At 47.7% G+C, this 109925-nt stretch overlaps 1 protein-coding gene and 2 pseudogenes across 1 annotated transcript; all 3 read right to left on the bottom strand.

Annotated features, from left to right (window-relative positions):
* Nucleotides 1-28543: 28543 nt before the first annotated feature.
* On the bottom strand, nt 28544-54998 carry LOC149356353 (uncharacterized). Its single transcript, XM_089576323.1, has 6 exons — nt 54827-54998; nt 53707-53948; nt 50815-50974; nt 49894-50019; nt 36361-36464; nt 28544-28624 (listed from the first exon to the last, which is right to left on the bottom strand). Exons 1-6 carry the CDS (start codon nt 54996-54998, stop codon nt 28544-28546), a joined length of 885 nt encoding a protein of 294 aa, XP_089432449.1.
* A 5508-nt stretch (nt 54999-60506) lies between these two features.
* Nucleotides 60507-61014, bottom strand: LOC149356352 (uncharacterized; annotated as a pseudogene).
* A 9-nt stretch (nt 61015-61023) lies between these two features.
* LOC149356351 (uncharacterized) lies at nt 61024-65265 on the bottom strand (annotated as a pseudogene).
* Between the last annotated feature and the right edge of the window lie 44660 nt (nt 65266-109925).

Here is a 109925-nt window from a genome sequence, read left to right as displayed (position 1 = left end):
TTCATGACGTGCTTCTGACTCGGTTTACATGCTACCTACTGTCATGTTTTGTTTTTCTTAGCACTGCATCTTCCGTTGCGTGTGTTTCCTGAACCTCTCTTCAAAAAGCAACCTTTGGCTCGTAGCCCACTTTTGCGCAATTCTTGCGTCGGTGCTTATGCTGGTGCTTTGGGCATGCTGCCGAAAACTGCCCGCGTGAAGAGCAATTAAAAAAAAAACAATTAAGTAGGCTCGCCTCTCACCTTGTACCTTTCTCCTTGGTACCCTCGTCGATTCGTCGTCTCTGGTGAGGCGCACATGGTGAGTAACCGGTGGCTGATGGTCGTCGTGATAGGGTATCTTGGCTTCCGTTTTGTTTAAGGCATCCATTCGTTCATGGAGTTGCTTCATGCATCGAAGCAGCTCGTCTGGGCTACCACAGTTTTACTCTCAGGGGCCGCACCGGATCTGAGAGTCCAGTGGTCAGGTATTGGATGCATGCCTTGTCGCCGATGTTGCAGCTTCTTGCTTTGGTGAGTTTGTCGTAAAAGTACGCATCTATACTTTCGTGGCGCCCCTAGCGTGGTTCTGTGCCCCGGAAGATGTGCTGCAAGCTTGGTGCTGACGGAAACGCCTTTGCGTTCAGGTTTCCACTCGGCCGTATTCTCTGGGCATTTGTGAGAACGTCGTACCACGTCTTCGCGACGCTGTGGAGTTTCTTGAGGCCGCAGAAGATCGTCTCCTGGTCGCTGCACCCGTTGTCTGCAGCCAAGTTGTCTACTTTTAATGTGCTGCTAGCCCTCGATGTCCCTCTACGAGAAATCCTATTGTTCTCGGCGTCGTACAAAGAAATGGGACAAGCGTGGAGCTATGGCGAGAAGTGGACAAGGAAGCTACCGCAGCAGCTTCAGAGAGAGGAAACAGCCGGAGAAGGCGACGTAGTAGAGAGGGCGCGAGACCAGTAGGGAGAAATAGGAGAGCTGATGGCGCCGGAAGAGAAAGACAGCGGACAGCGTACGCCTAGTGGAAAGAAAAATGTAGTGTTTTAACGTAGTATCACCGAGGAGGCTTGCGAAAGTATATGTTTAGCATATTTTGTTTATAGTTTTTCTTAGATGGGACGTCGGTACGTCTGGCGAGATATTACTCAGGTTAAGCTGTTTGATCTCTTCGCGTCGCAGATGAGTGCACAGCGCGAGAGTGTGTTGCGGTTTAACATGAGGCAGCAACCTTTGCCTCTGGATTCTTTGGCCGATCCCCCAGTGTGGGTATGTGCCCTCTTTTCAAAGGCTAATAATAATAACATGAGGCGTTCTCGGCTGCGGAGATATCCTACTAACCTCATCAATCCTAGTAGGCTACTTGTTTAACAGAAGACTTCTGTTCAGTGTCAGGTCGTTCCAAGAGCTGCGGTCTCTGGTTTGTTATGTGTGGAGCGACGCCTTGTGCTTGTATACAATGAGCACGTACGCCACCAAAGTACCTAGGCGTTCCTATGAGTGCCTATAAGCACACTGCAAATAACTTCAAGACCGCAAGCCAACTCTTGCGCTATGCTAATACTTTTGTGCCCCGTGGTCTCCCGATTTTTGCCAAGGCGACGGCATGCAATCTGCTTTTCGCCGCTAAAATTTATTATGTACTGAAAATTATTCTTTGCGCAAGACTTTTATATCCTGTTGTACCCGGAGAGCGATCTCAACTTTACTTATGGCCCTAAGTGCTTCGTCCAAGGCGGCAATAAACAGCTCTCGCGCAGCGGATCCCCTCCAGCCTGCGTTTCGTGGCTTAACGGCTTCTGCGCGATCCCGACCGTGACGAGAGACTGAGCAGTGAGCGACGGCCGCACAAGAACTTTGTTTACAACGTGCATTCCGGCTGCTCTGCTCCATTTTGTTCGCGCCACGACCGAGGATTGACTCCGGGGCCATCTTCCCAGCGGCGGAAAGAACGCGACCGACTCCGCGGTCTGTTCCCAGAAGCTCGGATTCAACCTCCGAGGAGCCGCGCCGCTTGCGCGGCTCATAAACAAACCCGCGTCAAGCTGCCCTTCGACCCCATGGGCGGTCCTCTGATCCCTCACCCACGACTACGTAACGTGACGGGAAAACATAGGGACAATGTGTGGGGACCTGGGCAACTGTTTACTCTACTTATAGAGAGCACCACCATGTATAAGCTCTCTTGTCGACAACCCGCAATATGTAACCTTTTGTATAAAGCTCTTCGTCTTCCCGCATCTTCGCATCTCTATTGACTCGGGCTCGACACCACGCCGGAAGCGTCGATGTCGCTGACCAAGTCCCAACAATCCAGAGTTGTCCACAGAATTTTCGGAATTTCTGTGCGGGATTCGTCTTTTGCATCAATGAGGCTTGATAACCTTTTCCGGCCTGTAAACGCTGGCGGCCTCAGTTTAGTCCACCTGTATGTCAGAGTGCTGGTTGCACTTTTCATGTTTTTCCGGGACACTGCACAGCCGTTAGTGCGTGCATTCCTGCAAGTAAATCTAGTTCATGTTTTATCTAGCATTATTGTCTTTTCTAATGTTTCTGATCGTCCATGTTTTTGGGGATTCATGCATGGGGTGTATTTGTTTGTTTCCTATTTGTTCTTGTTCCCCCCGAGTTGCTTTTTCCGGTGTCGAGGAAACGTTTGTACAAGGACTTCATCTGAATGCTACGCTCTATCCTCCGCCACTGTTATCGCACCGTGTATTTTTGGTTTACCGGGACATGACGGACTCAGGAGAGATGTAAAATACCCCTCTCGCCATGTACAAAAGCATTTTTATTTAAGTTGCACTCTGTGACAATACCAGTTAAAACATTGCTGGGGAAAACGGGTATATTCGTGTTTGCGGTGAACTGCCGCCTTTGTGATGCTCCTGAAACGATTGAGCATTGTTTCATTAATTGTGAGGCTGGAATGTTCTTCTGGAACATTATGCAATGCACATTGTAAAAAAGACATTTTCACGCCGCAGTCAGTGCGATTTCTCACTGCACTATCATTTGTTGATGAACCTTTAGATATGTTGTCTCTAACTGGATTACGCAAGCAGTGGAAACATGCATGAAGGACTGACAGTGCGAATCTGTTGTTTCGGATAAAGACCATTTCTGTGGAATGTTTGGTTTGGTTTGGTTTTGTGGGGTTTAACGTCCCAAAGCGACTAAGGCTATGAGAGACGCCGTAGTGAAGGGCTCCGGAAATTTCGACCGCCTGGGGTTCTTTAACGTGCACTGACATCGCACAGCACACGGGCCTCTAGAATTTCTCCTCCAAAGAAATTCTAGCCGCCGCGGCCGGGATCGAACCCGCGTCTTTCGGGCCAGCAGCCGAGCACCATAGCCACTGAGCCACCGCGGCGGCTGTGGAATGTTTGTGCGCCTCAAAAAATTATGCCCAGAACGGGTTTGAACAGGCATAGCACTCAATGTTAGTGCTTTGTTGTTTATTGCCTTTTTTCTAGTTCTATGTTGCTTAGATGTGTCGTGTTGGATGTATTAGCTATGCGCTCCGAATATACTCTTTTCTCGTGCTTCTTTAATTATGCGTGTTGATATGCCACTGTTTGCTAATGTTTCTCGATAACTCATATACATAAAAAATCGCGTCATTGTAATAGATACCATGGAGAAAAACAAATCTCTCGCGCAGCGGCCTGCGGAGCTGATCTGTTCGCGCCACCGCGGGTTCGACTCCCACTCGTGGGTATTTATTTGATTTCCTTTTTAACTTGGCATCGCCATTACTTTTCAAAGGCACGAGAAAGATAGTGCAAGGTTCATGATCGGCGTTGGTGAGCGTTAGTGCTTTCGCTCAAAAAGCGCCGGAAGGGGGCACAGCGTCGCAGGGAGCCGGCACGGGCATCTGACAAACTGCCTGATGACTCAGTCGCGCCAGCGCTCACGCGATAGCTGTGCGAAGTACTGCGAATGGTTGCGCGGCCGAGCGCGTGTCATTCTCTCGTTAGACTTCCTTGTTGACGGTGTGTGTGTGACATGGAGAGTGAATCAACGGCGTCGACATCAACGTCCGAGGCCTGCGAGGCGACCGCGTCTGCGTCAACAGGAAGAGGAGGGCGGCCAGAAAAGTACTCTACCCCCGACTAGGCAAGGAAAAAGCATTGCCGACGATTACGTTAATTCCTAATGCAAAATTTGAGCGCAGCTCATCAGCTGTTTCAGCTTTTCGATAGATTGAGGCAAAGAATTCGAGCAAGACGTGCATGTTCGATTACAGACAACTTGCTATTTTTCACACATATTCCTTCTTCAAGAAACACTCCACTAACAGTTCTTGACTGTCATGAAGGAAGCGTTGTGGACGGAGGAATAGATATGTGTTCCACTTGCTGTTCTAATGCCTGGTTCTCAAAGACGAGGTCTGCGCAAGTATTTCGCGAAGTTTTCACAGCTGTGGAAGCCGCTACGAGCGAGAGGAACGGGATGTTCACCCACATAAGTGGCAAAAAATTGCCACCTGTCTTTGTACCTACATTGAAGTCCCCACCCACCGTGGCAGGTGGCAGCGTTTCTGGCACAACGATGTCAATACCAAAGCATGCAGCGCACATCTGTCACTACCGCCACGTAGCTTAAAGCACGATTGAGGTGTTCACTTTTCCAAGAGGGCAGTTATGCGCCTTTCCTCTGGTTCAGGTGTCCACCTAGATGTGTGAGACAGACACTGCGCATTTCCTTTCTGTCAAGTTCGTGGACCTTTGCGACGCAAGGCCGCTCCAGCAGCCCTTGCCTCCTCCGCGCATACTCGCCGGCCGCTTCCAAGAAACAAGCGCGGGCCGGCCGCTCCCACAAAAGCTAGCAGGCGTCTCCCCCGACGAAATCTGATCCTATACAGCCCCGTCGACTGTCGCATTCCCCATTCCCTTCCCACAGCAAAGGAAGTGCTTTCTTTAACACTCTCCCCTCCCTCCCCCTCACTGAAATAAACCTCCAGTCTCCACCCAGCAAATGTGTTGAGAGGTTCCTCGCGTGCGGGGCTCCCAGGCCCCGAACTAGCGCAACCATTAACACTGGCGACGAGAAGTAGGATTTAGAACGTACGCAGTTCGAATTGTCGCCGAATGGCTACTGGAGGACTACACGGTGGCATCGAAAGTTTTAACGGCAAGAATTGGTCATCGTGGATTCAGCGCCTCACCTTCTACTTCGTGGCAAATGATGTCTCCGACGAACCAAAGAAGCGCGCGCTCCTCCTGACGCTATGCGGAGCCGACACCTTCGAGACTGCCTGCGCGCTGGTCGCACCGAAGACTCCTGGAGAAGTCAGCTATGAAGATCTGGTCACACTTCTCCAGAAGCACTTCGATCCTAGGCCATGCGAGCTGTACAGCCGGTACGTTTTCCAGCGACGTGACCAACTGCCGGAGGAATCGATCAGCAGCTACGTCGCAGCCCTGAGAGGTTTGACAGCCGATTGCAACTTTGGGGTGCTAACGACGTCTGCAACGTCGACGCCTCCGACAAAGCCATACAGCGTTCGTAACGAACCCCACCATGCTGCCCCAGGACGTCATGCTTCGCGACAGGTTCGTGTGCGGGATCCGCGACGAACACCTCCAGCAGAGACTGGTCGCGGCGAAAGACTTGACGTTTCAACGCGCTTTGGACCTCGCACTGTCATCAGAAAGTGCGTGAAGGCAGCAGCGAGGACTCAAGGGAGCGACGAGCTCTGCGGAAGTGCACAAGACTTCTAAACCCACAAGGGAATGCAAAAACTCACCGCAGCAACGGCGTTGCTATCGATGTGACGGCTGGCACGGGGCTGCTACGTGCAAGTTCAGGACGGCAAAATGCCGCTTTTGTTCCAAGAAGGGTCACATCGTTAAAGCTTGCATCACCCGGAAGAAGAAAAGCAAGGGAGACAAGTCCAACACCAGGCAAGGAACTCACAGTGTGAACGCTCAGTCCACGAGCAACGACACTACGCACAGCGATCCATGCTACGAGCTTCACGTGGTAAGTAGGCGATAACCCTGCCCCAAATACCTTGTTAACGTTGAAGTCGAGGGAAGGCACCTAACGTTGGAAGTCGACACGGGTGCATCATGTTCTCTGATCAGCGAGGCTGTTTACCACCAAACATAGCCAACGAACACCCCGAAGCTTTCGAGAGAACCCGTTGACTTACGCACTTGGTCGGGAGAAGAACTTCGCACCCTCGGATCGGCACAAGTTCGTGTGCGATTTCAATCAAAGAAATGTGTGCTACCACTGCTGGTGATGAAAGGAACTGGCTGCAGCTTGCTAAGACGTGACTGGTTTTCGGCGCTGCACATCTGCGTGCAGGGAATTAACCAGGCAGCTTAGCCAAGTCTAAAGCTCCGGGAGGTTCTCGCACGGCATCCTGATGTGTTCAAGCAAGACATCGACGGCTACGTGGGACCATTGGTTCATTTGGAGTTGGAAGAAGGCGCAAGGCCAAAGTTCTGTAAGGCACGTCCAGTACCTCTAGCCTACCAAGAGCCAATGGAGGAAGAGCTCGTCCGTCTGCAAAAGCAAGGCATCCTGGAGCTGACGCAACATGCCGTGACGGCCACACCTTTAGTATGGGTGCGCAAAAGGGACGGGACATTTCGCGTTTGCGGCGACTACAGGAGCACTGTTAACGCAGTGGTCAAGACGACGGCGCACCCGCTACCGACAACCGCGGAGGTATTCGCAGAGGTATCCGTATTAACGGATCACCAACCACTCCTGGGCATCATGGGAGAAAAGAAACAGGTATCTCAGGTGCTCTCACCTAGGATGACCCGATGGTGTTTACAGCTAGCCACGTACGACTACGATTTGGTGCACAGGCCTGGACGCCTGCACCAAGATGCTGACGCACTCAGCAGGCTGCCACTGCCCCCAGGTAGATGAACCATGCCCACCTTGAGATGTGCTCATGCTGGCTTCCACGCCAAGCTTCGGATTGTCCCCACGTCAACTCGCGGAAATGACCCAGGAAGACGCGTTACTATCCCGCGTAATCAGAGCTGTGGCTGTTGGAGAGCTGCACAAGTTGCCAAAACAGGAATTTTCGGCGTTCACTAAGCTTGGACCTGAGCTTTTGCTACAAGAAGGTTGCCTTCTTAGAGGTATCAGACCGGTCGTTCCGGCGAAAGGGAGGAAAGACGTGCTCGACACGGGACACTCTGGTCACAGGGGCATAGTTGCTATGAAGGCATGCGCTCGAAGCTATTTCTGGTGGCCCGGTGTCGACAATGACATCAAGAACCTGGTCAAAAGGTGTGCGGCTTGCTGCCAGCATCAAAGAGCGCCACCCAAGGCACCACCTCCCGATTGGAAGCGCGCGACAGCACCAAGGCACACAATCCACGCCGACTTCGCGGGCCCCGTGGAGGGAAGGATGCTACTAATTGTTGTCGACGCGTACAGCAAGTGGCTCGAAGTGCGCTGCATGCGAAACATACAGTCACCGACCTTGATCGAGGAACTGCGAAACCTGTTCGCGACTTTCGGCATTCCCGAATGGCTGGTAACACAACTGCCCGTCCTTTGTTTCCACGGAAATGCAAAATTTCCTAAAGAAGAACAGGGTAAGGCACATTCCAAGTGCGCCCTATCATCCAGCCACTAATGGGCAAGCCGAAAGAATGGTTTTTGAGACGAAGCAGGCTTTGGCCAAAGACCAGTTTGGAACATTGGCGTGCAGACTGGCTCGATTTCAGCTCAAGCAGCACACAACGATTTCAGCGACGACGGGCAGAACGCCAGCCGCACTCATGTTCGGTCGGGAGCTCACAACGGCACTCACACGCATTCAGCCACGACCTGCTGAAAAAGCCACCTCTGACCACAGCGTGACTAATTCGCCGAGAGGAGTGCACGTAGGACAACCGATCTTTATCCGAAACTTCACAGGAAGCCCTCCTTGGATTGAAGGAACCGTATTGAAGAGGCTCGGACATCCATCTTGGCTAATGAAGTCTAAATACGGAACGGTTCGTAGGCACCTTAATCACATTAAGCCAGGTGCAGCAGCCTACCCGACGGATGATCCGCTGCAAGACCATCGGACGAACGGACCAGCTGCAAGTGAGCAATAATACACTGTGGCTAGTTGGTGTTGATACATAATACAAAATTCTGTGGCAGCGCGAACGAAACGGGGACAAGAGAGAACACACACGACAGGACGAGCGCTGCACTTCCAACTGATAGTTTATTGAAAAACTGAACCTTATGCACAGTCCTACTGACCATCTTGTGGAAATCAATCAGTTTACCAAAAATGCTATTTCATTATCATGCAAAATTAAAAATGGTGCGCTGAGACATTGACTGCCTGCTAATCTAATATGGTACGCCCCCACAACCTCTTTCGACTTGGTCTTTCCCGCGCCCAAGAAATTTGGTTTTCCGAAATATGGGTTTGCATTTGCAGTCCGGACAATGTATGGCAAGATGCCCACTCTTCCCTTCCTTGACCAAATTGTAGTGCTCCCCAGCTATTTCATTAAAACAACGTCCTATTTGCCCGATGTATACTCTATTACAGGTAAGGGGAATGCTATAGACTACGTTAGTTTGTGCACTGCGTGAAACAGCTGATGCGTGAAACTAAGTTGATGCTTGTTGCGCATACCTGCTTTTTCTTTTTTACCATCATTGGACATATTTTTGAAAGCTTGCTGGAAGCTGTGAAAAGCACATCTACATTGTATCTTCTTGCTATCTTCTTTAAGTTGTGGGATACCTTATGAACGTAGGGTATCACTTGAGTGGGCTTCGTGTGATCTTTATCGACCTGTTTTTTGCTACTCTTCTTCTTTTGCAGCAAGTTTTCCGCAACTGATGTTATAGTATCTGCCGGGAACCCTGACATGCGCAGTCGCTCTATTTACAGATTAAGGCTGTCTAGCATTTGATGCGCACATGATTTTTCCAAAGCTGCGTTACGGCAATTCATTGCGATACCTCTCTTGATTAACTTCGAGTGAGCACTGCTATACGGGAGAAGTGCTTTCTTCGATCTGGGGTTGAACATCCAGCAGATATGGTCTTCCAAAAAGGAATGTCTTAGATGGAGAAACTGTATGCTGTTATTCCACGGGAGTTCGAAAGTAAAATTCAGGCCTTTTGAAGTCTCTTTGAAAGATGCAAGAATATTAGCGACTGCTTCGTCAATGGTTGAATCTTTCGGCTTCTCCATTATCACAAAAAGTCATCTACATATCTAAAAATGCGCAGGTGAGGAAGTGAGTTTCGCAACCCTTTGTCAACGGCGGAAAGAAAAATGTCAGTAAGAACAGGCGCAACACAGCCGATGCAAAATCCAGCCTTTTGTGAGTAGAAATGGTCGTTAAAATTGATGGCGGTTGACTGAAGGTGAAATTCTTAAAGGGCTAAAGAACTGTTGCTGCTGACACGCGACCTATTTTGAAAGAGCACTTCTCCCGTCTCTTCAATTACACTTTTAACAGCTCTAAACAATTCATTGCGCGGAATAGAGTAATAAAGGTCCTCGGTGTCAATCGAGAAACCAAAGGATGTTGTAGTGGTCACCACGAGACCTTTCTTGAGTTCGTCAACAACCTGGAGAGAGCTTCGTATTAGGAAAGGGTCATGGGTCTTCAGGGTCTTCAGTTTCCTTTAGAGGTAATCTGCTATTCAAACTGCCAGCTACCCTTTTCGGAGACTATGACTCTGAATGGATAACTCGGCTTGTGCGTCTTGCACGAGAAGAATGCTTCAAGGGTGCAATTCTCAGACTTCTTTACTTTGCTTGCGACTGAATCCAGGTTTAGGTTCTGTAGCTGCCTAATAGCTGTGCTCTTCTGTGATCGCTTCTTCAACTTAGTCTTCTTGAAGTTCTTCTCAATGGACTGAATGGCCTTCTCTTCATATTCCGCTTTTGGTAGCACTGCAAAACCTCCTTCCTTGTCGGATTGTATAACCATGAGGCCATGCTGCTTAAGATAGCTAACAACCTTTTTGTCCTGAGGAACGTGCTTTGAAAAGTGACTCACGTTCCTTGCCACGCATTTAGATCCGTCCCCGCTGGCTCTGTCTTTGTCTCGCTCCTTGGCTCTTCCTGCGATGCGGCGCACCATGGCCAGTAGTTCCGGCTTCCCAGGAGCAGGCTCAAATCAGAATTTGGGCCCCTTTTCGAGGACGCAACGGCGTTCGTCCGACAACGTAATGTCGCCCAAAACGTCGACCTTGCTTGGTGGTGTCTGGGTTCTTGTCTTCGGCGGAAGGGACAGACGGGCTCTATGCCATAAGAATTCCGCGCTTTGTACAGCCGATCATCCTGTACTCCTCGAAGTTTCTAGCCGCACCACGCTGGTCTTCTCTTTCATGGCCGAGTACACGAAGCCAGTCTTCATACATTCGGACTTGGCGCCATCTTTCGGACTTGAGAATCCTGGACAAACGCCTGGCGTGGCCCAGGGATGGCGGCACAACTTCGAGCAAAGCTTGAACTTCGAGGGGCACCACACCTTGCTTGATGCAGAACGAAAGTGTTCGAAACTGGCACGTGGTAACTGCGATTAAGTTCACAGTAATGATGATAGGACTCTGCCGAGCTTTGACAGAAAGAAAAGCGCCCAGTGTAGGAGAAATGCTGTGAAGTACTGAAGTTTGGGCTAGTTGGTGTTGATATATAATACAGAATTCCGTCGTAGCGCGAACGAAACGGGGACAAGAGAGAACGCACACGACAGGACGAGCGCTGCACTTCCAACTGATAGTTTATTGAAAAACTGAAGCTTATGTACACTCCTACTGATCATCTTGTGGAAAACAATCAGTTTTCCAAAAATGCTATTTCATTATCATGCAAAACTAAAGATGGTGCGCTGATACATTGTCGGCCTGGTAATATAATATGGTACGCCTCCACAATCTCTCTTTCGACTTGGTCTTTCCCGCGCCCAAGAAATTTGGTTTTCCGAAATATGGGTTTGCATTTGCAGTCACGACAATGTATGGCAAGATGCCCACTCTTCCCTTCCTTGACGAAATTGTAGTGCTACCTAGCTCTCATTAAAACAACGTCCTGTTTTCCCGATGTATACTCTATTACAGGTAAGGGGAATGCTATAAACTGCGTTAGTTGTGCACTGCGTGAAACTAAGTTGATGCTTGATTGCGCATACCTGCTTTTTCTTTTTTAAAATCATTGGACATATTTTTGAAAGCTTGCTGGAAGCTGTGAAAAGCACATCTACATTGTATCTTCTTGCTATCTTTTTTAAGTTGTGGGATACCTTATGAACGTACGGTATCACTTGAGTGGGCTTCGTGTGATCTTTATCGACCTGTTTTTTGCTGCTCATCTTCTTTTGCAGCAAGGCTTCCGCAACTGATGTTATTGTATCTGCCGGGAACCCTGACATGCGCACTCGCTCTATTTACAGATTAAAGCTGTCTAGCATTTGATGCGGACATGATTTTTCCAAAGCTGCGTTGAGGCAATTCATTGCGATACCTCTCTTGATTAACTTCGAGTGAGCACTGCTATACGGGAGAAGTGCTTTCTTCGATCTGGGGTTGAACATCCAGGAGATATGGTCTTCCAAAAAGGAATGTCTTAGATGGAGAAACTGTATGCTGTTATTCCACGGGAGTTCGAAAGTAAAATTCAGGCCTTTTAAAGTCTCTTTGAAAGATGCAAGAATATTAGCGACTGCTTCGTCAATACTTGAATCTTTCGGCTTGTCCATTATCATCAAAAGTCATCTACATATCTAAAAATGCGCAGGTGAGGAAGTGAGTTTCGCAAACCTTTGTCAACGGCGGAAAGAAAAATGTCAGTAAGAACAGGCGCAACACAGCCGATGCAAATTCCAGCCTTTTGTGAGTAGAAATGGTCGTTAAAATTGATGGCGGTTGACTGAAGGTGAAATTCTTAAAGGGCTAAAAAACTTGCTGCTGACACGCGACCTATTTTGAAAGAGCACTTCTCCCGTCTCTTCAATTACACTTTTAACAGCTCTAAACAATTCATTGCGCGGAATAGAGTAATAAAGGTCCTCGGTGTCAATCGGGAAACCAAAGGATGTTGTAGTGGTCACCACGAGACCTTTCTTGAGTTCGTCAACAACCTGGAGAGAGCTTCGTATTAGGAAAGGGTCTTGGGTCTTCAGGGTCTTCAGTTTCATTTAGAGGTAATCTGCTATTTCAAACTGCCAGCTACCCTTTTCGGAGACTATGACTCTGAATGGATAACTCGGCTTGTGCGTCTTGCACGAGAAGAATGCTTCAAGGGTGCAATTCTCAGACTTCTTTACTTTGCTTGCGACTGAATCCAGGTGTAGGTTCTGTAGCTGCCTAATAGCTGTGCTCTTCTGTGATCGCTTCTTCAACTTAGTCTTCTTGAAGTTCTTCTCAATGGACTGAATGGCCTTCTCTTCATATTCCGCTTTTGGTAGCACTGCAAAACCTCCTTCCTTGTCGGATTGTATAACCATGAGGCCATGCTGCTTAAGATAGCTAACAACCTTTTTGTCCTGAGGAACGTGCTTTGAAAAGTGACTCACGTTCCTTGCCACGCATTTAGATCCGTCCCCGCTGGCTCTGTCTTTGTCTCGCTCCTTGGCTCTTCCTGCGATGCGGCGCACCATGGCCAGTAGTTCCGGCTTGCCAGGAGCAGGCTCAAATCAGAATTTGGGCCCCTTTTCGAGGACGCAACGGCGTTCGTCCGACAACGTAATGTCGCCCAAAACGTCGACCTTGCTTGGTGGTGTCTGGGTTCTTCTCTTTGGCGGAAGGGACAGACGGTCTCTATGCCATAAGAATTCCGCGCTTTGTACAGCCGATCATCCTGTACTCCTCGAAGTTTCTAGCCGCACCACGCTGTTCTTCTCTTTCATGGCCGAGTACACGAAGCCAGTCTTCATACATTCGGACTTGGCGCCATCTTTCGGACTTGAGAATCCTGGACAACCGCCTGGCGTGGCCTAGGGATGGCGGCACAACTTCGAGCAAAGCTTGAACTTCGAGGGGCACCACACCTTGCTTGATGCAGAACGAAAGTGTTCGAAACTGGCACGTGGTAACTGCGATTAAGTTCACAGTAATGATGATAGGACTCTGCCTAGCTTTGACAGAAAGAAAAGCGCCCAGTGTAGGAGAAATGCTGTGAAGTACTGAAGTTTGGGCTAGTTGGTGTTGATACATAATACAGAATTCCGTCGTAGCGCGAACGAAACGGGGACAAGAGAGAACGCACACGACAGGACGAGCGCTGCACTTCCAACTGATAGTTTATTGAAAAACTGAAGCTTATGTACACTCCTACTGATCATCTTGTGGAAAACAATCAGTTTTCCAAAAATGCTATTTCATTATCATGCAAAACTAAAGATGGTGCGCTGATACATTGTCGGCCTGGTAATATAATATGGTACGCCTCCACAATCTCTCTTTCGACTTGGTCTTTCCCGCGCCCAAGAAATTTGGTTTTCCGAAATATGGGTTTGCATTTGCAGTCACGACAATGTATGGCAAGATGCCCACTCTTCCCTTCCTTGACGAAATTGTAGTGCTACCTAGCTCTCATTAAAACAACGTCCTGTTTTCCCGATGTATACTCTATTACAGGTAAGGGGAATGCTATAAACTGCGTTAGTTGTGCACTGCGTGAAACTAAGTTGATGCTTGATTGCGCATACCTGCTTTTTCTTTTTTACCATCATTGGACATATTTTTGAAAGCTTGCTGGAAGCTGTGAAAAGCACATCTACATTGTATCTTTTTGCTATCTTCTTTAAGTTGTGGGATACCTTATGAACGTACGGTATCACTTGAGTGGGCTTCGTGTGATCTTTATCGACCTGTTTTTTGCTACTCTTCTTCTTTTGCAGCAAGTTTTCCGCAACTGATGTTATAGTATCTGCCGGGAACCCTGACATGCGCACTCGCTCTATTTACAGATTAAGGCTGTCTAGCATTTGATGCGGACATGATTTTTCCAAAGCTGCGTTGAGGCAATTCATTGCGATACCTCTCTTAACTTCGAGTGAGCACTGCTATACGGGAGAAGTGCTTTCTTCGATCTGGGGTTGAACATCCAGCAGATATGGTCTTCCAAAAAGGAATGTCTTAGATGGAGAAACTGTATGCTGTTATTCCACGGGAGTTCGAAAGTAAAATTCAGGCCTTTTGAAGTCTCTTTGAAAGATGCAAGAATATCAGCGACTGCTTCGTCAATAGTTAAATCTTTCGGCTTGTCCATTATCATTAAAAAGTTATAGTTTTTTCTCTAATATCACATCATCTAAAGGGCACCCTGTCACAGACAAGGAGGCGCCGTGGCCATGAACGGTGGGAGGCAACTCCTCGCCCTCTTGCTCTTGGCAAAGCCCTGCATTGAGCCTCCATTTCAATGTGTTTACCGCCATCTTTGCACCACATTTTAAGTATTAATATTTAGATCTCGTGATTTTGTTCCTGCATTTTACACTGGATATTTTTTCTTACTTCCTTATTGAGAGTACCGTTTGATAATTACATCATTTTCACATAAACTAGATTTAGATAAACATTGCTTTGGCGCTTTTTGGCCTTGTCACCGTTGCGCCAATAAAGTCCGAACGAACTAAGTTACCACATGAAACCAAACCGATAAATGTAGCCCTTCAAGTCCTTCATATGGAGGTAGACATGGAGCGCGCGTGGTCGTCGATCAAAAGGTTATTCATTCGCTGCCTGCCCACTATCAGGTTCTAAAGTTTGCTGGAATCCTTCGTCGGCACGTGTTCACGAACGAAGAGCTCCGGGGCAAGCCAGGAAAAGGGGCTAAGGCCCATTAAAAAAGTTACATTCAAGAATGGAGTGGATCCGGTGCGGCTCAAGGCTATTGGTGCGCTCTCTGTGACTTGCTGCGTGGCACCGGGCGGCCTCAGCGCTTTGTGAAGGTACAGGGGCGCCGATATAAAGCGTGCCTGATATGTAAAGTATTCGTAAAGTATTCTACCATTCCAAGCATCCGTAGGCTGCCCGAGTCGTTTGCCATCACAATCTGAAGGCGCCGTTCCTGCCGCGCACCGGTGCGTTCAGTTGTTTGCAGGACCTGTACGCTGACGCGGAAGACTCAACTACAAACTTCTAGCCAGCGTGCTAGAAACGCCTAGTTCACGATAGATACAATTTTTTTTTCAATGGCAGCGCATGCTACTGAGCCAAGCATTTTTCATTGACCCTAAGGCAACTAAACACAAAACCAGACGGAACTATGCATTGTGTTTAGAAACAAAAAGAACATGAAACTGGAGTCGGTCAAGAGCGTCCATTCCTCCATGGACGTGGATAGCCGAATGTATTTTCGGGACGGGCAAAGAGTTTCAACACGGCTCGTGTCACCCCGAATATCGTAATGTGCTTCTTCAGCTGCGTTCCGTCTTTGCAGGACGCAGTGTCCAAGGCTTCGCTCGCCCTACGTCACTGAAGCCGTTACACACTAATATCCTCCACCCAACTGATCACGCGTCTTGCATGGTGGACTGGGCAGAGGTGTTTTTTCAAGTTTTCGTCAAGGAACCGACCATTCTAGAGGTACGGTATCGGTATATAATCGAGGATTTCGCAGTATATGTCAGACGTGAGGCTACGTTCAGTTCAGTGGAGTAGACTCTGAACTTTTCGGGACATGGCTACCCATGCATTCACCGTAATTTTTCCACTTGCAGCCGCACCCTGAATATCTTCTTGTTCGTGAGACCCGAGCGGATGTCTTAACGGATGCCTTTTAGATTGATAATGGTGAATCATGCCAATTCCTTGATTGATTTTTTTTGGTATTGTCCAGGGAATGAAACAGGGAGTAATGGGTAATCTACAACTTGAGTTAACACAGCATAGACGTGGGCTATCGGTAACTTGGGTTCACACAGCAGACAACAGACGTGCACTGTATTGCAACAACTTATAGCAAGAAAGGTTAAGAAGCAGCAAGGACGAGCAAGACTGTTGGTCCTATTTGTCTTTCTCGTCGTTGTTCGTTGCTAACTTGCGCGCCTACGTGCGATGAAGAGACGACGTATGGTCATACAACTTTATTTTGCCCCGCATTTCACTCTTCACAGTCGTCTTCTATTTCCAAAGGAAAAAACAGAACCACACATCACACACGTCACCCCAAGAGCATCTTAGGGTCATTTTGTCAGCGATAGTATGCACCGATAAAAAAACACACCACCATAGGTTGTCTTCACCGATTTTCGAGCCCAGCGCTCCTTGTTCATCTCTGCGTACTCATAACATTCACTGCCTTGATCAGATTTTCTGATTTCTCTAAAGACATCCACAAAGTACTTTGATTTTACACGACACGCAACAAAAAGCAGGAACTACCCGTGGAATCCGCTGTTTTCTAGCAGGCCGCCATGTTCACACTTTTCCGTCGTCAGCATACCCTCACGTCAACGACAGTGAGTGAAGAGCAAGAGGACGCTTCTTAATTTGCTTAGAATTGTTGAGTTTCAAGCATGGTTTGTTACCGAAATAAAACATTGTGCATTTTATTTATGGCCTGTTTACATCAAAACATTAGCCTACGGTCCCTTATCGTGCAAATAAATGCTTCCGAGGCGAAGTCCTGTTACTAGCCACCGCAACCTTGCTGCTAATTGGTTGATTCCGTGGTCAGCGTCTCGCGGAGTCATTTTGTTGTCATGCTATGGGTATTGAGAGCGACTCGTAATTCGGCCCCAGAAGTAAATGTGCTTGCCTATCGGCGCTGCCATGCCCGGCCTGCACCGCAGCTCTCCTGCGCTGGCAAACACGAGAGCGTAGGAAGCATGCTCTTGAACACGGAGGGGTCCTGGAGATGACTGACTCGTTCAGCCCCGCAGGTCCCGGCTCCGAAGGACTGTGTCGAACTCCGATATGGAGGAAACTGTACAGAAGGTATATTTTACATACTTACAGTCGAGATGGGAGTTCTCCGTTCACAAAACAACATCCCGTTAAATAGGGTTCAGATTTCCCAGAACCCTGACTGCGGAATAAAGTTAGGAGAACGATGACCAATCAGGTGGGCAGATGTAGACACTGGTAGTACCACCCACATCAGGGGGCGGTGCTGGGCTCTCGCAGCTAGGTTGATGGGAAGGGGAAGACAGTCATCAAACACTGATGCGTCACCTTGACCACTGCCGCAAGTGTTCTGTGCGATGCCTCTGCGGGAGAGGAGTCTCCTGCTTTCTCCCTGCTGGTGAATGAACGTCCTCAAACTCCCTCTAGTAGGAACTAAGTGTCATGCTCCAAGTTGATTGCTACATCAGTCCTGTAGCACCTTTCAGTGTTTTTGTTGACCCATGATACAGCAGTGTTTCAACCGTTACATGTGGTGCTTTAATAGCTGCGAGACCAAAGCTCACGAACTTCATTTATTGGAAGGCATGACCTTCAGAACAATTGAAAGCAGAAAAATACCTTGCTATTATCTAGTTTTTATTGTCTCTAATCAAGTGGGGATGTTATTGAGTATTCATTTTACACAGGAGATAATTTACCAATCTAGATGACAGCATGCCGCCAGTGAGAGCCAAACCCATGGCTTATATGTTAACTGTACCCATTTCAGTCAGAGGCTCAGCTCTTATGCTTCATTAAATCTTCTCCTGTCTGAAATGATCACCTAACTATTCCCCACTCCTCCAGCGAAAATAAAGCAATAAAGGAGCCTTAGCTGATAATTCCCGTTTTACCCCCGCCCCTGAAATATAGCTCCAGGTCTTGTCCGAAGTTGCTATCGTGCTAACGACGTACAAATGCAAACGCACCTTGGTCTCTTCCAGCCTCCGAGGCTGCCTGGAGCCAGACCTGCACACATGTAAACACACTGAAGCAGTTCTCCTCTCATGCAGAAACCACACGAGGAACACATTCAATACTTAAGGGGGGAAGAGCGTGTTAGAAAAAAAATTATTATTCATCTGATGCAAACGAAAACTTCAGGGCTGATGCATTTTAAGGTTCTGATTTCAAATATATTCTCTGTGTTTGCGTAAATACTGACATTTTTTGTTTATTATATATAAGTTCAGGTGTACTGACCTACTTTTAAAAACATTGGCTGCACCCCATCTTAATAAGCTTTATTCCAGTAGATTCTACTGTCATCAAGGTGTGCAATTAGTGTAGCTTTATCGTTTTATCTCTCCCAGAACCGAATTTACAGCTCTTTGAAGTTTACATATAGAAAGCAAGGAAAACAACGCTAAATCGAAATTGTTTTGCAAAACTTGACAGCTAACTAAGGTTATGTTTGATGGATTTACTGCAAGCAGCACACATTCAGCTTCCAAGCGAAGCAAACATGGTCAAAATCGGTTGAATGAAAGTCGAGAAAACCTTATCAGAAGTTGGTATGGTGACTAAATAAATAAAACTGAGAAAAACAAAAAAAAAACTAAATTCAGCACATTGAAACATAGTAAACACATCAACATGCTTTATTGGAAGCAAATAGCCTAAAAGGCACCTGGAGAGTAGTCTGCATCGCCTTGTTGACGTTGTCAGGGAGATTGTAAGGGTGGCTCGGTGGTGTGTCTGCTCTGGCAGCAGCAGCATTGTGCTTACACCATCTGTCGGGGCCACTTGGACACAGACTGTGATTGGAAAGCATGTCCGTTGAAGTCACATGGTAATAGGGAGCCATTACCGCCTGCTGCATGCTGTCCACATCGCCTACATTGGACTTTAGGGCCCAGCTATAATACCTGGAAAGCTTTTCAATGAGGTCGCCTGTCAAGCGGCCTCTTCCACCCAGAGATTCACCAGTGCCTTTGTGCTTGTTCACAATTTTGCGCAGTGCAGTGCCCATGCGCTTTTTGTCATGGTTAACACAGTCTTCTTTTTTGACTGGTATGTATCCATAAACATTAGCTTCTTGAACTGCGTTGAATGACTGGGTTTCACCGTCACAAAGCATGACAGTGTAGCGCAGGCCGTGACGCAAATGAGAACGTTCAAAAAGTGATGGCAGCTTCGACTTCCATGTGCCCCAATTTACAGTCAGTGTTTTTCTGGCAGTCATGTTTAGACAGCCAGATTGGATAGTCTGGGTCTTCCTTTGGCGGTGCACGTGTACAGCCTGCACAAAAGCAAAAGTTAGACAGGACCACATAATCTAAAACATAGCCAGAAGAGTTCTATCACAGTGCCCACACCTATATGGGATGTGTGACCGCTGGTCAGCCACGTGCCATCAAAACAAACGGCCACACTTCCAGGGATGTCGAACAGCAGCGCCTGGTACAAACCCTTAACTGAGAAGACACAGCTTGCAAGCATCGTTTCTGCACCACTTGTTGCTGCTTGCTCAATTTCGTTTTCAAATAGCCCTGATAAATCTTGTGGTGTAGACGCTATGGGACACACCAATTGCAGAAAAAATGTCGTTGAGGGCAGTTTGGTCGTTACCAGTGCTCTGCATAGCACGAGCTGCGCGAATGTTCACATCAAACGGCCGGCACTTCGCGCTGCCAACAGCCCGCCGAGAGCTGCATTCGCTGGCGATTCTTCCACAATTGTGGCAATCCATGCACAATTTCACAACGATCCCATATTCCGCGCTGTTTTTCGTGATGGCAACGTCTCCACCGCAAGTCCGGCACACACTATCTTGAAGCAGTTTGTTTATCGCCCTAAATCGACGATAGCGTAGGTAGCTGCAGACGCTGGCGGGTCGTCAGCTGTGCGTTCTGTCGCAAGCGCCCGCATCTTCCTCTGGCTTGCCAAAATCACTGTTAGGCTCACGATTTTGTCGTCGGAATTCTGCAACTGATCGTGATCAGCGCGGGTCAAAAATGTAGTGTCGGCTCTAACCCGCTGCCGCCGATTGCCGATCTCATTCGAGTCCGTGGGTTGTTCCGTGTCGAAGGCACGCGCCGCACTCGGCGTGAAAGCATCCGTCACAACCGGTGATTCGCGGTGAAGCACCTCACTATCATTTCTTGAAATCGCTGCTTCTGCTATGATACCATCAGCCAGCTCTTCGCCGCTTTCCGTTGTCGCTACGACGTCCGCCGCGCCGGAGGCGAACGCCGGAAAAGTTGCAAACGTCGCTTCCTCCACCGGTTGATGTTCTGGCACACCGCTGCAGCCGGTCGGCATCGCTGGCGACGAACTCGCATCTTCGGCATTCTTTCTACCACATTTGTTTCGTTTTTTGTCAAATTTGTGAACGCTGTGGAACTTTCGGTACGGCTTCTCCATGATGTTGATGGTATTTTCAAAATGGCGTCGCCGATGCAAGCAGCGAGCGTCCAGAAAAAACGGAGCCGGCCGATAGGAGACGTAAATTTTTCCACGTGATCGCCTATAGCCAATAGCATGGGCGCATTCTTTTGTTTGTTTTATGTCTTTTTCTCGCCTGCGAATCGTGGTCGGCCTTTCGTTTGGCGGGAAGCGAAAGCTCAGGCACCGCTCTTTCAAACGAGACCACGCTCGCAGCGCTGCGAAGGGTACTTTTGATGCGACAGACGCCGTAAAGTAGGCATTTTTCGATTTTTTTTGCGTGAGCAGTTCCGTCGCGATTGCATCTTTACGCAATGATTTTCCAAAAAATATGCGGTTTTGGGCCACCAAACTTGACAGTAAGATGAAAAATGATGCGATGCATCCAACTGTGACAAACTTGAAAAATCGATTTTTTCATCATTTTTCGATGCCAAAGACCTGCGTCGCCCCTTAAGCAGAAGCGAAAACTGGGCGAGTTGGTGAACGTTCCACATTATGTACAGCGCGAAAAACGAAGACAGGGGAAGAAACACGCAAACAAACAAGCTCTTGTTTGTTGGCGTGTTTCTTCCCCTGTCTTCGTTTTTCGTGCTGTACATAATGTTGAACTTTCAATACATTGAAGAAGCGTAGCTTGTTGGGCCAGTTGGTGCATGGTAAGTGGAAAACCAGCGCAAATGACGTGTTCACAAGGTGGCCTTCCAGAACAGCTCGGGCCTGTCGGTGAATTCCTTTTTAGAACTTTTAACTTGCTACCTATCTCCCACTGGGGTAGAACATGAAAACAGCAGGTACATACAGAAGCAGGGCGTTCCAATAGGCTCGTGTCTGGCTGCTATTTTGTGGCACATATTTTTGTCCCATTTTGACAATGTGTTGCATGACAAGCTTACTGGCGATTGAGTAGTGAAAGTATTATTCAGGTATGTAGACGATTTCTTAATTTTCTTGAAACTAACTTCCCGTGACAATGTCGAAGCGGCCGCAAATTACATCTTGACCTTTACCGATGCCTGTCCTGACTTGAGTTTAACTCACGAGGTGCCCCTTGATGACTCAATTAGGTTTTTAGATCTGACTGTCACCTTCTCTGAAGAGAGCCACGGTTGCTGGAGCTACTCTCCACAGACTAAAAAAAGCCTGCTGCCGTTTTCGTCTTCACATTCTAAACTTGTGATGAGAGGCATTGCCAACCTTTGCCTCAGTAATGCTCTGCGCAGGTCTTGTTCACACAATATGCAGAAGAAATTATTAGGGCAGCTTGGCCGCTTGAGGTCAGCGGGCTACCCTGATGACGTCCTCGTTTCTATTGCTGAGACCTTGACTAGTAAGTTTAAGTCACAGTACAAAAAACGATGAAATGGCTTGTGTAGAATCCAGATCTGTAATGCCGTACCTCCATAAAGTCTCACATAACGTTAAAAAGGTAGCCATGAAGTAAGAATTTAAGGTTGTCTTTTCAGCGCCCACCAAACCGTCGTAAAATTTGTTCCCATATCTCTAAAATTAGCACAAAAAAGAAATGCAATGTCATGCACCAGAGCATGTTCTAAAGTATATTTCTAAAGCACCAGAGTATGTTCGCCAAATGCACAACAGATGTTGTTTACTCGCTTCCACTGTCCTGTGGCAAGGCCTATATAGGTCAAGCAGGTCAATGCGTCAATGAGCGTATAAGGCAGCACCGCACTTCGCTGCAGCCAAGCAACACAGCAAACCTACCAAGACATTGCAACCACTGCAAAGACTGCATCCCTCTATTCCATAATGTCAGAATCATCGGCCGTGGTAAAACACAGATAGAACAAGAAATCTTAGAAGCCTTCAAAATCAAGCAGTTAGGCCCTGAATGTGTCAGCGACAGCTCTGTTAGGTGCAGGGCAAAAGAGTATAGTTTCATGAATGGGACATAGGTTGCCACATGCAGTCTTCCGTTGCTTAATCAATTTTGTTCTTGCTTTGATAGCGTCTGTGGTTGCTATGGCGCATGTGCGCCCTGTTCTGTTGTTGGCGATTCTGTTGTTGGGTGTCGTCACAGTGGAGCACTGTAGAACAGACTGGGGAAGACAACGATGTGGCGGGGAGGGGGTCTGGGAGCAAGAAGTGGATGTGCATCGTGTTTGGTGTGAGTAGGGAGGACTGTCGTGCTGGAGATATATGAGTGTGGTATGTCTGCGATCTGCGCTTGAACTGGGGCATGCGAAGGACACCGACGTGGGGAAGTGTGCGACGGTATGACCTCGGTCTAGTAAATAAAACTCTAGGCCTAATGATGTCAATAAATGATTGAGCAGCAGACCTTGCATCCCCCATCCGGCCATATACTGATGAGAATGTGGTGTAAACTGTGCGATCAAATTTCTCGACGATGGTAATACAGTCTAACCTCCAGAAAGCCCCTCTCTGCTGCAATCTATGGCAGATGACTTTCAGCACTGAAAAATATTATGATGCGCAGATTACAAAAAGAAAGTTGAAAAATCCGGCCCCTCCGCAGCTCATGTAAAATAAATAATGCAGTTTGAACTGAGAACCTCTTAAATATACTGAGGTTACGTTTACTGAAATACTTCACTGGCTTAATCATATTGACTTAATTACAGCTAAAGGTTTATTCTCTCCTCCACTTTTACCGAATGGATTTTTAAGTGCATTCAGCCATCTCTGAAAGTAAACATACCTGCTAGCATTGCGTCTATTTTAGAAAATGCGTGGACTCACACAAAAGAAACCTCACAAATAAACTGCTGGAACTACTACAAGAAAGAACGGTAAGCTTTGTAATAGGAAGTTGTAATTTTGCCGGCAGAATCTATGAAATAAAATTTAAGCGCACTTGAAAAGTGTAGACTTGTCACCCTGATATGCCACTTTCACAGGCTTTATCACAGTCCTTCGCCCTTCACAGAATCTCATATCAAACCAGCACATCGCATTTTCCCCTGATTAGACCACTGCTTTAAAGTGCAACCCAAGATCGCTCGCACCAAACTTATGTGCAATTCGCCATTGTTCCTTGCCATTTACCATTGGAATAAACTGCCTGCAGAAATCGTTTCCGTAAAAAATTACGACGCATTTGTTCCTAACTGAAGTGCTTACTCCATGCTTAGTTATTCTTAATACACTGTCGCTAGAATTGAATTTTGTCTCCTGCGTTGTGCTCTATGTGTGTTTGTGTTCTCAAGCCTTTCTTTTACCCAGTTATGTTCACTCTTTATTGGCGTGTGCCGTACCGCAGCTTTGGAATATATTCATCCTCGAAAGAAAATAGTTCGACAAAGTGCAGCGCACCCTTTTACATTTTATACAGATATGTGTCATGCTTGTGATATATTGAAATTGTTTTGTCATAGGGTGCTGGCGATCAGTGCGGAGATTTTTTTATTTATTTCTTTCTACAGAAAGAGGCCGCCGAGAGAAAAGGCTGAAAAACCTGACGAGGCCTCGGTACCCTAAAAGTTTCACTCTGAGATTCTAAAGCTGAATAATTTATTCCCGCGTTTCAACCGCATTGTAGCAGTTGCTATTTCGTAAAGATAACTACCACTGCGATGATGCAAACGGCATGCTCGGTTCAGATTATCCTGTAAATGTACGAAATTTTCTAAGAGAAACTCAGTACATGTTGAAAACGAGAAGACACCTGAACAAACTTGTCATTTTTCGGGTGTTCGCACTGGCCACATACGAAGAAATGGCCATAAGGAATGAGACGACTAAAGCAGACGTCTTCTCGGGAACAGCGCACCAACCCACTGACGGCAAGTCTGATGTGCGCTTCCACCTTCATGCCACCTACAGGCCGCAGCATCCGCTGTTTCTATTTCTTGTACATTGCAATTATCACAAATAGTGAACAGCAAAACGCTGAGCCCAATCTGTTCTCGTGTTGAGAATTTCTTCCGCGCACAGCTGCTGAGTGGAATCACCTTCCTGCATCTACCGCTACCATTACTGACAACCAACGCTTCAAAACAGCATTAGAAAACTTTGTATAAGTAGGAGCATCATCTTTTTTTTTAATTCTATATTCTTGTTGTTTTTTGTAAGAGCCTTTTGTTTGTTTGTTTTTCACTGTATTGCTGCGCTGTATTTTGTGTATTATATACTATTAACCAGCACACCAAGAACCCAACAGCTAATAATGTATAACTAGGAGGAATCATTTTTGTATTACTAATTAGTTTGCTGCACTGTACATTTTTTTTCCTAAATTTTTGTAACCACTCCCCTCTATAATGCCTCTGGCCCTGAGGGTACACGAAATAAAAAAATAAATAAAGCCATGCCGCGCCCAGTTTAATTCCTTGTAGACTCTTGATGGCCGGCTCTTTCTACATGGCCAGTTAAAAATGTTTAGTAAGGTTGGTTCAAAGGGTTCAAAATGTATGCCTGCCCGAAAGAGTTAAAGCGGATCCGCCCCGCCGTCGGTAGCCTGTGAGCACCGGTATGGGTGATAAGTGTCACGATCGTCAGGACAATTGGGTACGTCTGGCAACGGACACTGGAGGCCTCTTCTAACATCATCGCCCCGAGGCATGAGCCATATCTCACGGGGAGCAACAGGCTGGAGTTCTGGCACCGCTAAACGGCTCACTACAGTCGTCAGATGAAAAGGAAGACGAAAGCGGGAACGTGTTTTGGGGCCACGACGAGATATGATCATCATCAACATCATCTCCAGCCCTTCAATATTCGAAACTCACCACACACCGTCCACTGCAGTACGCCAGCGAGACCGAATTGGCCACGTTGAAAAAGATCCCGCTCATCGTGTCCTTCGGTGAAGTACATCAAGCCGATTTCCTACCGATGGCTGCAGCTGAGAATAGGCAAGATGCGAGCCCTGCGGAAGACACAGAGCCCGATGAGGTGGTCGGGGACGTGCAGATCGAAGACGCCGAGATCGTCATTGTGAGCGAGGGCATCCGTGAGTGCGTCGTGCTTGAAGACGACGACGGTGGCGCGGCCAGCTGTGTGCGGCCGGCGTCGGCCGACGGGGACTACAGGGAGCGCCCGTCTGCCACGACATTGGTGTGCCTCGACAATGGCCTCCACAGGGACACTGGCGGCAGCGCCAAGAGCATTCCGTGGCCCATGAAAAACAGTGGACGATGCAGTGCTGGTGAGGAGAAATTCCAGTGCTTTCTAGCTAGCTCGGATATGTCGTACCTGGACGATGGACAGCAGCGTGACACCGAGACCGGCAGTTCAGAGGCTGCTGAAGATGCCCGTTCACAGATCGGCCGAGCTGACAAAGCTGTGCAATGCGACATGTTTTCAAGTGACTGGGCCGAGCAGATATACAGAGAGGCTATGCAACGTATTGAGTCACTGAAACGACAGATCAGGTTCTACGATGAGCTCAATCGCAATGAGTCGCAACGAAGTGACTGTCGTGTGTACTCATGCGCACAGGGACAGCGAACGGAAGTTATGCGAAATGATTGTGCATAAAATAAAATGCTTGTCCTCCCTGTCAGAAATCTTGCTAATGGTGGTTGTGGTGTTAACAACTATCCATGTGGATTACTCTAGTGGTCAGATGGTGGCAGGCCGATGGTAGAAAACCAACAGTGGCAGATTGTGACATGAGGCATGTAGTAGATGGTGTTGTACACACTCGATGGGCCAGTGATTATTAAATGGGGAATGATCATTGCGATCGATTAATGATAGACCCAGACTGGTAGTAAGTGTGCCAATCTATCTTAAAGCAGGTTGTGGCTTCTCTCTACAGTGTGTATGCGTAACACGGTGAACATTCTACCTCATAGCTTTGATGCACTAAAAAAGCTTCGCAAATGGCTCAACTAGACAGAACGGCACCCAAACTGACAAACATTGACAAGAGAGCATTAGGTGGCCAGTGCTAAGCCAAAGCTTTATTGACATCAATTGAGAAGCCTAGTGCGGGTGATGAGAAGCTGCTGCAATCCTCATATCTGGATACCTGCTGGCATCTCCACTGCGGGGTGAGTCTGCTGATCATAACCGGTAAATAACGTGAAATAAGAACACAGATAACGTATATATCTGCTCTGCCTTGTGATTATGCAAAGAGTTTCTCTAAATTCACACACTAAAAATCACAATAGAAATGTGCCACTGTGTAAAGAAGTGCTCTATATTAGTGCATGTGTGCCAATACGGGGTCTGTTAGAAAAGTATCCGACCTGTGGCTGAAGAAGAAAAACTGGCATAACTGGAGCATTTTAAACCTAATCACCTCCGAAGTAGTCTCCTTGGGACTGCGGATAGTTCTCCCAGCGGTGCTGCCATTGTTGGAAGTATTCCGAAAAGGCCCTTTTCGAAATGGAGTTTAGCTCAACTGTCGTTGCAGCCATAATGTCCTCTCTTCTCTGAAATCGCGCTCTTTTGAATGGCCTCTTGATTTCGGGAAACAGCCAGAAGTCGTAGGGTGCCATATCAAGAGAGTAAGGAGTCTGTTGAACTACAGAAGTCTAGTTTTTCGAGAAAAAAGTCTGAATCAAGTGCGAGGAATGTGCAGGAGCATTGTCGTGAAGGATGCGCCAATTTCCTGTTGACCTCCACGCTGGTCTCTTGCGCCGCTCAGCACCACGTAGGCGACGGGGGACATCCCTGTAGTACTCTTTGGTCATTGTTTGACCCTGTGGGGTGCGTACTCGTGGTGTGCCACACAAAGGGAGTCAAAGAAAGCAGTCAGCACCACTTTGACATTGCTGCGCACTTGGCGGGCCTTCTTTGGTCTTGGTGACATGGAATGCTCCGCTGTGACGACTGGGATTTGGTTTCCGGGTCGTACCCGTACACCCAAGACCCTTCACTAGTGATTATGGTGTTGAGGAAGTCGGGGTCACTGTTTGTGGAATCCAGCATGTCCTGTGAGACTTCAATATGAAGCTGCTTTTGCTCCACCATGAGCAGCTCCGGCTCGAATTCCGCCGCAACTCTCTCCATGGCCAAATCTTCACTGATAATGGAATGTGCAGAAAAATTGCTGATTTCCACCGCTTTCGCAATTTCTCGGGTAGTCACACGAGGATCCCGCATCATCATAGCATTCATTTCGGCAATAACCTGGTCATTTCGGCATGTTGATGGCCGACCGGAGCGTGGCTCTCTCTCCACCGATGTACGACCGTCTTTAAACGAATTGTACCGCTCTTTAATCTATGTGCTGCTCATAGCACCGTCACCCAAAGCCGTCTGAATATTCCGAATGGTTTCCACTTGGCTGTCACTAGTTTGTGGCACAATTTGATGCAGTAGCGCTGCTCCTATCGCTCCACCATTTTCCTTGCAATAAGAAACTGATGAGAGCTCTGCGCACTGCCTCACTCAAACGCTCCGTCCCAACGACTGACGCGATCGCCAGACGGGAAAAAATTCGTGCATGCGCATGAAGGTTCCAAGTCGGTTGATGCAAGCGCGCTTGTTCCATAACCATCAGGTGTTCGCAAAAAAAAAACATAAAGTCGGATACTTTTCTAAAGACCTCGTATTTGGATCACTGGGGCTTAGGAGTGTGTTTGCTCAAATAATGTTCGGTATGCATGTAGGGAAATCGATTGAATTTAGAAAAGGCAGAGAGCTTCAGCATGGTTCGAGTCCAGAAGAAGACATAGGAAGGACGGCACAGGCACTATTACTGACAACTGAAAGCTTTATTGCCGGAGTTTATAAAGAAAAAAGATGAAAGCTCTCACTCCGATTCCCTAAGCAATAGAAGGCAACAACTGTCAAGAACGGCCGATATGCATCTAGAAAAGCCGTTTCACTCGCTTGCGGTGAAAAGAAAAGCTTTGCTATAGATGTTCTACCGGTTTTGCAGATCAGGAATGTTTCAAGTAATTCACAGTAAACCCAACTGACACCCCTAAATATGACGTTTGATCAATCAATGGAGAACAATTTTTGCAATCGCTGCAATGCAATGAGAGACTGCATGATGGCGTTTTCATTAGTGATCTGCAGTGCTGTCTAGGCGCACACTGAGGCATCTTTCAGTCTGTATGAAGTAGTGTATGCCACAAGAAAGTTCTATATTGTAGACTGCTACCATTTTGCAATCGGTGCACTTTACCTGACGCGATTTGAGCACACCCTTTCGTTATGGTTACTTTGCTTCTCCACTTCGTTGCATATTGCTGCATACACCCTGCTAATATTTCCGTCGGTCGTGAACACTGCCTGAACATCAAATATAGATATGCATTTTTTCAACCAGTGATCCAGCATGGAGGTGAAAAATAACGGGCACTTTTTGCGCAATTGGTTCTCATTTTCCTGAGCAACTATGGTCATTACCCATTTCGTTTTGGTAGAAAGCCATTCTGAAAGCCAGGCTACTGTTGTTCCTGGAAGCCCACACTGCATATGTCAGAAACCTGCTCAAGCAAGGCAGCTTGGATGTGGTGGATGCATGTCTGCTCAAGTGACATCGATCCCACACAGCTCCAGGTCCCCCGCCTCATTCACCGCGATTTATTTATTAAACCTCTCCCCAAAAACATGCATCCCACCTACCACGAACCCCACCGCAGAGCTCGCGCACGGGCACTCCACAAATACTATGGCACGGAACCGTATGCCGTTTGGGTGGATGCCGCATGCACGGGCGAGGACGCGGTTGTCGCCATCACGAACCCCTCCCTCCAACCCATTGCCACCCTTCACATAACCCCTACTGCCACTTCGGAGGAGGCCGAAGAGGCCGCCATTGCCCTGGCCATCACCCGCACGGAGGCCCGATATATACTGTCAGATTCCATAACTGCCATACTAAATTTTGCTCGCGGGAGAGTTCACGTCCCTGCATTTCGTATACTGGACTCCCTCGCCGCGCACCCGCCCCGCCATGTGGAGCTGATATGGGTGCCTGCCCACTCCGGGAATCCCGGAAACGAGGCCGCCAACGCTTTAGCCCGAGCTTCTCTCAACCGGGCACCGGCGGCCTCCGACCTGGGGTTCTCGCGGGAGCGCATGCACTCATTCAGTGAAATGACGCAGGCCTACAAAGCCGAGCGTCGGCTCTACCCCCCACCTCATCCTTCCCTCGACAATTACCATCAGACACTTTGGAGGCGGCTCCAAACACGCACTTTGCCCTCCCCTTATATACGCTCGCGATATCACCCAGTCCACACGAACCCTTCCTGTACCCTCTGCCACCACCCCAAAGCCACTCTCGACCATATTCTTTTCCTCTGCTCGGCGGATCCTCCCCCGCGGGGCCTGGAGCACCTTACCACTTGGGAGGCTTGGGAGACCCTACTGCGCTCCGAGGACCCGGCCAAGCAAGCCATCGCCACCGGCCGGGCTGCCAGCGTCATGAGCCTCCGGGACATGAACGTTTGAGTGCAGTGGGGCCGTGCGGGGGCCCAAGGACCGACGTGTCCAAACCTCCCTTGTTACAAATAAAGTTTTCATCATCATCATCATCCTCAAGAAGGATACTGCGATGCCGTACTTTCAATAAGAGCTTTCCGCTATTTTGATGACTTCCTAGCGTTGCGTGAGAGTCGGGCAATACATGATCAGTAGCTGACATTTCGAAATTTCAAGGAAGAGAGAAGGCCTATCTTTCGCAACTCAACTGCCAAAAGGCGGCTGTTCATAAATTGTAGACCTTGCGCTCCAGCAGAGATCGTGCGTTGACAAGATGCCCCAAGGGTAGCAGAGCAGCTTTTGAGTTTCATATCAGGCTACTCCAAAATGGTAAAGAATGGCATGGCAATATGCTAATTGTGGGCCTCAATTCAGAAGACGTGCATCCACTACATCCAAACAGCCACCCTGAGGCAGCTTTCTTGTTTATGCAGTACGGGCATCCCCAAAGCCACAGTATCCTGGGTTTTGGAAAGGCTGTTCGCCACAGAGGAAGCCGCTAATGACCGGAGTTGGCCACGAAAATGTGAATCAACCGGGCAAAAAAGTGGCAGTGATTCCTTATCTGCGTACTGTATCATACCGGTTGAAACAAATTTCACTTAAATTTATGTCCAGGCAGTATTGACGGTCAACAACAAGGCTGCAAGGTACGTCAGCCGTACGAAACAAGCTGCAGAATCAAAGTCACAATAAATGAAATAGTGTGCTCAGTGCCACATGAGGTAAAGTACACCGACTTAAAAAAATGGTGGTCTACAATGGTACAACTTCCATGTGGCAAACACCACTTTGAAAAGAGCAAGAGATGCCTCAATATATGTATAATAGAGCACTTCATATCACTGAACAAAAAGTCGGCACCGAATTTCTCATTGCACTGCTGGGATTGCAAAGGTTGCTCTCCACTCCTTGATCAGGCATCTTCAGGCATAGCAATCAGGTTAGCTATGCATTGGTCGAAGCATTTTTGATCGGCTAAAACGAAGGAGCATGTGTGGCAACGTCATCCTTGGCACTGCAAGCGAGTGAAAAGGCCTTCATAGATGGATATACTTCGTTCTCGCTCTTCGTCTGCTCACTCAAACCTTGAAGAATAGCTCAACTTTCCGTTTTACTGGATGAGAGCTGCACGGCTTTAGAGGAGTGAGTGCAGTGGGGGTGGATCAGCTAATCCTTATTTTTGAGAGGTGTATTCATTGACAATGTGCTTTTAATGCCCTGACCACGCCTACCATAGGAGGGCAGGTCGACTATTTAACTAGCTTATTGTCAAGAAAGCCCTTCTGACTAGTGATCTAGCGAAGGGTTACTGGTCATAGGGTCAAGGCTGAGCGAGGCACCTAAGTTCGTCGGAGTAGGGGAAGGCTCTGTTATAAAATACACGGACAGCTTTGCCTTCGATTCTGTGTGTGGAGTATGAATGCAGGGGCTGGGAGCATGGTGGTGCCGCATTTCATGACCTCAGTCACTCTGTGGAATGCTAGGACAATAGTGATGGGTAGGGATGCATATGGACCAACTCTTCAAGTGCTGGCCATAGCGTGGGAAAAGTGAAGGGCAATGGCTCCTCTGGTGCCAGCAGTCTGTGTGGCATGCATCTGTGCAGGCCGTCGCTGCAGTGTTCCAGGGTGGTTTGTTGTTGTATGCATACGTCTGCTAGTATTGTGCGTGTGTGTGGACATGTTGCATTGCATAGGCGCGAGGTGGCGGTCGGCTGCTGGAAAGTTCAATGCTGAGAACTCTGAAGCTCAGCTCTTGCAGTACGGTACGTAATATACGAAAAATGCCCTAAATTATCTTTTTTGCCCAACTTGATATTCCATGCCATTTGTAGCAGGGTATATACAGATGCCTTCCGGAGGAGATTTAGTTACAATGACTTTTGCAAACTGCGGCTACAAATGTTTACTCCACAACTAGAAATAACAAAGCCATAGCTTGGATTCGCGCAGAGAACTGACATAACGAAAGCATGACCATGCATAATGGCAATAAAGACTATGCGATGCATGCGATATTCAACATTTCAAATCACACACACTTCATCTCAGTCAAAATTTTTTGTGGAGCTGGGGAGCCCATTTATAATTACGGTGACGCTTTGCTAGACAGCTACAGAGGGCATCCTTCAGGCATCTTTGTGCTCTTGGAGCTTGTCAGCCAAACATCTGGCAACCATGGCAAAGTAATGAGGCCGCATGCGACAGGTCTTTCATTTTTTCGGCTATACACACGGTAGCACTTGGCTGGACTCCTACAGAGGACACCCTTCAGGCATCTTTCGTGCTCTTGGAGCTGGTCAGTCGAACATGTGGCAATCTTGGAAACGTAATGAGGACGCCAGCGATAAGTCATTCATTTTTTGACGCATTTCACAGTTTTTTTGCACTCTTAATTTCTTGTACGACTATTCCTGTTGCTCACTGTTCACTGGGTAATAATATTTTTATTTCTTTTTATTCTGCCCACACTACTTTACGTTCACCTTTGCAAATATCTCCCTCAACTTGTTCATGCTGACAAGAGCCCTTTCACGTCAGCTCTCGCCACATTCTTAATGCTGTGTAAAACTCAACGAATGTATGGAACGACTGCGTAGCTTATGTTTTGCCAATTTATTCTGATATGGCGGTATTTCGATTATAGTCCCGTTCTTGCAGTAGCCCCTCTACGAGAATAGGTATGAGCCGCTTTGGAAAGCTTGCTGCTTTATCCTCACAACTGAGGGCATCGAAACTGCCTTGAACTTTCTGCTGTCATATTTGTCATGTATTTAAAGAACTAGAAGGATTGTAAATAATGAGTGAACCCCTGCAAAAAATTTGTCTGTGAATTCTAGGCTTGAAGCTAACATTCTCATTCATGTATGCTGATTATATAGACTGCAAAGCAAGAAGAGATTGCTCGCATACACCTCCGGTCATTCCGATTATCAAGCAAGGAATAGTGGACGGAAGCATGAAGCAGACAACCAGTGTCACGGAGGGGCTACACCAAGAATTTTGGGGCAGAAAAGAAAAACTGCCAAAGTGAGCACAAACAGCTGGCCAAAATTATGCTACAGAGGCATACCATACGTTCACAGCATGCCAGACAGTACTAAGAAGATTATGGCAAAAGCTCGCATAAACTGCACGTGTCCGCACGAAACAAGTTGAGTGCCATCTGTGCCAAGGTGACTACTGAGCAATAAAAAGACTCATGTGAAAACAAACATAAAAAATAGTATGTGATATGCAAGATAAGGTTTATGAAATGCAATAGCGAAGCCATAGATGCACTGGCCAAACTGGCTGACGTATGAACAACTGCTTCCAGGAGCGGAAAAGATACCAGAAGGGCGCCATCAGTGGCCGTCTAGACAACCGCTGCCATGAGGATACATCAGCTCCCCAGCTCTACAATAGCGCTGTGATTTCTTCATACACGTTGAATGCACAAGTGAAATCAGCTGAAGTCCTCATCATTAAACACAGGAGAGACGCATACCTGCGTGCCCCATCCATCGCGCCTATTGACAATGGAATTGAATATTTTATGCGCCCAAGTTTTGTTACTAACATTTCATTTCATTCATGTGTTTTGGTGCATCTTGCATCTCTTGCGTGGCTGGTATCCATTTTCTAGTCACGACAGTACAATACAATGTGCTTGTTAGCATCAAGCTGTCTGTCTACCTCGGTTTTGTCCAGTGTGAGTGATGTTTTGAACAAAAACATCACACACGTGCTCGTGGTTCAAAAGATATGACTGAAGGATGACATAGTGCAATACTCCCGCGTGAAGCAGAACTTTCAAAAATACCTGGGTAGAAGAAATTAACAAAGAACCTGAGATATGTTCAACACTCATCTAATGAAAACAAAACAGGAAAGACCAATGGTTCATGCCCACTGAAGAGCAAAATGTGAGAAATGATGAATAGCGCGAATGAACACTTCTACACACATATCCTGAAAGGCTCCCTTGTCTCGAACACAGAATACATCGTCTTACAACAAAACATCGGACTCAATGGCTAGCCATAATAAGAAAAAAACCATAGGACAGAAATAGAGAAGACGCACACTAACTAATATTTCAACATATACACCTGCACTCCTGAATAATCCTTCTTTGGAGTAGTCTCTTTTAGTCTTCTGTTTGCATATCATGTTTGAGGGAAGAACGTTTTTATCGCTCATATACATTTAAAATATATCGTGGAAAGCTTACACATCTCAAAGCTGCTCTTATGTGAGGCCTGAACATATCAGGTTTTGGCAGTATCGCTGACGGCCAACAATTGAACCATTGTGCTGCCCCTGCAAGAACATGGATTATGCTCTTCCACTGAGGTTTAACAAAAAAAAGTCTCATTAATGTGTTGCTTTGACCCAAAGAAAATTGAATAATATAAGCGGGATTTTTTTTTGCTACACCTTGCAAAACAGGCTCATGCGAGGGCCTTGCAAACACAATACAATGAATAAAAAAAGGGCTAGCCATAATCTCGCCTTACAAAAGTAGGCAACATAGGAAGTGTTGGCAGCTTATATGTAGTTTACAAGATCATGACTTGCCTGTGTCCGGTATGCTGCAAGCGAAAAAAGTAATGAAGCGCAGTTCCTGTGTTCGTCAATTTTCTCTCCGCTTACTAGAGCAGGCATTGACGATTTCGATTTAGGTTTATATGCAAAACCATTAACTTGCTTGGTCGTGCAAGGTTGCATTTTATAGCAATATGCAGGCAACAACGCCAGACTCAAGCTGGCTATCAATATCTCGTGGCATAAACTGTGCTAGACACAGCATGGAAGTCGGATTGGCCCCAATGTCTCCTCCAAGAATGTTGTGTCATGTGCACAGTATGCTACATACTTAGAGGGAACACGGGAGCGCGTGGCGCTGCCGCCGATGGCCAGCACGAGTCGGAGGTAAAGGCGGATGCCCAGTAAGCACAACTGGCTGCTCTTTCCGCGGATGTGCCTGGAGCCGTCCCTTCTCGCCTGCTGTCAGTGGCAGCTGCGACGCACTCCCATCTTACCCCTAAGTACGATGCACATTGTAGATGCCAATAAGATTTTATCCACAGCAATGCAGTAAAACCAAATGCACTATATGGCAGCCACTGTTGCGATGACCACACTGGGTATTACAGCAACCAACCTGTATGAACAGCAAAGATCTGTCCGTACAGCAGTGTCAGGGCAGCTGGCCCAGTACCAAGCTGCACGATAAAGAGTACCGATGCACGCGCTAATGGCGGGGTACAATCCCCACAGTGCGTAGCGAAGCTACAGATCCTCGATGATGAGCAAGTGGAGCCACCTGAATCAACCGAGTCTGATGTGTCTTTTTAGACAAGGAGCCGACCAGAGGCTCGGGCAGCAGATCCTGTCAGATACCACAGATTATGACCTGCATATAAAAGAACTGTGAAATCGGTGCACTTTAGTGGTGTCATGTCGACTGTAATAGAGTCGAACATACTTATTCCAACGCGCTAGCGGATTTTCCTTGTGCCCCATGTATGCGTACTCCGGTGTGGAGCTGGGCATTCATTGCGGCATTGTGTTTGCAAACAAAGAAATAAATAATGCAGCAGTAAGTCGTTATCATTCACCAAATGCACCCATTAGATTATAGTTTAAAGCTGTTTAGCAAAGCTCAGCTAGTTGCTGATAAGATATTACTCCCGTAATTAACATTACTATCAACAAAAGAAACAAATTCTGCAATATCTCACAAATAAATAAAATACGAAGCTCCCTTCACAGTAGTTACCACATGCCAGCTGCAGCAGTATTGAAAGCATCTTTTACTAATAAACGTTGCAGGCGTACCTGGTTCGCAATTTGTTTTTTCAAAGCAAAGATATTCGATGCACGTCTTGTCATGTTTTTTTTGCCCTTGTTTATCACACAAGCGAATTTTATTGGTTTGAAGCAAATATGCTGCTTTTGAATGAGGTCAGTTATATATGCCCACGAGGCGACTCGACCACACGACTTTGAATAACACTGCACTGGTCAATTGCGCGCTCCTACTAATGGTAGAATGGATTTATAGGCTACATATTCGCCGTTCTGTACGCAAGTTCTGACGCGCAATTTTCGAAAATCTTATCTAGAAGGTCGACACTTTACCATACGCCTCAGTGGTGAGGCCGTCGGATCCTTTGTGCCTCTTCTCGGCGTACCCCAGAGATCGGTATTATTGCCCACATTATTTAAAATTACTTTTATCCCCCTTGCTTGGCGCTTACATGATGTGGCTGATAATAAGTTTTAGTGTACGCTGATGACATCATCGTGTGGAACACCCACCACGACCTGTTGACTCAAGCCTCCGCCCTACAATCATCCCTAGATATTACGCTAACTTATGCCTCTTCAATTGGTCTTCAGATTTCAGTGACCAAAATACGTATGTGTCAGTTGCCAACAGCTGGGGATGCCGTAAACTCGCTGCGACACCAATTCGTCTCCATCTGTCCAGAACTCCTCTTCAAGAAAGTGCGACCGTCAAAATATTGGGCTTGACAATACACGAGTCAGGAACAGTGACTGCTTGGCTTTCTCGAGCTGAAAAGCAAGCGATTCAGGCGTTAGGTCTGATTAGACGCATTGCTCCTAAAACAGGCGGCGCCCGCTCTCATGTTTAAAGGCAGTTGGTGTGGGCGGTTGTGCAACCGCGCTTCGTGTACCAAGCGCAATTCTGTCATTTGACGAGGGCTCAGTGGGATCGCCTTGAAGCCGTCTATCGAGAGGCAGTGAGGCTCATCACTTGCCTTCCCCGCATCACCCCGATCATGGCGCTCGAAGAACATGCGCAGCTGAATACTCTGGATGAGCTGGTCCAGCAAAGACATGATGCTCGCCGGCTTAAGTCTAACTTTACACACGCAACGTGTGCACTCAGGGCGTATGCTTCCTCGCACTCCATTGTATAGCCACCTCCGCCAGTTCTCTCTCCCTGGTATTTTGTGCAGCTAAGCGATAACAAACCAACTGATCTACGTCGGCCATCATCTACCCTCGCGGCGGCGTCGCTTCGTGAACGAACCACACAGGAAGACGCCCATCTGCCGCATGGCTCCATCGTTTTATACGTTGAAACAGGCACCCAGGCTTGCGAAACCACTACTGCAATTTACTGCCCTTGCAAGCCTGCCCTGAACAAAACGTCCAGGTTTCGCTTCCCAGAACCTCCTTCCTCCTTCTGTGAGGAGATGCTTGCCGTTCAAGAGGCACTTTGCTCAGTGGCCGCCGTTCCCCTACTACCTACGGCTCGCATTGTCTGTCATCCGTACCGACGCCGTTCACGTCATACGCCTACGACGACGCGTCAGTTGCACCTCAGGCATTTTCCAAGACATCCATCGTCTCGCGGTACGCATCCCGCAACCAATACGAATTTAGTGGGTCCCATGAGACCTCCTGAGTTCGCAAAGCCGTGCACACTCTGCGACCCACCTTGTGACCCCAACTTCGTCTTCGCCTCGAGTCCTAACACTGGATGACACCACCCTCCTTTTAACAAAAAAGGAACACCTCCGGCGCCGCACACGTGCTCTAATCCCTCCGTGTGCGGTAACCCTCCCCCGTGGTCTTACCCGGACAGAAGAGGTTGCGCTTCACGTGCACTTCATTTCACTGAGCGATTAAAGTCGGCCATCAGTTCATGCGTTAGTGTATTCCGCTCCGAGTGTGAAATTCAGTTCTTTTCTCTTTCGCGTGCCAGTCACATGGAGCGCAGCAACAACGGAACACGAGCGCGATACTTAACCAACACTGCACATAAAACTCACCGCCATTGAGGCTGACGGCAGCACTGCAATCCTGAAATAGCACTGTGAGGTGTGCTTGCAACCTGAAGTAAAAGTATTTCACGAACTGAGGCACTCACTGTATTATAAATTATCACCCTACGCAGACAGACTTGGAGAGGCACCACGACCTCTGTCAGAATTCTGTGTAATAATGCAGACATGCCTAACACACAGTCTCTCCTGCGTAAACCCTCCCATCTAGTGCACCACTCTGAACTGCTGATACATGATGCATTTTATTTATCATGAACCTGATTCTTTTTATGCTGCATTCCTGCCTTTACTTTCGTACTGACATACCAGTTAGTAAATTTTTAATATTAACTTAAATATTTAGTGTTTTGTTGAAAAGTTAAGTTTACCTCTTTTTACTTACGATTTGGCTGTAAAGCTAGGTTCAGCATAATTTTCAAAACTCACTTGTAACAAGCATTAAAATTTCACACTTAATGCAGCTTCTACTAGACAAAAAGAGAGAGCAGCCACAATTTGCACCTACCTGCTCACTATGTACCCTTTGGAATATCGTTGGCACTGCATCTGGTTTCAAAAAGTGCCTGGTGTGGCTGCTGTAAAAGCATGACAGCTCAAAATGTCTTGATCAGATCCTCTGCCCTATATGTAACCAGGCAGTGGTGTCGTAATAGTGCTTAGCCACTTTGCAGAAAGTTTTTATTGTTCTCAGGAATTGATATACTGTTTCACTGCCAGGCCTGTAATATATACCACTAAACGTAAGGCTCCACGAATTAATGCTTGTCAAGCGTGCTGCATGTGTACAAGAAATCTTAACGAAAAAAACGCGCGACAGTGCCGTTATGAATTTTCCAGAGAAGAACATTGCTCACACATGAAGCGAAATGCCCGATCGCTTTTGACACCTTGTTTTGCATATGATGCATGGTGGCGGCATTCTTCTGAAACACTGTGCAAGAGCGAGGCAAAGCGGTAGATAGCGTCGCGCGGAGTCACAGCGTGGTGCGTGCCTACGGGAATTCGCCGGCAAGCGCCGGCAATTCGCCGCGAACGCTGCCGACGCGTCTAGCGTCCAGTTCTTGTTCGCGATCGACCGACGTGCGCACGAGAACTGCGTTCGACCGATGTGCGCACCGGAGACGACTGGCGTCTGCAGTGCTTTCCCGGCACCGAATCAGACATCGAAAAACAAAACCAGCAGAGAAGCCAGCGCTCGTGCGAAAGACCGCGGACCTAGCGGGGGAGTGAGTGATTCCGAAGTAGACATGGCGCGGAGAGGTGTGTAATGCAGTGCGTATTGGGCGTATTAAACTGCCGTATCTTAATTCTGTCCTGCAGTCTACGCTGTAAGTAGCAATGAACTAGCATCCCTCGGTAACCTACAACTGCTACAGCACACGAAACGAAAACGAAACTTTCGTAAGTTCTCTGGCACACGTCTGCATACTTCAATGTTTAGAACGATAAAAGAATTAAGTGTAACGCTTAAGCACCTTCTTTGACGTTTAGAGTTCTAGAGGTTTATTTTTATTGCGTTCTGTGTCGATACATTTAAAATGATCGCTTAATTTTCAGTACCACGAAGTACAGGCAACTATGGGAGTAACAAGATGGCGCTGCTCAAGTGTATCACAACCTCCTCGCCGCGCTTTACCCCCCTGTGTTTAACAATGCACTTCAACTTCTTCGTCACTTCAGGAACGAGTCAGAAAAAACTGCCTGCATATTTGAAGTCATTCAGCGTCGAAGCCCGCCAACAATGCTGGTGCAGCGGCTGAAAGTGCAGGCAGTGCCGGCCGGGCGAGCGCCGCACGATGCTTTAAAGTCCCTCAATAATTTTAAAGTAAGGAAACGCTTTTATCCAGCAGCCGACGCCAGCGATTGGACGATCGACGACACGTGACCTTGCTCCGCCCCTCGGCGCCATGAAAGCTCCTGCGCGCGAGTGCGTCAGGCCAGCGCTGGCCAGGCGAAGAGCGCGCGTTCGCCTGCTCTGATGTGCACGTTGCTGCGGTAGTTTTGTTCCGCAGGGGCCGAAATGCCTTGTTGTCGGAAGATGGCAAGAAGTTATTCTGCATTCCGCGTGGCAAAGAGAACCTAGCCAGAAGAAAAGCGTGGCTGCACAGAACTGGACGGAAAGACTTTGAACCGTCAGTATAAACAGCATATACATATATACAGCAAAGCATATACAGCAAACCGCGCGACGATTCAAGGCTACGTGGGCACATTAAACGTTTCACGAGAACAGTCAACCGCGTTAACACACGCGCTGACAAAAGGCCACAACAAAGATATCTACAACGCACAATGTTGGTGTGCCGCGAGATCAGATCCCTCTTGAAGCACGAATATGATCGAGGAGCTTCGATGACGCGATCCATACCACCGCTTTAGAATGTCAAGACAGTTGCACTGCCTCGCAGCACTGATCCACAAACACACGACACTCGTCGAGTAATCGTTACGCGACAGACATACAGCGGCAAGAAGACGGCGCACACGTTTCCGCACACAGGACGATTACTTTCCGTAAGGGTCGCAGGTTTCAGCGGCGTTATGTCGTAGCTTTTCGATCCGAGGGACCGTCAGGCTTTTTTTTTTACTCGCATTCTTGCAACAAGGTAACCGGTATATGTATACCGAACACTTACAAGTAAAAGAAACCACAGGGCAAACAGAACTGTGAACACGCGATCACCAAAGCTTGCGCGGATAGACACGAAACGCGTCGCGCGTTGTCTTTGGCTCTGACTTCGTGTTGTCTATCGTCGAATGCATCGACTACTTTAGAAAACACTGCCAGGTCAACACCTGACCTTTATTTTTGATTATATACTGCTAATTTAAGTTCAAAAACTAATTTAACACGAGAACAAATCAACGAGATGCAAACATGCGGAATCGAGGAGATCAAGCACTAATTGTGCTCTCTTGAGTGATTTTTTTTCAGCACTCATTTAAAAGAAGAGGACTGGTTTTCGCAGTTCGGGCTCTTCTTTCGTTTTGTACCACAGTCAGGCAGCGGTAGTTTTATTTCCTCGCATGTGCAGATATGTTTTCACCTCATGAATGCCGCGGTAGCCGCAGTAGAAACATGGGCGTCGTCTGCTACACAGGATCCTTCTAGGTGGCGCGCGCGTCAGATGTCCCTACCTTAAAAATTATAGAGGGACCTAACGATGGATGGATGGATGGATTGATAGGAGCGCCACCTTTGAAACGGGGTGGTGGCAATTGCCTCCATGCTCAGCTTTTCTTTCTTTATTATCTTTTTAACTGTGTTGTCAATTATCATTAAGAATCGCCATCATCTTTACCTACAATTTCCTACAATTCTAACCTTATGCCACATCTCTGCTTTTCAGCCACCAATCCTCCAATCGCTTTTTGCTAACTTCCACTGCAGATGTATTTACATGACCATTGTTATCTTTAAACCCTAGGGCCTCAGGAAGAGTGACTGTGCCTGCATCGACATCCGGATGGATACCATCACATTTGATTATGAGGTGTTCAATTGTTTCCACAGATCTACCACACACTGCACATGTGTCATCTTCTTCGTTGAATTTCATTTTGTAGCTGCGCGTTCTAAGACACCCTGACCTAGCTTCAAAAAGTAGGGCACTGCCGCTTGAGTTATCATAGAAAAATTCTTTCCTGATCTGCCTTTTCCAGTATCGATATAGTTCTACACTATGTTTCTTTTCCATTGAATTCATCCAATTCTTAACTTCCGCGTTTCTTTCTCTTTCTGCTCTTTCTTTCTCCGTCCTCATGACCGGCATACTTACTGGTTAGTTTTGTAGTTCTTTTTGGCCACTGTGAGTCAACGCTCTTTCTGTATAAATATTTAAATACCTTAGCTGCCCACATGTTATCGTCCAATTTCCTCAGGCGTTCTTCATATAGTATTTTACTCTTAGCTTCCCGTGTTTCGAACGATGCCCGGCCCATGTCCCCTTGTGCTGCCTCGTTTGTGGTTTTGCCGTGGGCACCTAGTGCTAATCTTCCAAGAGCTCTCTGATTTACGTCTAATCTCGACTGAACTTCTGCCCTTAAGCGCAGAACCGCATTGCCGAAAGTAAGTCCTGGCCCATTATTCCTTTCAAAATACCTCTTAGTATTTCATATTTGTTGTACCCCCATAATACCCTATGTTTCATTATATCGGCGTCTCTTCGTCCTCTTGCCCTAAAAGCCTGTTCGTGCTTTTCCGTGCATATCTGCCCTTCGTTTAGCCATATCCCGAGGTATTTGTATTCGGCCACTTTGGGTATTTCGTGGCCTTGTATTGTAAGCACCTGGTCAGTTGTATCGTTAAAAATCATCAGACCTCATTTAGTTGCGCTAAAACTGAATCCTAGAGCGTCTCCTTCGTCTCCACAGCAATTAACCAAAGTTTGTAAATTTTCCTGGCTATCTGCTAACAGTACAATATCGTCCACATACATTAAACCCGGGAGTCGCTGCTCAACTACATTTCCGCCTAATCTGTACGACAGATTATAACCTAGATTACTTTCTTCTAGCCTTCTTTCCATATTTATCACGTAAAGCATGAACAGCAGCGGTGATATAGGACAACCTTGCCTTAATCCTTTGTGCACCGCCACAGTTGTGGTACTTTTTTTCCCTTCCCATGTCATTTCAACTTCATTATCTTGGTAGATTTCTTGTAGAAAATCAATTACCTCATGACCGATACCTAAATCTTTCAATATGCTCCACAGGAGTTCCCTGTTCACGTTATCGTATGCACCGCTTATGTCCAGAAAGGCTAAAAACAGAGGTCTGTTTTCCGCCTTATCTATTTCTATGCATTGGGTAAGCACGAACAGGCTATCATCTAAGCGCCTACCCCTTCTGAACCCGTTCTGGAGTTCTCCGAGTATCCGATTACCTTCTACCCATGCCTGCATTTTTAATTTCACCGCCTGCATTGCCAGCCTGTACATAACAGACGTTATCGTAATCGGACGGTAGGATTTGATGTTCATCTTATCTCCTAAATCAAATTCATTTTACTCTGTCTCCACCTGTGCGGAATTTGCTGATTTATTATGGCTGTCTCCATTGCTTTTATCAGCGCTTCCTTGCTTCTTGGGCCAAGTTCATTAATCAGCTTAATTGGAATTTCATCTATCCCTGCGGATGTGGTTTTAGGAATATTCGCTTCCGCCTTTTCCCCAGTTAAGACTAGTCAGTTCTAAGCTGTTGTCTATTGTGCTGTCCTGTGTTGCCGCCTCACTTTGTGAGATTACCCCATTGTCGTTGCTAAAAGACGCAGCTATAAATGATGTAATGTAATTCACAGATCGTCTCCCTCTAAACATTTTCCCTCAGCATCTATAATCTGTTCCTGCGTTCTTTTATTTGTTTTTCCCAACCAGCTTATATGGTTCCAGAATTTTCTTGGCCCCCCTTTATTTGCCTCGCGAACTTCAGCCAGCCATTTATCAGAGGACTGCTTCATTTTAGCCTGGACCAGGACCAGAACTTGCTGTTTCTTTTGTCGATAAGATTCCCATTTTTCGCCTATTTCCTCTTCAGATAACTGCGCCCTCTTTGCTTCTCTGTGTTCCGTTTAAGCCGCCCGTCGTTGTTCGATGGCCTCCTTAATTTCCATATTCCACCAGCTTCGTGGCTTCCTCTTTTATCTCCAGCTGTTTACTCCTTTCACTTGTTTCATTTTTGTCGCGATGAGCAGTTCTGATTATAATCCCACTTTTCCATGGGGCGTTTCTCGATTACTTCTTCTATTTCGGCTGATATTAGCGCTATTTGTTCATCGTTTAATTTTGCGTTGTCTTTTTGACTTCGTTGCATTTCTCTTTTGACTAGGGCTCCCCACTGTAGACTAATACTTTTATGATCACTTCCTAGGCTGTACTTCCCCTCTTCGTCTATTTGCATTATTGCGAGCTTGCTATAGATACCCTGCTACATTAGACAGTAGACAATGGTTGTTTGCCTGTTACTGGATTCCCATGTGATCTGTCCCTCACATTTAGTTTCTCTGTTGACTATAACTAGGTTGTGCCGCTCACACAAGTCTAGCATTAACTTCCCGTTACAATCTGTGTATCCATCCAGATCCTCGATTTAGCCGTTCATGTCTCTAAGCAAAATAATATCGACACCATCTCCAATCTGCTTTATATCGTCATTAAGGCACTCAACTAGATCCTTGTTTTCTTGCCTGCATTGGACCCGGGTCCCTAAATAAACTACCCCTAGCCATGTCCTTTTGCCAGCAATTGTACCTGATACCCTGACATGTTCTTTGCAAGTTGATTTTATTCTTTGCCAATTTGTTCCTTGATGTATCAGCATACCTACTCCTCCTCCCTTCTTCTCCGTTGTTGTTCTGTTGCACCCTTCCCAGATATAGCCATCGATTAAAGGTGGACCTTCTAGATCCCTCAGATGTGTCTCGCATAGAGCGCACTCACCTACTGCTTCGTCCTTTAACTGCTGTTCTATTTCTAGCCATTACGCCAAGGTCTATTGAAATAGGTCGCGAAGCCGGAGCCCGAATGCGGTCCAGAACCAAGTGCTAGCGACATCAAATTATGGGTGGAACTAAAGCGCCAAAATGAAATGAGTGGACAAACAACTAGAAGAGGAAAATAATTAGGAGATATTTTGTGTTTCAAAAGCATTCAAAAACAATTTCAGTGATTCCTTTTTAAAATATTTTAGTTGTGTGCATTTTGTTAGAAAGTATAGCGCTTGCTTAGTAAAAATTTATGACAGCGTTCGCTCAGAGTAGCGTCAATGGCAGCGGGACGATGCCAAGGTTGACGGTGCTCTGATGTAATACCCTGGTCATTTCTTTTGACCATTCTGCTTGCTTTTGTTTGAAACTCGATTCTGCTAGCCCTACTTTTTCCTCGTTGCTTGTTGCTCGAGTTCTTGGTGTGCATCGTTCGTGTACAGTTTCCGCTTTTGCCTTTTGCCAGCGCTTCTGTTTAGTTTCGTTCCGTTGGGTGCGGTTCCCTCGCTTTTGCCCCCAAAGGGCATCGTCTGTGGCCATGGCGCCCCCGTACGCAAAAAAGAGGTGTGCGGTTGCACGATGTGCGAGCGATAACCTGTCTGGCGGCGTCACATTTCATCGCTTCAGCGCGACACCTGCGACATTCAGTGCGACACCTGAGGTGAGGACGAAGGAAAAAGGCACAACGAGAACTGACTACCTAAAAATAGCGTTGGTGGTCGGCACTCGTGTCTTCTTTCTTCGTTCTCGTGTCGGGTGTCGCGCTGAAGCGTCGCGGCGTTCAGCAGTTTATTTTTCCCGCCAAGCAGCACCTGACGCTGACGTCACATATATGACGTCACTAAAACACGTGACTTCGACGTCGCGTTTTTGTTTTAATTATGACGTCAGTTTTTAGTTGTCCACGCATTTCGAAGACGGCGCTGGCTGCGCACCACAAGCCGCCATGTTTTGAACGTATGGGCTTCTATGGAGCCTACGCTACCATAGTACATCTACCTTGATTACGCTCTCTTTCTACCCCCTTGCATTGTTTATGTAACTGATCCTGGCGTTAAATTTCTTTTTCGTAGTTTTCTTTCTTGGCCTCCTAGTGGCCATTTTGTTGGGCTCAGCCGCCATTGTTACATTTACTACATCGCTTCTACCGACCCCTACGCCCTGAGCCACCGTGGACCCCCTAAAGAAACTACCGCTCGGCCTCCCAGGCGCCAGCCTATCTCTTCTCCTACCCTTCCACTGAAATGGATGCCATCTCGTCCAAAGTCTCTGCCCGAACCTGCTCTGTGCACTTGCTTGTTTATGTCTACCACCTCAAAGCCTTTCTCGAGGCCTAACTGCCTTATCTCTCGATTAAGATTCACAACGTCTTTAGCAACCTCTACATTCCTTCCTTGTACCTCCGGCACTGTACACACCACGATCTGCGCTTGCTGTGCTATCGCCCTTATACCGTCAACTCCCTCAGCTAATCTTTTCCCTACTTGTGCGGCGTTACCATTCAGGACATCATTTAGCCCCGCCGCTACCACTACCAAGTTACGCCTTGCAGCCTTCTCGGAAAGTTCACTTTTAGTCGGTCTCAGAACATCGTCCATTGTCTTTCCTGGAAACACCCCGACTGCTACCCGCCTATCACTCTTCTCCCGGTCCAGAATATCTCTTTTGCTGCGCACCATGTTTGAGTCACCAGCGATAAGCACTAGGGTACTCTGCCCCTCCCTCCTAACTTCCGGATCTAGCTGCCTCTTATCAGCGACTGCGACCTCATTTCCTGGAATTAGCTCGTTCCCCTTCTCAGCATCGCCTCTCGACTTCCCAGCTGCCACCTGTGCGTAGCTGTTCCTGCCTGAACATGTCTGACCTACTGGCTTCTCGCTGTCCATGCCAGTGCAAGCCCCATCCACGTGGCTGGCGCTGGAATGCCCGCCATTCTGGCTTCCAATGGCGGTGTCAGCCGTTTTTGACTCCAACTGACAAAGCTGTTCTTGAAGCTTGCGCTTCTCTGCCCTCTCTATCTGTAACTCTGGTTCTAGAGCATCCATCCTTAGCACTTGTTCGCTGTTCGCCTGTTCCGCCCGGTGCAGGCGTGCACCTAATACGCAGAATTTGCACATCAAATCTGCGCCTTCGGCCTCCTCCACCGAATCGAACCGCGTTTCTTTTAAATTCACCGACGCCTCACACTCCGTACAACTAATCTTCAGTAGGTTAACCATCTTAATAACATTCGATTATTGCTTCCACCAAATGCTAAGGTAACTACAGGCTCAAGACAAACACACTTGAAAACACGTGCACAAGTAAATTAAAATTCTGCCTACCGCAAATGCCGATCGATCACTTAGAAAAGATAGGTATCTCTCTAAAGGATAACGCACAAAAAAACACTGAAAAAAACCTGCCGGCCGAATAGTCCCGGCCGAATATAGGTCACTGACCTAAATTCTATTCCTTAATCTGCAGTTCCCCTAATAGCCTAAAGAAAACTAAACACACTTTTAAAACTATTAAAGGAAAGTACTCATCTCTTTTACGCAGTCGCTCTCGCAGTCGGTCCGGTCCCGGTCTCCACGCGTGATCCGAAGAGCACCTAAACTTACGTCCGCACAGCACGGCTGTCAACGATGCTTTAAAGCCCCTCAATGAAACAAAAGTAGCGAAAAGCTTTGAACTTTCCGACACTCCTCCTTTCCTGGCGCGCCGCCGGAGAATCGAGCCTCCCATTGGCCGAGGCGCCGTAGTCACGTGTTAGCGCGCGCTTTTTGGCTCCGCAGCAGACGCCGGCGCCATTGCCGGGGCTGGGAGTCGCGCTTCATTTCCTTTCTGAGCAACAGTTTTGGCGGGAAGCGTTTTTTTTCCATCTTTGACGGCGTGTACGTGTTGCGGCGATGCCGAGCTTCTGTTGCGCGTATGGATGCAACAACCGAGGTGGCAGTGGCAAAAGATTTTTTGTAATTCCTTCCAGGAAAAGCAACGCGGCTCGTCGAAAGGTTTTGCGGCACAGGATCGGCCGGGCAAACTTCGATAATGTTGTGGATCCGCGTCTTTGTGAGATAAGTGGTCGTTTTTCAGTTGTAAGTCGTGTTTATTCGGATGATGTGGTGTGAAGCGCCAGCGGCTGCAGTCTTTCTTCGCAATAAATGCCGTTTGGCATGATTTTAAATAGACTCGTTCGCTAGCGGGTACGAAAGCCGTGCTGAAGTGCAGGTTTAATGTTGCTCGCATTGCGAGGCGCGTCGGCTTGGTTTCAGTCGGGCTCGTTCGCATGTTTGAGCCCCGCCGTTTACGTTGCTCGCTATGCAGATCTAGGCTTGATGTTGCGCGCAATGCTTGCCGTATTTGTGTTGCTGCAGCTGGACTCCTGGGCTCACGAACTCGATACTAAAAGGGCGGTACTCGCTGTTTCAGCCTCCGCTGCTCATGCTGCTCGCGGTGCAGGTCTAGCTTTCATGTTGAACGCATCGCTAGACGTTTTTGTTTTGTTACAGTTGCACTCCTTCGCTCACGAACGCCACACCAAAGGTGTGGTACTTGCTGTTGAAGCTCCTTCTGTTCAGGCTGCTTGCGATTAAGGTCTAGCTTTCATGTTGCGCGCATTGCTGAACGTATTTTTCAAGCAGGGTTCTAAACCGAAATCGGGCGTTACTGTGCCTAGGCACATTAACGCACTTGTCGCTTGAATACTCGATATCTCTATGGATAATACTTGAGAATGCAAGTAAGGACCTCTGTAAAACATTGTTTCAGACATTTTGGGTTGAGGCCGTCGTCGCTGCCGCGAATTCCTGCGAAAATCACGCTGCCTGGAGCTATGTAACGTGGATAGGTGGTGTCAAATGAATCACTAACGCAGGGGCGCGCGCAATGATCCAGACAATTTCTAAAGTTCGACATTGGAAAAGCTCCTCATTGCTTTTAATGCGGAGTGGTGACGTGTTAACACTTCTGTATTCTTTTTTCAGTTATGAAAGGTCACGCTCTATATTTTTGTTTCGTTCCTTGTATCTCCCACGCTACAATATCAATGCGGCCGAATCGGAGGCAGAAAATGCAACAAAAATCATGCGGGCGCGCTTTCCGCTGCGCGCCAAAGCGCGAGCGACGAAAAAGCCACTCGTCGAGCGATGGTAGTCACCCTAGTGCTGCGAACTCGCTCGCGCGCGCCACTTCCAGCGTGTGCTCCGCAGTCCTAGCGAGCGAAGAACAAGAAGCTTCTATAAAGCAATCCAACGTTGGTCTGGGCACTTATTACAGTAACTGATTTTTCAATCTCTCATTTCATGATGTCATTTTGACCGAAGCCAAGTCACAAAACGCAACACAAAGTTCATTTGGGCGCGCGGTCTGCCGGGCGCCAAAAGGCGACGGTTGGGAGCGTCTGCTAGCTGCTCCCGGCCTAGGTGCCGCCACCGTCGGCGCCCGGGAGAAGCCCAGAGAAGGAGCGCCGGCATAGGAGGAGGATGGAGGAGATGTCGCTACTTTTAGTATATTTAGGGGCTTTACGATGCTTAGGCTAAGACCGCCACCTCGCGGTGTTTTAGGGAATTAGCAACATTACTCTTCTGCCGGGCTAGGCGCCGAATGGGACGGCCGGAGCAACGGCGCGCTGCCGGAGCAGATCGCGGTGGCCACGCCAATGCATGCGCAAATCTCCTTGACATCGCCAGATGGCGCTACGTACCCTGTAGCTACGCGCATTCCTGCAGCATGGGGACCAATCACCGCCTGCTCACCGGTGGTAGGCGGGCTCCCGTACTCCGCTAACGGTAACAAGGTAAAAGGTATGCTAAAGGTGTCTATTTGCGAGAACTTCGTTGACGACTTCGAGACCGGGATCGATCGTAACGCTGGCATAACGCCGGTGCAAACGTAAATGAAGCGACGGTAGCGACGGCCGCAATAGCCGATAGATGCCTTCAACGTGCGGCCAGCGGTAGCTTTCATTTCGGCTGCTGCTAGGCCGCACCGCTAGCGCCCAGAATTCACGGAGTCTGCGTTACGTCATGTGCGTGTCATGTTTCACGTCATTTTTTACCTCACTTAGTCCTGTGTCGTCATAAGAGAGTCCCAAGTTGAAACCAGCGGCGGGAAAAACTTTTTGAACTTCGAATCCAAATTTCTTAGATTTAAATGCATCTTTCGTTGCCGGCCGAGTGGCAACAACCATAGCAGCACACCAACAATGAACCGACGCTGGCATGGTGCTGGTCAAAACGGGCTAGAAAGTCGTACCGACGTCGGCATTGCGTCAAAAAGTTACTTTTTCCAACCTTGGCCTGATGTTCGGGAGAAGACTGTACCTATCTAACTACCAACACTGAACCGACATTCATGCCACTATCAGACCACTGTTCAGCCGCTCTACCAACACTGAACCGACATTCATGCCGCTATTGTACCCACTTTCAGCCACTCTACCAACACTGAACCGACATTCATGCCGCTATTGTACCCACTTTCAGCCGCTCTACCAACACTGAACCGACATTCATGCCACTATCAGACCACTGTTCAGCCGCTCTACCAGCACTGAACCGACATTCATGCTGCTATTGTACCCACTTTAAGCCGCTCTACCAACACCGGCCTGACATAACACAATTAGGCCACTGTTCAGCCTTTCTGCTAACGCTTGCCCGAAGTTTATGCCACTGCATTTCCAGTTCAGCGAATATTCACATTCCAGTTAATGTTCGCATTGGGAAAGCCATGGGTTTTGGCATTGCAAAGCTGCAATCATCTCTTCTATACACATGCACAACAAAATGAGGCAACGAAAGAATCCAACTGAGCAACAATTTATTAAATATTAGGCACCGTGGCTGGGGACGCGCGGTTGCACGAGTCCTGCGAGGCAGCGAGGGCCGCGTAGGAGGCGGGACCTTGGGAGGGAGCAAGGGCCGCGCGGGAGGAGGAATTCTGGGAGGTAGGGGCCGCTTGAGGAAGGGAAGGCACTGTGCTGGGGGTTGAAGCACAGGGGCTCGCAGTGGTTGCCAGGCCGGCAGCGGTACCTGGCAGAAACGCTTCGGCAAAACGCCTTTTGCGTCCGCCGCCATGGTCCACCGAACCTGACAACCACTTCCTAATAAACCCCTGTGCTTCCACCGCATCCACCCCCGTCTTCTCACAGATGGCATCTGCATAAGATAAGCGTTCATTTTAGGCCAGCAGAAAAAGTTTGCTCGTTCACAGAAATCAAGATTATTTCAGCAACAGAGAAAACAGAAAAGGCCACAAGTACAGTGGTGAGCAGCCTTGTCTAGAGCGCTTGAGCAGTGCGCACTTGGTAACAAAAACCGAAATTAGAGAGCAGCCCCTCATTACAGGGCAAAGTTTTTGTGCCTGCTTTGTTTACGAGGCTATCTGGCGCTACTTCCGTGCAAGCGTTGCAGCTGGACTCTAGAGGCTGCCACAAAATCTGGATTTGTTTGCAAGGAAGTGCACCGCCCGAGCGCTCTAGACAAGGCTGCTCACCACTGTACATGTTATTACTCAAAGTGCGTGCCAAAATGAAAGGACTACAGTATCCAAATACAACTTGAGGAGAAAATCCACCTGAAAGCTATTCTAACCAACTGTATAAAGCTGCTCTGACGTCACGGTCGACCACTTTGCACTACTAACATATGGGAGCACAAATGACTGGCAGATACAAGGCACGACTACGATCCATGACAAGAGATGGATGTGACTGGTGGGAGGGCTTTCATTGAAAGGCATCTGCCGACTCATATATCTTCAGATGCACATGGATGAAAACTGCAGATGACTACCCCCATCAAAACAGTAACAAAATATTCGCCTGTAATGAAAAAGAAAACTGGTGAAGTATCAAATGAAAAGAAGAAAAGAAAACAAAGTGCAGCAGAACCTGGTACATGTTCTTCCACTCATCTTTTAAAATTCAATTAAAAGCTACTGCAACAATATACCTGTTGCCACCTTGCATAGCTTCAAGGCAATAAATGATCGCTTCCCCTTGCGGCCATGGAGGCTGTACACCCTCTGTACAGCCACCCCCATGATAGCGGTCATTATGTTCGATCCCACCTCCCTCAGGCCCTTGCCCCCCAGGCGGACAAGCTGCTTTCGCTGAAAAGAAACACCACAGGTGCTCAAGCTATTAGGCACAAACGTCAATGATAATTTCATTTAGTTTTGCAGAATCGAATAGCTAAGACAATTGTGTGACTACCTGTCAACAGCCCATGCGAGTACTTACAATCATAATGCATAATTTCTGTATTATACAATAGCTTGGCTAGTTGCAACAAGCAGAAAGCACCACCACCAATGTGGACATCTTTTTTCCCAGTTTACTAAGAGCAGAGAAACTTTAGCGATTAAGCAAAGGTTGCCAACTCCTACCCATTATTCTTTGCATCTTGGAAATTATTATATTATAACTATAATGCTTTTTGCAGATATATGTGCTGGATGTGTTTTCTCTGCACAGCCGTTACGCTAAAATTTATTTGGTTTGTAGAACTTAAAGTTCCAAAGCGACTCAGGCTATGATGAGTGACACCATAGTGGAGGGCTCCGGAAGTTTCGACCACGTGGGGTCTTTAACATGCGCCACTGACATCACACTGGACACGGGCGCCTTGATTTTCGTCTCCATGGAAAACTGGCCATCACAGCTGGGTTTGACCTGTCTTTGGGTTCAGCAGTCGAGTGCCCTAACCACTGAGCCACCATGGCGGGGCTCACTACCCTGAAATTGAGCAGTCTAATTAATGCTATACAAAGGACGCTTATTTAAATCCCCAAGCACCTGAGTAAAGCTGCGTGCTTAGCAACCACATTTAATTAAACGATGTTGCTTGTTTTTGGCAGCAGATTCAGTAATGAAATGTGCATAATGTGAGAAAAAGACAGGGAAGAGGTGGGTTAAAGCTGTCCCATTATTTGGGAAACCTAGCACAAATTAAAGACGCGCTGAGAGAGGACCAACTTCCAGCTGTGTTCACAGCAGTTCATGCAACAGTATATTAACCGAAAGCTCAGCTTCCTGTAAAACAGACCTTACAACATCCTTAATGTTAGCTACAAAGTCCACTGCTTAACTAAATTAAAACAGCACAACAATAAATAAATGACAAATTTAAGGAAAATGAGGGGCTCGTTATGAGACACATTCGAAGATAGGCAGCCACTGGAAACAAAAGCATAGGGGATTTTTTTTGCTGTTGATCGATGTAAAACAATAATGTAATCACAAATATTTGACTGAGAAAAAAAAGTTGTTGGGACCAAGTCTGTTATGCAACGACCGGCCACAGGCAGAGCTCTGGAAAACTGCGTCGAATGACATCGAGTGACACCATCTGAGAGCAACTGCCCCAAAAAGCCTGTGACTGCACCGCCAAATACCAAGCTACTACAAGATGTGACAGGATCAGTAGCTCGGTTTGATGTTTAGCGCTCCTTATCGCCTAAATGCTCTGATGCGACAGCAGTCTCGCAGGTGGCATGTTCTTTGCACTGCGTGGCTGAAACATGACGTGAAAACTGGCACTTGCTGTAAGCAATATTGGGAGCGCCAGATGTTCAGCACTGCTATTGAGCACAACAAATTGATAGGAGCCAAAGAGCAGATAACGAGAGTCCCCCAACAGCTGTCTCGACACGTGATGCAGTTTTTGCAAGCTCTGCTACCGGCTGGGCATTGTGTACCACTTTTGCGTCCAACAGTACATCTCAGCACACAAGGAATAGACAGGGCGTTCCAGTGAACACTCAAATATTCCTAAAGAAGTGGAAGTTCGATATGGGAAACCTTTTTTTTGGAGGAACGATGTCTCAGCAGTGGTGGACATAATTTACTGCATCCTAAATTATACAGGTAACTAAAAACTCCCTTATTAACTTTTTATTAACACAGTTTAATGGTTACTGCCAAAGGGGAGTTCGAAGTGACATACAAGGCAATGGAATGTCAGCCTTTGAAACAAAAAAAACTGATTTCCATAAGCCCTGCAACCTGAGAAATTCGTTTTTTCAAGCAAAATTGAAATTGAGCGCAGATGACGTGCTGCAGTGGCTACGCTGCCCAGTTCGAACTGCAAGCGGTACTGTGCCATCTCATATACATGGTTTCACACCACATCTTGGTGTAAAGAAAAGGACAGTTATTGCCAAGTGCAGGGTTATTTTTTAGAGCAATGGAGCGAAATAAGGTGCACAACACACCAAAGTAGAGCACACAGTTAAAGTTTGGTACCGTAGGCCCTGCAACACGTCATCAGCAGACGTCGCCATCTTCACTGAACTTCATGTGCGCCTCTTGCGCTAATTTTCGGTTTCGTGTGGAAAAAATGTCTCAATTCCTGAATTTCTACAAAAAATGCTTTTCTTTATTTTAAAAAAGATATGGCTATGTTCATGGCTTCGTACTCCCTACTGGCACTAACCACTTAACTGCATCAATTAAAAAGTTAATAAGTGGGTTTCAGCTAATTGTATAATTAGAAAAAGTTTGCATTACAGTGTCTGCTATAACTGTGCGTGTGTACCTGTAAATATTTCTTCTATTTTGAGCTCCCTATTCTTAGGAATTCCTGAAAATGTTCACTGAAACGGCCAGTGTGTATATCAGCAAGCAACTTTCATGAACAAGACATTTACATTAACAAAACACTCTGTGACAGCACAACAGTAGGTATTATATCTATGAAGAGCATGTTATTCACAGAGCACGGCACGCAAATACTCTTGGAGCTCAAGATTTCTTCACAAACCTCGGAATTACATTATGCATGCAAATTGGTTAGTAGGCATTCATTTTTTCCAGACACGAATTATCAGAAACATAAAATCACCAGTCCAGCAGCCACCCTGTCGTCCTGGACGGCAGCTTCCGCAGTGTCCAATTCCTCGGGTGAGAATGCGGGCAGCGCAAGGGTGGGAGGCGGTGGCGAGGGGGACACAGGCCGAGTCCTCTGCTCTAGCTGCCGGTCCGACCGCAATAGCACGTGCTCCTCCAGCCTTTGTAACCGCTGCATCAAGTCGCGCTGCTGCTGTTGGACCTCCAGCCTCAGGCGCATTATTCTCAGAAAGGTAGCTGAAACTGAAGAAATCAACAATTTCAGTGAGAGCAGGGTTAACCTGGGCGCAATAATATGATTTGCGCACTGAGGTACAATAAAGAACAATATGAGCCTAGCAGTAGACAGCGACACACTCTGTACTATGCTCCTAAACTTCCACCAATTTTTAACCTCCCAGGCACTTCTAAATCATGTTCTGTTCCTTGCTAGCCTAATTTAAATGCCATAAATGTCACCATACACTGGCAAACACCTAGGTGAAATGGAGCTGCTCTATGTGTGATAGCTAGCACAGAACCTGCTGCCTTGTTGTGTAAAGGACTTCTCAGTCTATGAGCTTCGACAATTTTTACATTGCTTCATAGGCATTTCCACTGCTATTGCACCATGTCAGAGATGGCAGCAGTTAGTCGCAAATGGATTCTTCCAGTGCCATGAGAAGCATGTGCTAATAGAAGCGAGAAAGCAGAGCAGGCCTGTGCCCTTAATATAGCATTGCACCATTTGGAAAGTATTGCTTACGGCTGTAAAGTAGTAGCGTGCGGCAGCCGAGCGGCCGCAGCAGAGAACCAGCGAAGACCGGTGCAGAACAAGGAATCCGCGTTTATTTGTCTGACGCTTCTTTTATACGCAGCGGTTGCTTATCCGCTGCTGCTATCAGTGCGCGTAAGACAAAGTGACGCGTCATGCACTTGACGCTATCACATTCCTTCCCTCCAAGATCTTCGCCTCCACTCATTAGCTGCAGTGACGGAAATCGTGGGAGGTATATCGGTCTGGTGGTTTCCGGGCGCGCTGGCTTCTGCGCAGTGTTGTTGGTGGAGAGTCGGAAGGCGCTTCAGCTTGCGCCTCAGGATGTGCGTTGTGAGCAGCTGGCAGCTGCAATTCTTGCCTGTCTTGTGGTGGCGGGGTCGGGGTTTGTGCATCATCGCGAAGAGGGGGTACTGCCGCGTCCGCGTTATGCTGCTCCTCTTGTGGTGGGGAGGGGAGCGTCTCCTGATGACGCTCAAAGTCGTCGGTGTCGGGTCGTCTCGGGGAGTCCGCCCCGGTGTCCAGTCCTGCATACTGGAAAAAGCTGCGCGATCGCAAATGATCAACATGAACGTGCCGAACTGTGTTCTGAGTCTCTACGAGATAGGTCACAGGGCTGACTAGCCGCACTATACGCCCTTCCATCCATGACACCTTCTCTTGCCGGAGAGTCTTCACGTACACCCAGTCTCCTTCCTTAAATGAACGGAAAGTTGATTTCCGTTGGTCATGCTGCTGTTTTAACCCTTCTTGCCTGCTCTGCTTGTCGTCCCGAAATGATGGCCTTAGTAATGACAGTTTAGTGCGTGGAGTTCGTTTCAGAAACAGTTCAGCCGGACACTTCCTGTTGCCGTGTTAGGGGTTGTCCTATACGCCAGCACGAAGTCGTCCAGTCTCTCCCGCATCGATCTGTTGTTACCTCCCTTGTTGTCTTGCAGAAGCTGCTTGCGAAGACTCCTTTTTACAGTTTGCACCGACTTTTCGGCAGCCCCGTTGAACTGCGGATGGTATGGCAGGCTGTACGTGCGTCGGATGCTTCACTTCACTTCACTTTCACTTCACTTTATTACCTTAAAGGCCCCCAGGATTGGGGGTATTACATAAGGGGTGGGTTACATTGAAAAATCAGATTAAATAAACAAAGAAAAAACGTAAGATACAAATATTATTCGCTGTTAAAGGTAGCAGTTAAACAGTTCGCAAATGTTGATGGGCAGGTGATTGCGGCGATGTCGTGTGGAAGGCCGTTCCAGTCCTTGGCTGAGCGTGGAAAGAATGACGATGCAAATGTAGTTGTACGCGTACATGGCCGGGCTACTTGAAGGGGATGACCAATGCGGAGGGAAATGCGTGCCGGCGGATTGATGTAGGGAGGACGACGAAGTGAGCTGAAATAAAATTTGTGAAACAAGCACATACTAGTAATACGACGCCTACAAGCCAGGGATGTTAATCCTGCCTCTGCTTTTAGTGCTGATATGCTGACATTATATGAATAGCACGAATGTATGAATCTTGTGGCTCGATTTTGTACTGATTCTAGGGAATTTATTAGATAATTTTGGTTAGGGCTCCAAATAGCAGAGGCGTATTCTAATTTAGAACGGACAAGTGATTTGTAGGCAAGCAATTTTAGGTTTTGTGGCGCATGACGTAGATGTCGTTTTAAGAATCCAAGGCTTCTGTTAGCGGATGATATGATTTTAGTGACATGCGCGTTCCAGGTTAGATCATTGGACAATGTTACTCCGAGGTATTTGTAAGTCTGAGCTAATTCTTCCGTGTCATGCGAGATTTTATAGGAGAAGAGGACAGGATTACGTTTTCGGTGAAATGACACGACTTTACATTTATTGGGGTTTAGTTCCATGAGCCAGTTGTTACACCAGTCCTGTATGCTGATTAAGTCATTCTGGAGGGCGAACTGATCAGAGGCGTTGTTGATAGTGCGATAGATGACACAGTCATCGGCAAAAATACGGACGTTACAAGAGACAAGAGACATGCCACAGGCATCGAGGAAGTCCTGGAAATCCTGCGCTGAAAACGGGGGGCCGTTATCAGAAACCAGTTGTTCAGGGTATCTGTGAGCAGCAAACAGACTCCGCAAGCGCTCGATAGTCTTCGCGGCTGTAGTAGAGCGCATAGGAAACACTTCGATCTACTTTGAAAACGAGTCCACGCACAAAAGCAATGTCGTTTTTTAAAAGTCAAAAAGTCCACATGCGCTCGCTGCCACCAGCGGGCGGGAAACGGCCATGGCTCGAGTGGAGAACGGGGACCGCTATTTTGCATTTGTTGGCAAATGCTACACGTTTTTACCGTGCTTTCGATGTCTGCGTCTAGCCCTGGCCACCAGAGCAGGCTACGTGCGAGCATCTTCATGCGTGAACCACCGGGGTGTTCCGTGTGCAACAGACTCAACACTGCATTTCTCATCTTTGTTGGCACAATAACACGACTGCCCCATGTGACGCATCCCGCTTCCAGCGACAGCTCCGCACGTCTGTTATAGTACGGTACAAGTTGAGCATCTTTGATTTGTGCTGGTCATCCTTCAAGCGTATATCTGTAGACTTTGCTGAGAATGCCGTCATACTTGCTAGCTTTGGCAACGTCTTTAGCCGTCAGTGGCGTAGTTTCAAAAACAGCGAGCGTATGTGTCTCATCAACGCTGTTTCCGGTTGCAACAGGCCGTCTGTACAGCGCGTCCGCCACTTCCATTTGAGATCCTTTCCGATATCTCAAGTCGTAGCAATAAGAAGCCAGGATTAACGCCCACCGTTGCATTCGAGCAGCCCCCAAAGATGGGACCTGCTTCCGTGGCCCTAAGATGCCTAGTAATGGTTCATGATCCGTGAACAACGTGAATGCCCTTCCATATAGGTAACGATGAAACTTCTTGAGAGCAAAGATTATTTCCAGCGCTTCTCGCTCGATCTGGGCATAGCCACGCTCAGCTTGCGATAACGTCCTGGAAGCAAAAGCGACAGGCTTTTCTTGCCCACTGGGAAGTATGTGAAAAAGAACCGCGCCGAGCCCATACTGCGACGCATCACAGCTTAGAGCCAAGGGTTGCTTCGGATTGTAGTAAGCAGGTACCGGACTGGTCGTGAGCAAGTTCTTTGTTTTTCGAAACGCGCGAGAACACTCTCTTGTCCATTTCCAACGCGTGCCCTTCTTCAGAAGCTCGTAGAGCGGCGCAGCTACAGTCGCCAAGATCGATAGGAACTTGGAGTGGAATGTTACCATTCCCAGGAAAGACTTCAGTTCGGTACCATTTTTAGGCACCGGTGCACCCTCTATTGCCCTTGTTTTCGGTCCCAGTGGCTTTATTCCATCCGCTGAAATTATGTGGCCCAGATAGCGCACTTCACTGCAAAAGAGCTTGCATTTTTCCATGCGCAGCGTCCCATTGTGCTCCTGCAATCGTGTCAAAACTTCTTCCAGTCTTTGCCAACATTCATTCGCACTTGAACCTCCAATGATGAAATCATCAATATAACACCCTACTTTTGGGATACCCTTGGGAAGCCCGTCCATGAGCGACTGGAATATGGCAGGAGCACTGGCAATGCCGTAAGGGAGCCGCTAGTACTGGTAAAGGCCTTGGTGGGTGTTTATAGTTAAAATCGCCTTTGCATCTTCGGCAAGTTCTACTTGCTGGTAAGCGGCAGCAAGGTCTAGGACGCAGAATACTTTTGAGCCTGCCAATGTTGTGAACAAATCTTCTGGCAAGGGAAGAGGGTAGTGCTCAGTCAGCAGCACAGGGTTCACCGTGACCTTGTAGTCACCGCACAACCGCACTTTTGCTCCTCAGTCTTTGGGTACCACTACCAACGGAGTCGCCCAATCGCTTCTGGTGACCCTTTTCAGTACCCCCGCCCGTTCCAAGGCGTCTAGCTCTTCGGACACAGCTTGCTTCAGTGCAAAAGGCACGGGACGGGCCTTGCAAAATACTGGCTTGCTGCCTGGCTTCAAGAGGACCTGTGCTTTGTAGCCCGTTATCAGCCCCATATGTGGTGAAAACATCCGTTGAAAACATCTGCTGCATCCGTTGAAACGAATACCATCTAACGGCTGAGAAGAACGCTGAATAATAGTTTCCTGCATATTCGCATCTTGCAAATTTTTCAGCGCGACTCTACAAGGGATTCTGGATAATTCTACATTCCCGTAAATTTTTACTTTGACCGATACCTAGAGGATCTAGAATAATTTCATACATATACATTTCCTCGACATCAACCAAAAACACTGCCGCTGGAGTCATCGCTAGGGCAGTTCGGCATGCACATGCTGTGTAAAGGGACACTGAGCAGAAATTGAAGTTGGCTTGTATCGATAAATTACCGCCTCCTGAGGAGAAAAACGCCACTCATGCTGACAACAAAGCTCTTGTAACGTAGAAAAGAGCAAGAACCAAAATACAGGTATCTCCGCCAGAGGCCAAACTCGCAAGTACAAGCGTGATGACGTCATAGGACAAGACAGTGTTGCTAGAATCATTGGTTCTAGCAACGCTGGGACACGAGGAACCACGAATCACTGAGGCTGACAAAGGTTGCGAATTGATTACTGAAGTAAGTTTTGTTTTGAAACCAGTAGTGCGCTTTTATCACACAAAGAAGACCGACAAAAGACAACCTGAATGTTGTAAGCAAAGAAAATCAATACTTAGTGGCGCCACAGATGGCCAGAGGAGTTTCGGTATATCATGGCGCTTCGCGTCTATGCGCTCTGCATGTCCGCGTGGTTTCGTTTTTTACGAGCCGCGATTTACAAGAGCGGAACAGCAGAGGAATTCCAAGTGCCGCTCCGAATGCTAGTTAACTTTTGAAGGAGCCTGTTAAGGTTGGTCAGATGATCGCCACGGTCGATGAAAAACTATGATGGCACGATTTTCGGTGATCGTACAAGGCAGTTTGCAGTGTAAAGAGCACCTTGAGTCTTCGTACGCTCGCCCGGCGAAACGTTCCCGGTTGTGCCAATCAACATCCAACTACTTGACGCTCTGTGGGGCTGAGGTCGCTGAAGTACCGGCCGAAGTTATTAGACACTTTTAGCACGCCGTGTACCGTGGCCTCCGCGATCGAAGCGCGCTTTTGCTCCGGCCATCCCATTGTTTCATTGAGGGGCTTTAATGCTCGCTTTCCCTGAGGCGGTCGTGCGTAGACCACGAAAACGCAGTTGTCGCAGGCCTGCGTGCGATGCGCGCTAGAAAGTTACCGCACAGCAGCGCCGGCAAAGGACAAGGTAGCTTGCTGGTATATCTTCCTAAATTCGGAAGCAGACTTAGGACCGAGGTGAAGCAGATCGTCAAAAGAACGTTTTTTGTTTGTGCAGTTATATATGCCACCAAACATGAATTACTTTACGTTTGAGCACAGCGGTCAATTTTAATTTTGCTACCCCAGTAAAAGTTAGTTTAGAGCCTTTAATTATATATAGAGACTAGAGTTCTGTCGATTTTCCTGTGTAGCAATGGTATTTGATTTGAACATTAATGTATCCAATAAAGGTTTGCTTTCGACGCTTGTAGATATTATTAAATTCCTTTTTCCCTATCTAATGTTGGGCAGGGCTGTGCACAACAGCCTGCAATGCATAAGGTTTTTCGGCGCATATAGCCTGAACCGAGGAGCACTTACTTTTTTTCTCGCGCGCTGCAAGCAAAAAGGAGGAGAAATAAAATTATTTGGAGATACATAGGATACGCAATACTTTATTTACGCAGATTAAACCGGATCTGGTTTGGTTTATTGGGGTTTAACGTCCCAAAGCAACTCAGACTATGAGAGACGCCGTAGTGAAGGGCTCCGCAAATTTCGACCACCTGGGGATCTTTAACGTGCATTGACATCGCACAGCACACGCGCCTCTATAACTTCGCCTTCATCGAAATTCAGCCGCCGCGGCCGGGATCGCACCCGCGTCTTTCGGGTCAGCAGCCGAGCGCCGTAACCACTGAGCCACCGCGGCGGGGATTAAATCAGATCTATAATGTTTCTCACATAGTGTTCATTCTAAACACTGAGCACTTACCTGTGGAGCGGCTTGCTGGCGAGCTTTTTTTTTGCGGTATATGCTGCCCTGTCTGTGACAGTAGCTCCTACGTTATACGAGAGTGGCCTCACGAAATTATCGAACACCACAGATACTGTGCTTGCAGCGTGGTCCTCCCTTGCTTTGCAAACAAAAAGGGAGCATTGCTGGATCCTCAAAAGTAATAGCTGCAGCCAGCTGCTGCCGCACGTTGCTCATTTCTATATGCGGCAGGACAATATCAACAGCCTTCTTAGTGGCCACCAGAACACTGACGAACTCTGAATTTGGGTGTGTTAATCCCACCCTTGACTGTAGGCTAATGAGCCCCATCAGCAACAGACTAGACCCATCCGACTGGCGGAGGGCAGGCCAGGAGCTGCACCTTCTACGTTCAAGAGCTCTCGCCACGAACCCTGCTATGTAAGCAATGCTGGCCTTTGTGATGCTTGATGGCAGCCGCTGCAGTGAAATAGAAAATGCCCATATAAGTATCACGACCATGATCCCGACCTAGACATACTGCAATGTATTGCAGAATTTTCAAATCATGGGCATTGTTGCCACTCAGTTATTATAGCTTTAACTTAAAGCAAAGTGGTCGCTTTTTGGTTGCGCTTCACGGGTGGAGTAGGCGAACGAGTGGGCACTCACGAGGCATCCCTTTCAAGGATGTGAAGAAAAAACTCAGCGCAATGGCATGCAATTTAGACGACATTTCGCAAGGTGAAAGCATGTGTTGCCCCCATCAACTCTTAAATTAACACATTACCCGCCGCGGTGGCTCAGTGGTTACGGCGCTCGGCTGCTGACCCGAAAGACGCGGGTTCGATCCCGGCCATGGCAGTCGAATTTCAATGGAGGTGAAATTCATGAGGCCCGTGTACTGTGCGATGTCAGAGCACGTTAAAGAACCCCAGGTGGTCGAAATTTCCTGACCCCTCACTACGGCGTCCCTCATAGCCTGAGTTGCTTTGGGACGTTAAACCCCAATAAACCAAACCAACCAAACAAAAGCTGCATGCAGAAGCAATTCGCAACTGTTTAACCATAGAGCTAATATACCGACTCTAGAGAGAAAGCGGCGGCAGCACTCCCATGTAAACCCTCTCTCTTTTTTCTTCTAACCGTGGATGGCAGCCATCTTGTTACTTCGCTCAGGGTTCCCTGCATAATACAGACGACCTAGACCAAGTTTGACGGTTTAACGTCAATTCCAGCGTACTAACCTGGCAACTTCGCCCAGCATGGCCGCGCGCGTCGTAGTGCGCGCTAAAGAGCTGTGCGAGGAACGGTGCTGAGGCTTGCTTACGTACTGTGTTGATTTCTTTTTAGTTCACGTGCGAAATGTTCGCGACTGTGAGCGTACAAAGACAGTTACAGGCGGTGGTGAATCCTGTGCCGCTCATTATGTGTGGTTTGTGTTTGTGTGAGCCGAGATCAGCGAGGATTGGGGGTGAGGTTCAGCAAGGTTTGTTTTGATGTACCGGGCGTTATAAAACATGCATGCGCCATGCGTTTGGTAAAGTGTGAATATCCCTTTGGTAAAGTGTGAAGCATCGTCACCTCCTGTCTTCTCCCGCGGTCAGACTTCGTTGGTGTTCCATAATGGATGCGAGGCAGAAGGGATAGGACACACGCGTATAGTGCAGCGCCTGCCTTCTGTACTGTTTTCATTTTCTACCACTGCCTGTCAAGATTCGAATTCTGTTTGAATACAACGCGAAATCTGTAACGGAATCCGCTATGAATGGTTTCATCTGTGTGCACCGAAGCACCAGCGAAGCGTACATACAAGAAAGAACTTTATGCAAGAGACGTGTGGGATAAGTGGCATTCAGAGAGCACCAGCAGAGCATTGTGCACGGTAAATAGAAATGTTGGAATACACTTTTCACGCGTACAGCTTTCGAAATATTAAAAATTCATGCCACGTTCCGTATAAAAAAATTGACAACCAGTGTATCTTTACAATTACAAGCATGTGAGTACTTGCTATACAACTTGCACTGCAAAGTTACAGCTGGCTTCATAGTTGACACTTATTTAATTTGAGCAGTTATGTTTGTGAATGCGTTTTTTTATTTTTTCTATAAATTCACTGATATTACTGTTGTACACATGAGACAAATAAATATAGCATGTAAATGATGCCTCAGTCATGCACAATGTAGCGTTCAATACCTTGCACATCTGTTCACATGGTCGAAGAATGCACATGAAAAAAAATACAAAGAGTGCCAAGACCTGTGCTCTTAACTAATCAACACCTAATAGGGCTCCCTTGATGCGATATTGTTGGTGCTTAAAAACAAAGCGTCTTCAACTTAGTATTTTAATACAATGATTTCGCATTAACAATGTTGGAATAAATTTTCCATGTCACTCTTCATCATGCCTGTTATTGATAGCACAACTGTGCATCTTGTGCAGATCCCTTCAGAAATAGTGTCCCTCGTAGCCTGTGCCACTCTTGGATGTTAAACCCCACAAAACCAAAAAATCAGACCTTCAGAATGTACATGAGTGCCTGTGTAAAAGCTTAAATGTGCGACTGCTTTGTATTTAGATTGTTTCAACACTAATAAATGAGTGAGTACTTGCTGAGCACTTCAGTGATCTTTGCAGTGTTTTTGCATCACAAGTATAAGGTGTGTTTTAGAAACTGCAACAAAGAATCTTATTTCCTCTACTACAGTCAAGAGACATATTTACCTTGCGTTTGGCGTATCATTGCCATTTATCTGACATAAGACACAACACGAGATATTTTCAATCTAAAGGAATGCAGGCCTGAATTTGACACTGGGATTCTACTTCATAAACAAGCACATTGGCCAGGTTCATTCCTTCAATCCACTGTTAAAGCTGCCCCACTACTGTTACTGTATCAACAGTTATTGAATGCCAAGTTTTGATTGTGCGATGGAGGAGCATTTAAGAGAATATACAGTACGGCTAGCTGGAACAGCTGGTACTCTGTATTTTGTAATAAATTTGTTGCATGTGCAATAACCCCAGGGATTGAAATTAATCAAAAATCCTCTTCTGCAACGTGTTTCATATCCCAAGTGCAAATTTGGCTTGTCAGAGGAGAAAGTGCATCTTCTACCTTTTTATGTTACCTGCAAGCACTTGCGTGGAGATTTCCCTGATGATGCTGCTATTGAGCTGGGGGTTTGTGGTGTAGACTTGTCCTGAAGCAAAATCAGTTTTGACCTGAGGTTCTAGCTATTTATCTGAAGCATCTCGCCTACTTTCGCTTTCCTGGGGACTTTGTTGTGGGCGTGTGGAAGAGCATGCAGGGGGATTTGCATATACGTGAAAGACATGAGAGTGCAAAACGGCAACACGGACGAGTAAGGGAACAGGACGAGCGCTGCACTTTCAACAGGATTTATTCAAAGAAGAACGTTTATATAGCATTTGCCCTTATCCATGCTCTTGATCGCATGGATTGGTTTTGCGCTCTCATGTCTTTCACGAATATGCACCAACAAGCCCAGCTTCAAGTACTTCTTAGCCAGATTAGCATATAGGTGAGGTGACCGGTTGGCTTAGATACTTTGTCACACTAATGGCCTGAAGGAAAAACATTTACATTACCGGAGGTACCAGCATTCGGATTCATTGTGTTTTACCTGCAAGCGTGGGAACTTCCTCAAGAGTGACTGAGCTCGTGAGGGGGTCGAGGACATTGTCTGTGAACTGTCTGCTTCTGAGCTTGCGTGCTCCTACATAGATATACCCTGAGATAAAAATTTTGTTGCCTGAAGCATTGACCTCTCTGCTCACCTAACCTTACCTGCTTGCGCTTTTGCTGTGACATAAGTGGCGAACACTGCAATCCTGAAATAGCACTGTGAGGTGTGCTTGCAACCTGAAGTAAAAGTATTTCACGAACTGAGGCACTCACTGTATTATAACTTATCACCCTACGCAGACAGACTTGGAGAGACACCACGACCTCTGTCAGAATTCTGTGTAATAATGCAGACATGCCTAACACACAGTCTCTCCTGCGTAAACCCTCCCATCTAGTGCACCACTCTGAACTGCTGATACATGATGCATTTTATTTATCATGAACCTGATTCTTTTTATGCTGCATTCCTGCCTTTACTTTCGTACTGACATACCAGTTAGTAAATTTTTAATATTAACTTAAATATTTAGTGTTTTGTTGAAAAGTTAAGTTTACCTCTTTTTACTTACGATTTGGCTGTAAAGCTAGGTTCAGCATAATTTTCAAAACTCACTTGTAGCAAGCATTAAAATTTCACACTTAATGCAGCTTCTACTCGACATAAAGAGAGAGCAGCCACAATTTGCACCTACCTGCTCACTATGTACCCTTTGGAATATCGTTGGCACTGCATCTGGTTTCAAAAAGTGCCTGGTGTGGCTGCTGTAAAAACATGACAGCTCAAAATGTCTTGATCAGATCCTCTGCCCTATATGTAACCAGGCAGTGGTGTCGTAATAGTGCTTAGCCACGTTTGCAGAAAGTTTTTATTGTTCTCAGGAATTGATATACTGTTTCACTGCCAGGCCTGTAATATATACCACTAAACGTAAGGCTCCACGAATTAATGCTTGTCAAGCGTGCTGCATGTGTACAAGAAATCTTAACGAAAAAAAAACGCGCGAGAGTGCCGTTATGAATTTTCCAGAGAAGAACATTGCTCACACATGAAGCGAAATGCCCGATCGCTTTTGACACCTTGTTTTGCATATGATGCACGGTGGCGGCATTCTTCTGAAACACTGTGCAAGAGCGAGACAAAGCGGTAGATAGCGTCGCGCGGAGTCACAGCGTGGTGCGTGCCTACGGGAATTCGCCGGCAAGCGCCGGCAATTCGCCGTGAACGCTGCCGACGGGTCTAGCGTCGAGTTCTTGTTCGCGATCGACCGACGTGCGCACGAGAAATGCGTTCGACCGATGTGCGCACCGGAGACGACGGGCGTCTGCAGTGCTTTCCCGGCACCGAATCAGACATCGAAAAACAAAACCAGCAGAGAAGCCAGCGCTCGTGCGAAAGACCGCGGACCTAGCGGGGGAGTGAGTGATTCCGAAGTAGACATGGCGCGGAGAGGTGTGTAATGCAGTGCGTGTTGGGCGTATTAAACTGCCGTATCTTAATTCTGTCCTGCAGTCTACGCTGTAAGTAGCAATGAACTAGCATCCCTCGGTAACCTACAACTGCTACAGCACACGAAACGAAAACGAAACTTTCGTAAGTTCTCTGGCACACGTCTGCATACTTCAATGTTTAGAACGATAAAAGAATTAAGTGTAACGCTTAAGCACCTTCTTTGACGTTTAGAGTTCTAGAGGTTTATTTTTAATGCGTTCTGTGTCGCTTAAATGATCATTTAAAATGATCGCTTAATTTTCAGTACCACGAACCACAAATAAGTAAATGGGAGTAACAAGATGGCGCTGCTCAAGTGTATCACAACCTCCTCGCCGCGCTTTACCCCGTGTGTTTAACAATGCACTTCAACTTCTTCGTCACTTCAGGAAAGAGTCAGAAAAAACTGCCTGCATATTTGAAGTCATTCAGCGTCGAAGCGCGCCAACAATGCTGGTGCAGCGGCTGAAAGTGCAGGCAGTGCCGGCCGGGCGAGCGCCGCACGATGCTTTAGTCCCTCAATAATTTTAAAGTAAGGAAACGCTTTTATCCAGCAGCCGACGCCAGCGATTGGACGATCGACGACACGTGACCTTGCTCCGCCCCTCGGCGCCATGAAAGCTCCTGCGCGCGAGTGCGCCAGGCCAGCGCTGGCCAGGCGAAGAGCGCGCGTTCGCCTGCTCTGCTGTGCACGCCAGCGATTGGACGATCGACGACACGTGACCTTGCTCCGCCCCTCGGCGCCATGAAAGCTCCTGCGCGCGAGTGCGCCAGGCCAGCGCTGGCCAGGCGAACAGCGCGCGTTCGCCTGCTCTGCTGTGCACGTTGCTGCGGTAGTTTTGTTCCGCAGGGGCCGAAATGCCTTGTTGTCGGAAGATGGCAAGAAGTTATTCTCCATTCCGCGTGGCAAAGAGAACCTAGCCAGAAGAAAAGCGTGGCTGCACAGAATTGGACGGAAAGACTTTGAACCGTCAGCATAAACAGCATATACATATATACAGCAAAGCATATACAGCAAACCGCGCGACGATTCAAGGCTACGTGGGCACATTAAACGTTTCACGAGAACAGTCAACCGCGTTAACACACCCGCTGACAAAAGGCCACAACAAAGATATCTACAACGCACAATGTTGGTGTGCCGCGAGATCAGATCCCTCTTGAAGCACGAACATGATCGAGGAGCTTCGATGACGCGATCCATACCACCGCTTTAGAATGTCAAGACAGTTTCACTGTCTCGCAGCACTGAACCACAAACACACGACACTCGTCGAGTAATCGTTACACGACAGACATACAGCGGCAAGAAGACGGCGCACACGTTTCCGCACACAGGACGATTACTTTCCGTAAGGGTCGCAGGTTTCAGCGGCGTTATGTCGTAGCTTTTCGATCCGAGCGACCGTCAGGCTTTTTTTTTTACTCGCATTCTTGCAACAAGGTAACCGGTATATGTATACCGAACACTTACAAGTAAAAGAAACCACAGGGCAAACAGAACTGTGAACACGCGATCACCAAGGCTTGCGCGGATAGACACGAAACGCGTCGCGCGTTGTCTTTGGCTCCGACTTCGTGTTGTCTATCGTCGAATGCATCGACTACTTTAGAAAACACTGCCAGGTCAACACCTGACCTTTATTTTTGATTATATACTGCTAATTTAAGTTCAAAAACTAATTTAACACGAGAACAAATCAACGAGATGCAAACATGCGGAATCGAGGAGATCAAGCACTAATTGTGCTCTCTTGAGTGATTTTTTTTTCAGCACTCATTTAAAAGAAGAGGACTGGTTTTCGCAGTTCGGGCTCTTCTTTCGTTTTGTACCACAGTCAGGCAGCGGTAGTTTTATTTCCTCGCATGTGCAGATATGTTTTCACCTCATGAATGCCGCGGTAGCCGCAGTAGAAACATGGGCGTCGTCTGCTACACAGGATCCTTCTAGGTGGCGCGCGCGTCAGATGTCCCTACCTTAAAAATTATAGAGGGACCTAACGATTGATGGATGGATGGATGGATGGATAGGAGCGCCACCTTTGAAACGGGGTGGTGGCAATTGCCACCATGCTCAGCTTTTCTTTCTTTATTATCTTTTTAACTGTGTTGTCAATTCTCATTAAGAATCGCCATCATCTTTACCTACAATTTCCTACAATTCTAACCTTATGCCACATCTCAGCTTTTCAGCCACCAATCCTCCAATCGCTTTTTGCTAACTTCCACTGCAGATGTATTTACATGACCATTGTTATCTTTAAACCCTAGGGCCTCAGGAAGAGTGACTTTGCCTGCATCGACATCCGGATGGATACCATCACATTTGATTATGAGGTGTTCAATTGTTTCCACAGATCTACCACACACTGCACATGTGTCATCTTCTTCGTTAAATTTCTTTTTGTAGCTGCGCGTTCTAAGACACCCTGACCTAGCTTCAAAAAGTAGGGCTCTGCCGCTTGAGTTATCATAGAAAAATTCTTTCCTGATCTGCCTTTTCCAGTATCGATATAGTTCTGCACTATGTTTCTTTTCCATTGAATTCATCCAATTTTTAACTTCCGCGTTTCTTTCTCTTTCTTTCTGCTCTTTCTTTCTCCGTCCTCATGACCGCCATACTTACTGGTTAGTTTTGTAGTTCTTTTTCGCCACTGTGAGTGAACGCTCTTTCTGTATAAATATTTAAATACCTTAGCTGCCCACCTGTTATCGTCCAATTTCCTCAGGCGTTCTTCATATAGTATTTTACTCTTAGCTTCCCGTGCTTCGAACGATGCCCGGCCCATGTCCCCTTGTACTGCCTCGTTTGTGGTTTTGCCGTGGGCACCTAGTGCTAATCTTCCAAGAGCTCTCTGATTTACGTCTAATCTCGACTGAACTTCTGCCCTTAAGCGCAGAACCGCATTGCCGAAAGTAAGTCCTGGCCCATTATTCCTTTCAAAATACCTCTTAGTACTTCATATTTGTTGTACCCCCATAATGCCCTATGTTTCATTATCCCGGCGTTTCTTCGTCCTCTTGCCCTAAAAGCCTGTTCGTGCTTTTCCGTGCATATCTGCCCTTCGTTTAGCCATATACCGAGGTATTTGTATTCGGCCACTTTGGGTATTTTGTGGCCTTGTATTGTAAGCACCTGGTCAGTTGTATCGTTAAAAATCATCAGACCTCATTTAGTTGCGCTAAAACTGAATCCTAGAGCGTCTCCTTCGTCTCCACAGCAATTAACCAAAGTTTGTAAATTTTCCTGGCTATCTGCTAACAGTACAATATCGTCCGCATACATTAAACCCGGGAGTCGCTGCTCAACTACATTTCGGCCTAATCTGTACGACAGATTATAACCTAGATTACTTTCTTCTAGCCTTCTTTCCATATTTATCACGTAAAGCATGAACAGCAGCGGTGATATAGGACAACCTTGCCTTAATCCTTTGTGCACCCCCACAGTTGTGGTACTTTTTTTCCCTTCCCATGTCATTTCAACTTCATTATCTTGGTAGATTTCTTGTAGAAAATCAATTACCTCATGACCGATACCTACATCTTTCAATATGCTCCACAGGAGTTCCCTGTTCACGTTATCGTATGCACCGCTTATGTCCAGAAAGGCTAAAAACAGAGGTCTGTTTTCCGCCTTATCTATTTCTATGCATTGGGTAAGCACGAACAGGCTATCATCTAAGCGCCTACCCCTTCTGAACCCGTTGTGGAGTTCTCCGAGTATTCGATTACCTTCTACCCATGCCTGAATTTTTAATTTCACCGCCTGCATTGCCAGCCTGTACATAACAGACGTTATCGTAACCGGACGGTAGGATTTGATGTTCATCTTATCTCCTAAATCAAATTCATTTTACTCTGTCTCCACCTGTGCGGAATTTGCTGATTTATTATGGCTGTCTCCATTGCTTTTATCAGCGCTTCCTTGCTTCTTGGGCCAAGTTCATTAATCAGCTTAATTGGAATTTCGTCTATCCCTGCGGATGTGGTTTTAGGAATATTCGCTGCCGCCTTTTCCGCAGTTAAGACTAGTCAGTTCTAAGCGGTTGTCTATTGTGCTGTCCTGTGTTGCCGCCTCACTTTGGGAGATTACCCCATTGTCGTTGCTAAAAGACGCAGCTATAAATGATGTAATGTAATTCACAGATCGTCTCCCTCTAAACATTTTCCCTCAGCTTCTATAATCTGTTCCTGCGTTCTTTTATTTGTTTTTCCCAACCAGCTTATATGGTTCCCGAATTTTCTTGGCCCCCCTTTATTTGCCTCGCGAACTTCAGCCAGACATTTATCAGAGGACTGCTTCATTTTAGCCTGGACCAGGACTAGAACTTGCTGTTTCTTTTGTCGATAAGATTCTCATTTTTCGCCTATTTCCTCTTCAGATAACTGCGCCCTCTTTGCTTCTCTGTGTTGTTGTGCCATAGAGGTGGTCCCGTTGCGCTCGCCACCCGTTTCGTGACTGAGCGTTGCCAGCTCTCTTAGCGGTAGCGAAGACTCCGAGTCAGGCGTCGGTGAGACTAAGAAAACGCTTTATACACTAGGTAGAGGACATAATATAGTTCAACATCGGCACGGGGGCCGAGAGCTATACAACGCGACTGTTCTCGCACAGCGACGATCAGCGAGACACCAGCACGTCACACCATCCGACTCCACTCGTGAGCAGCACTCGACTCAGGGTGGGTCGGTCACTCGGTCACTCCGTCACACACTTCCAAGCTGCAGCGTTGGGGCTTATATAGCCTGAGGAACGGTGGCCCCTCAGAACTGGCCAATCCAAAGGCAGCACTCGACGGCAGTCCGGAAGGACCAATCAGCGATCGCGCAGGCCAACCGCTTCAAATTTTGCCGCGCGCGGTGGCGTCCGGGAGAGAAGGAATCTGGCGCCTCGCTGTCTGGCCTCTTGCGACAGGTCCAGGCGTGTTGCTTGCAGATGCTTCTCCTAGGACTCCGCTGCCGTACTGCGCAGCATCGTGGCTTGTCAGGGAGCGTTAGGGCGCGTGCCTTGCGGCGCAGCACCAGGGCTTGTCAAAAGGGCGGCCGGTAGAATTGGAATCCGGGCGGGTTTCCCGGCATGACAGTGTTCCGTTTAAGCCGCCCGTCGTTGTTCGATGGCCTCCTTAATTTCCATATTCCACCAGCTTCGTGGCTTCCTCTTTTATCTCCAGCGGTTTACTCCTTTCACTTGTTTCATTTTTGTAGCGATGAGCAGTTCTGATTATAATCCCACTTTTCCATGGGGCGTTTCTCGATTACTTCTTCTATTTCGGCTGATATTAGCGCTATTTGTTCATCGTTTAATTTTGCGTTGTCTTTTTGACTTCGTTGCATTTCTCTTTTGACTAGGGCTCCCAACTGTACACTAATACTTTTATGATCACTTCCTAGGCTGTACTTCCCCTCTTCGTCTATTTGCATTATTGCGAGCTTGCTATAGATACCCTGCGACATTATTAGACAGTAGGCAATGGTTGTTTGCCTGTTACTGGATTCCTATGTGATCTGTCCCTCACATTTAGTTTCTCTGTTGACTATAACTAGGTTGTGCCGCTCACACAAGTCTAGCATTAACTTCCCATTACAATCTGTGTATCCATCCAGATCCTCGATTTGGCCGTTCATGTCTCTAAGCAAAATAATATCGACACCATCTCCAATCTGCTTTATATCGTCATTGAGGCACTCAACTAGATCTTTGTTTTCTTGCCTGCATTGGACTCGGGTCCCTAAATAAACTACCCCTAGCCATGTCCTTTTGCCAGCAGTTGTGCCTGATACCCTGACATGTTCTTTGCAAGTTGAGTTTATTCTTTGCCAATTTGTTCCTTGATGTATCAGCATGCCTACTCCTCCTCCCTTCTTCTCCGTTGTTGTTCTGTTGCACCCTTCCCAGATATAGCCATCGATTAAAGGTGGACCTTCCAGATCCCTCAGATGTGTCTCGCATAGAGCGCACTCACCTACTGCTTCGTCCTTTAACTGCTGTTCTATTTCTAGCCATTTCGCTCTCTTTCTACCCCCTTGCATTGTTTATGTAACTGATCCTGGCGTTAAATTTCTTTTTCGTAGTTTTCTTTCTGGGCCTCCTAGTGGCCATTTTGTTGGGCTCAGCCGCCATTGTTACATTTACTACATCGCTTCTACCGACCCCTACGCCCTCAGCCACCGTGGACCCCCTAAAGAAACTACCGCTCGGCCTCCCAGGCGCCAGCCTATCTCTTCTCCTACCCTTCCACTGAAATGGATGCCATCTCGTCCAAAGTCTCTGCCCGAACCTGCTCTGTGCACTTCCTTGTTTATGTCTACCACCTCAAAGCCTTTCTCGAGGCCTAACTGCCTTATCTCTCGATTAAGATTCACAACGTCTTTAGCAACCTCTACATTCCTTCCTTGTACCTCCGGCACTGTACACACCACGATCTGCGCTTGCTGTGCTATCGCCCTTATACCGTCAACTCCCTCAGCTAATCTTTTACCTATTTGTGCGGCGTTACCATTCAGGACATCATTTAGCCCCGCCGCTACCACTACCAAGTTACGCCTTGCAGCCTTCTCGGAAAGTTCACTTTTAGTCGGTCTCAGAACATCGTCCATTGTCTTTCCTGGAAACACCCCGACTGCTACCCGCCTATCACTCTTCTCCCGGTCCAGAATATCTCTTTTGCTGCGCACCATGTTTGAGTCACCAGCGATAAGCACTAGGGTACTCTGCCCCTCCCTCCTAACTTCCGGATCTAGCTGCCTCTTATCAGCGACTGCGACCTCATTTCCTGGAATTAGCTCGTTCCCCTTCTCAGCATCGCCTCTCGACTTCCCAGCTGCCACCTGTGCGTAGCTGTTCCTGCCTGAACATGTCTGACCTACTGGCTTCTCGCTGTCCATGCCAGTGCAAGCCCCATCCACGTGGCTGGCGCTGGAATGCCCGCCATTCTGGCTTCCAATGGCGGTGTCAGCCGTTTTTGACTCCAACTGACAAAGCTGTTCTTGAAGCTTGCGCTTCTCTGCCCTCTCTATCTGTAACTCTGGTTCTAGAGCATCCATCCTTAGCACTTGTTCGCTGTTCGCCTGTTCCGCCCGGTGCAGGCGTGCACCTAATACGCAGAATTTGCACATCAAATCTGCGCCTTCGGCCTCCTCCACCGAATCGAACCGCGTTTCTTTTAAATTCACCGACGCCTCACACTCCGTACAACTAATCTTCAGTAGGTTAACCATCTTAATAACATTCGATTATTGCTTCCACCAAATGCTAAGGTAACTACAGGCTCAAGACAAACACACTTGAAAACACGTGCACAAGTAAATTAAAATTCTGCCTACCGCAAATGCCGATCGATCACTTAGAAAAGATAGGTATCTCTCTAAAGGATAACGCACAAAAAAACACTGAAAAAAACCTGCCGGCCGAATAGTCCCGGCCGAATATAGGTCACTGACCTAAATTCTATTCCTTAATCTGCAGTTCCCCTAATAGCCTAAAGAAAACTAAACACACTTTTAAAACTATTAAAGGAAAGTACTCATCTCTTTTACGCAGTCGCTCTCGCAGTCGGTCCGGTCCCGGTCTCCACGCGTGATCCGAAGAGCACCTAAACTTACGTCCGCACAGCACGGCTGTCAACGATGCTTTAAAGCCCCTCAATGAAACAAAAGTAGCGAAAAGCTTTGAACTTTCCGACACTCCTCCTTTCCTGGCGCGCCGCCGGAGAATCGAGCCTCCCATTGGCCGAGGCGCCGTAGTCACGTGTTAGCGCGCGCTTTTTGGCTCCGCAGCAGACGCCGGCGCCATTGCCGGGGCTGGGAGTCGCGCTTTATTTCCTTTCTGAGCAACAGTTTTGGCGGGAAGCGTTTTTTTTTTCATCTTTGACGGCGTGTACGTGTTGCGGCGATGCCGAGCTTCTGTTGCGCGTATGGACGCAACAACCGAGTTGGCAGTGGCAAAAGATTTTTTGTAATTCCTTCCAGGAAAAGCAACGCGGCTCGTCGAAAGGTTTTGCGGCACAGGATCGGCCGGGCAAACTTCGATAATGTTGTGGATCCGCGTCTTTGTGAGATAAGTGGTCGTTTTTCAGTTGTCAGTCGTGTTTATTCGGATGATGTGGTGTGAAGCGCCAGCGGCTGCAGTCTTTCTTCGCAATAAATGCCGTTTGGCATGATTTTAAATAGACTCGTTCGCTAGCGGGTACGAAAGCCGTGCTGAAGTGCAGGTTTAACGTTGCTCGCATTGCGAGGCGTGTCGGCTTGGTTTCAGTCGGGCTCGTTCGCATGTTGTTTGAGCCCCGCCGTTTACGTTGCTCGCTATGCAGATCTAGGCTTGATGTTGCGCGCAATGCTTGCCGTATTTGTGTTGCTGCAGCTGACTCCTGGGCTCACGAACTCGATACTAAAGGGGCGGTACTCGCTGTTTGAGCCTCCGCTGCTCATGCTGCTCGCGGTGCAGGTCTAGCTTTCATATTGAACGCATCGCTAGACGTTTTGTTTTGTTACAGTTGCACTCCTTCGCTCACGAACTCGACACCAAAGGTGTGGTACTTGCTGTTGAAGCTCCTACTGCTCATGCTTTTTGCGATTAAGGTCTAGCTTTCATGTTGCGCGCATTGCTGAACGTATTTTTCAAGCAGGGTTCTAAACCGAAATCGGGCGTTACTGTGCCTAGGCACATTAACGCACTTGTCGCTTGAATACTCGATATCTCTATGGATAATGCTTGAAAATGCAAGTAAGGACCTCTGTAAAACATAGTTTCAGACATTTTGGGTTGAGGCCGTCGTCGCTGCCGCGAATTCCTGCGAAAATCACGCTGCGTGGAGCTATGTAACGTGGATAGGTGGTGTCAAATGAATCACTAACGCAGGGGCGCGCGCAATGATCCAGACAATTTCTAAAGTTCGACATTGGAAAAGCTCCTAATTGCTTTTAATGCGGAGTGGTGACGTGTTAACACTTCTGTATTCTTTTTTCAGTTATGAAAGGTCACGCGCTATATTTTTGTTTCGTGCCTTGTGTCTCCCACGCTACAATATCAATGCGGCCGAATCGGAGGCAGAAAATGCAACAAAAATCATGCGGGCGCGCGGTCCGCTGCGCGCCACAGCGCGAGCGACGAAAAAGCCACTTGTCGAGCGATGGTAGTCACTCTAGTGCCGCGAACTCGCTCGCGCGCGCCACTTCCAACGTGTGTTCCGCAGTCCTAGCGAGCGAAGAACAAGAAACTTCTATAAAGCAATCCAACGTTGGTCTGGGCACTTATTACAGTAACTGATTTTTCAATCTCTCATTTCATGATGTCATTTTGACCGAAGCCAAGTCACAAAACGCAACACAAAGTTCATTTGGGCGCGCGGTCTGCCGGGCGCCAAAAGGCGACGGTTGGGAGCGTCTGCTAGCTGCTCCCGGCCTAGGTGCCGCCACCGTCGGCACCCGGGAGAAGCCCAGAGAAGGAGCGCCGGCAGAGGAGGAGGAGGGAGGAGATGTCGCTACTTTTAGTATATTTAGGGGCTTTACGATGCTTAGGCTAAGACCGCCACCTCGCGGTGTTTTAGGGAATTAGCAACATTACTCTTCTGCCGGGCTAGGCGCCGAATGGGACGGCCGGAGGAACGGCGCGCTGCCGGAGCAGATCGCGGTGGCCACGCCAATGCATGCGCAAATCTCCTTGACATCGCCAGATGGCGCTACGCACCCTGTAGCTACGCGCATTCCTGCAGCATGGGGACCAATCACCGCCTGCTCACCGGTGGTAGGCGGGCTCCCGTACTCCGCTAACGGTAACAAGGTAAAAGGTATGCTAAAGGTGTCTATTTGCGGGAACTTCGTTGACGACTTCGAGACCGGGATCGATCGTAACGCTGGCATAACGCCGGTGCAAACGTAAATGAAGCGACGGTAGCGACGGCCGCAATAGCCGATAGATGCCTTCAACGTGCGGCCAGCGGTAGCTTTCATTTCGGCTGCTGCTAGGCCGCACCGCTAGCGGCCAGAATTCACGGAGTCTGCGTTACGTCATGTGCGTGTCATGTTTCACGTCATTTTTTACCTCACTTAGTCCTGTGTCGTCATAAGAGAGTCCCAAGTTGAAACCAGCGGCGGGAAAAACTTTTTGAATTTCGAATCCAAATTTCTTAGATTTAAATGCATCTTTCGCTGCCGCCCGAGTGGCAACAACCCAAGCAGCACACCAACAATGAATCGACGCTGGCATGGTGCTGGTCAAAACCGGCTAGAAGGTCGTACCGACGTCGGCATTGAGGCAAAAAGTTACTTTTTCCAACCATGGCCTGATGTTCGAGGCAAGACTGTACCTATCTAACTACCAACACTGAACCGACATTCATGCCACTATCAGACCACTGTTCAGCCGCTCTACCAACACTGAACCGACATTGATGCCACTATCAGACCACTGTTCAGCCGCTCTACCAACACTGAACCGACATTCATGCCGCTATTGTACCCACTTTCAGCCGCTCTACCAACACTGAACCGACATTCATGCCACTATCAGACCACTGTTCAGCCGCTCTACCAACACTGAACCGACATTCATGCTGCTATTGTACCCACTTTAAGCCGCTCTACCAACACCGGCCTGACATAACACAATTAGGCCACTGTTCAGCCTTTCTGCTAACGCTTGCCCGAAGTTTATGCCACTGCATTTCCAGTTGAGCGAATATTCACATTCCAGTTAATGTTCGCATTGGGAAAGCCATGGGTTTTGGCATTGCAAAGCTGCAATCATCTCTTCTATACACATCCACAACAAAATGAGGCAACGAAAGAATCCAACTGAGCAACAATTTATTAAATATTAGGCACCGTGGCTGGGGACGCGCGGTTGCACGAGTCCTGCGAGGCAGCGAGGGCCGCGCAGGAGGCGGGACCTTGGGAGGGAGCAAGGGCCGCGCGGGAGGAGGAATTCTGGGAGGTAGGGGCCGCTTGAGGAAGGGAAGGCACTGTGCTGGGGGTTGAAGCACAGGGGCTCGCAGTGGTTGCCAGGCCGGCAGCGGTACCTGGCAGAAACGCTTCGGCAAAACGCCTTTTGCGTCCGCCGCCATGGTCCACCGAACCTGACAACCACTTCCTAATAAACCCCTGTGCTTCCACCGCATCCACCCCCGTCTTCTCACAGATGGCATCTGCATAAGATAAGCGTTCATTTTAGGCCAACAGAAAAAGTTTGCTCGTTCACAGAAATCAAGATTATTTCAGCAACAGAGAAAACAGAAAAGGCCACAAGTACAGTGGTGAGCAGCCTTGTCTAGAGCGCTTGAGCAGTGCGCACTTGGTAACAAAAACCGAAATTAGAGAGGAGCCCCTCATTACAGGGCAAAGTTTTTGTGCCTGCTTTGTTTACGAGGCTATCTGGCGCTACTTCCGTGCAAGCGTTGCAGCTGGACCCTAGAGGCTGCCACAAAATCTGGATTTGTTTGCAAGGAAGTGCACCGCCCGAGCGCTCTAGACAAGGCTGCTCACCACTGTACATGTTATTACTCAAAGTGCGTGCCAAAATGAAAGGACTACAGTATCCAAATACAACTTGAGGAGAAAATCCACCTGAAAGCTATTCTAACCAACTGTATAAAGCTGCTCTGACATCACGGTCGACCACTTTGCACTAGTAACATATGGGAGCACAAATGGCTGGCAGATACAAGGCACGACTACGATCCATGACAAGAGATGGATGTGACTGGTGGGAGGGCTTTCTTTGAAAGGCATCTGCCGACTCATATATCTTCAGATGCACATGGATGAAAACTGCAGATGACTACCCCCATAAAAACAGTAACAAAATATTCGCCTGTAATGAAAAAGAAAACTGGTGAAGTATCAAATGAAAAGAAGAAAAGAAAACAAAGTGCAGCAGAACCTGGTACATGTTCTTCCACTCATCTTTTAAAATTCAATTAAAAGCTACTGCAACAATATACCTGTTGCCACCTTGCATAGCTTCAAGGCAATAAATGATCGCTTCCCCTTGGGGCCATGGAGACTGTACACCCTCTGTACAGCCACCCCCATGATGGTGGCCATTATGTTCGATCCCACCTCCCTCAGGCCCTTGCCCCCCAAGCGGACAAGCTGCTTTCGCTGAAAAGAAACACCACAGGTGCTCAAGCTATTAGGCACAAACGTCAATGATAATTTCATTTAGTTTTGCAGAATCGAATAGCTAAGACAATTGTGTGACTACCTGTCAACAGCCCATGCGAGTACTTACAATCATAATGCATAATTTCTGTATTATACAATAGCTTGGCTAGTTGCAACAAGCAGAATGCACCACCACCAATATGGACATCTTTTTTCCCAGTTTACTAAGAGCAGAGAAACTTTAGCGATTAAGCAAAGGTTGCCAACTCCTACCCATTATGCTTTACATCTTGGAAATTATTATATTATAACTATAACGCTTTTTTCAGATATATGTGCTGGATGTGTTTTCTCTGCACAGCCGTTACGCTAAAATTTATTTGGTTTGTAGAACTTGAAGTTCCAAAGTGACTCAGGCTATGATGAGGGACACCATAGTGGAGGGCTCCGGAAGTTTCGACCACGTGGGGTCTTTAACATGCGCCACTGACATCACACTGCACACGGGCGCCTTGATTTTCGCCTCCATGGAAAACTGGCCATCACAGCTGGGTTTGAACCTGTGTCTTTGGGTTCAGCAGTCGAGTGCCCTAACCACTGAGCCACCATGGCGGGGCTCACTACCCTGAAATTGAGCAGTCTAATTAATGCTATACAAAGGACGCTTATTTAAATCCCCAAGCACCTGAGTAAAGCTGCGTGCTTAGCAACCACATTTAATTAAACGATGTTGCTTGTTTTTTGCAGCAGATTCAGTAATGAAATGTGCATAATGTGAGAAAAAGACAGGAAAGAGGTGGGTTAAAGCTGCCCCATTATTTGGGAAACCTAGCACAAATTAAAGACGCGCTGAGAGAGGACCAACTTCCAGCTGTGTTCACAGCAGTTAAAGCAACAGTATATTAACCGAAAGCTCAGCTTCCTGTAAAACAGATCTTACAACATCCTTAATGTTAGCTACAAAGTCCACTGCTTAACTAAATTAAAACAGCACAACAATAAATATATGACAAATGTAAGGAAAATGAGGGGCTCGTTATGAGACACATACGAAGATAGGCAGCCACTGGAAACAAAAGCACAGGGGATTTTTTTTTGCTGTTGATCGATGTAAAACAATAATGTAATCACAAATATTTGACTGAGAAAAAAAAAGTTGTTGGGAGCAAGTCTGTTATGCAACGACCGGCCACCGGCAGAGCTCTGGAAAACTGCGTCGAATGACATCGAGTGACACCATCTGAGAGCAACTGCCCCAAAAAGCCGGTGACTGCACCGCCAAATACCAAGCTACTAGAAGATGTGACAGGTGCAATGCTTCGCACAGAACCAGCATCAGTAGCTCGGTTTGATGTTTAGCGCTCCTTCTCGCCTAAACGCTCTGATGCGACAGCAGTCTCGCAGGTGGCAAGTTCTTTGCACTGCGTGGCTGAAACATGCCGTGAAAACTGGCACTTGCTGTAAGCAATATTGGGAGCGCCAGATGTTCAGCACTGCTATTGAGCACAACAAATTGATAGGAGCCAAAGAGCAGATAAAGAGAGTCCCCCAACAGCTGTCTCGACAGGTGATGCAGTTTTTGCAAGCTCTGCTACCGGCTGGGCATTGTGTACCACTTTTGCGTCCAACAGTACATCTCACCACACAAGGAATAGACAGGGCGTTCCAGTGAACACTCAAAAATTCCTAAAGAAGTGGAAGTTCGATATGGGAAACCTTTTTTTTTTTGGAGGAACGATCTCTCAGCAGTGGTGGACATAATTTACTGCATCCTAATTATACAGGTAACTAAAAACTCCCTTATTAACTTTTTATAAACACAGTTTAATGGTTACTGCCAAAGGGGAGTTCGAAGTGACATACAAGGCAATGGAATGTCAGCCTTTGAAACAAAAAACTGATTTCCATAAGCGCTGCAACCTGAGAAATTCGTTTTTTCAAGCAAAATTGAAATTGAGCGCAGATGACGTGCTGCAGTGGCTACGCTGCCCAGTTCGAACTGCAAGCGGTACTGTGCCATCTCATATACATGGTTTCACACCACATCTTGGTGTAAAGAAAAGGACAGTTATTGTCAAGTGCACGGTTATTTTTTAGAGCAATGGAGCGAAATAAGGTGCACAACACACCAAAGTAGAGCACACAGTTAAAGTTTGGTACCGTAGGCCCTGCAACACGTCATCAGCAGACGTCGCCATCTTCACTGAACTTCATGTGCGCCTCTTGCGCTAATTTTCGGTTTCGTGTGGAAAAAATGTCTCAATTCCTGAATTGCTACAAAAAATGCTTTTCTTTATTTTAAAAAGATATGGCTATGTTCATGGCTTCGTACTCCCTACTGGCACTAACCACTGAACTGCATCAATTAAAAAGTTAATAAGTGGGTTTCAGCTAATTGTATAATTAGAAAAAGTTTGCATTACAGTGTCTGCTATAACTGTGCGTGTGTACCTGCAAATATTTCTTCTATTTTGACCTCCCTATTAGGAATTCCTGAAAATGTTCACTGAAACGGCCAGTGTGTATATCAGCAAGCAACTTTCATGAACAAGACATTTACATTAACAAAACACTCTGTGACAGCACACTCCAGCACAACAGTAGGAATTATATCTATGAAGAGCATGTTATTCACAGAGCACGGCACGCAAATACTCTTGGAGCTCAAGATTTCTTCACAAACCTCGGAATTACATTATGCATGCAAATTGGTTAGTAGGCATTCATTTTTTCCAGACACGAATTATCAGAAACATAAAATCACCAGTCCAGCAGCCACGCTGTCGTCCTGGACGGCAGCTTCCGCAGTGTCCAATTCCTCGGGTGAGAATGCGGAGAGCGCAAGGGTGGGAGGCGGTGGCGAGGGGGACACAGGCCGAGTCCTCTGCTCTAGCTGCCGGTCCGACCGCAGCAGCACGTGCTCCTCCAGCCTTTGTAACCGCTGCATCAAGTCGCGCTGCTGCTGTTGGACCTCCAGCACCAGGCGCATTATTCTCAGAAAGGTAGCTGAAACTGAAGAAATCAACAATTTCAGTGAGAGCAGGGTTAACCTGGGCTCAATAATATTATTTTCGCACTGAGGTACAATAAAGAACAATATGAGCCTAGCAGTAGACAGCGACACACTCTGTACTATGCTCCTAAACTTCCACCAATTTTTAACCTCCCAGGCACTTCTAACTCATGTTCTATTCCTTGCTAGCCTAATTTAAATGCCATAAATGTCACCATACACTGGCAAACACCTATGTGAAATGGAGCTGCTCTATGTGTGATAGCTAGCACAGAACCTGCTGCATTGTTGTGTAAAGGACTTCTCAGTCTATGAGATTCGCCAATTTTTACATTGCTTCATAGGCATTTCCACTGCTATTGCACCATGTCAGAGATAGCAGCAGTTAGTCTCAAATGGATTCTTCCAGTGCCATGAGAAGCATGTGCTAATAGTAGCGAGAAAGCAGAGCAGGCCTGTGCCCTTAATATAGCATTGCACCATTTGGAAAGTATTGCTTACGGCTGTAAAGTAGTAGCGTGCGGCAGCCGAGCGGCCGCAGCAGAGAACCAGCGAAGACCGGTGCAGGACAAGGAATCCGCGTTTATTTGTCTGACGCTTCTTTTATACGCAGCGGTTGCTTATCCGCTGCTGCTTACGCAGTGCGCGTAATGACAAAGTGACGCGTCATGCACTTGACGCTATCACATTCCTTCCCTCCAAGATCTTCGCCTCCACTCATTAGCTGCAGTGACGGAAATCGTGGGAGGTATATCGGTCTGGTGGTTTCCGGGCACGCTGGCTTCTGCGCAGTGTTGTTGGTGGAGAGTCGGAAGGCGCTTCAGCTTGCGCCTCAGGATGTGCGTTGTGAGCAGCTGGCAGCTGCAATTCTTGCCCGTCTTGGGGTGGCGGGGTCGGCGTTTGTGCATCATCGCGAAGAGGGGGTACTGCCGCGTCCGCGTTATGCTGCTCCTCTTGTGGTGGGGAGGGGAGCGTCTCCTGATGACGCTCAAAGTCGTCGGTGTCGGGTCGTCTCGGGGAGTCCGCCCCGGTGTCCAGTCCTGCATACTGGAAACAGCTGCGCGATCGCAAATGATCGACATGAACGTGCCGAACTTTGTTCTGAGTCTCTACGAGATAGGTCACAGGGCTGACTAGCCGCACTATACGCCCTTCCATCCATGACACCTTCTCTTGCCGGAGAGTCTTCACATACACCCAGTCTCCTTCCTTAAATGAACGGAAAGTTGATTTCCGTTGGTCATGCTGCTGTTTTAACCCTTATTGCCTGCTCTGCTTGTCGTCCCGAAATGATGGCCTTAGTAATGACAGTTTAGTGCGTGGAGTTCGTTTCAGAAACAGTTCAGCCGGACACTTCCTATTGCCGTGTTAGGGGTTGTCCTATACGCCAGCACGAAGTCGTCCAGTCTCTCCCGCATCGATCTGTTGTTACCTCCCCTGTCGTGCAGAAGCTGCTTGCGAAGACTCCTTTTTACAGTTTGCACCGACTTTTCGGCAGCCCCGTTGGACTGCGGATGGTATGGCAGGCTGTACGTGCGTCGGATGCCACAGGCATCGAGGAAGTCCTGGAAATCCTGCGCTGAAAACGGGGGGCCGTTATCAGAAACCAGTTGATCAGGGTATCTGTGAGCAGCAAACAGACTCCGCAAGCGCTCGATAGTCTTCGCGGCTGTAGTAGAGCGGATAGGAAACACTTCGATCTACTTTGAAAACGAGTCCACGCACAAAAGAAATGTCGTTTTTTCAAAGTCAAAAAAGTCCACATGCACTCGCTGCCAGCAGCGGGCGGGAAACGGCCATGGCTCGAGTGCAGAACGGGGACCGCTATTTGGATTTGTTGGCAAATGTTACACGTTTTTACCGTGCTTTCGATGTCTGCGTCTAGCCCTGGCCACCAGAGCAGGCTACGTGCGAGCATCTTCATGCGTGAAGCACCGGGGTGTTCCGTGTGCAACAGACTCAACACTGCATTTCTCATCTTTCTTGGCACAATAACACGACTGCCCCATGTGACGCATCCCGCTTCCAGCGACAGCTCCGCACGTCTGTTATAGTACGGTACAAGTCGAGAAAACCTTCTACGAGCTCCGCTACGATCATCTCGTCGTTTATTTAATTAACTCCTTAAGCATACAGCGTTTGCACGGCTCCACCAATTATTTCAATAAATCTTTCCTTCCCAGTGCGATAGAAAGCTGGAATAACCTCCCCGAACACATTGTCATTGAGACTAACCCTTCCAGATTCAGACAGCTCCTAATCGACCATCTCAACGACAAATAATCTTTTCCTGCACCCTATGCCAGCTTCCAAGCCCTGCAAACTGACCAGCCTGTTCTACTTCCAAAGTTGTAATTTGTTCCTGTTTATATTTCTGCTACACTCTGTCATGACGTGATTATTTGAATTTACTTCTGTCTTTTTTTCGTCTTGTTCTACTTTTTTTTTCTATTCTATATTTTATATTTTCTATATTTTTCTGTATTTCCATATTCCTTCTATATTTATATATTCATGTATGACTGTTGAACACCCCTGTACCACCTCCCCCCCCTTATGTAATGTCCCTAACGGGACCCTTAAGGGTTAATAAATGATGATGATGATGATGAAGTTGAGCATCTTTGATTTGTGCTGGTCATCCTTCAAGCATATATCTGTAGACTTTGCTGAGAATGCCGTCATACTTGCTAGCTTTGGCAACGTCTTTAGCCGTCAGTGGCAGTTTCAAAAACAGCGAGCGTATGTGTCTCATCAACGCTGTTTTCGGTTGCAACCGGCAGTCTGGACAGCGCGTCCGCCACTTCCATTTGAGATCCTTTCCGATATCTCAAGTCGTAGCGATAAGAAGCCAGGATTAACCCCCACCGTTGCATTCGAGCAGCCTCCAAAGATGGGACCTGCTTCCGTGGCCCTAAGATGCCTAGTAATGGTTCATGATCCGTGAACAACGTGAATGCCCTTCCATATAGGTAACGATGAAACTTCTTGAGAGCAAACATTATTTCCAGCGCTTCTCGCTCGATCTGGGCATAGCCACGCTCAGCTTGCGATAACGTCCTGGAAGCAAAAGCGACAGGCTTTTCTTGCCCACTGGGAAGTATGTGAAAATGAACCGCGCCGAGCCCATACTGCGACGCATCACAGCTTAGAGCCAAGGGCTGCTTCGGATTGTAGTAAGCAGGTACCGGACTGGTCGTGAGCAAGTTCTTTGTTTTTCGAAACGCGCGAGAACACTCGCTTGTCCATTTCCAACGCGTGCCCTTCTTCAGGAGCTCGTAGAGCGGCGCAGCTACAGTCGCCAAGATCGATAGGAACTTGGAGTAGAATGTTACCATTCCCAGGAAAGACTTCAGTTCGGTACCATTTGTAGGCACCGGTGCACGCTCTATTGCCCTTGTTTTCGGTCCCAGTGGCTTTATTCCATCCGCTGAAATTATGTGGCCCAGATAGCGCACTTCACTGCAAAAGAGCTTGCATTTTTCCATGTGCGGCGTCACATTGTGCTCCTGCAATCGTGTCAAAACTTCTTCCAGTCTTTGCCAACATTCATTCGCACTTGAACCTCCAATGATGAAATCATCAATATAACACCCTACTTTTGGGATACCCTTGGGAAGCCCGTCCATGAGCGACTGGAATATGGCAGGAGCACTGGCAATGCCGTAAGGGAGCCGCTAGTACTGGTAAAGGCCTTGGTGGGTGTTTATAGTTAAAATCGCCTTTGCATCTTCGGCAAGTTCTACTTGCTGGTAAGCGGCAGCAAGGTCTAGGACGCAGAATACTTTTGAGCCTGCCAATGTTGTGAACAAATCTTCTGGCAAGGGAAGAGGGTAGTGCTCAGTCAGCAGCACAGGGTTCACCGTGACCTTGTAGTCACCGCACAATCGCACTTTTGCTCCTCAGTCTTTGGGTACCACTACCAACAGAGTCGCCCAATCGCTTCTGGTGACCCTTTTCAGTACCCCCGCCCGTTCCAAGGCGTCTAGCTCTTCGGACACAGCTTGCTTCAATGCAAAAGGCACGGGACGGGCCTTGCAAAATACTGGCTTGCTGCCTGGCTTCAAGAAAACCTGTGCTTTGTAGCCCGTTATCAGCCCCATATGCGGTGAAAACAAATCCTGAAACTTCTTAAGTTCCTCCACGGCGTTTTCTTACTGTATAGCTTGAACTTCCTGCCAATTTAATTTCAGCTTCCTCAGCCAGTTGCGGCCGAGCAGACACGGCAACACTTTCCCACCGTCATCTACTATCAGAGCAGGTAGAACGTCAATTTGATTAGCGTGCTCAACACCCACATCAGCCGACCCTACGACCGGCACTAGTCCTCTTGTGTACGTTCGTAAAGGAACCGTAGCCGTCGTTACTGTCAGATGGGGAAACTTACGATGAAAAACTGACTTCGGCATGACGGTGACGGACGGCCCTGTGTCTATTTGCATCCTTAAGGCCTGTCCTTCCACCAGAACTGTGACATAGTATGCAGACTTATTTGTTGTCATACTGTATATTTCTTGCTCTTCGTCAGACTCATAAGGCCGAGCTATCGATCGCATTCAGCGCGTTCGGTTTGCCTGTGCGCTGCCTGCACTTTGATTTAAAGTGACCTTGCTCTCCGCAGTTATGGCACGTGTACTTGCGATATCGGCAATTATTGGCCGCATGGCGTTTACCGCAACGGAAGCACTCTACGGGCTCAGTCTTGCTTCGATAGTCGTCCTTAGCGCGGTAGCCTTGACTCAGAACATCAACTTCTAGTCCTGAGCGTCTTTGTGGTATACTTTTCAGCTCTTCTAGCTTTACTTGTTGAGTCTGGGTGGTGGCTAGTTCACGATTTAACGAAATTTTGCACGCCTCTTCGAACGTCAGCTTTTCAGCGGCAAACAGCTCACGCTGAGTGTCGACGCAGCGTAGCCCGGCGACTAGCCTGTCTCTAAGCGCTTCCATCGAGAAACTTGCCAAACTCGAAAGTTCTGGCCAGGCGCTTCAGCTGCACAATGAATTCGGCTACAGTCTCTTGCTCAAGTTGCAATCTTCGGTTAAATCGGCACCTTTCCGCAATCACGGCCTTTCGGGGACTGTAGTGGGTTTTCAGTAGCGCCGTGACCTCGTCATACGTTTTGCTGGCAGGGGAATTCGGAACTAGCAGGTTCTTCAATACTTCATACACTCGAGGTCCTACTACAGTCAGGAATACGGCTAGCTTCTTGCCTTCAGTCACATCATTTGCCAAGACGTAAAGCTCAAATCTTTCCAAGTAGGACTCGAAGCTGTCGCTCCTTTCGTCAAAAGTATCAATTTTTCCCACCTTCGCCATTGCAGCATCCGCCAGGCAGTCGTCTTCAGCAGCAACCGAAGAAAGCAGCCAGCCGCCTCGACCCATCCTCGTCGCCACTGTAAAGTAGTAGCCTGCGACAGCCCAGCGGCCGCAGCAGAGAACCAGAAAAGACCGGTGCAGGACAAGGAATCCGCGTTTATTTGTCTGACGCTTCTTTTATACGCAGCGGTTGCTTATGCGCTGCTGCTATCAGTGCGCGTCATGGCAAAGTGACGCGTCATGCACTTGACGCTATCACAACGGCAACACCCACATTGGCCAAAATGCTGTAGGTAGACATCTGTTCTAACTGCAAGTGCCGGCAGGGATCAATGCATTAAAACTGCAACAAAGATTGCCCTTATGGAATTATAGCCCTTAGCTGACAAGCGAAATGCAACAAAGAGGTGGACCAACGTTTCTTGCTAGGCACAGGAGGTACCAAACCGTTGAGAAATAAAACAAGGTCACATTTATCTCTTACCATGCATCCATTTTGCTGCAGGCAAGACAAGACTAGGAGCCAGCTGATGTGCTCCACAAGGCAGTTAGACTGTTCAGTTCTTTCCTAAGCAAGAGGTCCTCCTTCAGAGCATGCCACTATTATTGGCTGCTTATCTCCTTCAGCACCCTTTATGGGAGCTTTGTGATATCGCAATGAATTTTTTTCAGCACATTTCGCTGCAACCAAGGCACTGCATTCACTTCCAACCAATAAACTTTTAAAATACTTTGAAAGACAATGAAAAATTACAATATGGGCCTTGCTGACCTGTGTGCCTCTGGAAGCGACCAAATTATGCTGGTAAGGAAACAAATGCACAGAACATGGGACCACTGTGTAGAGTGCAATTTCTGGGAGTGGTTTCCTGGTGGTGATGTAGGCAGAGAGAGGCAACAGAAATGCCAGGATCCAAAAGAACCAAACAAAAGCACAAACTACAGCTCTTGGGAAGGGCATACAACAACCAGTCCACTATGAATCACAAGTGGAGAAAGCAATGGAAGTACTAGGTTGTAAATTTCAGCACCACTTCAGTTCAATAAAATCGTTTTTGAGAAATACATGTGATGATTTTCAGAGTGACCCCTTTCAAAGCACATAGTTTGAAACTAGAAATGTGCTCCTAGCACCATTGCAAGAGCCACTGAGGAGAACTCCGTGCAAATATCTTCCTGAATAAGTATATTCTCTAGATCTTTCTGGGCCTGTTGACTGCTGCTCGGCAGCAGCAGGTACAATGAGAAGTTTAAAATTTGCTCTGTTTTTCTTTAAAGCAAAGCAGGTCTAGCTTCTATATCTTGTCGTGTCACTTGATACTAGACAAAATAGGAGTGTAATTAAAAGAAAGGAACGAAGTGAAAAGACGGGACAAGCAGCATTTGTCTTGTCCTCTGTCTGTGTCCCCATGTTTGGCTTGCATTTCTCTTTTTGCACAAAAGTAAACAACGTGAAAATCTCACCATCAACAGTCCCAGCTGTTGATTCCTCCAGCTCGCTGGGTGGTGCACTGTTTTCGTGCACGCTCTCCCCAGCGTGATTCAGTGGGGCTGAACATGAACATGCGTCATTATTGGCAATCCAGGAAGTACAGAACACACTACTGTCTACAACCACAATGTCACATTTCTATCCTAATTGAATGCAGAAATGCTACTTCAGGATATTTTTGGAGAAGGGACAGAACAGTTGCATTGCAAAGCTGTTTTGCATAGAGGTGATTTTAAACCCAATAGACACAAAATTACGAAGTTCAGAAACAAATTCCTGGTTATATAGAGATGCCCCCCAGGCAATAGTAACACTTCCTTTGGCCGAAAAGATATTTTAATTTGGTTTCAATCACACGCTGTACAAAAACTTCATAATTCAAAAGCCATCAAAACCGACACCTCCATGACAAGTAGTTGACGTGACAAACAATGTCACATCATGCAGATACCTATGACACATAAAAGAACGTTGTGATCCGACTGCGGCGGCACGTTTCGATGCAGGTGAAATGCAAAAGGCGCCCGTGTGCTGTGCGATGTCAGTACATGTTAAAGATCCCCAGTCGGCTGAAATTATCCCAGGGCGCTACGGCACCTCTTTCTTCCTTTCTTCTCACACTCCCTCCTTTATGCCTTCTCTTATGAATGCCCACCGAAATGCGAGAGAATTACTGCACCACTTTCTTTCCTGAAAAATCAGTTTTCAATTTTTTAAATATGTGTCTATAGTACTTCAATAATTACATTTCTCATGCACCAGCATGGTGCATTGGTACATTTAAGGACACAAAAGAAACTGTCATGGCGAAACCAAAAACTGAGAGCGGAATATATGTCACGTGAATAGAAACTTGTTCGCAGTACTGTTAACGTGGGTAAGAGAGTTTGCCACGAAATGGTTACTGGCAGATTCACTGCTGATCTGAGAGCATGGCAAATGTAAAAAGCTAATGCCAAGTCTGAGCACGTTCTATTTCTCTGAGAGTGCGATTAGCTACGGTGGAGTTTTTTTCCCAGATTTTGCAAGCACACTACCATCAATCCCCAATCAAAACTAACAGAATGTCGTCGACCTTACATTAAATAGAAAAGAGAAATGGTGTTTTAGTTTTAAGGCGGTTAACATCCAAAGGCTATGAGGGATGCCGTAGTGAAGGGCTCCGGAAATTTCGGCCACCTGGAGTTCTTCACCGTTCACTGACATAGCACAGTACACGGGCCTCTAGAATTTCGCCTCCATCAAAATTCGACCGCCTTGGCCGGGATCGAACCCGCGTCTTTCGGGTCAGCAGCCGAGCGCCGTAACCACTGAGCCACCGCGGCGGCTTAACAAATGAGTATTCATATCTTACGTGGTGACGGCAGCTGCACAACTTCCTTGTGGCCCTCATTTCCTAAAAAGGAATTGCACATGAACGTCTTGTTGAGTATGCAAAATAATTTCTCATTAATAAAGAAATATTAGAATTTCAATAACCAGAAACTGCCGAGCTTTCCATGGCTGAAGTGAATTCGTAGCGCCGCACCTTTTTTTCGGCGCTCTTGTAGGATCCTGCAAAGATTACAAATCAAAAACCGAACTCTTGAGCAATGTACATGAAAATTCTACTTCATATGAAATAAAGCAACATTTCTCACATTGCTGGGATCCATTGACAGCATACTACACACACACAGAAAAATACTGTGAGTGTATCGTGCTGGTATTTCAGGATGAACATCTTAGAGCCGCCCGATTGTTAGGATAGCCAACGAAATGCTCCAGCTCATTTTATATCACAGTTTACTGTGTTTTGTATTCCATCCAAATATTTGGCACATTTCAGGACAACCAAGTCACACTGCAAGTCACGCCATTATGCACGTGGTTTAAATATGCTTGCTTTCTGGCATTTGTAATTTCCAGGTAGGAAACAGCATATATAAGGCCAAGGTACAGTGTGGCAATGACACAGGCATCTTACATCCTTGTCAGACGGGCATTTCGAAGGCTCTCAAACCGATAGTCTATCACCTCACGCTCAGCGCTGCTACAAAGGCAGCTTCAATGGCCATCGAGTATATAGTCTATCGAGTCAAAGCAGTGTGGAACTCTTAAGCGAGATTTCAACGGCCCTCGAGCATTGTACAAGGTTGCTAGCATTGTTTAGAGCGGCACCAAAGCATGCTCTCATGCATGATATGTTCACAGTAGAAAAACATGAACAAAGATTACCCTCCCACATTTTAATGCAAGTACCAAACTTTAGCTTCTACAATGATTTAAAAATTGCGTCAGTCTGGTGTCACCCAGACTTCGCGCACTTTTACGTGGGAAGCTCCCAGACACCCTTAGAGCGTGTGGGGGTAGCGGTCTCGGACTCGAAGGAGCTGCCCTCGACTCAGCGTGGCAAGCTCAGCGGAGACCAGCTACCAAGTGACAAGAGGTTTTTGGGCGTTCGGTGCCCAGCTTTCGCTGGTCGCAAGCCAGAGAATGGGTCGGAGCCAAAGGTTCACAAAACAAAACAAAGCTTATATAGCAACGAGACGATACAGAGGATTACACAATCACTAGTACAGACACATACAAAGTGATTAATTGAACAATGCAACACGTGCAAAGTTAAACTCGAGAGAGAATACAATTCAACGGAAATATTACACCTAAAGTGCACTAAAACAACGAGAGAGATAAACAAACAAAACACAATTTGTTCACCGGGCACTGCGGCAGTCCGACGACCAGAGTTCCACGACGATGCCGTCCCGCAGACTGGCGAACGTTGCCTCGTTGGTCCGTGGCTTGCCGAGTGGTGTTTTCCCCGGGAGTCGAACGGGCGCGCTTCTCCGAAGCTTAAACGGCGGTCCGGACTGACTGATAGCTGTCAGCGTCCTTCTTTTATAGGCTCGCTCTCACGTCTGTTTGTTGTTCGCGCCCGAGTAGGCGCGCACATACACGCAGCATTGGCAGTGCTGTCTCCCTTTCCTCTTCTCACCGGCCGCGCGTCCCCATTGGTCAGAGGTCGGGGGTCGCATCTCGAAGTTTCGAGCGTGTTCTTGAGCGGCGCCGACGCCGACGGGCGAGGGGGATGTGTCTTAGTGCACGCAAGGCTACGCCCTTTCCCCCCGTCAGCCGTAGAACCGACTCGCATGTTCGAGAATAATCGGCGGGGATGACTCATTTCCTCGGCGCACGCCGCGGCGGTGGAGAGAGAGGCACGCGCTCGGCAGGGGCTTTCCCTCTCCCCCGTCGGGCTCGCGCCGGCGAGACGCCGTGCGCGCGGCGGTTTTTCTTTGTTCCTAAAATGCGCCGAATTTTGTGACACTGCCCCTTCCTTTAAGAATATTGTGTAACAATATTCACAAAACACAAAATTCGCGCGCCCATGCATGCGCTCACAAAGTCAGTGGCGTATGCCAAAATACATACATCAATACCTTGATGCTTTCAAATACATAACACAGTGCAATAGACAGAGTGCACTCCAAAACTTCACAACACTTCAAAACACGCCGCACTTCGGCGGTACAATTCACGCGCACATGCATGCGCTCACAAACTAGATGTGAGAATATACACATCAATACCATGATGGTTTTCACATACACAACAAAATGCAGTGTTCCCAATGCACTTCAAAGCACGCCGCGATACGGGCAATACATTAAGACAAGGCTACAAACATGGAGCACGCAAGTACAAGACACACTTTCGCCTATACTTCCAAGTTTGGCTGACACAGCGGGCTCGGAGCAGGATTGCTTCCTTCAGTCTTTCAGTCGCACTTTCAATTCTCTTACGCACTCGACTCTGACTTTTCTTCCTGTCGTGCGTTCTAGTCTTCTTCCGCCTCATGCTGAGGCTTCTCTTGCGAACGCTGTTGTGGCCCAGCTTCCTATTCGTGCCGCTCTCTGTGCATCGGTTCATGCTTCGAGCTCTTGCTCTTTTCCTGTGGCTAGCGCGTCTGTTGCGAACAAATTTTACGCCAGTTCGCTCATGACGGCTCCACTTCTCGTGCTTTCCTTCTTGGCGTGCGCCCGTTTCTTTGCGCTTTCGCCTCCAGACGGTGTCGTTGCTGAACTCTGGGCTCGTTCCTCTGAACTTCTTTCTGACCTTGCTGCGGTGCTCGTGCAGCTCGCTTGCATTCGGCTCGGCTGTCTCGAGCTTGGTTCTGTCTCTATTCATTTTCTTCCTGAATTTTCTCCAGGGCTTCTGCTTTTCGGTTTCACCTGCTTTGGTGGTGTCCGACTCATTTCTTTTTACTTTCTTCCGAATTCTCCTTCGGCTCAAGCCCGGTTCACTGTCAGTTGCGTCATCCGAGTTCTTATCTCGCGATGAAGCCATTGGTTCAGCTCTCTCTTCTTCTTCGAGGACTGAACTATCTTCTTCCAAATCCTTTTTCTTTTTCTTCTTTTTCCTCTGTCTGACCTTTGCTCGAGCCCAGTGCTCGGCGGACGGCTCAGGACTGATTGCAGAATCTTCAGAATTCTTCCCCTTCTGATTCATTTTTAAGTTTGTCAGTTGGTCACTTACAGTGCAGTTGTAAGCAGACTTTTCCCCAGTCTGTTCCTTTCCTTCAACTGCACCTACTCCTTCCTCAGAGTCAAACATTTGTTCGCCTTCCTCGCAGGCACAAACTTCCTCGCCTTCCTCTTCGGGAAGGCCCTCCTCGCTGCTCGAGGGTTCACTCGGAACAGTTTCCGGGTCTTCACTGAGTGCACTCTTCTCAGCTATTACTCCGTCGGAGCTTTCGTTCTCTGCGACACTTGACCGCTCTGCCTCACGGTCCCCACTGCCACCCTCGGGTGTGCAGCACAGTGAATTGTCGCTAGAGTTCAAACTTTCTTCCTGATCTTCAGGCGAGAGCCCTAAGGTGTCCTCTGACTGAAGCGTTAGGTTCGCCTTTTGTTCAGTGCCTACTACCTCAGCAGTAGCTACACTTTCAACTTCCTGAGGAATCGACACTCCGGTCGGTTCTTCCCTCTCTGTGATTTCAGTTGCTGGATCAGGCTGCTCCACAACCCCACTCTCACTAGTCGAGCTAGTTACAACATCTTCAGTGGTTGCTGAGGAATCAGCCTCGTTATTACTGCACATGTTTTCGCTAGAGGCCAAGAAATGACGCTCCGTTTTCTCAGCCTCCGCTTGTGCTTGCGCCGCCGTCTCTACAGTAGACCTATCGCCTACCGACCTTTCTTCCGTATGGGACGCGACGGTCTCGTCAGCCGCACCGGTGGCCCATATTTCTGGGTCGTTCGGCGATCTCACACCCTTGATGTTACCCAGGATGAGGTCGTACAGCAGGCGCTCCATGCACAGTGCTGTCACTTCTCCGGTGAAGTACGGAGTGTTCACATGCACTTTGGCTTCATGTAACAGCCGAGCGGAACCATCCAAGAAATACACAGGGCTCATTTCTCCAGTAAGTTCGTCATCGCTAACCAGTTCCCTTTTGATGAAAACTCCGGTGCTTCCTGTGCTTCTCAAAACGGAAACCGACTTTCCACGAATTTTTCCTGGAAGAACCGGCATTCCCTCAGTTAGAGACCCTGGTCTGATGCACGTAACTGTGCATAACACTGGAGGTTTCTCCCAGTACGCCTGTTCTACGCAGTCGGGCCTAAAGTCTTCCTCCTCGCCGTCGTACCAAGAGCCACAGGGTTGCGATACCTGTGGTGCTGGTTTTTCGAGACTTGGGCACGCCGCTGCTTTATGCCCTTTATCTCCACACTTGAAGCAAACAGGCATTCTCTTGCTCACTACGTTGCTACGGCAATCCGAGGCGTAGTGACCTATCTTATTGCATCGGTAGCATTTCTGAGAGGGCTCTGGCACTCTACCACGCTTGCCCCTTCTTTTCCTAAGAGCTTTGAGCTGAAGCTCACTCTCGTTTCTCACTTCATCCCTCATGAGAATCTCATTCTCTAGATGAACTTCTTCTTGTTTCAATTCAAATTTCTCTGCCTCTCTTCGGGCAGTTTTCCTTTCTCTCTGCGCTTCTTCTCGCGCTTTCTCAGTGGCTTTTCGAGCCATTTCTCTTTCTCTCTCGGCGGCTTCTCTAGCCATCTCTCTTTGCCTCTTCTCGTTCTCTTTTCGTTCTCTCTCTCTTCCTTCTATTTCTTGGTTCACCCAATCCGCAATCTCGGATTCTTCCAGGCCCAGCTGATGACCCAACTTCACGATATCTCTTAGATCCATTTTGGAATCTCAGCTGTTCAAGCCTCGAGCATGGCTCAACTCGGGGAACCGTATCCAACCGCCTCTGCGCGGCACCTCACAATATCGCTCTGCTGCTAACACTCGTTTACGACCTCTTCGTAAACTCCTTCCGACTCTTTCTCCGTTCCCTGTGCTTGCAAACACCAAACGTCCTGTCGTGGACGCCAGAATATATTGTCACCCAGACTTCGCGCACTTTTACGTGGGAAGCTCCCAGACACCCTTAGAGCGTGTGGGGGTAGCGGTCTCGGACTCGAAGGAGCTGCCCTCGACTCAGCGTGGCAAGCTCAGCGGAGACCAGCTACCAAGTGACAAGAGGTTTTTGGGCGTTCGGTGCCCAGCTTTCGCTGGTCGCAAGCCAGAGAATGGGTCGGAGCCAAAGGTTCACAAAACAAAACAAAGTTTATATAGCAACGAGACGATACAGAGGATTACACAATCACTAGTACAGACACATACAAAGTGATTAATTGAACAATGCAACACGTGCAAAGTTAAACTCGAGAGAGAATACAATTCAACGGAAATATTACACCTAAAGTGCACTAAAACAACGAGAGAGATAAACAAACAAAACACAATTTGTTCACCGGGCACTGCGGCAGTCCGACGACCAGAGTTCCACGACGATGCCGTCCCGCAGACTGGCGAACGTTGCCTCGTTGGTCCGTGGCTTGCCGAGTGGTGTTTTCCCCGGGAGTCGAACGGGCGCACTTCTCCGAAGCTTAAACGGCGGTCCGGACTGACTGATAGCTGTCAGCGTCCTTCTTTTATAGGCTCGCTCTCACGTCTGTTTGTTGTTTGCGCCCGAGTAGGCGCGCACATACACGCAGCATTGGCAGTGCTGTCTCCCTTTCCTCTTCTCACCGGCCGCGCGTCCCCATTGGTCAGAGGTCGGGGGTCGCATCTCGAAGTTTCGAGCGTGTTCTTGAGCGGCGCCGACGCCGACGGGCGAGGGGGATGTGTCTTAGTGCACGCAAGGCTACGCCCTTTCCCCCCGTCAGCCGTAGAACCGACTCGCATGTTCGAGAATAATCGGCGGGGATGACTCATTTCCTCGGCGCACGCCGCGGCGGTGGAGAGAGAGGCACGCGCTCGGCAGGGGCTTTCCCTCTCCCCCGTCGGGCTCGCGCCGGCGAGACGCCGTGCGCGCGGCGGTTTTTCTTTGTTCCTAAAATGCGCCGAATTTTGTGACATCTGGTTTAAAGTGCACTACTTTCGTACTCAGCATTGGAGAAGACTGAAACACCAGCGGTATTAGTATTGCCAGAGCACTACAAACTGCGACAGCAAATCACCTAAAACGGCAGTGCCTTTCAAGACAATGCAACTGACGTGCAATAATAACTCAAAACCTTCTACGATTCCAAATAAGGCTGTTTCTGTGCCGATGCTCGAGAAGCTGCATGTGTGTGTGCACATATTAGTCAAACAACTAATGTTTTTTGGCTGGTAAAGCCCTTTTGTAAAACCATGGTCAGTCTGGCCATTACCAGAGCATGGGAAATGATGGCCGCACACGAAAGCACGTGGCCCTGCCACCCCAGTCCTGCCACGGTAGATCCCGAAGCGATCCAAAAGCTTCACTGCCCACACTGACCAACAGCCACTGCTGTCTCCATTTCACTTCACCCACAGCCGATTGTGTGGCAGTGACAGGCTCCCGAGGTTCCACTCGCTTTTCTCAGTGCTTGTTAAGCAAATCACTCGTGTATACAATTAATGAGTGCTTCAAGATTCCTGCAGAAATGCACCGATTCGTAAATTGCAAGTATGTACACCCCAGCGTGTTTGTTTACAAAGCTAGTGTACAAGTGGCTGTATATTGCTCATTTGTACAGGATAAGACGCAAGGTAAGTTAACATTATCAAAAATGTTCTCCAGTTTCTCACCAGTTGTAGCTTTATTTGTTCACACACTGTAACAGTGCTGCAAGAAGCGCCAAGGATGTGACTTCCGACATTGGGATATTAGAGGATCTCCACTTCCCGCTAATTACATGTGCAAGCTTTATTCGATATGGCCAGTACTTAATGTTAAATTCTTTAATCCAGAAGCATGTTGGTGACCATTTGCATTAAATAAAGGCTCCAAATTTGTTGTCCACAAGCAGCGCCGACAACTGCCGGCTGCCTTCAGCATTAATCACCAGACAAAGTCACATTGTCGCTATTTGCTCAATGTGCATACGTCCTGTGATGTGAGCTGTCGTCGATTTGGGGGTAGTATTGCAGGAACCATACTAGACGGCCACACGCGACTGCCAAAATTGTGAATGTGCTCTCCACTATAGCTGAAATTGCAGGCCTGAAACCTGCAGACTTGCTAGGCATACTCATTGCGGGAACGGGCCAGCGGGCCGGCGTTGGCTGAAATTTCTGACAAAGCTGATAGCTGATCAGTGTTGAAGTATGAACATATAAAGTGTAGCCGCTTGTTTTGTTTAAGGTACAGAGAAGTGCACCTATTCAGGTCATTGCCTCGTTGAATGTGAAGCTTCGGCTCAGCCTCTGGTGTGCCGAAGACAGATCGAGTGACCATCCGCCGATTGGTTTCATCGGTCGCAGGTTTTAGGCGATCACTGGTTGCGCTGGTATCGTCACCGGTATAATGTAAAAGATCCGTGCATCAATCAGCTAAGGCCTATACCGCCCAGCCCACCGAGTGCAACCATGCCTTAACTATGCCAATAAAAACATACATTAAGTTTATCATTTTAGCAGAGTAACACGTCCGTGACACTCCCGCATGAGGGAGGACCACTACTTCATTTATGCACAAAAGGAAGGAGGGAGACGTCCTTTGACAGTGTAGCCTGCATTGCAGATGACACTCTGCCATCTATTGTAACATCACATGAGCAGTTCAACATGGTGGCCAGTCTCAGTGGGAACAGGTTCCCGATCACGATTTCTATCGCATTTTTTTTTAAAATAAAGCGCCCCACGTACTAATACTCCCGGGAGTAGGATCAGACTTTCATATTATTCCCAGAAGCGCAAAACTGCCTTTCCTCAAAAACCAATTTACCAATATGTCGAATAACACTGTCACAGCCCCTTCAAGTGCACCGGGACTTTTTTTCCAATTTCACTAATAATACTGCTGTGGCTTCATTCCTCAGCACCTAACCACAACACTGCCATTTGAGATTGCACAGCACTACTGCATGTAAACGCTGTTCTGGGCTGCTTTGCTGACTTGATGCCCGTTCAGCTGCCTGTATAGCAGCACTCAGGCCAACAGATCATCAGTTTTAAAGCCTGTGAAACACTCATGTGGCAGAGGCATTGTTTTATTTACAATTAAAACTGTGATTCTGATCTCTAGGATTTAACAGCTTTAAGCTATGAAGAATGACGTAGCGGAAGACTCCAGATTAATTTAGACCACATGGGGTTGTTTAACATGCACTGGTATTACAGAGCACAAGCGCATTCTGCACTGTTCAATTCCACCACAGACAGGATGTAACCTGGGCCCTCGGCTCAGCAGCATGGACCACTCAGCCACTGCGACAGGCTTACAATTCAAACTGAACTAAATGTAGACAGCTGGATGAGTTGGTTCTGAAGTTGCATTATGAAACACTGTCTCAGTGCACAAAAAACATGGATGAAGAAAGAGCACACAACGCAAAGCATCATTTGATGTCTGGCATTTGTATTGTGTGCTCTTTCCTCGTCTGTGCTTTTTGTGTGCCAAAACAATGTTTCATAATGTAAAAAAGAAGATTACCATACTAAACCTTTCTGTACTAAATATTATTAAGCATACTGAGTGCAGCACTAATTCTGGGAACTACAGGTCTTCAAAAACAAGGCACTAGTGAGTTTCAGAAGTAGTTCATCAGCTTACAAGTGCAATAGCTAACAGTTCATTCTGCTCCTCTTTTTGACAGCTGGCTAAGCGGTGGCTATCAACATGACTTCTTAGTCGTAATTTAGCCATGCAGACGTGCAGACTCACAGAATCTAGCAAAGAGGCCTTTACAATCGCTGATGAAGTTACCATCATTATGTCTGCAATAAGACTACTTACGGCATGTGGTAACGACGACCACTGGACATGGCATACACTCCCCTCCGAGAGCTGGCTCGGCCTCAGCTTTTGCGAGCCGCGTCACCTCCGAGCTCCTTGCCACAGGCCAATAGCATTCTTCTCTTGCTTCTGTCAGCCATCCGACAGCAATGACTGCAAGGCAGTCGTCCTCAAGAGGAAATTTTACCACAGCGAATGGTTCTGCCATGCTGCACAGAGGAAACACGACAAAAGATTAATGGGGAAACAAGGATTTTTACGAGGCACTGTCTGTGCCATACTCTACTGGCACTTGCCTGTTTTGGTGCCGAAAGCTTCACACTACCATGACAACTGACAGGTACTCTTACAACCATCTCGTTCTACTTCGCAACGCACTTCTGAACTTTCATGAACTGAAAGTTGAGAGTTACAAGTGTCACGAGCGCCTGCAATTTGGGACTTATTTAAACAATATTTCTGTGCCTGCTGTCATGTGAACCAAATAACAGCCAGCAATAGTGGCTTGCAACTTCACTGCATTGAGCATCAAACTGATTGCAGTCTACCAGGAGCATAGTGATGAAAAAAAAAACCAGTAAAACGCAAGAAATGGCCAAATGAGGAAGAGAGAAAACAAGCGCGTTCAATTAGCGAGCTCGAAACTAGCACTCGCTATATGTAGAGTCACACTGATCTTAGACTTTGTAATACAATGCTCTCAGTAGCGGGAAGGGACACAAATAAAAAAAATACTCTGAAGTTTTTTTTCTGTAACCGATCACTGGCAGGAGCAGCATTACTTCTGGCAGTACAGAAGAATTGAGTTCATTCATCCTGTTCTTGTCACATTTCTTTCATCGCACGGAGACTCGCAACGCAACAATGTCAACACTGCCATGGAAACATTTGTCAATCAAGCACAAGGCATGCAGGCTGCGACTCTATGACGTCTGACATGCATGCCTGAACCAAGCGATTAGCCTCCCAAAAGCAAAATTGGCGATGAAAAACACTCAACTGCATCGCACGTGGCACCTGGTTGGTCATGGGGGGCGCCGCAGAGAACGGCTCCGGAAATTTCGACCACCTGGGGTTCTTTAGAGTGCACTGACATCGCGCACAGTACACGGGCCTCTAGAATTTCGCCTCCATAGAAATTCGACCGCTGCAGCCGGGATCGAACCCGCGTATTTCGAGTCAGCAGCCGAGCGCCGTAACCACGTGACGACTGTCATTGCGATCATGATCATAATATCTATACACGTACATAAATGTACGATGTGCCGTGAGAAACAAACACTCTCAGAAGCAATGCGCCAACAAGATTTGCCGGGATAGTGCGTTCACCCTGATGAAGGAACACACACGACATTTAGAAGCGCTTCCCTTCGTGTACGTGTGTGTTACTTCATATTACCCCAACCCTTACGCGCAGTTACACCTTGCAATGCGCCGCTGAGTTAATCAAAAGACAACTGCTGACAGATGCCTACAGACAAGTTAGATAAAGGGGCGACACACGAGGCGTGCTCATTGTCCTCACTTTTGACAAGTTCACAAGTAAATATTAGCTGACAACTAACACGAAAGGGAAAAAAGGACAGAATGTATACTTACGCAAGCAGTGTCTTCTGGTTCCCCTCGGTGGCTCAGGCGTGCCGCCACCAAACTTCAAAAAGCTTGAAAAAATAAAAATTCACAAGCGCACGCTTTGCCGCCAAACGTCCACACGAAATGACCACAAGCTATGGATTGGGATTGGCTTGGAACGCACGTGGGAGCGAGAGCGGATGCCTACGTTTATGCGTAAAGCGGTGGATAAATACACGTTTAGTTTCGGAAAATTTCTTTGAAGCTTAGTGTTGACAACACCGCCAAGAATAATTTTTATCAATTTTATTACACTTCAATTTATTAAAGGGACCCTGAAATGGTTTCTTCAATCATATTTTATTGCAACAACTCTGTAGAGGTGGTCTCTGCGAGTATTCTAATCTGATTCAGAAAGCTGCGCGTGGAACCAATAATTTACAAACAATTTTTCAAACTTGCCGCTCACAGCCGATTAGGGCGACACCTCACCGCGCGTTTTTACCCGCCCCTACCACTTGACGTAAACTGGGCAGCCTTGGCCATGGACTGGGCGACCCTTCTCATTGGCTCTGCCAATTGACGTCACGCGCAATTTTTGCAACATTTCATTTGGAACTGACACTGATGCTCCTTGAAATATTATTTTATTGATTGCTTATTATTTTTTAAAAACATACGTATACAGAGGTAAGAACCCAGCGCATTTCTTGAAATTAATGTGGTACTTCCGGTAAAGAAGGAAATCCGTCTGCTCACATAAGCATGTGTTTTCGTCAAATCTCGGCGCCCGCCTTTGCGAGTTTCCTAGCTGCGCCGACGAGTCGCTGCTATAGTGTACTAGAATTATATATATCGCTGCTGTCGTCGCCCTGTGGGTCTCGGTATGGCGTGTACTGAAAGGCTCGAAGCCCATCTCAGCGGTGGCTGCACGCAGCCGCGCTTCGAGCTCCGGATCCATGCTGTTCGAGCAGCAATCAGGAGACAGATGTGCGAAAACTTGGACGGCGCGGCACCGATCGTCATCAGAAAGACTGCCAGCTATACTCGAGCAGCGACAAAGCATGCCTGCTTATGTTGGGAGCTTTCGGCAACGGCACCGCTCGCGGGCTCTCCGAGCGACGAGCTCTGCTGCTGCCTGGCTGTCGTGGTCGTCGCTAGGCCTATAGCTCGTTTCGCGTCGAAGAGGCAGCGGCCGGCGCTTCGGAAGTCGCATGAGCTATAATAAAAGGCTTACTCTACACATCGCTTTACAGTCAACAGCATCATCTCACAATAAAGTAATAGTATGGTCACTTTCCGCGACGCCTTCAGCCGCGAAGCGAGCGGGCGCCAGGCGAGCCGGACCCCAACGTCAGGCCAGCGGCAGCTGCAAGGCGGTTGTGGCCAGAAATTTGCTCGTATCACAGTTGTTACCTTTACCAGCAGCTCAGTATTGGTCAGCGATCCTCAAAAATGACACATTTTTCACATTTCTTGGCCTAAGGTTTATTATTTACGTCAAGAACACTCTTTAGCTCATTTTTTATGACGCCGGCAGACCTGATCCAGGCCGGTCGGCCGGCCGGCATGCTCGGCGTACTTGACATTCGCACAAGGAAATACAAAACAGCCATTCTACCAGAGATGATGCTTTCTAGATTCGAGCAACGACAACATGTCTGTTAAAAAGTGGATCTTTCGGCAACGACACCGATTGCGGCAACGCCGGGCGACGAACTGCGCGCTGGTCCCAGGCTGCCCTAGTCGTCGCTAGGCCTAATGGTTTCGCATCGCTGACGGCGCTTCGGAAGTCGCTTGCGCTATATCAAAAGGCCTACTCTTCACATCGCTTTACTGCGAACTCGTCCCATAATAGAATATATATTCGATTTCCACGACGCCTTCAGCAACGGAGCTAGCAGGCGGCAGGCGAAGCGCCAAAGCGGCTATGGGATAAAATTTGCTAGTATCGCATTCATCACTTGTAGTACGATCAGCTCGGTATTGGCCAACGACCGTCAGAAGTGATGCATTTTTGACATGCATCTATCCCAGGGCTTGCTATAAACGTGACAAACAATACTAGCGCGTTTTTCACTCGCCGGCGGCCGGCGTCAAGGCTGGCAGGCCGGCCCGGTGTGGCTCGGCCCCGAGCGCCCTGAGGAGCGCGCTGTACGTCATCACGACGCTGCCGCTCTCCGTGCTCGCTTTCGCTCCCGCTTCCCGTCGTTGCGTCTGCCGCGCGCGGCTCGTCGTTGACATCTAGCAAGTTGCACGCAGGCGACGAGCTGCGATCGGACGTTGCGACGCCGTTCGCAACAGCGCACCGCAGTGAATCTCACTCACTTTCGCACATGTGTCTGCGACCACCGGAAGTAAACAAGCAGAGCGCCATTGCCTGACGTATGCATGGGCGGAGCATCGGCCCGTCTTTTCTTTTTTTTTTTCGGAGCGAGCCCCGCGTGTATGAGTTGAGGGTGGTATGTGGGGGAGAGGAGGAACATCATTTTTAATCGGCGATATCTTCGGTGTTGATGGAGTTCGCTTAACAATTTTTGCGGTGCGGCGACAAGTGATGGAATGCCGATCTCTCGTGGGCTTTTGCTAACCTTGGCAAAGAGCTTTTCAGGGTCCCTTTAATGAGCTAAACATCTTATTTTACGCGACAGCGTATAAAGCTGGTTTGGTCGATAAATATAGAAACTCATTGGAGCGAAAATAACGACACGCACCACCATTGGAAGTGAACAGAAGACTGATGTTTATTGCATTGCGATTGCCCGATATGGATTCGGAATGTCCATGGTTGCCCGTAGGCAAAATTACATCCGTCGAAGTTAGAGTTTCTACATACTCCCCCCCCCCCCCCCCCCCCCCCCCAATGAGCCTCAGCTCATTCGTACAGGGATTCGAGGGGGTACAACAGTTGCACTGGTCTTCGAACCACAGTTCCACTCGGTAGGCGCACCATGCAGGCCCGGGTCCGTCCGTCACGACCGACTAACACCTCGATGACTTGTCCCATCTTCCAGAGTTGCCGTGGTAGAAGATGCTCGTATACTAGTACCAAGGTTCCTTTCTTGATGGCGTTCGATGCTGTCGGTATGTTGAAATGTGCAGTGCGCAGACTGTTCAAGTACTCCTTCTGCCACCTACGCCAGAAGTGGTCAGCCATCCTTTGACGATATCTCCAACTGCTGTCAAGGTTGTCTGACCGAGGCGGCTCAGATGCGGAGCTAGAAACGGTGGGTAGGGAGGTCAGACGCTTTCCCACCAGAAAATGCGACGGAGTGTGAGGTTCCGGTTCAGTTGCTTCTGCGTACACGTATGTGAGGGGTCTGGAGTTGATGACTGCCTCAATTTCTGTGAGGACTGTTGCAAGCTCCTCAAAATTGCAGTAGCTGTTCCCCAACACTTTTTTGAGTGAAGACTTCACAGATCGTACCAATCTCTCCCAAAAGCCGCCCCACCAAGGAGCTCTTTCGGCGATGAAGTTCCATTGGATCTGATGGTCCGCAAAATATCTTTGCCGCTCTTCTCTACGAATGGTTTTCCACATCTTTCTTAGATCCCGTGACGCACGTTGAAATGTTTTTGCGTTGTCCGAGAAAATAACACGACACACTCCTCTTCTTGCCACAAATCTTCTGAACGCCTTGAAGAAGTTGGAGGCAGACATGTCTGTCACCAATTCAAGATGTATCGCTCGTGTGACAGCACATGTGAAAAGGAGAATGTAAGACTTCTTGTTTTTGCCTTGATCTTTGGTGTTGAGCGGACCGGCAAAATCTATGCCTGTCACCTCAAAAGGCAACGCTTGTGTTAGTTACCCTTTCAGGAGGTAAGGGAGCCACTGCTTCAGTGGCTGCTCGGCTGTTGAGGCGGTCGCAGGTCATGCATTTCTTCAGCACCCTTTTTACCACTTGTCTTCCCTTCATTATCCAGAACTGCTCTCTTAGTTCTGTGAGCGTTTCAAGTGGTCCAGCATGTAAAAGGCGCCTGTGCGTTCCGTCAACTAACAGCTCGATGAAGCGATGGCTCGCTGGGAGAACAATAGGATGCTTGGCATTGTAGGAAAGCTCGGCATACTTCAGGCGTCCCCCAACTCTTAATATTCCATGATCGTCTAAGAAGACATTGAGGTTACGTATTGGAGACGCGTTTGTTATTCGCGCTGAGCGACGGATGCACTGGAGCTCTTCGGGAAAAGCCTCGCGTTGTACATCTTTGATCAGGCAAATTTGAGCGTTGTTCGTCTCTTCTGCTGTCGGATATCCGTTCCGTCTCTCGGTGGGATGTCTTGAGTTATACAGATATCGTTGCATCCAGGCGACAACTCTCACCAGCTTAAACACTGAACTGTAGCGTTTAAAAGGTAGAACAGATTCTTCCACTCCTTGTGTCACACTGTGAACACGAACTGGCTTCCTTTCTTCATCGCCAGTTGTATCTCCAGAGACGATCTCGCTGCGTGGCCAGTCGGCGCGGGGTTCGGTGAGCCAAGAAGGTCCTTGCCAACAAATCCTGGTTGACGTGAGCACCTCAGGGGAAACTCCTCGGGTAAGGAGGTCAGCCGAGTTTTCCTCTCCTGGGCAGTTCCAGATGTCTGGATCAGTCAGTTGCTGTCTTTCCAGCACGCCGTTGGCGACGAATGGTTTCCACTGTTGAGCAGAACCCCTCACCCAGTGAAGCGCGATTGTCGAATCTGTCCTCAGAAACCACTCTTCAACTTGGAGACTTAGCGATCGAGTCAGGTAGTCTTTTAGCTTGGCGCCCATTAGCATTCCCATCAGTTCAAGTCTTGGGAGAGAAAGCTTCTTCAGCGGGGCCACTCTCGATTTCGCCAAGAGCAAGGTTACTGTCGGCCTGCCTTGTCGACATGCGCGCAAGTAGGCAACGGCTCCGTATGCCTTGGGGCTTGCATCCGTAAAGATATGGATCTGCAATTCGTCATCGGCAGCACTGAGGCACCATCTTGGAACAGTTATTGCTGTTAAGTTATGCAGCGCAGTGTGCCACTGCGTCCACGCTGTTTGTACCTCTTCAGGCAACGGTGCATCCCAGTCAACGCTAGTTCCCACAGCGTCTGGAACATCAACTTAGCTGTCACAGTGACCGGGGAGATAAACCCGAGGGGATCGTAAATGCGCGCCGATGCCTGAAGGATAAATCTTTTTGTGTGGCAGTTCCGGTCTAGAAATTCCAAGACAGGTTCCATTGAAAAGGCCAAGAGATCTTCTTCTTTATTCCATACAAGTCCTAACACGCGCGTGGTGTTGGCTGTGGGACATTCAACTTGGCTTGTCGGACACCCAGTTTTTTCCTTCTCAAAAATCTCCTGTAGTCTTTTGGAATTTGAATTCCACTTTCCAAGAGTCATGCTTGCCTCTTTCATTATGTGCACTGCCTGTCGATAGAATTCTTCAGCTTCTTCTTCTGTGTCTGTGCCTGTGATGAGGTCGTCGACGTAGAAGCTCTCTTCAAGCGTGGTTGCTGTGCCAGAACAGTCGTTAATCGTATGTAGATGGTGGCGTATTGTCGCGGCAAGTAAGAAAGGACTGCTGGTTACTCCGAACGGGACCCTTGCCATTCTCCAGACTTCTAGCGGGGGGTTCGGGCTTTTATTTGTGGGTACCTGCTCATACCAGAAGAAGTGTACAGCGTCACGATCGTCTTTTCTCAATGAGATTTGCAGAAATGCCTTTTCGATATCTGCACTGAGTCCGATGCGGTGCGTTCTGAAATTCAGCACCATTTCCAAGAGGTCCGGATTTAAGTTCGGTCCCGAATCTAGTGCTTCGTTGAGTGCCACGCAACCCGCATCACTCGATGACGCATCGAACACGACTCTAACCTTAGTTGACAGGCTGTCAGGTCGTAGCACCGCCCGGTGAGGCATGTAATACACTCTATTCTCCGTCTGGCTGCTTCGTTCATTGGAAGCTTCTCAGCGAATCCGTGTTCGAGGTACTGACGTATGGCCTCATCGTACTTATTCAGCATTGTCTCATCTTTCAATAGTTTCTTCGTGAGACTAGCCAAGCGTTTCCTCGCGACTGCTTCGTTGTCGGCAAGATGAAAATTCACTGGCTTCCATGGAAGAGCCACTTCGTACCTCCCATCGATATGTTTAATGGAGGATTCAAAAGCCTGATGAACTTCATGTTCTTGCTTATGTGGAGGGGGTTCGGAAATACCCATCCTTTCCAGCTCCCAGAATGACCTGAGCTCGGTGGCCAGTGCACTGGTGTTTTCCCTTACACTGGCTCGAAGGACAGCTACGGTTGCACTGCCGTTGCTGTGGGGAATGGCTCCCTGAAGTGTCCACCCGAAGTGTGTCCTAATAGCCACCAGACCACCCTGCATCTTCTGTACTTCGCCGGTCACTCGAGTCCAATAATAGTCAGCACCGATCAGAATACCAATGCCATTGCTTGTTAATTGTGCAGGTGGCAAGGTAACATCAGCAAGCTCAGTCACTTTAATTCTGATTTCTTGTACCACATCCTCAGGGATCAGAAGCTCGTCAGTACAGGTTTCAGGTATCTCCAAGGCTTCCAAACAATGATCTCTTCGGTCGTACTGGCTCCTTAACCAAATTCGCACTCGTCTGCGTTTTTCTTTGATAATATTGCCTGTTCCACCGAAAGGATAGATGGTAATATCTTCCTCACCCAGTACCTCTAGATGTAGCTGGCGTGAAAGTTCCTCTGTTACAAAGGTTCTTTGACTTCCGCCATCAAAAAGTGCACGGCTGAGGACTCTTCGTTGGCTACCCTCCGCCCAGACCTGAGCTGTCTGGAGCAGCACGGCGGACGTCATTTGTGCCTTATTGTGCGTCGCAGAGTGCAACTCAGTCGCCGTGTTATCTGATCTCTTCCAGGTTGGGTCGCACATCGGAGTGATATGTCTTCTTCCACAATTTTCACATTTCACTCTTTTGTTGCGACACTCCTTAGAAGTATGTCCTCTGATTGCGCACCGATAACACCGACCTGCTTTACGCAACTTGTTTCTCTTTTCTTCCAAAGACAGTGATGCCTGGCACTCCTGTGCAACGTGACCCTTCGAAGCACAAAATGCACAGGCCTCAGCCTGTTTGGGTTGGCTAGTTAAAAGAGATGCTGCTGAGCCCCTGAGAGTGGCTGACCATTTGGGAGTTATGGCTCTTTCCTTCTCTATTCTGGTTTTGTGACTGGCGTCATTGTTTTCCCATTGGCCAACTTGAAGTGCTTTCTCTCTACTCTCAACTTCCAACTTCAGGAACTCTAGCAATTTCTCTATCTTCAGATGGTCATGCGCTTTATCTGACGAGCGGCACTTGTGATACTCCACGACAAAGCAACTGGTAGCATCCTAAACAGTGCAGAGCACAACATAGCCTCGTAACTGCTACTCTGCACGCCTAGAGTCGTTAGTGCGGCCATATTACGCTGTAGGTGATCGTATAGTCGTCGTAAAGTGCTCACCTCGTTTGCATTTCGTACCGGTGGTAAGTCAAGTAGCTGCGTCAGATGTTCTTGAATCAGGACATCAGGCCGACCGAAGCGTTGTTTGAGGAGGTCGATGGCGGCGTCGTAGTTTTCTCCTGTCGTCTGAATGCCTGCCACAGCTAACAATGCCTTGCCTGTAAGCGTTGATCGCAGGTAGAGAAACTTCTCGGAGTTGGTGAGTGCAGCGTTGTCGTGAACGGCCTGCCGAAACTGTTGCCAGAACGGCTGCCATTCTGTTGTGGCACCACCATATCGTTGTAACTCCAATTTCGGTAGTTTCACTTTTGATGCAACGCCTATTCCTTCTTCCCTTTGGGGGCATGTCGATCTTTCGGCCACCGATCTCTTTTGTTGTGCCTCCTTCACTTCCTGGTCCAGCTTCGCCATGTATGTGACGATCTGGTCGTTTAACTCGACGGTGCGCATGTAGTCGTCTTCCGCGTCGCTGTCTGGTACGACCTTCTCTATGGCTGCATCCACTTCCGTTAGTTTTTTCTGCAAGGCGTTTAACCTTGCCAACAAAACAGTGAAGCTCTTCTCGTCTGCCTCGCTGTCGATCGACGAGTCTATGGCAGCGAGCAGCGTCGTCACCTGCGTTCGCAGCGCTGCCCTCTTCGGGCTGAGCCGCTTCATAACTGCGTCTCAGGTTTCGCGGCGGAGAAGCGCCGCTGGGCCTCGCTACGCCGTTGCTGGGCGTGCGCTGTTTCGCACGTCTGCGGTGGCTGCCTCGTTGGTGATGCTGGTGGGTCGCGTTTCTTTGCGGTTCACAAGTGCATTGCTGATAAACTGGATCGACTCATCCCGGGTTTTCGGCACCAAAATATAGAAACTCATGGGAGCGAAAATAACGACACGCACCACCATTGGAAGTGAATAGAAGACTGATGTTTATTGCATTGCGAGTGCCCGATATGGATTCGGAATGTCCATGGTTGCCCGTAGGCAAAATTACATCCGTCGAAGTTAGAGTTTCTACAATAAATCATCGGCGTGGATGGGTTGCATGAAAGATCGGAGCGTTCCCTTTGAAACGGGGTGATGGCAGCTGCCACATAATCAATAAACAGCGCTAAAGACGAGGACGAGGACAAGAACGAGCACTGCTTGTTCTCTTCCACCGAGCTCAGCTTTCTTTTCTTTTTTTTGTTTAACTGTGTTGTCAATTGTTATTAAAACTCGCCATTTTCTTTCAATGTGGTTTCCTACACTTGTAACCTTATGTCACATCTCTGCTTTTGAGCCACCAATCTTCTATAATAATGCAAGAGCGGGGGCTAGTTGGTGCTTCATACTGATCAATTCGCGCTACAAGGCACATACACACGGAAACACAAACGGACGAAGCGCATGCGCTTCGTCCGTTTGTGTTTCCGTGTGTATGTCCCTTGTAGCGCGAATTGTTCACTATAATAATCGGTTTTTGGTAACTTCCACCGCAGATTTATTTACATGACTATTGTTATCTCTGAACCCTAGGGCCTCAGGAGGTGTGACTGTGCCCGCATCGACATTCGGATGGATACCATCCCATTTCAAGGTGTTCAATTGTTTCTACAGATCTACCACACACAGCACATGTGTCAACTTCATTAAATTGCTTTTTGTAGCTGCGCGTTCTGAGACACCCTGACCTATACGTTCAAAGAGTAGGGCACTGCCTCTTGATTTATCATAGAACAATTCGTTCCTGATCTCCCTTTTCCAGTGTCGATATAGTTCTACACTAGGCTTCTTTTCCATTGAATGAATCCAATTTTACCTCTGCCTCTCTTGCCTCGAAGCCGCCGCGGTCGCTCTGTGGTTATGGCGCTCGGCTGCTGACCCGAAAGATGCGGTTCGATCCCGGCCGCGGCGGTTGAATTTCTTTGGAAGATAAATTATAGAGGCCGGTGTACTGTGCGATGTCAGTGCACGTTCAAGAATCCCAGGTGGTCGAAATTTCCGGAGCCCTTCACTACGGCGTCTCTCATAGCCTTAGTCGCTTTGGGACGTTAAACCCCATAAACCGAACCAATCTTTTGCCTCGTTTGTAGTAGTAGCAGTATACGGCACACTGTGTCGGAAATAATCGAGGAACTGGCGGCCTATTATGAGGGGTTGCGTAAATAAAATCGTATCATGCGTGGTTCGGGTGTCCACCAAGGTAAGTGACTGTTACTGCGTAATTTCGCGACACCTTGCCCATGTCGCGCCGAACGGGCGATGACTTTCCGTGGACTCCCTTGCAGTTATTAAAGCAATCACTAATGTATTTACTCAGTATGATAGTATTCAAGTAGACGAAGTTACAATCTAATCGGTGTTACAAAATAAACGAAGTAATAAAACGCAGTATTTGCAATCTTGTGATTTAATAAAATTTGTGTACTGCTCGCAACTACAGAACCTTTTTTTTCTGGACAGTGTTGCCGCTTTTTGTGATATTTTTATTTTCCAAACATTATTGCAACCAGGCCACCGGCACCGAGGTTCCGAGTGCATGCCCGCGAGCAGGGTTGCCGTTGGTGGCTACTTTGTGCCAAATTGGCTGCTTTTGAAACCTGTCTGGCAATTAATATTTCAGGTTGGCTCCCTGGTTACTTCCTGGCTACTTTGAACTTTTATTTTGGCGCATTTGTTGGCTGCTTAACTCGCAGCATCCTCACCGGCAGGCATGCCGGCAGGGTCTGTTCGCATCGAGGCACCCCTACGCATGGCTAGGGTAGCGACGTAGCTTAAATGCGCATGCGGCGCGACGCTGAAGGCGACATCTTCAAAAAGATTTCACTCGGCCAAGGATCCGTGATGCTTCCAGTTCTTGAGGCAAATTGACATACAACTCCTACAGCGGCTTTCAAATGGCCTGCACTTGGGAGGCTGCATGCTATTAATCCTGATGATGACAAAGAAAGCGCGAAGAGTCGTGAAGGCATACGAAGCTGCCGCTGCATTTTTAATAGATTGAGTTGCAGTCAGAAATGCGGTAATTGCAAACATTAAGCGTGAATTTTATCACCCATGATGTTTGAGTTTATGGCACGCAGTGGCCGGAGAGTACAAAGACGCAGCGAATGGCCTTTTCCACACCTG

The sequence above is a fragment of the Amblyomma mixtum genome, chromosome 3 (genome assembly GCF_055824585.1).
Source record: "Amblyomma mixtum isolate Tamu chromosome 3, ASM5582458v1, whole genome shotgun sequence".
Lineage (NCBI taxonomy): Eukaryota > Metazoa > Arthropoda > Arachnida > Ixodida > Ixodidae > Amblyomma > Amblyomma mixtum.
The sequence above is the reverse complement of the archived record's forward strand: the minus strand, read 5'-3'. Positions and strand labels throughout refer to the sequence as shown.

Bases quoted from the DNA above. Each gene is read 5' to 3' on its own strand.
- LOC149356353 (XM_089576323.1), bottom strand. From the start codon at position 54,998: ATGCAGGACTGGACACCGGGGCGGACTCCCCGAGACGACCCGACACCG. The intron at 50,975-53,706 runs GTGATTTTATGT...GTTTCTTTTCAG, and splicing joins ACAGGGTGGCTGCTGGACTG to CGAAAGCAGCTTGTCCGCCT. The intron at 28,625-36,360 runs GCAAGTGATGAG...TCACTTGAGCAG, and splicing joins ATCGGGGTGATGCGGGGAAG to ACATGCATCCACCACATCCA.